The 128941-nt window shown below is 49.1% G+C and overlaps 3 protein-coding genes across 8 annotated transcripts; all 3 read left to right on the top strand.

The window, feature by feature from the left end:
* The first annotated feature begins 11604 nt into the window (after window positions 1–11604).
* GRK5 (G protein-coupled receptor kinase 5) lies at window positions 11605–52249 on the top strand. 4 transcript variants are annotated; one of them, XM_069979665.1, is made up of 16 exons: window positions 11605–11674; window positions 17844–17939; window positions 19887–19999; window positions 20154–20231; window positions 22027–22127; window positions 24714–24806; window positions 24882–24945; window positions 28279–28419; window positions 32911–33101; window positions 33199–33236; window positions 36618–36707; window positions 36781–36989; window positions 42058–42195; window positions 43532–43669; window positions 47579–47710; window positions 51759–52249. In XM_069979665.1, exons 1-16 carry the CDS (start codon window positions 11623–11625, stop codon window positions 51849–51851), a joined length of 1767 nt encoding a protein of 588 aa, XP_069835766.1. In that variant the 5' UTR covers window positions 11605–11622; the 3' UTR covers window positions 51852–52249. The 4 variants fall into 4 exon arrangements, with proteins under 4 accessions (XP_069835766.1, XP_069835765.1, XP_069835768.1 ...); XM_069979664.1 differs by having other exon boundaries at window positions 51756–52249; XM_069979667.1 differs by lacking the exons at window positions 11605–11674; window positions 17844–17939; window positions 19887–19999; window positions 20154–20231 and having other exon boundaries at window positions 22036–22127; window positions 24710–24806; window positions 51756–52249.
* Window positions 52250–66689: 14440 nt separating this feature from the next.
* On the top strand, window positions 66690–118399 carry AXDND1 (axonemal dynein light chain domain containing 1). Of its 3 annotated transcripts, XM_069978802.1 has the most exons (24): window positions 66690–66811; window positions 69633–69811; window positions 74447–74547; window positions 74890–74986; window positions 77421–77506; window positions 79835–79891; window positions 79972–80080; window positions 83240–83361; window positions 85431–85571; window positions 86852–86956; window positions 88387–88507; window positions 88592–88693; window positions 89196–89362; window positions 91635–91710; window positions 95544–95778; window positions 98675–98888; window positions 99263–99356; window positions 99962–100170; window positions 101248–101326; window positions 105500–105610; window positions 108436–108564; window positions 108648–108739; window positions 112148–112284; window positions 117791–118399. In XM_069978802.1, the coding sequence occupies exons 1-24, from the start codon at window positions 66763–66765 to the stop codon at window positions 117889–117891; spliced, it is 2913 nt and encodes a 970-aa protein (XP_069834903.1). In that variant the 5' UTR covers window positions 66690–66762; the 3' UTR covers window positions 117892–118399. The 3 variants fall into 3 exon arrangements, with proteins under 3 accessions (XP_069834903.1, XP_069834904.1, XP_069834905.1); XM_069978803.1 differs by lacking the exon at window positions 88592–88693; XM_069978804.1 differs by lacking the exon at window positions 108436–108564.
* A 3353-nt stretch (window positions 118400–121752) lies between these two features.
* Window positions 121753–122796, top strand: LOC138799130 (paraneoplastic antigen Ma1 homolog). The gene is made up of 2 exons (XM_069979942.1): window positions 121753–121774; window positions 121985–122796. The coding sequence occupies exons 1-2, from the start codon at window positions 121753–121755 to the stop codon at window positions 122794–122796; spliced, it is 834 nt and encodes a 277-aa protein (XP_069836043.1).
* The last annotated feature ends 6145 nt before the right edge of the window (window positions 122797–128941 follow it).

Genomic DNA, 128941 nt, shown 5'->3' with positions numbered 1-128941 from the left:
GGGGGTTTGTGAATGTGTGAATTCATTCCAGTTAAATTCCGCTTCCAAAAGCCAATCGGCGCTCCTCTTTAGTCCACTTGGCACTTTATGTCCACATGCAAAGTATTTCCGTACTCGGGAGAAATTGCGCTACACGTTTGGTGTTTTTTTTTCTTTTATCATCTTGTAAAAATTAAAAAAAATTGAAGGCTAGAACGTTTTAGTCTAAAAATTTTAATTTTTCCTTTTCCTTTTTCACGCCACATTGTTCTGAAAATCTGTGAAGCACCTGTGGGGTCCAGATGCTCACCGCACCCCTTGTTACATTCCTTGAGGGGTGTAGTTTTCTAAATGGTGTCCCTTTAGGAGTGTTTTTTTATGTTTTGACACCCCAGAGCCTCTGCCAACCTGAAGTGATACAGTTAAAAATGACCAAATATAACGGAGGCGTTAAAATTCACTAGGCGCTCTTTTATATCTGAGGCTTGTGGTTGCGTCAAACAACACAATATGGTCACATATGGGGTATTTCTATAAACTGCAGTGGGGCAATCAATATTGGGGTGCATTTCTCTGGTAATAGGTTAATAATTATGAAAGATATTGGATTATAATAAAATTCCTGCAGAGAAAATTTTAATTTTCAATTTTCTTACACACTTAGCTTTTATTTCTGTGACTCACCTAAAGGGTTAAAAAACTTTCTGGATGTGCTTTTGCAGAGTTTGGGGAGTGCAGTTTCTTAAATGGGGTGCTTTCTGTTGCTTTCTAAAATAAAGTCCCCTCAAATACACTTTAAGGCTATGTTCACACTGCGTATATGTCCGGCCGCATATTTTCGCGGCTGGACATATACGCGGTAAACTCCGGCCGGAGATTTACGCTACTTGCGGCCGGCTACGTACAGAGCGCGAACTTACGCCCGTAGTCTACTTACGCTTCCCGAGCGCCCTACGTAGCGATCCGACAGCGGTCTTTTACTTGGAAATCTTCAGCTAGCCCCGGACACCCCACAGAACCTTTTGGATCGGCACAAAAAGCTTTAAAAATGAAGAAATCACCACTACGTATGGGACCGCATGTTACGCTACGGGCGTAAGTTACGGCATTTTCGTCCGCAAACAATGGTCTGGTTCATTTTTTACGGCGCTGCGTACGATCCGGGCGTAAGTTCGTACGTAGTGTGAACTGTGCAGCCGTACATCGTATACTTTCCATTGTACGCAAGTACGCATTGTACGTAAGTCTCCAGCCGCTTATTCACGGAACCTGCTACGGCCGGAAACTTACGTAGTGTGAACATAGCCTAAACCTGAACAGGTCCCTAAAAAAATCTGATTTTGAAATTTTTGTGAAAATTTGGAAAATTGCTGCTAACTAGAGATTTGATTAGCGGCAGCTGCTGAACTTGGATAAAGCTCTAAGGTTGTCTGGAAAACATGGATACAGCCAATGACTATATCCATGTTTTCCACATAGCCTCAGGGCTTTATCCAACTTCAGCAGCCACCGCTAATCAAATACCGAACGTTTGGGTTCGGATGGACTCGAGCATGCTCCAGGTTCGCTCATCTCTACTGCTAACCTTTTAAGCTTCCTATTGTTTAAAAAAATGAAAGTTTAACAAATGCTGCCAACATAAAGTAGACATGTTGCTTATGTTATTTAATATATAATTTATGTAGCATAACCATTTTCTGTACAAGCAGAAAAGTGTCAAAGTTGGAAAAATGCAATTTTTCACAATTTTTTACATTATTATTATTATTATTATTATTTCATAAAGTATTGACTCCAATTTACCAGAAATGTAAAGTACAATATGTCACGAGAAAACAATCTCAGAATCAGCTGGATAGGTTAAAGCATTCCCAAGTTATAAATAAATAAAGTGACATAGGTCATTTTCATAAAATTTGCCTCGGTCCTTAAGGCCATTTCAGGCCCGGTCCTTAAAGGAGAAGTCCGGCCAAAATCATTTTTTTACATGTTATTACTTATGGAAAGTTATACAATTTTCTAATGTACATTAATTATGGGAAATGCTCATATTCTGCTATTTCCCTTAATTTAGTGTATCAGGAAGTGTTAGAATTCTCTCAGAACCAGTGACGTCACGACGAAGGGTGTAATTCCTATGGAGTGTCCAGCAGGGGGCGCTCTCTATATAGAAGTCAATGAGTGCTGGACACTCCATAGGAATTACAGTGTATGTAATGTAATGTTATGCACTGTACTTTTGTGACTTCATGAATACATTTATGGAATACTTTGGGGAGCAAGTGTCCTTGCTCCCCAAAGTATCCCATAAATGTATTCAATGAATACATTTGCTGGGCACCGAGCAGGGAGGGAGAGAGGTGCCATCTACCTCCCCCCTCCCTCCCTGCTCGGTGCTGGGAACATATACAAAGTACTACTCCCCCATTATCTGCAGATTATGGGGGAATAGTACCTGTGCTATCCCTATCACCGCCCGCTCACACAGGGGCTGCTTTTCATGCCCCCCGCCGCTCCCCCTCCACCTCCCGGCTTCAAACTTACTATCGCGCCACTGATTCCCCGCTGCCCGCGCCGCTCCTCACTACCCGGCTGGCCGCTGTCTCCCTCCCGCCCGCCCGTTCGCACACCCCGTTCGCCCCGTTCCTCACACTATCTGGCCGCCGCTCTCTGCTCTTGCATGCCCGCCCCCACCCTGGCCGGGGACACCAGGAAGCGCCGTGCTCCCGGCCGGGGTGGGGGCGGGCATGCAAGAGCAGAGAGCGGCGGCCAGATAGTGTGAGGAACGGGGCGAACGGGTGGGCGGGAGGGAGTCAGCGGCCAGCCGGGTAGTGAGGAGCGGCGCGGGCAGCGGGGAATCAGTGGCGCGATAGTAAGTTTGAAGCCGGGAGGTGGAGGGGGAGCGGCGGGGGGCATGAAAAGCAGCCCCTGTGTGAGCGGGCGGTGATAGGGATAGCACAGGTACTATTCCCCCATAATCTGCAGATAATGGGGGAGTAGTACTTTGTATATGTTCCCAGCACCGAGCAGGGAGGAGGAAGGTAGATGGCACCTCTCTCCCTCCCTGCTCGGTGCCCAGCAAATGTATTCATTGAATACATTTATGGGATACTTTGGGGAGCAAGGACACTTGCTCCCCAAAGTATTCCATAAATGTATTCATGAAGTCACAAAAGTACAGTGCATAACATTACATTACATACACTGTAATTCCTATGGAGTGTCCAGCAGGGGCGCACTATATATAGAAGTCAATGGTACTCATTGACTTCTATATAGAGATCGCCCCCTGCTGGACACTCCATAGGAATTACACCCTTCGTCGTGACGTCACTGGTTCTGAGAGAATTCTAACACTTCCTGATACACTAAATTAAGGGAAATAGCAGTATATGAGCATTTCCCATAATTAATGTACATTAGAAAATTGTATAACTTTACATAAGTAATAACATATAAAAAAATAATTTTGGCCGGACTTCCCCTTTAACGGGTTTAACCAACACCAGGAATTTGTTGAAATCACAGAAACTGTGTAATTATTTCCATTATAATATATAATTTGATGTTTATATGGGATGTATATGTGATGCGTAAATGTGATGCTGCATTATGTGATGTATACAGTGATGCGATGTGTATATGTCATGTATATAGTGATGGGTATATGTGATGTGAATAGTGATGTGATGTATATAGTGATGGGTATATGTCATGTATATAGTGATGGGTATATGTGATGTGAATAGTGATGTGATGGGTATATGTCATGTATATAGTGATGGGTATATGTGATGTGAATAGTGATGTGATGTATATGGTGATGTGTATATGTCATGTATATAGTGATGGGTATATGTCACGTGAATAGTGATATGATGTATATGGTGATGTGTATATGTCATGTATATAGTGATGGGTATATGTCATGTGGATAGTGATATGATGTATATGATGATATGTATATGTCATGTATATAGTGATTGATGTATGTGATGTATATGGTGATGTATATATGTGATGTATATAGTGATGGGTATGTATGGTGATAGGAATATGTGATGTATGTAGTGGTGTAATGTATATGTGTATGATGTGGATATGTGGTACACCCCCGGTGTGGGAGGTTGCGGCCGGTCACTTGCTAGGTGGTGAAGTGTGCCGCCAGTTCTATGGTGGTTGGCCGAGATATAGCCGGGTCCAGTGATGTTATGTTCTGACGCCAGTGCCGGGTGGGCTTACAGGTATGGTGGCACACCTGCTTTTATTTTAAATGGCAGGTTATTCGTTGTTCCCCTGTGAACAGCGTCCTGCCGGGTTGTTGCGGGGTCCCTTTGGTTGTTGTCACAGTGGTCCGGAGTGGCCCACCCGGACTATTGGCACTGCCACCCACAGAAAGGGGAGATGACCCAATGAATGTGTGTGTACTTTGCCGGTGCTTGACGAAGAATCACAGAGTCTCTTTATCATAAACAAAATCTAGTTTACTCTGAAGATACTTGTATGCAGCAGATCATACAGCTTTGCGTTGATATAACACGTTTCACTTGATAAGACACACTTGTCAGTTTAGGATCCATATCTGTAGTGAGAGTATAGAGAATGATACAGTCGTGCTTACTGGGTTGTGTGCTGAGAGGTATATAGAAGAATCAGAAGAGTAGAGAGGAGGAGTCCCAACCCAAGTAGTACTGTGCTCTGTCGGGATGTCGGAGGTAGAAATAGAACAATACTTAAGAAGAGAGAGAATACTTGTGCCTGTGTTTTGACTCATGGCCCTACCAGTGTTGGGGGACCCGTCCTAGTGGGTGACACAAGCCCCAGACCTTGTTACCTGGTATGAGTGGAATGCTAAGGGTTCTCTGTCCACACCCGTGCTGTGAGATAGAGTTCATAGGCTTCTAGCAACTTTGCTCTATCCGGATCAGTTCCTTTACTTTCTCTATGGATACTGTCCTGCACTGTGTCGCTCCTTGTCCACGGCGTGGGTTGAGATGATCTCTGACTTGTCCTCTCTAGTGAAGGGTTAAACACTGCATAGTGTTGAGTTGAGTTACTTGAGAAGAAACTGTAGGTTGCATGTGCCTGGGTCTGCTTCTAGACTGCACACTTAGACTGGGGACCTTGCAGAGGGCCAGGGCCCAACTGGACCGCTGTAGAGAGCGTTATAGCTTGTGTCCTTCCTCTACAAAGTCTAGCGACAAAAGACCTTACACTTCCTCTACCCTTGTGATTTCCTATCTACAGCCCCTATAAGGTGTGCTGTGAATGGTTGAAGAGTGCATATGTGAGAAGTAAAGAGAGAAATGATAGGATAGAAGAAGAAAGTACTCTCATTGGTCTACAGATCCATGTGACATACAAACAAACAATAACCCCTTCAATACTACAGCTGTGCAATGCGTTATACACATACTTATAATAGCGACATCTTGTGGAGAAACTTTAACACCACTACATCACCACTTACATCCAAAAAGTACACAAAAAGTACAAGCTTTTACGAAGGGTGTGTCTAATAGCAACACCGTGGTGGGACACTACATACTGCCCCACCTGAGAAAAGCCATCCACGGCGTAACACCTTGAGGAAAAGACTGTATGTTTGGTTAAGGCACAGCATGGGTTATTAAATGCAAACATATATATTATATATATATATAAGTACTGGATGCATCTGTCCATATGCACCCTGGTTGGTGCTATAATGCATCAGTTCCTTTAAAACGGTGAGGCTTGTTCCTCACAAGAAAGGGGGGTATAGGGAAAGGGAATCACGGCTAGGCAGGGTGCAAGAACTTAAACATGGATGTTGCAAACATGGGGGACACACAAAACACTTGGGAGCCAACGTGGCTCAACAAATAGCTCAGCCGAATTGCTCAAGGGGACAGTGTAGCATCCTTTTCAGTGTGTTGTGGGATGCTCTTTCCTAACACCCTAAAGGCATGTAGCATAGGTAGTAAGGCCGTACCTTGGTGGACTGGACTCGCGGCTGCGCAGGCTGCAGAGGTCGGTTCCTTTGTTGCAAACAAAAAGCCCTAGCTGAAGCCGCCTCCGTCTCAACAGCTGGGTGAGAACGGGGGCAACACTTCTTGAACAGCCACTGCAGCAGGGACTGTGGCCCCGGGGGACGAATGGTCCCGAAGATCATCAACGCTCTTTCCACCGGCTGGGCTCCAAGGGTAGGGACAGTGTCATCCTCATCTTCAGAATCGCTGTCACTGGTGTCAGTCCCGGGTTCTGGTCGAGGCCTGACTCCAGGGCCATGCGGTTTCAGGAGAGCAAGGGCATCCGCCTGTACTCGCGTTTCTCGTCTTGGGGGGTTCGGTAAGGCAGTAGGATTCCCCTCAGTAGGATTGCTACGCTCCAATGCCCATTGTGACAGGATGTAAGCAACCTCCCTGAGTGCTCGGGCGGCAACGAGAATAACCTGTGGGTCACCAGCCGCCATTGTGAAGCAACTGAGGGCAGAGTCATTACTTCCGGTGAAGCGCCGGGGACGTACATGGGCATCGGCCTTCTCCATCTTGGCCGCGCCGCAAGTACTGACAAGGAGGCGTCTCACCCTTAGAGGTCCTCCCGGAAACTATGCTGAACTCCTGTGTTCTGCCAGGGTTGGCGGGCTTTCCAGAGTTAGTGAACTATAAAGATGGCTCCCCCACTTTTACATGCACGGTCAGGGCGATTCTCTTTGGGGTACTTATCTTCAGGGCAATAGGGGTTTTGATGGTTAACACTTTGCAACTTGCTTCAGCAATGAGGAGCACACAGTTCTTGGCAATCTTTGCAAAGTAAATCACACACCATACACAGGACAGCAATTATAGGCAACAATGAGGTTTGAATCCTGTTTGTGACGTCAATTATGTGGTACACCCCTGGTGGGGGAGGTTGCAGCCAGTCACTTGCTAGGTGGTGAAGTGTGACGCCAGTTCTATGGTGGTTTGCTGAGATATAGCCGGGCCCAGTGATGTTATGTTATGACGCCAGTGCCGGTTGGGCACACAGGTATGGTGGTACACCTGCTTTTATTTTAAAGGGCCGATTATACCTTGTTTCCCTGTGAACAGTAACATGCCGGGTTGTTGCGGGGTCCCTTGGGCTGTTGTCACAGTGGTCCGGAGTGGAATAATGACCCACCCAGACTATTGGCACTGCCACCCACAGAAAGGGAAGATGACCCAAGGAATGCATGTGTTCCATACACAGTTCTTTAGGACGGCAAAAACGAGCTTTGAATCCTGTTCGTGACGCCAAGTAGTAAAGAGAGAAATGGTAAGATAGAAGAAGAAAGTACTCTCATTGGTCTACAGATCCATGTGTCATACAAAGAAACAATAACCCCTTCAATACTACAGCTGTGCAATACAGTATACACATACTTATAATAGTGACATCTTGTGGAGAAATTTAAACACCACTACATCACCTCTTTCATCCAAAAAGTACATAAAAAGTACAGGCTTTTACGAAGGGTGTAACTAATTATCACGGCCGCGGCGGCATCCCGTGTTCCGAGCCGCCGCCGCAACCTCCTCCTGCCCCATGCAGTCGCGGGGGATCTTGTGCAGGGACCCGGCGCTGCTGCTAGTTCGGCCCCTGGGGGAGCCTCACCTTCCTCCGCTCCTGTCTAGCACTGTGCCGGCCGGCGCGCACGTCCCCGCCTCCTAGGGCGCGCGCGCGCCGGCTGTCTCAGATTTAAAGGGCCAGTTCCGCCCCTAATTGGTTGCTGCACATCACACTCTCCTATAAGTTCCAGCCCTGCCCCCTCCCAGGTGTTGGAGCCTCTACATGCTTCCCATAGCGTTTGGCCCAGCTCCCTGTTGTTCCTGACCTAATGCCCCTATTCCACGAGTCGTTTGTAGGAGCAAACGAGCGCTATTAGCGCTCGTTTGCTCCTCGTTCCCCGCTCGCTGCCGCCGCTATTCAACTCGGCGTCAGCGAGCGGGTGAGTGCGGGAGGGGCGGCGGGGAGCTGCTGGGGGGGCTGCCCGGGGGATCGCTGATCGTCCGGGCAGCCCATAGGATATAGCAGCATCTGCTGCCGACGGTCCTATTCAACGGAGCGACGGCAGCAGATCGCTGCTATATCAGTCGCTTGTTTTTCAACATGTTGGAAAACAAGCGACTGCAACGATCAGCCGACATGAACGATGTCGGCTGATCGTTGCACTCTATTCCACGGGACGAATATCGTTCGTAGCGGCCGATATCGGCCGAATACGAACGATATTGCTCCTCTAAACGACCCGTGGAATAGGGCCTTTAGTCCTTGTCCCTTGTTCCTGTCTTTAGTCCTTGTCCCTAGTCCTTGCCCGCTGCCTTCCCATTGTTCCTGAGTCCTGTCCGCCACCTGCGAGCACCTCTACACTCCTCTGCCTGCACTATCTCCTGCCTACTGCTCCTGCCACGCCTCGCCTGCCGTCACTAGCAACCAAGCCAGGGGTAGCGACCTGGGGGTCGCCTGCCGCAGCAAGTCCATCCCGCCTTGCGGCGGGCTCTGGTGAAAACCAGCGGCCCCTTAGTATCCGCTCCCTGGTGAGGTTAGTGCTATCGCTAGTGACGGTCCAGTGGATCCACTACTCCAGGCGTTACACTAATAGCAACACCCGTGGTGGGACACCACAGATAGAGATGTGAAGTATATGGTTATGTGTATATGTGATGTATATAGTAATTTTTATATGTGATGTATAAAGTTATGGGTATATGTGATGTGAATAGTGATGTGATGTATATAGTGATGGGTATATGTGATGTATATAGTGATTTTTATATGTAATGTATAAAGTTATGGGTATATGTGATGTATATAGTGATGGGTAGATGTGATGTATATGGTGATGGGTATATGTGATGTATATGGCGATGGGTATATGTGATGTATATGGTCATGGGTATATGTGATGTATATAGTGATGGGTATGTATGGTGATTTAATGTATATAGTGATGGGGATGTATAGTGATTTGTATATATTATGTATAATGTGATGGGTATATGTGATTTACTGTATATAGTGATGGGTATATGTGATGCTGCATCGTGTGATGTATATGGTGATGTGATAGATACAGTAATTATACTGGGATGTTATGTATGTAATGATGTGATATATGGATGATGGGTATATGTGATGTATATAGTGATGGGTATATGTGATGTATATGGTGATGTGTATATAGTAATGTATATGGTGATGTGTATATAGTAATGTATATAGGGATGGGTATATGTTATGTATATAGTGATGGGCATATGTGATGTGGACAGTGATATGATGTATATGGTGACATGTAAACAGGGATGTATATATGTGATGTATATAGTGATGGGTATATGTGATATATATAGTGATTTATATAGTGATGGGTATATGTAATGTATACGGTGATGTATATATGTGATGTATAAAGTGATGGGTATATGTCATGTATATAGTGATGTATATAGTGATGGGTATATGTCATGTATATAGTGATGGGTATATGTCATGTATATAGTGATGGGTATATGTCATGTATATAGTGATGGGTATATGTGATGTAGACAGTGATATGATGTATATGGTGACATGTAAACAGGGATGTATATATGTGATGTATATAGTGATGGGTATATGTGATATATATAGTGATTTATATAGTGATGGGTATATGGTGATGTATATAGTGATAGGTATGTATGGTGATGTGATGTATACAGTATGTGAAGTGTAGATGTGATGTATACAGTAATGGGTATATGTGATGTTTATAGTGATTTGTATATGTGATGTATATGGTGATGGTTATATGTGATGTATATAGCGATGGGTGTATGTGATGTACATAGCGATGGGTGTATGTGATGTATATGGTGATGGGTATATGTGATGTATATAGGGATGGGTATATGTGATGTTTATAGTGAAGGGTATGTACGGTGATGTGTATATACGATGTGATGTATACAGTGATGGGTATATGTGATGCTGCACTGTGTGATGTATATAGTTATGGGTATATGTAATGTATATAGTGGTGGGTATGTATGGTGATGTGATGTATATGTTCATGTGTATATGTGATGTATATAGTGATGGGTATAGGTGATGCTGCACTGTGTGATGTATATAGTGATGGGTATGTATGGTGATGTATATAGTGATGGGTATGTATTGTGATGTATATAGTGATGGGTATGTATGGTGATGTATATAGTGATGGGTATGTATTGTGATTTATATGGTCATGTGAATATGTGATGTATATAGTGATGGGTATATGTGATGTATATAGTGATGGGTATAGGTGATGTATATAGTGATGGGTATATGTGATGTATATAGTGATGGGTATATGTGATGTATATAGTGATGGGTATATGTGATGTATATAGTGATGGGTATATGTGATGCTGCACTGTGTGATGTATATAGTGATGTGTATATGTGATGTATATAGTGATGGGTATATGTGATGTATATAGTGATGGGTATGTGTGATGTATATAGTGATGGGTATATGTGATGCTGCACTGTGTGATGTATATAGTGATGGGTATAGGTGATGATGCACTGTGTGATGTATATAGTGATGGGTATAGGTGATGATGCACTGTGTGATGTATATAGTGATGGGTATAGGTGATGCTGCACTGTGTGATGTATATAGTGATGTGTATATGTGATGTATATAGTGATGGGTATATGTGATGTTGCACTGTGTGATGTACATAATGATGGGTATATGTGATGTATATAGTGATGGGTATATGTGATGTATATAGTGATGGGTATAGGTGATGCTGCACTGTGTGATGTATATAGTGATGGGTATAGGTGATGCTGCACTGTGTGATGTATATAGTGATGGGTATGTATGGTGATGTATATGGTCATGTGAATATGTGATGTATATAGTGATGGGTATAGGTGATGTATATAGTGATGGGTATGTGTGATGTATATAGTGATGGGTATATGTGATGTATATAGTGATGGGTATATGTGATGCTGCACTGTGTGATGTATATAGTGATGGGTATGTGTGATGTATATAGTGATGGGTATGTGTGATGTATATAGTGATGGGTATATGTGATGCTGCACTGTGTGATGTATATAGTGATGGGTATAGGTGATGATGCACTGTGTGATGTATATAGTGATGGGTATAGGTGATGCTGCACTGTGTGATGTATATAGTGATGTGTATATGTGATGTATATAGTGATGGGTATATGTGATGCTGCACTGTGTGATGTATATAGTGATGGGTATGTATGGTGATGTATATGGTCATGTGAATATGTGATGTATATAGTGATGGGTATAGGTGATGTATATAGTGATGGGTATGTGTGATGTATATAGTGATGGGTATGTGTGATGTATATAGTGATGGGTATGTGTGATGTATATAGTGATGGGTATGTGTGATGTATATAGTGATGCGGTGCTGCTCCCCTCCTGCCCCTGGCTTTGCTCGGTGTCACCCGCTCCCCGGCGGTTGTATGACAGCTGCCTGCATGTTGTGTGTGATCTCTGTGTCTTTCCCTTCCCTCCTCCTTCCCTGCCCCCTCCCTCCCCTTCTCCCTTCCTTCCCTTCCTGCTGCCTCTGAAGCTGCTGCATTGCTACCTTGCACACAGAGCCTGTCAATGGAGCTGGAAAACATTGTGGCCAACACAGTTCTGCTGAAAGCCAGAGAAGGTAAAGCGGGTGAGATGATGCCGGGGGCGGCTCTCCTCCTGGTCCGGCAGGATGCTGATGCTGCTGTGTGACATGATGGATGATGACTGTGGCATTGTCTGTGCACCTGTTCTCTTCACCCATCATCTATGACATGACAGACGGCAGCAGCATCTCCAGCCGTCACTGAGGGGGGACACATCTGACCCCCAATAATCTGCATTACCGGGAGATGTGACACCCAGCAGCAAGTGACGTCTTATTAACCCTTCCTTCTGCGCTGCTCTTCATTAACCCTTGCGCTGCCTCCGTATCCTGCTGTGTAGATGGTTTTGGGGTGTTCTGTGGGAGGGTCTGTGGTTACTGCTGTACGAGGGATACATAGATAGGTAGAGATGTGTAAATGTTTGGGCTTTGTAGAAGGCCACAGTGATATACACATCACCATACACAGGTATAGATGGGCACCACTAGTCGGAATGGAGATGGAATGTTCATCTTCCAGGCCGAGAGACTAAGGGGAATCGGTATTCATTGGGTGAGAGTTTGAGGATTGGGTGGTCACACTGCGTTTATACACCCCCCTATACAGTAGTGCAGTCAGTGGTTGTCAGATGGTATCCATGCTGCTCCTCAGTTGTCGTATTTGGGATTCCCAATTGTACAAGGGTTACATTGGTCATGTATAGACAGTCATGGTGTTGTGACCAGTAAGATAGCATAGGCTCGGCTGTTTACGCTGACTGTCCGGTGACTGTCCTACAGCCATCCTCTGCCTCCATGCAGGTATTATTACAGCTGGTCCAGGATCATTGTACTAATTGTTGTACATTGCTACTAATGTGACCAATCTCCGAGGTCTATGACCAAGATGTGACACAATGGACAGAGAGGCTTGTGGGGTAACTCCCATCATCATAGATATCTATCACCCCGGGTCCCATCATCACCCCAAACCCTACTGCTCCAAAACTTCTTTCTACAGGAAACTTCTATACAGTAGGGATTTCCTTGTATGTTTCACTTGTATCTCCCCACACTCGCCTATGTCTGACCGGTCTCAGTGGTGATCATGATGCCGGTGGCTGCTCTGTATCTTAGTGGTGATCATGATGCCGGTGGCTGCTCCGTATCTTCATGGGGATCATGATGCCAGTGACTGCTCAGTATCTTAGCGGTGATCATGATGCCGGTGGCTGCTCTATATCTTAGCGGTGATCATGATGCCGGTGACTGCTCCGTATCTTGGTGGTGATCATGATGCCAGTCGCTGCTCCGTATCTTAGTGGTGATCATGATGCCGGTGACTGCTCCGTATCTTGGTGGTGATCATGATGCCAGTCGCTGCTCCGTATCTTAGTGGTGATCATGATGCCGGTGACTGCTCCGTATCTTGGTGGTGATCATGATGCCAGTGGCTGCTCCGTATCTTAGTGGTGATCATGATGCCGGTGGCTGCTCCGTATATTTGTGGGGATCATGATGCCGGTGGCTGCTCCGTATCTTCATGGGGATCATGATGCCAGTGACTGCTCCGTATCTTGGTGGTGATCATGATGCCAGTGACTGCTCAGTATCTTAGCGGTGATCATGATGCCGGTGGCTGCTCAGTATCTTGGTGGTGATCATGATGCCGGTGGCTGCTCCGTATCTTAGTGGTGATCATGATGCCGGTGGCTGCTCTGTATCTTGGTGGTGATCATGATGCCGGTGGCTGCTCTGTATCTTGGTGGTGATCATGATGCCAGTGACTGCTCCGTATTTTGGTGGTGATCATGATGTCGGTGGCTGCTCTGTATCTTAGCAGTGATCATGATGCCGGTGGCTGCTCCGTATCTTAGTGGTGATCATGATGCCAGTTACTGCTCAATATCTTAGTGGTGATCATGATGCCGGTGGCTGCTCTGTATCTTAGCGATGATCATGATGCCGGTGGCTGCTCCGTATCTTAGTGGTGATCATGATGCCAGTGACTACTCCGTATATTCGTGGTGATCATGATGCCGGTGGCTGCTCTGTATCTCAGTGGTGATCATGATGCCGGTGGCTGCTCCGTATCTTAGTGGTGATCATGATGCCGGTGGCTGCTCTGTATCTCAGTGGTGATCATGATGCTGGTGACTGCTCCGTATCTTAGTGGTGATCATGATGCCGGTGGCTGCTCCGTATCTCAGTGGTGATCATGATGCAGATGGCTGCTCCGTATCTCAGTGGTGATCATGATGCCGGTGGCTGCTCCGTATCTCAGTGGTGATCATGATGCCGGTGGCTGCTCTGTATCTTAGTGGTGATCCTGATGCCGGTGGCTGCTCTGTATCTTAGTGGTGATCATGATGCCGGTGGCTGCTCTGTATCTTAGTGGTGATCATGATGCCGGTGGCTGCTCCGTATCTTAGTGGTGATCATGATGCCGGTGGCTGCTCCGTATCTTAGTGGTGATCATGATGCCGGTGGCTGCTCCGTATCTTAGTGGTGATCATGATGCCGGTGGCTGCTCTGTATCTTAGTGGTGATCATGATGCCGGTGGCTGCTCCGTATCTTAGTGGTGATCATGATGCCGGTGGCTGCTCCGTATCTTAGTGGTGATCATGGTGCCGGTGGCTGCTCTGTATCTTAGTGGTAATCATGATGCCGGTGGCTGCTCTGTGTCTTAGTGTTGATCCTGATGGCGGTGGCTGCTCTGTATCTCAGTGGTGATCCTGATGGCGGTGGCTGCTCTGTATCTCAGTGGTGATCCTGATGGCGGTGGCTGCTCTGTATCTCAGTGGTGATCATGATGCCGGTGGCTGCTCTGTATCTCAGTGGTGATCATGATGCCGGTGGCTGCTCTGTATCTCAGTGGTGATCATGATGGCGGTGGCTGCTCTGTATCTTAGTGGTGATCATGATGCCGGTGGCTGCTCCGTATCTTAGTGGTGATCATGATGCCGGTGACTGCTCCGTATCTTGGTGGTGATCATGATGCCAGTGGCTGCTCCGTATCTTAGTGGTGATCATGATGCCGGTGGCTGCTCCGTATATTTGTGGGGATCATGATGCCGGTGGCTGCTCCGTATCTTCATGGGGATCATGATGCCAGTGACTGCTCCGTATCTTGGTGGTGATCATGATGCCAGTGACTGCTCAGTATCTTAGCGGTGATCATGATGCCGGTGGCTGCTCAGTATCTTGGTGGTGATCATGATGCCGGTGGCTGCTCCGTATCTTAGTGGTGATCATGATGCCGGTGGCTGCTCTGTATCTTAGTGGGGATCACTAGAGAGCTCTAACCTCTCATGACTCAGGGTAAGGAGAAAGAAGAAAGGAAATGAGAGGAAAAAGAAGGAAAATAGAGGAAGGGGAAAGGAAAGGGGATTGGTAGGAAGAAGGGAAAAAAGAGAAGACGAAGGCAAAAGACAGGAAAATAAGGTAAAAGAGTCAGAATGGAAGGATAAAATTAGAGAAAATGAAAAGAAAATAAACAATAAAAAGCTACATGAAGAAACAAGAAAAGAAGAGAGGGAAGGAAAAGAGGAAAGGAGATAAAAGATATGAATAAAAAAGGAGAGGAGAGTAAAGAAAAGTGATAATGGAGGAAAGAAACAGGAGGGCCATCAAGAAGAGAAGAGAGGAAAAGTAATGAGAGAAAAAAGAAAAGGAGAGTAGAGAAAAGTGATAATGGAGGGAGGAAACAGGAGGCACATCACGAAGAGAAAAGAGAAAAAGTAATGATAGAGAAAAGAAGAAGGAAACCAGAGAGAAGGGTGCAAGAGAAAGGAAAGAAGAGCAAAAAGAAAGGGTAAAAAGAAAAGAAGGAACAAGAAAGGAAAAGTAATGAGACAAAAGAAAAGAGCGAAGTAACAGGAAGGACATCGGGAAGAGAAGAGAGGAAAAGTAATGAGAGAAAAGAGGAAGAAAACCAGAGAGAAGGATGCAAGAGAAAGAAAAGAAGAGCAAAAAGAAAGGGGAAAAGAGGGAGCAAGAAAGGAAAAGTAATGAGACAAAAGAAAAGAGCGAGGTAACAGGGCGGACATTGGGAAGAGAAGAGAGAAAAGTAATGAGAGAAAAGAGGAAGAAAACCAGAGAGAAGGGTGCAAGAAAAAGAAAAGAAGGAACAAGAAAGGAAAAGTAATGAGACAAAAGAAAAGAGCGAAGTAACAGGAAGGACATCGGGAAGAGAAGAGAGGAAAAGTAATGAGAGAAAAGAGGAAGAAAACCAGAGAGAAGGATGCAAGAGAAAGAAAAGAAGAGCAAAAAGAAAGGGGAAAAGAGGGAGCAAGAAAGGAAAAGTAATGAGACAAAAGAAAAGAGCGAGGTAACAGGGCGGACATTGGGAAGAGAAGAGAGAAAAGTAATGAGAGAAAAGAGGAAGAAAACCAGAGAGAAGGGTGCAAGAAAAGGGGAGCAAAAAGAAAGGGGAAAAGAGGGAGCAAGAGAGGAAAAGTAAAGAGACAAAAGAAAAGAGCGAGGTAACAGGGGGGACGACATCGGGAAGAGAAGAGAGGAAAAGTAATGAGAGGGAGGAAACTAGAGGGACATTGAAAAGAGAAGAGATGAGAGGAAATGTAATGAAAAAGAAAAGAGAGGGGAAACCAGAGAGAAGGGTGCAAGAGAAAGAAAAAAAAAGCAAAAAGAAAGGGAGCAAGAGAGGTAAAGTAATGAGACAAAACGTCTCAAAAAGAGTGAGGAAACAGGAGGGACATTAAGAAGAGAAGAGAGTAAAAGTAATGAGATAAAAGAAAAGAGGGAGGAAACCAGAGAGAAGAGTGCAAGAGAAAGAAAATAGCAAAAAGAAAGGGGAAAAAGAAAAGAGGGAGGAATCCGATTAGAAGAGAGGAAAGTAATGATACAAAAGAAAAGCAGAGAAGAGAGGAAAGTAATGAGAAAAGAGAAAGTAATGTGAAAAGAGGGAGAAAACAAGAGGGAAGAGTGCAAGAGAAAGGAAAGTAGAGCAAAAAGAAAAAGGGGAAAAAGAAAAGAGGGAGCAAGAGAGGAAAAGTAAAGAGGGAGGGAACATGAGAGACATTAGGAGAAGTGAGGAAAAGTAACAAGACAAAAGAAAAGAGGGAGAAAACCAGAGAGAAGAGTGCAAGAGAAAGAAAATAGCAAAAAGAAAGGGGAAAAAGAAAAGAGGGAGGAAACCGATTAGAAGAGAGGAAAGTTATGACACAAAAGAAAAGCAGAGAAGAGAGGAAAGTAATGACACAAAAGAAGAGAAGAGAGGAAAAGTAATGAGAAAAGAGGGAGAAAACAAGAGGGAAGAGTGCAAGAGAAAGGAAAGTAGAGCAAAAAGAAAAGAGAAAAAAGAAAAGAGGGAGCAAGAGAGGAAAAGTAAAGAGGGAGGGAACATGAGAGACAGTAAGGAGAGAAGTGAGGAAAAGTAACAAGACAATAGAAAAGAGGGAGAAAACCAGAGAAAAGAGTGCAAGAGAAAGGAAAGAAAAGCAAAAAGAAAAGGGAGGAAGAGAAGAAGAATAATGAGAAAAAAACAAAAGAGGAAGGAAACAAAGAGAGAACAGTGTAAAAAAAAGTGAAGAATATGAAAAAGAAAGGGGGAAAAGAGAAGGGAAAAAGAAGAAAGGAAAAGACAAAAATAAAAAATACAGCTAAAAAAGGAAAAAGTGTGGAGTGAGGAGAGATGAAAAAAGAGAGAAAGAAAGTTAAAGAGGAGATGAAACTGAAGACAAAGTAGTAAAGGAAGTAGAAGAAACAGAAAGGAAGGAGAAAACAGCGAAGGGAAGAAAGGAACATTCATTGAGGAAAAGAAAGGCACAAAATAAAAAAAACAAGATTTAAAGGAAAGTAATAAAGGGGTTAGGTAGGAAAAAATGGGAGAGAGGAAGAAAGAAACAGGAAGGTGACAAAGAAAAAATGGAGGGTCCATACTCCAGAATCATGGCCTCCAGGTGTGGGGGTCATTTAGAAATATGGACACTGCAACTGGGAATGTGGGTTAAAAAGAAGGTGGAATAGGACTGCGAGAGGGTGACGGATGAGAGAACTGAGATACAATCCTATGTGTATAAATGTAAGGGTGATTCCCGGTGATGGGGAGACAGAAGAAGACCGGACAGGGCTGAGGATTATGGCCAATAGTAATCTGGAAAATAAAAGCAAAACAAAGATAGTAAAATGTTGCAAGTCAAAGGGTTGTCTGTCACTTGAGGCTTTTCCTGAAGTAACAATTCTGCTTTGTTGTGTCCCTACTAGGAGGTGGTGGAAAACGCAAGGGGAAAAGCAAGAAGTGGAAAGAAATCCTAAAGTTTCCACATATCAGTCAGTGTGAGGAGCTGAGAAGAAGCACAGGTGAGTATGTGAAGGTGAGGTGCGCTGGGCCAGGGGCATAGGAAGGTGAGGGGCATGGGCCAGGGGCACGGGCCAGGGTATGGGAAGGTGAGGGGCATGGGCCAGGGGCACGGGCCGGGAGCATGGGAAGGTGAGGGGCATGGGCCAGGAGAATGGGAAGGTGAGGGGCACGGGCCGGGAGCATGGGAAGGTGCAGGGCATGGGCCGGGAGCATGGCAAGGTAAGGGGCATGAGCTGGGAACATGGGAAGGTGAGGGGCATGAGCCGGGAGCATGGGAAGGTGAGGGGCATGGGCCAGGAGAATGGGAAGGTGAGGGGCACGGGCCGGGAGCATGGGAAGGTGCAGGGCATGGGCCGGGAGAATGGCAAGGTGAGGGGCATGGGCCAGGAGAATGGGAAGGTGAGGGGCATGAGCTGGGAACATGGGAAGGTGAGGGGCATGAGCCGGGAGCATGGGAAGGTGAGGGGCATGGGCCAGGAGAATGGGAAGGTGAGGGGCATGGGCCCGGGAGCATGGGAAGGTGAGGGGCATGGGCCAGGGTATGGGAAGGTGAGGGGCATGGGCCAGATGCATGGGAAGGTGAGGGGCATGGGCCGGGAGCATGGGAAGGTGAGGGGCATGGGCCAGGGTATGGGAAGGTGAGGGGCATGGGCCGGGAGAATGGGAAGGTGAGGGGCATGGGCCGGGAGAATGGGAAGGTGAGGGGCATGGGCTGGGAGAATGGGAAGGTGAGGGGCATGGGCTGGGAGCATGGGAAGGTGAGGGGCATGGGCCAGGGTATGGGAAGGTGAGGGGCATGGGCCAGGGTATGGGAAGGTGAGGGGCATGAGCCAGTAGCATGGGAAGGTGAGGGGCATGGGCCAGATGCATGGGAAGGTGAGGGGCATGGGCCGGGAGAATGGGAAGGTGAGGGGCATGGGCCGGGAGAATGGGAAGGTGAGGGGCATGGGCCGGGAGAATGGGAAGGTGAGGGGCATGAGCTGGGAGCATAGGAAGGTGAGGGGCATGGGCCGGGAGAATGGGAAGGTGAGGGGCATGAGCCGGGAGCATGGGAAGGTAAGGGGCATGGGAAGGCTGGTGTTCTGCAGGGTGTGCTGTGCTGGTGTTCTGCAGGGTGTGCTGTGCTGCTGTTCTGCAGGGTATTTGCTGTGCTGGTGTTCTGCAGGGTGTGCTGTGCTGGTGTTCTGCAGGGTGTGCTGTGCTGGTGTTCTGCAGGGTGTGCTGTGCTGGTGTTCTGCAGGGTGTGCTGTGCTGGTGTTCTGCAGGGTATTTGCTGTGCTGGTGTTCTGCAGGGTTTGCTGTGCTGGTGTTCTGCAGGGTGTGCTGTGCTGGTGTTCTGCAGGGTGTGCTGTGCTGGTATTCTGCAGGGTATTTGCTGTGCTGGTGTTCTGCAGGGTGTGCTGTGCTGGTGTTCTGCAGGGTGTGCTATGCTGGTGTTCTGCAGGGTGTGCTGTGCTGGTGTTCTGCAGGGTGTGCTGTGCTGGTGTTCTGCAGGGTGTGCTGTGCTGGTGTTCTGCAGGGTATTTGCTGTGCTGGTGTTCTGCAGGGTATTTGCTGTGCTGGTGTTCTGCAGGGTGTGCTGTGCTGGTGTTCTGCAGGGTGTGCTGTGCTGGTGTTCTGCAGGGTGTGCTGTGCTGGTGTTCTGCAGGGTGTGCTGTGCTGGTGTTCTGTAGGGTGCGCTGTGCTGGTGTTCTGCAGGGTGTGCTGTGCTGGTGTTCTGTAGGGTGCGCTGTGCTGGTGTTCTGCAGGGTGTGCTGTGCTGGTGTTCTGCAGGGTTTGCTCTGCTGGTGTTCTGCAGGGTGTGCTGTGCTGGTGTTCTGCACTGCAGGGTGTGCTGTGCTGGTGTTCTGCAGGGTGTGCTGTGCTGGTGTTCTGCAGGGTGTGCTGTGCTGGTGTTCTGCAGGGTGTGCTGTGCTGGTGTGATGGTTATATGGACTGTATTACAGACAAGGACTACTACCACCTGTGTGAGAAGCAGCCGATTGGGAGGCTCCTGTTCCGTCAGTTCTGTGAGTCGCAGCCGGAGCTGGAGTGCCTCATCCGCTTCCTGGACGCTGTGGTAAGGTGGTCAACCCATATTTCTGCTTTTGGGGCAACAATCTGTGCAGATGTGTTCAGTGGGCGGCCATGTTGCCTGCCTCTGTCTCGTGTGGACGTTGTGATCTATTGTCTGCCAGTAGTCACTGCTGCTCAGACAGTCATCTCTTTTTCAGGCAGAATATGAAGTCACCCCAGATGAAAAGATGGGAGAAAAGGGACGAGAGATACTTCTGAAATACCTCACCCCGGAGGTAACTGTCCCTGGTGTCCCAGTCATGTAGCGTCCTGCCCCTGGTGGTCCAGTCATGTATTGTCCCTGGTGGTCTAGTCATGTATTGTCCCTGGTGGTCCAGTCATGTATTGTCCCTGGTGGTCCAGTCATGTATTGTCCCTGGTGGTCCAGTCATGTATTGTCCCTGGTGGTCCAGTCACGTAGCTTCCTGTCCCTGGTGTCCCAGTCACGTATTGTCCTGTCCCTGGTGGGCTAGTCACGTATCATCCTGTCCCTGGTGTCCCAGTCACGTATCGTCCTGTCCCTGGTGTCCCAGTCACGTATTGTCCTGTCCCTGGTGGGCTAGTCACATATCATCCTGTCCCTGGTGTCCCAGTCATGTATTGTCCTGTCCCTTGTGGTCCAGTCATGTATTGTCCCTGGTGGTCCAGTCATGTATTGTCCTGTCCCTTGTGGTCCAGTCATGTATTGTCCTGTCCCCAGTGTCCCAGTGAAGTACTGTCCTGTCCCTGGTGGTCTAGTCATGTTTTGTCCTGTCCCTGGTGTCCCAGTCAGGTATCGTCCTGTCCCTGGTGCGCTAGTCACGTATTGTCCTGTCCCTGGTGGTCCAGTCACGTATCATCCTGTCCCTGGTGTCCCAGTCACGTATCGTCCTGTCCCCGGTGTCCCAGTCACATATCGTTCTGTCCCTAGTGGTCCAGTCATGTGTTGTCCTGTCCCTGGTGTCCCAGTCATGTATCGTCCTGTCCCTGGTGTCCCAGTCATGTATCGTCCTGTCCCTGGTGGCCCAGTCATGTATCGTCCTGTCCCTGGTGTCCCAGTCACGTATTGTCCTGTCCCTGGTGGGCTAGTCACGTATCATCCTGTCCCTGGTGTCCCAGTCATGTATCGTCCAGTCATGTATTGTCCTGTCCCTTGTGGTCCAGTCATGTATTGTCCCTGGTGGTCCAGTCATGTATTGTCCTGTCCCTTGTGGTCCAGTCATGTATTGTCCTGTCCCCGGTGTCCCAGTGAAGTACTGTCCTGTCCCTGGTGGTCTAGTCATGTTTTGTCCTGTCCCTGGTGTCCCAGTCACGTATCGTCCTGTCCCTGGTGCGCTAGTCACGTATTGTCCTGTCCCTGGTGGTCCAGTCACGTATCATCCTGTCCCTGGTGTCCCAGTCACGTATCGTCCTGTCCCCGGTGTCCCAGTCACATATCGTTCTGTCCCTAGTGGTCCAGTCATGTGTTGTCCTGTCCCTGGTGTCCCAGTCATGTATCGTCCTGTCCCTGGTGTCCCAGTCACGTATTGTCCTGTCCCTGGTGGGCTAGTCACGTATCATCCTGTCCCTGGTGTCCCAGTCATGTATCGTCCTGTCCCTGGTGGTCCAGTCATGTATCGTCCTGTCCCTGGTGGTCCAGTCATGTATTTTCCCTGGTGTTCCAGTTATGTATCGTCCTGTCCCTGGTGGTCCAGTCATGTATTGTCCTTGGTGGTCCAGTCATGTATTGTCCCTGGTGGTCCAGTCATGTATTGTCCCTGGAGGTCCAGTCATGTATTGTCCCTGGTGGTCCAGTCATGTATTGTCCCTGGTGGTCCAGTCATGTATTGTCCCTGGTGGTCCAGTCATGTATTGTCCCTGGAGGACCAGTCATGTATTGTCCCTGGTGGTCCAGTCATGTATTGTCCCTGGTGGTCCAGTCATGTATTGTCCCTGGTGGTCCAGTCATGTATTCTCCCTGGTGGTCCAGAGATGTATTGTCCCTGGTGGTTCAGTCATGTATTGTCCCTGGTGGTCCAGTCATGTATTTCCTGTATTTCTTGTCTTTCGCAGTCTCCCGTTTACGTCTCTGAGGTCGGCCAGGACATTGTGCACCAGATGGAGGAGAAGCTGGAGATCAGTCCATACAAGGAACTCTTCTCTCACTGTGCTAAGTAAGTGTCACCAGCAGGAGACGGGAGGGAAGAGGAGACAGAGGAGTCTGCTGGGGACAGAGGAGTCTGCTGGGGACAGAGAAACCTGGAGGGGACAGAGGAGTCTGCTGGGGACAGAGGAGTCTGCTGGGGACAGAGGAACCTGGAGGGGACAGAGGAGTCTGCTGGGGACAGAGGAGTCTGCTGGGGACAGAGGAGTCTGCTGGGGACAGAGGAACCTGGAGGGGACAGAGGAGTCTGCTGGGGACAGAGGAGTCTGCTGGGGACAGAGGAACCTGGAGGGGACAGAGGAGTCTGCTGGGGACAGAGGAGTCTGCTGGGGACAGAGGAGTCTGCTGGGGACAGAGGAACCTGGAGGGGACAGAGGAGTCTGCTGGGGACAGAGGAGTCTGCTGGGGACAGAGGAACCTGGAGGGGACAGAGGAACCTGGAGGGGACAGAGGAGTCTGCTGGGGACAGAGGATTCTGCTGGGGACAGAGGAGTCTGCTGGGGACAGAGGAACCTGGAGGGGACAGAGGAGTCTGCTGGGGACAGAGGAGTCTGCTGGGGACAGAGGAACCTGGAGGGGACAGAGGAGTCTGCTGGGGACAGAGAAACCTGGAGGGGACAGAGGAGTCTGCTGGGGACAGAGGAGTCTGATGGGGACAGAGGAACCTGGAGGGGACAGAGGAGTCTGCTGGGGACAGAGGAGTCTGATGGGGACAGAGGAGTCTGCTGGGGACAGAGGAGTCTGCTGGGGACAGAGGAGTCTGATGGGGACAGAGGAGTCTGATGGGGACAGAGGAACCTGGAGGGGACAGAGGAGTCTGCTGGGGACAGAGGAGTCTGATGGGGACAGAGGAACCTGGAGGGGACAGAGGAGTCTGCTGGGGACAGAGGAGTCTGATGGGGACAGAGGAGTCTGATGGGGACAGAGGAACCTGGAGGGGACAGAGGAGTCTGCTGGGGACAGAGGAGTCTGATGGGGACAGAGGAACCTGGGAAGGGACAGAGGAGTCTGCTGGGGACAGAGGAGTCTGCTGGGGACAGAGGAGTCTGATGGGGACAGAGGAACCTGGAGGGGACAGAGGAGTCTGCTGGGGACAGAGGAACCTGGAGGGGACAGAGGAGTCTGATGGGGACAGAGGAACCTGGGAAGGGACAGAGGAGTCTGGAGGGGACAGAGGAGTCTGCTGGGGACAGAGGAGTCTGCTGGAGGGGACAGAGTAGGCAGACAAGGGCAGAGGGGTCTGGTGGAGGGAGTAGAGGAGGCTGAAGCTATGGCAGGTTTGGCGGATGGGAACTCTTGGCAGGCATGGAGGCAGACAGGGAAGCGGAGCAGAGAGGCTGGAGGAGCAGAGAGGCGGCAGGGCGGACGGGGAGCAGAGCAGACAGGCTGGAGGAGCAGAGAGGCAGCAGGACGGACGGGGAGCAGAGAGGCAGCAGGACGGACGGGGAGCAGAGAGGCGGCAGGGCGGACGGGGAGCAGAGCAGACAGGCTGGAGGAGCAGAGAGGCAGCAGGGCGGACTGGGAGCGGAGCAGACAGGCTGGGGAGCAGAGAGGCGGCAGGGCGGACGGGGAGCAGAGCAGACAGGCTGGAGGAGCAGAGAGGCGATACGGTAAGCAATGTCTATGTTTCAGGGGGAAATGACAGAATACATTCCACCATTTCCCGGAAAGCGGTCAGCGATTTGATCAGATCCCTGGGAAATGATGGAACGGCGCAGTCAGCTCATCATTTCCCAGGATTCTATCATTTCATTGCAACATATAGTTTGAACCTTTCACAGCTTAGAGCAGCCTGCATGCAGTGATGGGTCAGTCTCCTGTATAGCAGCCCCCTGTATAGCAGCCCCCTGCATGCAGTGATGGGTCAGTCTCCTGTATAGCAGCCCCCTCTATAGCAGTCTCATGTATAGCAGCCCCCTCTATAGCAGCCCCCTCTATAGCAGTCTCATGTATAGCAGCCCCCTCTATAGCAGCCCCCTCTATAGCAGTCCCCTGTATAGCAGCCCCCTCTATAGCAGCCCCCTCTATAGCAGTCTCATGTATAGCAGCCCCCTCTATAGCAGTCTCCTGTATAGCAGCCCCCTCTATAGCAGTCTCCTGTATAGTAGTCCCCTGTATAGCAGTCCCCTGTATAGCAGTCTCCTGTATAGCAGCCCCCTCTATAGCAGTCTCATGTATAGCAGCCCCCTGTATAGCAGTCCCCTGTATAGTAGTCCTCTGTATAGCAGTCCCCTGTATAGCAGTCCCCTGTATAGCAGCCCCCTGTATAGCAGTCTACTGTATAGCAGTCCCCTGTATAGCAGTCCCCTGTATAGCAGCCCCCTGTATAGCAGCCCCTGTATAGCAGTCTCATGTATAGCAGCCCCCTGTATAGCAGTCCCCTGTATAGTAGTCCTCTGTATAGCAGCCCCCTGTATAGCAGTCTACTGTATAGCAGTCCCTTGTATAGCAGTCCCCTGTATAGCAGCCCCCTGTATAGCAGCCCCTGTATGGCAGTCCCCTGTATAGCAGTCCCCTGTATAGCAGCCCCTGTATGGCAGTCCCCTGTATGGCAGGTTCAGCTGTATAAGATGTCCCTTCTCTTCCTGTGAGACAGATCTGTCTATGACTTCCTCAGCCGGGAGCCCTTCCACTGTTACCTGGACAGCATGTACTTCGACCGCTTTCTGCAGTGGAAATGGCTGGAGAGGTAAGAGAGCCAAGCGATGAATGATGGCAGCTGCTGCCAGGGGTGCCATATGCTGACTGGCAACTTCTCTTCCAGGCAGCCGGTCACCAAGAACACCTTCCGCCAGTACCGGGTCCTCGGCAAAGGAGGCTTTGGGGAGGTGAGTACTGGGGGTGCACTCACATACTGACCCTTAACACTAACATCAACAAATACTACAGATAACCCCCCATACTGACCCCTGACACTAACATCAACAAATACTACAGATAACCCCCCCCATACTGACCCCTGACACTAACATCAACAAATACTAAGGATAACCCCCCCATACTGACACCTGACACTAACATCAACAAATACTAAGGATAACCCCCCCCATACTGACCCCTAACACTAACATCAACAAATACTAAGGATAACCCCCCCATACTGACCCCTAACACTAACATCAACAAATACTAAGGATAACCCCCCCATACTGACCCCTGACACTAACATCAACAAATACTAAGGATAACCCCCCCATACTGACCCCTGACACTAACATCAACAAATACTACAGATAACCCCCCCATACTGACCCCTGACACTAACATCAACAAATACTAAGGATAACCCCCCCCTATACTACCCCTGACACTAACATCAACAAATACTAAGGATAACCCCCCCATACTGACCCCTAACACTAACATCAACAAATACTACAGATAACCCCCCCCATACTGACCCCTGACACTAACATCAACAAATACTAAGGATAACGCCCCCATACTGACCCCTAACACTAACATCAACAAATAATAAGGATAACCCCCCCATACTGACCCCTAACATCAACAAATACTACAGATAACCCCCCCATACTGACCCCTGACACTAACATCAACAAATACTACAGATAACCCCCCCCATACTGACCCCTGACACTAACATCAACAAATACTAAGGATAACCCCCCCCCCCATACTGACCCCTAACACTAACATCAACAAATACTAAGGATAACCCCCCCATACTGACCCCTGACACTAACATCAACAAATACTAAGGATAACCCCCCCCCATACTGACCCCTAACACTAACATCAACAAATACTAAGGATAACCCCCCCATACTGACCCCTAAAACTAACATCAACAAATACTAAGGATAACCCCCCCCATACTGACCCCTAAAACTAACATCAACAAATACTAAGGATAACCCCCCCATACTGACCCCTAACATCAACAAATACTACAGATAACCCCCCCATACTGACCCCTAACACTAACATCAACAAATACTACAGATAACCCCCCCATACTGACCCCTAAAACTAACATCAACAAATACTAAGGATAACCCCCGCCATACTGACCCCTAACACTAACATCAATAAATACTAAGGATAACCCCCCCATACTGACCCCTAAAACTAACATCAACAAATACTAAGGATAACCCCCCCATACTGACCCCTAAAACTAACATCAACAAATACTAAGGATAACCCCCCCATACTGACCCCTAACATCAACAAATACTAAGGATAACCCCCCATACTGACCCCTAACATCAACAAATACTAAGGATAACCCCCCATACTGACCCCTAAAACTAACATCAACAAATACTAAGGATAACCCCCCCCCCCCCATACTGACCCCTAACACTAACATCAACAAATACTAAGGATAACCCCCCATACTGACCCCTAACATCAACAAATACTACAGATAACCCCCCCATACTGACCCCTAACACTAACATCAACAAATACTACAGATAACCCCCCCATACTGACCCCTGACACTAACATCAACAAATACTAAGGATAACCCCCCCATACTGACCCCTAAAACTAACATCAACAAATACTAAGGATAACCCCCGCCATACTGACCCCTAACACTAACATCAACAAATACTAAGGATAACCCCCCCATACTGACCCTAATAAAAGCTAGCCCCCTATACTGACCCCATTATTACTAACCCTATGTATACTGAGCAGATATATACTGTATACTGAGCCTGTCCCTGTTCTGTATGTCATGTGACCTTTCTCTCATCTGCCACCATATCTGGATCCTGGAGATGCATACATCTCACCGTGGACAGTCTTAAAGGGGGATCAGGGGAGATCCTCCTCTATATCAGCCATAGACCAGGCCAGAGACTAAAGGTCCCTGTACACTTTATACTTTTGTCGGCTGTATCTCCACCAGCAGATGATATCAGTGGGGATAGCGGTCGGATTTGATGGAAAATAATCCCCCGGCCCCTTTGTTCTGGGAGAGATAAGTCAGAGATCTCTACCACTCCCCATAGAGAACACAGGAGTGGTCGGCCGTGCTGGATATTCCTGTGTATGGGGGGGGAAGCGGAGATGCCGTATGCCGGGGTAGCTTGTGTGGTGTTGTGGCAGCTCTGTGGGTGTAGGGTCACTTGGGCACTTGTCACAGTGGCCAGGAGCAGTGTTAGAACCCACCCCTGGATAAACAGGCAACGCGCTTGAGGTTTAGATAACCCAAGTATAACCTGGTGTGCAGGTGCAGAATGATAGACCAAAGTCCAATAGCTTAACCAGGATAACGTCTGTTTATTTCAGTGCAATACACAATAATAACACTGGAATGGAGCTGCAGGCAGGAGGAAGCTGCGATAGACTTGCTAAAGTAAGAGTAGAGTGAAGTAGAGGAGCTTCTTGTGTACTCTCCCGGGATAGTGTAGTAGAGAAGAAGAAGAAACTTGTACTCATGTTTAGATCTCTCTCATTTGACCGCCTTATGCCCTATAGTGTCGGGTGACCCCTCCTGCTAGTATGAGGTCCCAGGTCCCTGCGCTGGGGTGAACAGACTTTCCGAAAAAATAGAATAGCCGTGCGTTACAGAAGAATACGTAGGCTTGCATGCTGCTTTGTTCTACTGGGGCCAGTACCTGACTCCGGGTGACTGCCCTGTGTGTTGCTTAGGAGGACGTCACTCCTAGCTTCCTAGCACTGCATGCTAGCGGTAGATACTTCCATAGAAGAAATATGTTTCTTACTCCCAGACAAGGGTCCTGGCCTGAGCCAGGCCCTGGCTTGACTCCAGCAGGAACTGCTCTCTGTGTCTGCCTCCCTCCATCTCTACTGACTAAAGAAAAAGACTCTCCCACCAGGAACTAGCTCCTTTTTATAGGGACAACTTAGCTAGACTCTGATTGGTGGGCTGTGTGTGAAAGAAAAAAGAGAGGTGATAGGGTGAAGGAAGAGGGAAGGAGGCTGGCCTCTGTGACAGGAGGAAACATAGCATCACAAAAGACAGATAACCCAGGAGACCTTCAGCTAGTACAATATACACAGGAAATACAGCAGCGCCACCTAGAAAGATAACAGACGGCGGAGAGTGACCCCAGAGCAGTGAGAGTGCCCCCACCCTGTGTACCTAGCAGAGGATGCCCCCCCCCATACAGCTTCATGGTGAGCCTGGGCTGGACATGTCCGTGTTCTCTCATCACCAGGTGTGTGCTTGTCAGGTCCGCGCCACCGGGAAGATGTACGCCTGCAAGCGGCTGGAGAAGAAGCGCATCAAGAAGAGGAAAGGGGAGTCAATGGCGCTCAATGAGAAGCAGATCCTGGAGAAAGTCACCAGCAGATTCGTGGTAAGAGCCCTGGTGTCCGCAGGATGTATACACAGGATATACATGGATTGTACCTGTATAGTGCTGTATAGCAGGCCTGTATTTAGAGTTCATGCTGCCCTAGGCACTTTGCATGCCGAGGCGCCCCCCCCCCCCCCCCCCCCCCCGGCGAACTAGTGCCCCCTTCCCCTCGGCACTGGCAGGTTACATGCATGGTGTATACCCTGGCACAGCTGGCAGGCCGGCACTCCAGCACCCAGTACTACTGAGCAGCACCCCCCGACTGTCAGTAGTACTGGGGTGCCCTTTTGCTTGATGCCCGCTCTTCTCATCATCAGACGTGATGGAGGAAGGAAGGAGGGCGGGGACTTAATTTGGGGACAGCTTCTGTCCAGTGTCGGACTGGGGCACCTGGGGCCCACCAATATAGAACCAGTGAAACGCGACATGCTGACCCGCTCCTTTCCTGGATTTATCTGTATCTGTGACAAATCTCAGAACACCCTCCATTTATACAACTCTCAGGGTATGCTGGGATTTGTAGTCTCTGAGAGGACAACCCTTTAATAAATCACTGTGTGCAGAGTCTCCTGGTGGCTGCAATCTGTGGGTGACAACCATCAGCCCTGAAGGTCCAGCAATACATCTGTCTACACTGTACTACAACTCCCAGCATATCCTGAGGGCTGCAGACTGTCAGTACATGCTGGGAGTTGTAGTGCATGCAGCTGTTAGGTCCTAGGAGGCTTGGTGGAAGATCAGAATACATAGATCTGTGGGGGCTCAGTGCAGGGAAGTGACCCCAGAACATCACTAATAGGGGATAGAACAAAAACATCTACTCCTATCCCCTATTAGTGATGTTCTGGGGTCACTTCCCTGCACTGAGCCCCCACAGATCTATGTATTCCTATATGTCGTATAATGCACCTAGGACCCAACTAGAACAGCTGCAGGCACTACAACTCCCAGCATATCCCGAGGGCTGCAGACTCAGTACATGCTGGGAGTTGTAGTGCCTGCAGCTGTTGTAGTTGGGTCCTAGGTGCATCATACACTGGATGATTTGTGGGAGATCAGAATACATAGATCTGTGGGGGCTCAGTGTGTGGAAGAGACCCCAGAACATCACTAATAGGGGATAGGGGGAGATGTTTTTGTTGTATCCCCTATTAGTGATGTTCTGGGGTCACTTCCCTGCACTGAGCCCCCACAAATCTATGTATTCTGATCTCCCACAAAGCACCTAGTGTATAGGACCCAACTACAACAGCTGCAGGCACTACAACTCCCAGCATGTACTGAAAGTCTGCAGCCCTCAGGATATGCTGGGAGTTTTAGTACCTGCAGCTGTTGTAGTTGCATTCTAGTTTAAAAGTTTGTGCTAGTGTACTGTAGTGACCGCAGGGCTGTGTCAGTACACTACCGCAAACCACACACTGACCCATTTAGACCCCAATGGTACACAGGCTCTGCACACTATAGAAGTGATTACAGTGCAGTTACTAATGACTCACAGGTGACGTCTTCTCCGATTGCCGTTGCTCACTTTTTTCTTTCTTCTCCATCTGGTGCAGCATCATGATGACTTCTCCGACCACAACTCGTCTGCAGGCGGGCAGAGCAGGGTGACTGGGGAAGGGAGGCAGCTGGGGGTAACTGGGGAAGGGAGGCAGCTGGGGGTAACTGGGGAAAGGAGGCAGCTGGGGATGGCAGGAGGAACAGCTGGGGTGATAGGGGGAGGGGGAGAAGCTGGGGAGTAGCTGGAGTGACAGGGGGAGCAGGAGAAGCTGGGGAACAGGGGGAGCAGCTGGGGCGATGAAGGCAGCTGGGGCAATGGGGAGAAGCTGGGGCGACAGGGGGAGAAGATGGGGTGGCAGGGGGAGGGGGATAAGCTGGGGTGACAGGGGGAGGGGGAGAAGCTGGGGAACAGGGGGAGCAGCTGGGGCGACAGGGGGAGGGGGAGCAGCTAGGGGTGGCAGGGGGAGAAGATGGGAGGGCAGCTGGGGTGGCAGGGGGAGAAGCTGGGGTGACAGGGGGAGAAGCTGGGGCGACAGGGGGAGAAGATGGGGTTGTAGATGGGGAACAGGGGGAGCAGCTGGGGCGACAGGGGGAGGGGGAGCAGCTAGGGGTGGCAGGGGGAGAAGATGGGAGGGCAGCTGGGGTGGCAGGGGGAGAAGCTGGGGTGACAGGGGGAGAACCTGGGGCGACAGGGGGAGAAGCTGGGGAACAGGGGGAGCAGCTGGGGCGACAGGGGGGCAGTCGGGTTAACAGGGAGGGGAGAAACTGGGGAACAGGGGGAGAAGCTGGGGCGACGGGGAGGGGGAGCAGCTAGGGGTGGCAGGGAAAGGCGGAGAAGCTGGGGAACAGGGGGATCAGCTGGGGCGACAGGGGGAGGGGGAGCAGGGGGAGAAGATGGGAGGGCAGCTGGGGTGGCAGGGGAGCAGCCGGGGGGGGGGGGGCAGAGGGAACAGCCGGGGGGGCAGAGGGACCAGCGGGGGGGGGGGGGGGGGGGGGGCGGTGGATTAGCCGGCCGGCAGGGACAAAGGCAAGCTGGGAAGGAAGGTCCCCCTATGCAGGGCCGGCGTGAGCTTCCGGCACAGACTGTCACACAGGCCGGAAGCTCACAGTGCAGCCCCGCGATGCCCAAACTTCCCTGCTCAGGAGCGTGCGTGTGACGTCATCACGCCGCTGCTGAGCAGGGAAGTTCGGGCATCGCGGGGCTGCACTGTGAGCTTCCGGCCTGTGTGACAGTCTGTGCCGGAAGCTCACGCCGGCCCTGCATAGGGGGACCTTCCTTCCCAGCCTGCCTCTGTTCCTGCCGCCCGACTGATCCCTCGGCCGACCGATCACAAGACCCCCCCCCCGCGCACCACCCGGGCGCGGACGTCAGCGGCGGGGCGGCGGAGGGGGTAAAAAAAAAAAAATAAATTAAATAAAAAAAGAAATGTGTCCTGCGGGTGCCGCCCCCCGCAGGGCGCCGCCCTAGGCACCGGACCACGGGTGCCTAGTGGCAAATACGGCCCTGCTGTATAGTCACATGACCCCTCTGGGATATACATAGATCGTACATGTATTATAGCGCTGTATAGTCACATGACCCCTCTGGGATATACATGGGTCATCCTCTTTATTATAGCGCTGTATAGTCACATGACCCCTCTGGAATATACATAGATCGTACATGTATTATAGCGCTGTATAGTCACATGACCCCTCTGGGATATACATGGGTCATCCTCTTTATTATAGCGCTGTATAGTCACATGACCCCTCTGGAATATACATAGATCGTACATGTATTATAGCGCTGTATAGTCACATGACCCCTCTGGGATATACATAGATCGTACATGTATTATAGCGCTGTATAGTCACATGACTCCTCTGGGATACACATGAGTCATCCTCTTTATTATAGCGCTGTATAGTCACATGACCCCTCTGGGATACACATGAGTCATCCTCTTTATTATAGCGCTGTATAGTCACATGACCCCTCTGGGATATACATGGGTCATACTCTTTATTATAGCGCTGTATAGTCACATGACCCCTCTGGGATATACATGGGTCATACTCTTTATTATAGCGCTGTATAGTCACATGACCCCTCTGGCATATACATGGGTCATCCTCTTTAGTCACATGACCCCTCTGGGATACACATGGGTCATCCTCTTTATTATAGCGCTGTATAGTCACATGACCCCTCTGGGATATACATAGATCGTACATGTATTATAGCGCTGTATAGTCACATGACTCCTCTGGGATATACATGGGTCATCCTCTTTATTATAGCGCTGTATAGTCACATGACCCCTCTGGAATATACATGGGTCATCCTCTTTATTATAGCGCTGTACAGTCACATGACCCCTCTTTTTAGATTTAGAGTTCTTCTTTAAAGGGTGAAGGATGAAAAATGTTTTTAAATCAACTGGTGTCAGAAAGTTATACAGATTTGTAATTTACTTCTATTTAAAAATGTACAGTCTTTCAGTACTTATCAGCTGCTGTATGTCCTGCAGGAAGTGGTGTATTCTCTCCAGTCTGACACAGTGCTCTCTGCTGCCACCTTTGTCCATGTCAGGAACTGTCCGGAGCAGCAGCAAATCCCCATAGAAAACCTCTCCTGAAAGAAAACACCACTTCCTGCAGGACAAACAGCAGCTGATAAGTACTGGGAGACTGGAGATTTTTTAAATAGAAGTAAATTACAAATCTGTATAACTTTCTGACACCAGTTGATTAAAAAACTATTTCTTTTCCCCTTTAAGATGTTTGGTTTGGTTTTCCCCCTGCACTGTGGATGTTTGTCTGTGTTCTCAGTTTACTTACATTGTGTTTGTCCATAGTCTCAGCACATTATATTAGTCATCAGTGCAGCTGTATATAGTCCGGCATGGCTGGTGTTAACCTCTGGTTGTCACTGGGTCGCTCCTCAGGCACTGGTATATACAGTATATACATGAGGAAGCATCTAATCTATGGTGGTCTCCCCACAAGGTGAACCTGGCATACGCCTATGAGACAAAGGACGCCCTGTGCCTGGTGCTGACACTCATGAATGGAGGGGACCTGAAATTTCACATTTATAACATGGGGAACCCCGGATTCCAGGAGCAGAGAGCCTCCTTCTATGCAGCGGAAATACTGTGCGGCCTGAGCGACCTTCATAGAGAGAGTATCGTGTACCGGTGAGTGGTGGTGGTGGGGGGGGGGGGGGGGACTCGTACTCATCCTCTCATGACGAGCATCTAGACTATAACCCTCATTTTCTTCTGTTTTATTTAGAGATCTGAAACCAGAGAATATCCTCCTGGACGATTATGGTGAGTGTGGTGTGTGGATGATGGGGAAGTAGTGATCTAGAGGAGTCTGAGGAGAAGGGAGGGGTCTGGGGAGGGATCTAGAGGAGTCTGAGGAGGAGGGAGGGGTCTGGGGGAGGGATATAGAGGAGTCTGAGGAGAAGGGAGGGGTCTGGGGGAGGGATCTAGAGGAGTCTGAGGAGGAGGGAACAATCTGGGGGAGGATATAGAGGAGTCTGAGGAGGAGGAAGGGGTCTGGGGGAAAGATATGGAGGAGTCTGAGGAGGTGGGAGGGGTCTGGGGGAGGGATATAGAGGAGTCTGAGGAGAAGGGAGGGGTCTGGGGAGGGATCTAGAGGAGTCTGAGGAGGAGGGAGGGATCTGGGGGAGGGATATAGAGGAGTCTGAGGAGGAGGGAGGGGTCTGGGGGAGGGATATAGAGGAGTCTGAGGAGGAGGGAGGGGTCTGGGGGAGGGATATAGAGGAGTCTGAGGAGGAGGGAACAATCTGGGGGAGGATATAGAGTAGTCTGAGGAGGAGGAAGGGGTCTGGGGGAAAGATATGGAGGAGTCTGAGGAGGTGGGAGGGGTCTGAGGGAAAGATATAGAGGAGTCTGAGGAGGAGGGAGGGGTCTGGAGGAGGGATATAGAGGAGTCTGAGGAGGAGGGAGGGGTCTGGGGGGATATAGAGGAGTCTGAGGAGGAGGGAGGGGTCTGGGGGAGGGATATAGAGGAGTCTGAGGAGGAGGGAACAATCTGGGGGAGGATATAGAGGAGTCTGAGGAGGAGGAAGGGGTCTGGGGGAAAGATATGGAGGAGTCTGAGGAGGTGGGAGGGGTCTGGGGGAGGGATATAGAGGAGTCTGAGGAGAAGGGAGGGGTCTGGGGAGGAGTCTGAGGAGAAGGGAGGGGTCTGGGGAGGGATCTAGAGGAGTCTGAGGAGGAGGGAGGGATCTGGGGGAGGGATATAGAGGAGTCTGAGGAGGAGGGAGGGGTCTGGGGGAGGGATATAGAGGAGTCTGAGGAGGAGGGAGGGGTCTGGGGGAGGGATATAGAGGAGTCTGAGGAGGAGGGAGGGGTCTGGGGGAGGGATCTAGAGGAGTCTGAGGAGGAGGGAACAATCTGGGGGAGGATATAGAGTAGTCTGAGGAGGAGGAAGGGGTCTGGGGGAAAGATATGGAGGAGTCTGAGGAGGTGGGAGGGGTCTGAGGGAAAGATATAGAGGAGTCTGAGGAGGAGGGAGGGGTCTGGAGGAGGGATATAGAGGAGTCTGAGGAGGAGGGAGGGGTCTGGGGGGATATAGAGGAGTCTGAGGAGGAGGGAGGGGTCTGGGGGAGGGATATAGAGGAGTCTGAGGAGGAGGGAGGGGTCTGGGGGAGGGATATAGAGGAGTCTGAGGAGGTGGGAGGGGTCTGGGGGAGGGATATGGAGGAGTCTGTGGAGGAGGGAGGGGTCTGGGGGAGGGATATAGAGGAGTCTGAGGAGGAGGGAGGGGTCTGGGGGAGGGATATAGAGGAGTCTGAGGAGGAGGGAACAATCTGGGGGAGGGATATGGAGGAGTCTGAGGAGGAGGGAACAATCTGGGGAAAGGATATGGAGGAGTCTGAGGAGGAGGGAACAATCTGGGGGAGGGATATAGGGGAGTTGGAGGAGGAGGGAGGGATATAGAGGCGTCTGAGGAGGAGGGAGGGGTCTGGAGGAGGGATATGGAGGAGTCTGAGGAGAAGGGAGGGATATAGAGGAGTCTGAGGAGGAGGGAACAATCTGGGGGAGGGATATAGAGGCGTCTGAGGAGGAGGGAGGGGTCTGGGGAGGGATATAGAGGAGTCTGAGGAGGTGGGAGGGGTCTGGGGGAGGGATATAGAGGAGTCTGAGGAGGAGGGAACAATCTGGGGGAGGGATATAGAGGAGTCTGAGGAGGAGGGAACAATCTGGGGGAGGGATATGGATGAGTCTGAGGAGGAGGGAACAATTTGGGGGAGGGATATAGGGGAGTTGGAGGAGGAGGGAACAATCTGGGGGAGGGATATAGAGGAGTTTGAGGAGGAGGGAGGGGTCTGGGGGGATATAGAGGAGTCTGAGGAGGAGGGAGGGGTCTGGGGGAGGGATATAGAGGAGTCTGAGGAGGAGGGAGGGGTCTGGGGGAGGGATATAGAGGAGTCTGAGGAGGTGGGAGGGGTCTGGGGGAGGGATATGGAGGAGTCTGTGGAGGAGGGAGGGGTCTGGGGGAGGGATATAGAGGAGTCTGAGGAGGAGGGAGGGGTCTGGGGGAGGGATATAGAGGAGTCTGAGGAGGAGGGAACAATCTGGGGGAGGGATATGGAGGAGTCTGAGGAGGAGGGAACAATCTGGGGAAAGGATATGGAGGATTCTGAGGAGGAGGGAACAATCTGGGGGAGGGATATAGGGGAGTTGGAGGAGGAGGGAACAATCTGGGGGAGGGATATAAAGAAGTTTGAGGAGGAGGGAGGGGTCTGGGGGAGGGATATGGAGGAGTCTGAGGAGGAGTAAGGGGTCTGGGGGAAAGATATGGAGGAGTCTGAGGAGGAGGGAGGGGTCTGGGGGAAAGATATAGAGGAGTCTGAGGAGGAGGGAGGGATATAGAGGAGTCTGAGGAGGAGGGAGGGGTCTGGGGGAGGGATATGGAGAAGTCTGAGGAGGAGGGAGGGGTCTGGGGGAGGGATATGGAGGAGTCTGAGGAGGAGGGAGGGGTCTGGGGAAGGGATATAGAGGAGTCTGAGGAGGAGGGAGGGATATGGAGGAGTCTGAGGAGGAGGGAGGGGTCTGGGGGAGGGATATAGAGGCAAGAGGAGCCTGGAGGTGTCAGTTGAGACCCTCTTACAGTATGTGTATGGCCCCTCTATGAGCTCTATTTATCACTATATTGTAGGTGCTATATGGCTGGGGGAGGAGTTACATGATAATGGGTGGGGTATATAGGGAAGGTGTATGGTTGGGGGAGGAGGTACATAATAATGGGTGGGGTATATGGGGAGGTGTATGGTTGGAGGAGGAGTTACATGATAATGGGGGATATATAGGGGAGGTGTATGGCTGGGGGAGGAGTTACATGATAATGGGGGATATATAGGGGAGGTGTATGGCTGGGGGAGGAGTTACATGATAATGGGGGGGTATATAGGGGAGGTGTATGGCTGGGGGAGGAGTTACATGATAATGGGGGGGTATATAGGGGAGGTGTATGGCTGGGGGAGGAGTTACATGATAATGGGTGGGGTATATAGGGGAGGTGTATGGCTGGGGGAGGAGTTACATGATAATGGGTGGGGTATATAGGGGAGGTGTATGGCTGGGGGAGGAGTTACATGATAATGGGTGGGTATATAGGGGAGGGCTGATACGGCTGTGCTTCCTCTTTGCTTAGTCTTTGTGCTCTCTGTCTTGCAGGTCACATACGGATCTCAGATCTGGGTCTGGCTGTGAAAATCCCGGAAGGAGACTCCATCCGCGGCCGTGTGGGAACAGTGGGCTACATGGGTGAGTGTTACATTACAGTACGCAGCTCCTCGTGGGCAGTATCTATGACACCTAACATTATTCTTCCCTCCAGCCCCCGAGGTTCTCAATAACCAGCGCTACACCTTCAGTCCTGACTACTGGGGCCTGGGCTGCCTGATCTACGAGATGATCGCCGGACAGTCTCCATTCAGGGGCAGGAAGGAGAAGGTCAAGCGGGAGGAGGTGGACAGGCGCGTGCTGGAGACTGAGGAGGATTATACTCACAAGTTCTCAGAGGAGGCAAAGTCTGTGTGTAAGATGGTGAGTGACGGACGAACGTCTGCCCTCCTCCTACACCCCCATTCCCTATAGAGTGTAAGCTTCTATGGTCAGAACTCCTTCTACTTATAGAGTGTAAGCTCCTTCTCCTTATAGAGTGTAAGCTCCTATGGTCAGGACTCCTCCTCCTCCTTATAGAGTGTAAGCTCCTATGGTCAGGACTCCTCCTCCTTCTTATAGAGTGTAAGCTCCTATGGTCAGGACTCCCCCTCCTCCTTATAGAGTGTAAGCTCCTATGGTCAGGACTCCTCCTCCTCCTTATAGAGTGTAAGCTCCTATGGTCAGGACTCCTCCTCCTTCTTATAGAGTGTAAGCTCCTATGGTCAGGACTCCTCCTCCTTCTTATAGAGTGTAAGCTCCTATGGTCAGGACTCCTCCTCCTTCTTATAGAGTGTAAGCTCCTATGGTCAGGACTCCTCCTCCTTCTTATAGAGTGTAAGCTCCTATGGTCAGGACTCCTCCTCCTTCTTATAGAGTGTAAGCTCCTATGGTCAGGACGGTTCAGGGAAGAAAGAGTGCTGCACCTCACAACTATGGCTGATACTGGTGCCGCTAGGCTAAATAAAAAACACATCAGAATTTTGTGTATGAATTGATCAAGCCATACTACCCCATGTACCTCGTGCCGGTATCTGATACACATGGGTCCCTACACTAAGTCCACACCGTGCCAGTCAGTGGCCACCAACCCCGCAGGTGTGCACAGCCAGGGAACGGGGGCCATGGGACGGCCCTGCGACCCCCATGCCACAGGACCAGACCCAAAAACACCACACCAGAACCCGGCCAGCACCGCCGGCGGAGAAGGTCGCCCCCAAGCAGCACAAGTCTGGATAAGGTATTACACTCACCATAGCTGCTGCAGACAGAATGGGAAAAAACAGGAGGGATTAAAACCATGTGCACTCAGGTGTCTCCTGCTAATTGCGGTCATGTGGGTCTCACCAGGAGGAGTGCAATACACAGAGAAAAGAGAGAAACAAAAATGCTGTTCAGACCCACATGACCGCAATTAGCAGGAGACACCTGAGTGCACATGGTTTTAATCCCTCCTGTTTTTTCCCATTCTGTTTGCTGCAGCTATGGTGAGTGTAATACCTTATCCAGACTTGTGCTGTTTGGGGGCGACCTTCTCCGCCGGCGGTGCTGGCCGGGTTCTGGTGTGGTGTTTTCGGTCTGGTCCTGTGGCATGGGGGTCGCAGGGCCGTCCCATGGCCCCCGTTCCCTGGCTGTGCACGCCTGCGGGGTTGGTGGCCACTGACTGGCACGGTGTGGACTTAGTGTAGGGACCCATGTGTATCAGATACCGGCACAAGGTACATGGGGCAGTATGGCTTGATCAATTCATACACAAAATTCTGATGTGTTTTTTATTTAGCCTAGGGGCACTAGTATCAGCCATAGGTGTGAGGTGCAGCACTCTGTTTCTTCCCTGAACCGTCCTATGGTCAGGACTCCTCCTCCTTCTTATAGAGTGTAAGCTCCTATGGTCAGGACTCCTCCTCCTTATAGAGTGTAAGCTCCTATGGTCAGGACTCCTCCTCCTTCTTATAGAGTGTAAGCTCCTATGGTCAGGACTCCTCCTCCTTATAGAGTGTAAGCTCCTATGGTCAGGACTCCTCCTTCTTATAGAGTGTAAGCTCCTATGGTCAGGACTCCTCCTCCTTATAGAGTGTAAGCTCCTATGGTCAGGACTCCTCCTCCTTATAGAGTGTAAGCTCCTATGGTCAGGACTCCTCCTCCTTCTTATAGAGTGTAAGCTCCTATGGTCAGGACTCCTCCTCCTTATAGAGTGTAAGCTCCTATGGTCAGGACTCCTCCTCCTTATAGAGTGTAAGCTCCTATGGTCAGGACTCCTCCTCCTCCTTATAGAGTGTAAGCTCATATGGTCAGGACTCCCACTCCTTCTTATAGAGTGTAAGCTCATATGGTCAGGACTCCTCCTCCTCCTCCTTATAGAGTGTAAGCTCCTATGGTCAGGACTCCCCCTCCTCCTTATAGAGTGTAAGCTCCTATGGTCAGGAATCCTCCTCCTCTTAGAGAGTGTAAGCTCCTATGGTCAGGACTCCTCCTCCCTCTTATAGAGTGTAAGCTCCTATGGTCAGGACTCCCCCTCCTCCTTATAGAGTGTAAGCTCCTATGGTCAGGACTCCTCCTCCTCCTCTTATAGAGTGTAAGCTCCTATGGTCAGGACTCCCCCTCCTCCTTATAGAGTGTAAGCTCCTATGGTCAGGACTCCTCCTTCTTATAGAGTGTAAGCTCCTATGGTCAGGACTCCTCCTCCTCTTATAGAGTGTAAGCTCCTATGGTCAGGACTCCTCCTGCTTATAGAGTGTAAGCTCCTATGGTCAGGACTCCTCCTCCTCTTATAGAGTGTAAGCTCCTATGGTCAGGACTCCTCCTCCTTATAGAGTGTAAGCTCCTATGGTCAGGACTCCTCCTCCTCCTCCTTATAGAGTTTAAGCTCCTATGGTCAGGACTCCTCCTCCTTATAGAGTGTAAGCTCCTATGGTCAGGACTCCTCCTCCTCCTTATAGAGTGTAAGCTCCTATGGTCAGGACTCCCCCTCCTCCTTATAGAGTGTAAGCTCCTATGGTCAGGACTCCTCCTCCGCTTATAGAGTGTAAGCTCCTATGGTCAGGACTCCCACTCCTTCTTATAGAGTGTAAGCTCCTATGGTCAGGACTCCTCCTCCTCTTATAGAGTGTAAGCTCCTATGGTCAGGACTCCTCCTCCTCTTAGAGAGTGTAAGCTCCTATGGTCAGGACTCTCCCTCCTCCTTATAGAGTGTAAGCTCCTATGGTCAGGACTCCTCCTCCTCCTCTTATAGAGTGTAAGCTCCTATGGTCAGGACTCCTCCTCCTCCTCCTTATAGAGTGTAAGCTCCTATGGTCAGGACTCCCCCTCCTCCTTATAGAGTGTAAGCTCCTATGGTCAGGACTCCTCCTCCTCTTATAGAGTGTAAGCTCCTATGGTCAGGACTCCTCCTCCTTATAGAGTGTAAGCTCCTATGGTCAGGACTCCTCCTTCTTATAGAGTGTAAGCTCCTATGGTCAGGACTCCTCCTCCTCTTAGAGAGTGTAAGCTCCTATGGTCAGGACTCCCCCTCTTCCTTATAGAGTGTAAACTCCTATGGTCCGGACTCCTCCTTCTTATAGAGTGTAAGCTCCTATGGTCAGGACTCCTCCTCCTCTTATAGAGTGTAAGCTCCTATGGTCAGGACTCCTCCTCCTCCTTCTTATAGAGTGTAAGCTCCTATGGTCAGGACTCCTCCTCCTTATAGAGTGTAAGCTCCTATGGTCAGGACTCCTCCTTCTCATAGAGTGTAAGCTCCTATGGTCAGGACTCCTCTTTCTTATACAGTGTAAGCTCCTATGGTCAGGACTCCCCCTCCTTATAGAGTGTAAGCTCCTATGGTCAGGACTCCTCCTCCTCTTATAGAGTGTAAGCTCATATGGTCAGGACTCCCACTCCTTCTTATAGAGTGTAAGCTCCTATGGTCAGGACTCCTCCTACTCTTATAGAGTGTAAGCTCATATGGTCAGGACTCCCCCTCCTTATAGAGTGTAAGCTCCTATGGTCAGGACTCCTCTTTCTTATAGAGTGTAAGCTCCTATGGTCAGGACTCCTCCTCCTCCTTATAGAGTGTAAGCTCCTATGGTCAGGACTCCTCCTCCTCCTTATAGAGTGTAAGCTCCTATGGTCAGGACTCCCCCTCCTCCTTATAGAGTGTAAGCTCCTATGGTCAGGACTCCTCCTCCTCTTAGAGAGTGTAAGCTCCTATGGTCAGGACTCCCCCTCCTCCTTATAGAGTGTAAGCTCCTATGGTCAGGACTCCTCCTCCTCCTTATAGAGTGTAAGCTCCTATGGTCAGGACTCCTCCTCCTCTTATAGAGTGTAAGCTCCTATGGTCAGGACTCTCCCTCCTCCTTATAGAGTGTAAGCTCCTATGGTCAGGACTCCTCCTCCTTATAGAGTGTAAGCTCCTATGGTCAGGACTCCTCCTTCTTATAGAGTGTAAGCTCCTATGGTCAGGACTCCTCCTCCTCTTAGAGAGTGTAAGCTCCTATGGTCAGGACTCCCCCTCTTCCTTATAGAGTGTAAGCTCCTATGGTCAGGACTCCTCCTTCTTATAGAGTGTAAGCTCCTATGGTCAGGACTCCTCCTGCTTATAGAGTGTAAGCTCCTATGGTCAGGACTCCTCCTCCTCATAGAGTGTAAGCTCCTATGGTCAGGACTCCTCTTTCTTATAGAGTGTAAGCTCCTATGGTCAGGACTCCCCCTCCTTATAGAGTGTAAGCTCCTATGGTCAGGACTCCTCCTCCTCTTATAGAGTGTAAGCTCCTATGGTCAGGACTCCTCCCCCTCCTCCTCTTATAGAGTGTAAGCTCATATGGTCAGGACTCCCACTCCTTCTTATAGAGTGTAAGCTCCTATGGTCAGGACTCCCACTCCTTCTTATAGAGTGTAAGCTCCTATGGTCAGGACTCCTCCCCCTCCTCCTCTTATAGAGTGTAAGCTCCTATTGTCAGGACTCCCACTCCTTCTTATAGAGTGTAAGCTCCTATGGTCAGGACTCCCCCTCCTCCTTATAGAGTGTAAGCTCCTATGGTCAGGACTCCTCCTCCTCCTCCTTCTTATAGAGTGTAAGCTCCTATGGTCAGGACTCCCCCTCCTCCTTATAGAGTGTAAGCTCCTATGGTCAGGACTCCTCCTCCTCCTCCTTATAGAGTGTAAGCTCCTATGGTCAGGACTCCTCTTTCTTATAGAGTGTAAGCTCCTATGGTCAGGACTCCTCCTCCTCCTCCTTATAGAGTGTAAGCTCCTATGGTCAGGACTCCTCCTCCTTCTTATAGAATGTGAGCTCCTATGGTCAGGACTCCTCCTCCTTCTTATAGAGTGTGAGCTCCTATGGTCAGGACTCTATCTCATTGTAGTACATAAGCCCCAGGTAGCAGTGTCCTTGTGTGCCCATTGGGGGGCGCTGTGTGTGATGATATGAAGTGGCGCAGGTTTCGGGACGGCTGTTGATGTGACATCTCTCTTGTAGCTCCTCACTAAGGATGTGAAGCAGCGTCTGGGGTGCCACGAGGGGCGGGCACTGGAGGTGAAGCGTCACCCCTTCTTCAGGGTTATCAACTTTAAGAGATTAGAAGCTGGAATCATGGATCCTCCCTTTGTACCTGATGTGAGTATTACTGATGTACATGAGGATGATGGGGGCTCTCCTCCGTATACTGGGGTCTCTGGTGTGGATGATGGGGGCTCTCCTCCGTATACTGGGGTCTCTGGTGTGGGTGGGTTGTCTCTGGTGTGGTGATGGGTGGTCCCTGGTGTGGTGATGGGTGGTCTCTGGTGTGGGTGATGGGTGGTCTCTGGTGTGGGTGATGGGTGGTCTCTGGTGTGGTGATGGGTGGTCTCTGGTTTGGTGATGGTTGGTCTCTAGTGTGGGTGGTCTTTGGTGTGGATGATGGGGGCTCTCCTCCGTATACTGGGGTCTCTGGTGTGGATGATGGGGGCTCTCCTCCGTATACTGGGGTCTCTGGTGTGGATGATGGGGGCTCTCCTCCGTATACTGGGGTCTCTGGTGTGGATGATGGGGGCTCTCCTCCGTATACTGGGGTCTCTGGTGTGGGTGATGGGTGGTCTCTGGTGTGGGTGGTCTCTGGTGTGGGTGATGGGGGCTCTCCTCCGTATACTGGGGTCTCTGGTGTGGATGATGGGTTCTCTCCTCCGTATACTGGTGTCTCTGGTGTGGGTGGTCTCTGGTGTGGGTGGTCTCTGGTGTGGGTGATGGGTGGTCTCCTCCGTATACTGGTGTCTCTGGTGTGGGTGGTCTCTGGTGTGGGTGATGGGTGGTCTCTGGTGTGGGTGATGGGTGGTCTCTGGTGTGGGTGGTCCCTGGTGTGGGTGATGGGTGGTCTCTGGTGTGGGTGGTCTCTGGTGTGGGTGATGGGTGGTCTCTGGTGTGGGTGGTCTATGGTGTGGGTGATGGGTGGTCTCTGGTGTGGGTGGTCTCTGGTGTGGGTGATGGGTGGTCTCCTCCGTATACTGGTGTCTCTGGTGTGGGTGGTCTCTGGTATGGGTGGTCTCTGGTGTGGGTGATGGGTGGTCTCTGGTGTGGGTGGTCCCTGGTGTGGGTGATGGGTGGTCTCTGGTGTGGGTGGTCCCTGGTGTGGGTGATGGTTGGTCTCTGGTGTGGGTGGTCTCTGGTGTGGGTGGGTGGTCTCTGGTGTGGGTGGGTGGTCTCTGGTGTGGGTGGGTGGTCTCTGGTGTGGGTGATGGATGGTCTCTGGTGTGGGTGATGGGTGGTCTCTGGTGTGGGTGATGGGTGGTCTCTGGTGTGGGTGATGGGTGGTCTCTGGTGTGGGTGATGGGTGGTCTCTGGTGTGGGTGATGGGTGGTCTCTGGTGTGGGTGATGGGTGGTCTCTGGTGTGGGTGATGGGTGGTCTCTGGTGTGGGTGATGGGTGGTCTCCCCAGTACTTTATTACATTGAGCTCTGTGATTGGTGTCTTGCTGCAGCCCCGCGCCGTGTACTGTAAAGACGTCCTGGACATAGAACAATTCTCCACTGTGAAGGGCGTGAACCTGGATCAGACAGACGACGATTTCTACACAAAGTTTTCTACAGGCTCGGTCTCTATTCCCTGGCAGAATGAGGTGAGAAGGTGACAGTATCACATGGGGTATCATGTATACAGCGTATCTATGGGGCATTCACAATGGCGTCAGACACGTTCCCATCATTCTGCCCTCAATGCCCCAGAATAAGAAGGGGACAACGGGATTATAGAAAGTTTTGTAAATGTATTAAAGGAGAAGTCCTGTGAAATAATAAAAAAGCACAAAGCCATGGGGGTGCAGGAGCCTCATATTTACCTATCACTGTGCCCCATAGCGGTCCAGGTCCAGCTGACCGCCACCGGCCTCCTGCAGCTCCTCCGCTGGCTGGCATTATGTGCTTCACTCCGGTACATCACATACCCAGCTCCTCCAGCTGCAACGTCACATAATCAGCTTAGCGATAGCGCGCTCAGCCAATCAGTGACTGGATAAGGACACCACACCAGTGACTGACTGGCTGAGCGGCCAATCACTGATCATGATGATGCAGCTGGAAGAGACAGGTATGTGATGTACCCGAATTCTAGCCAAAAATGACAGCTGGCAGCCATCAGCGGGACCCGGCAGTAGTGTTACAGAGGCGCAAGGACTAGTGAGCCTGCCTGTTTTGAATTTCTCAGGACTTCTCCTTTAAAAATAATATTAAAATTTTGCGCAACCTTTACTATGATACATGACATTCAACTCCTCCCGATCATGTATGAGCTGTTTCTGCACCCTGATTGGAGTTACTGATGGTAAATTCAGCTGATTGGATGAGATCTGTAGAGACTCCACCCCTGACAATACACCGGAGCAAACACCAAGCCACGAAGAGGAAAGAGCTGCCTGTAGAGCTCAGAGACAGGACTGTGAGGAGGAGGGAAGAGCTGCCTGTAGAGCTCAGAGACAGGACTGTGTGGAGGAGGAAAGATCTGCCTGTAGAGCTCAGAGACAGGACTGTGTGGAGGAGGAAAGAGCTGCCCGTACAGCGTGTGTAAATGTGACCAAGAACCCAATGCCCATCACCTGCCCCATACCATCCCTACAGTGAGGAGGGGACCGGGCACTGTCCATCACCTGCCCCCATACCATCCCTACAGTGAGGAGGAGACCACTGCCCATCACCTGCCCCCATACCATCCCTACAGTGAGGAGGAGACCGGGCACTGCCCATCACCTGCCCCCATACCATCCCTACAGTGAGGAGGGGACCGGGCACTGTCCATCACCTGCCCCCATACCATCCCTACAGTAAGGAGGAGACTGGGCACTGCCATCACCTGCCCCATACCATCCCTACAGTGAGGAGGAGACCGGGCCCATCACCTGCCCCCATACTATCCCTACAGTGAGGAGGAGACCGGCCACTGCCCATCACCTGCCCCATACCATCCCTACAGTGAGGAGGAGACCAGGCACTGCCCATCACCTGCCCCCATACCATCCACACAGTGAGGAGGAGACTGGGCACTGCCCATCACCTGCCCCATACCATCCACACAGTGAGGAGGAGACCAGGCACTGCCCATCACCTGCCCCCATACCATCCACACAGTGAGGAGGAGACTGGGCACTGCCCATCACCTGCCCCCCATACTATCCCTACAGTGAGGAGGAGACCGGGCACTGCCCATCACCTGCCCCATACCATCCCTACAGTGAGGAGGAGACCGGGCACTGCCCATCACCTGCCCCCATACCATCCCTACAGTGAGGAGGAGACCGGGCACTGCCCATCACCTGCCCCCATACCATCCCTACAGTGAGGAGACTAGGCACTGCCCATCACCTGCCCCATACCATCCCTACAGTGAGGAGGGGACCGGGCACTGCCCATCACCTGCCCCATACCATCCCTACAGTGAGGAGGAGACCGGGCACTGCCCATCACCTGCCCCCATACCATCCCTACAGTGAGGAGGGGACCGGGCACTGCCCATCACCTGCCCCCATACCATCCCTACAGTGAGGAGACCGGGCACTGCCCATCACCTGCCCCCATACCATCCCTACAGTGAGGAGGAGACCGGGCACTGCCCATCACCTGCCCCCATACCATCCCTACAGTGAGGAGGAGACTGGGCACTGCCCATCACCTGTCCCCATACCATCCCTACAGTGAGGAGACCGGGCACTGCCCATCACCTGCCCCCATACCATCCCTACAGTGAGGAGGAGACCGGGCACTGCCCATCACCTGCCCCCATACCATCCCTACAGTGAGGAGGGGACCGGGCACTGCCCATCACCTGCCCCCATACCATCCCTACAGTGAGGAGGAGACCGGGCACTGCCCATCACCTGCCCCATACCATCCCTACAGTGAGGAGGAGACCGGGCACTGCCCATCACCTGCCCCCATACCATCCCTACAGTGAGGAGGAGACCGGGCACTGCCCATCACCTGTCCCCATACCATCCCTACAGTGAGGAGGATTACTATACACCATATACCATCACACTGTATGATCATACATTACTATATACCATATACCATCACACTGTATGATCATACATTACTATACACCATATACCATCACACTGTATGATCATACATTACTATATACCATATACCATCACACTGTATGATCATACATTACTATATACACCGTATACCATCACACTGTATGATCATACATTACTATATACACCATATACCATCACACTGTATGATCATACATTACTATACACCATATACCATCACACTGTATGATCATACATTACTATACACCATATACCATCACACTGTATGATCATACATTACTATACACCATATACCATCACACTGTATGATCATACATTACTATATACCATATACCATCACACTGTATGATCATACATTACTATATACCATATACCATCACACTGTATGATCATACATTACTATACACCATATACCATCACACTGTATGATCATACATTACTATATACCATATACCATCACACTGTATGATCATACATTACTATATACACCATATACCATCACACTGTATGATCATACATTACTATACACCATATACCATCACACTGTATGATCATACATTACTATATACCATATACCATCACACTGTATGATCATACATTACTATATACCATATACCATCACACTGTATGATCATACATTACTATATACCATATACCATCACACTGTATGATCATACATTACTATATACCATATACCATCACACTGTATGATCATACATTACTATATACCATATACCATCACACTGTATGATCATACATTACTATACACCATATACCATCACACTGTATGATCATACATTACTATATACCATATACCATCACACTGTATGATCATACATTACTATATACACCATATACCATCACACTGTATGATCATACATTACTATATACACCATATACCTATATACCATATACCATCACACTGTATGATCATACATTACTATACAACATCAGGCTATGTTCACACAATGTATCTTTTTGTAAAAGTACGGCCGTTGTTGCAATCGGCAACAACGGACGTACTTTTTACGAAAATATACGTTGCTTAGTCTTCTATGGAATCCCGTCCGGAGCGAATACACAGTACATATATACACACACATAGTATACGCTCCGGCTGGGATCCCTTGCGGCGCCGCAAACAACTGACATGTCAGTTTTCTGCGGCCACTATTCATTGAATAGCGGCCGCAGACAACCCTGTCAGTGCAGACTGTGGAGCGAGCCGCTCCGGCCACTTGCTCCATAGTGTACTGTGGAGTGTTCTGATGCGGGTGTGCAGGGATGCGTCCGCATCAGAACTCTGCGGCCATAAAGATCATCCGGCCGGTACTGCAGTACTAGCCAGGATGATCTTTTCAGAGACCGGCCGTTATGTCACCCGGCCAGGTCACTGAACGGCCAGTCTAATACCGCGTCTGAACATGGCCTTATACTGTATAGATTATATATTACTGTTTTTTTCTCCTATTCCTATAGATGATAGAGACTGAATGCTTTAAAGAATTAAATATTTTTGGACCTAATGGGACCCTGTCACCCGACCTAAACCGGAGTCACCCCCCCGAGCCGCCCAAGAAAAGTCTGCTGCACCGTATATTCAAACGCCAGGTGAGAGGATGTATGGCGGCTGTTATACTGTACACTATATGGTGGTATACACAGCACTGTACACTATATGGTGGTATACACAGCACTGTACACTATATGGTGATATGTCACTGTACACTATATGGTGGTATACACAGCACTGTACACTATATGGTGATATACACAGCACTGTACACTATATGGTGATATACACAGCACTGTACACTATATGGTGATATACACAGCACTGTACACTATATGGTGATATACACAGCACTGCAGACTATATGGTAATATGTCACTGTACACTATATGGTGGTATGTCACTGTACACTATATGGTGGTATACACAGCACTGTACACTATATGGTGGTATACACAGCACTGTACACTGTATGGTGATATACACAGCACTGCAGACTATATGGTGATATACACAGCACTGTACACTATGGTGATATACACAGCACTGTACACTATATGGTAATATACACATTACTGTACACTATATGGTAATATACACAGCACTGTACACTATATGGTAATATACACATCACTGCAAACTATATGGTGATATACACATTACTGTACACTATATGGTAATATACACATTACTGTACACTATATGGTGATATACACATTACTGTACACTATATGGTAATATACACAGCACTGTACACTATATGGTGATATACACAGCACTGTACACTATATGGTAATATACACATCACTGCAAACTATATGGTGATATACACATCACTGTACACTATATGGTAATATACACATCACTGCAAACTATATGGTGATATACACAGCACTGTACACTATATGGTAATATACACATTACTGTACACTATATGGTAATATACACAGCACTGTACACTATATGGTAATATACACATCACTGCAAACTATATGGTGATATACACATTACTGTACACTATATGGTAATATACACATTACTGTACACTATATGGTAATATACACAGCACTGTACACTATATGGTGATATACACAGCACTGTACACTATATGGTAATATACACATCACTGCAAACTATATGGTGATATACACATCACTGTACACTATATGGTAATATACACATCACTGCAAACTATATGGTGATATACACAGCACTGTACACTATATGGTAATATACACATTACTGTACACTATATGGTAATATACACAGCACTGTACACTATATGGTAATATACACATCACTGCAAACTATATGGTGATATACACATTACTGTACACTATATGGTAATATACACATTACTGTACACTATATGGTGATATACACATTACTGTACACTATATGGTGATATACACATTACTGTACACTATATGGTAATATACACATTACTGTACACTATATGGTGATATACACAGCACTGTACACTATATGGTGATATACACAGCACTGTACACTATGGTGACATGTCACTGTACACTATATGGCGATATACACATCACTGTACACTATATGGTGATATACACAGCACTGTACACTATATGGTGGTATACACAGCACTGTACACTATATGGTGGTATACACAGCACTGCAGACTATATGGTGATATACACAGCACTGTACACTATGGTGATATACACAGCACTGTACACTATGGTGATATACACATTACTGTACACTATATGGTAATATACACAGCACTGTACACTATATGGTAATATACACAGCACTGCACACTATATGGTGATATACACAGCACTGTACACTATATGGTAATATACACAGCACTGTACACTATATGGTGATATACACAGCACTGTACACTATATGGTAATATACACATTACTGTACACTATATGGTAATATACACATTACTGTACACTATATGGTGATATACACATTACTGTACACTATATGGTAATATACACATTACTGTACACTATATGGTAATATACACATCACTGTACACTATATGGTGATATACACAGCACTGTACACTATATGGTAATATACACAGCACTGTACACTATATGGTGGTATACACATCACTGTACACTATATGGTGATATACACATCACTGTACACTATATGGTGATATACACAGCACTGTACACTATATGGTGATATACACATCACTGTACACTATATGGTGATATACACATCACTGTACACTATATGGTAATATACACAGCACTGTACACATATACACAGCACTGTACACTATATGGTAATATACACATCACTGTACACTATATGGTAATATACACAGCACTGTACACATACACAGCACTGTACACTATATGGTGATATACACATCACTGTACACTATATGGTAATATACACAGCACTGTACACTATATGGTGATATACACAGCACTGTACACTATATGGTAATATACACAGCACTGTACACTATATGGTGATATACACATCACTGTACACTATATGGTGATATACACATCACTGTACACTATATGGTGATATACACAGCACTGTACACTATATGGTAATATACACAGCACTGTACACTATATGGTGATATACACATCACTGTACACTATATGGTAATATACACAGCACTGTACACTATATGGTAATATACACATTACTGTACACTATATGGTGATATACACATTACTGTACACTATATGGTAATATACACAGCACTGTACACTATATGGTGATATACACAGCACTGTACACTATATGGTAATATACACATTACTGTACACTATATGGTAATATACACAGCACTGTACACTATATGGTGATATACACATCACTGTACACTATATGGTAATATACACAGCACTGTACACTATATGGTAATATACACATTACTGTACACTATATGGTGATATACACATTACTGTACACTATATGGTAATATACACAGCACTGTACACTATATGGTGATATACACATTACTGTACACTATATGGTAATATACACAGCACTGTACACTATATGGTGATATACACAGCACTGTACACTATATGGTGGTATGTCACTGTACACTATATGGTGGTATGTCACTGTACACTATATGGTGGTATACACAGCACTGTACACTATATGGTAATATACACATTACTGTACACTATATGGTGATATACACATTACTGTACACTATATGGTAATATACACATTACTGTACACTATATGGTAATATACACAGCACTGTACACTATATGGTGATATACACAGCACTGTACACTATATGGTAATATACACATTACTGTACACTATATGGTAATATACACAGCACTGTACACTATATGGTGATATACACAGCACTGTACACTATATGGTAATATACACATTACTGTACACTATATGGTAATATACACAGCACTGTACACTATATGGTGATATACACAGCACTGTACACTATATGGTGATATACACATCACTGTACACTATATGGTGATATACACAGCACTGTACACTATATGGTGATATACACAGCACTGTACACTATATGGTAATATACACATCACTGTACACTATATGGTAATATACACAGCACTGTACACATATACACAGCACTGTACACTATATGGTAATATACACAGCACTGTACACTATATGGTAATATACACAGCACTGTACACATATACACAGCACTGTACACTATATGGTGATATACACATCACTGTACACTATATGGTAATATACACAGCACTGTACACTATATGGTGATATACACAGCACTGTACACTATATGGTAATATACACAGCACTGTACACTATATGGTGATATACACATCACTGTACACTATATGGTGATATACACATCACTGTACACTATATGGTGATATACACAGCACTGTACACTATATGGTAATATACACAGCACTGTACACTATATGGTAATATACACATTACTGTACACTATATGGTAATATACACAGCACTGTACACTATATGGCGATATACACATCACTGTACACTATATGGTGATATACACAGCACTGTACACTATATGGTGATATACTCAGCACTGTACACTATATGGTGATATGTCACTGTACACTATATGGTGATATACACAGCACTGTACACTGTCCTCCTTTTTCTCCCCTGCAGCAGAATAACTCCGGCATCTCTGCGGACACCTCCGCCTCCCTGAACCATCACCTCAACACAAACCACATCCACTCCAATTCCACGGGGAGCAGTTAGTGGCAGCGGCGCTGGTCAGCGGAGAAAACACGGTCAGGTGTGGTGACACCGGCAGAGAGGGGGAGCCCCGAACCTCATGGCGGCCTCCAGCGGAGAAGTCTGTGTCTACTATGGGCCGACAGACGCCTCCTGAGGGGAAGGAGTAAGATGTGCTCAGGGGAGGGGGTTCCGGACCCTTCTATCACCAATGGCGTGTGACCTAGGAACAGCGATACCTCCCACATTCACGTGACGTTACTATAGGACATTGCTACTTGCATGTAACAGGTAATCCCATAGTGTCATGTATGAGCGGAGGACTGGTCCCGCACCTCAGGCGCTGCCGCCCCGGACTCGCACAGCATCTCACTTTATGTCCTTTTACTACAACTAAAGAAAAAGGTTTATTTTTTTTTTAATCTCTTGTGTTTTCTTCTGTGTTCTGGACCAGGTTCGGGGAATGGGGGGAAGGGGTCGGACCGGGTTGGGGGCTGGGGGGTACATACTTACTGGATCCACACATCAGTAATCCTGGGTCTGCCTGTATATTGTACACAGGAGGGTCCAGACTTACCACTCGCTGTGGTTCTGTCCTGTATATTGTAGACATGGAGGTGTGAGCAGTATATAGAGGCCTCCGCTCTGTCCTGTATATTGCGGGGGGGACGACATCTTGATGATCTCAAGGCAGCTGGAGCACTATTACCAAGAAAACTATTGGTAGCATATTATGTCATAATGGATTAGTCTCCTGCCTTCTCTGCAAACTCCCCCTGCTCAGGGAGGCAGATGTGCCGGCCCAGCGTCAAATATTCATAGTCCATCTTGACAAGAATAGAAGGGACTGACTGATCGGGGAAGGTCGCATAGTATGCAAGAGGAGCGCCGACTCGGGGACGCACGCCTCTAGCCCGATCAGTCACTTGTGTGCTTGTTAAGATGAACAACATATAAATGAAGCATGAAGACCGTGTCATACTCTGGTCTATATGGTAAGATGATTCAAGAGAATGATGGCTGACCTCAGGGAGATCAACCAAAACACCGCAGAGACACCATCACTTGTTTCTCAACGTCAGGGAATCTAGGAACATTGCCCCCTGGGAAATCAAATATGTGGATTCCTACTCCACACTGATGAGGGGCAAATACCCTGAAACAGCTGTCTGTGGATGGATACCTTGCTGAGGTGGTTTCTTTGACTGGAGAACGCCTTTGGCTTGGTTGTTCCTTCCTGGAGGAACGTCTGGCTAGCTCACTGACGTTGAGAAACACGTGATGGTGTCTGCAGTACTTTTGCATTTATGGTAAGATGAGACTTGTGCACGATTCGTGTATGCTCCAAACTGACAATGAAGTGTATGGAACCTGGGGGCCGGAGGGGGGAGCCGCTTGTTCTGTGAAGCACAAGTGCACCAGTAAGACTGGTGAAAATGGTGAGACTCACGCAGGAAGAAAAAAGTTAATTGAGGACATGTGCCGGCCGGTGTGAGGTCACCAATAACACCTGGATGACTCAGAGTGATGGGAGAAGGTGCTGAGATCAGATGGGAAAAACAGTGAGCTCTATGGCATTAGCTCTTAGTGTTTGGAGAAATGCCACCTATGACCCAAAGAAACCCGTCCCCACTGTCAGTCATGGGGAGGGAAACATTGGGGGACGATTATCAGGAGCACACCAGTACATTGGATGGAGCCACGCACCGTAATATCCTGAGTGACAACCTCCTTCCCTCCGCCAGGTCATTATAAATGGGTGGTGGATGGGTTTTCCCGCATGACAATGAACGAGAACCCCCAGCCGGGACAACTAAGGAGGAAACCCCCAGCCGGGACAACTAAGGAGGAAACCCACAGCCGGGACAACTAAGGAGGAAACCCCCAGCCGGGACAACTAAGGAGGAAACCCCCAGCCGGGACAACTAAGGAGGAAACCCCCAGCCGGGACAACTAAGGAGGAAACCCCCGGCCGGGACAACTAAGGAGGAAACCCCCGGCCGGGACAACTAAGGAGGAAACCCCCAGCCGGGACAACTAAGGAGGAGACCCACAGCCGGGACAACTAAGGAGGAAACCCACAGTCAGGACAACTAAGGAGGAAACACACAGCCGGGACAACTAAGGAGGAGACCTCCAGCCGGGACAACTAAGGAGGAGACCTCCAGCCGGGACAACTAAGGGGGAAACACACAGCCGGGACAACTAAGGAGGAAACCCCCAGCCGGGACAACTAAGGAGGAAACCCCCAGCCGGGACAACTAAGGAGGGAACACACAGCCGGGACAACTAAGGAGGAAACCCACAGCCGGGACAACTAAGGAGGAAACCCCCAGCCGGGACAACTAAGGAGGAGACCCACAGCCGGGACAACTAAGGAGGAGACCCCCAGCCGGGACAACTAAGGAGGAGACCCCCAGCCGGGACAACTAAGGAGGAGACCCCCAGCCGGGACAACTAAGGAGGAGACACAGCCGGGACAACTAAGGAGGAGACCCCCAGTTGGGACAACTAAGGAGGAAACCCCCAGCCGGGACAACTAAGGAGGGAACACACAGCCGGGACAACTAAGGAGGAAACCCACAGCCGGGACAACTAAGGAGGAAACACACAGCCGGGACAACTAAGGAGGAGACCCCCAGCCGGGACAACTAAGGAGGAAACACACAGCCGAGACAACTAAGGAGGAAACACACAGCCGGGACAACTAAGGAGGAGACCCCCAGCCGGGACAACTAAGGAGGAAACACACAGCCGAGACAACTAAGGAGGAAACACACATTGATCTCAGGTGCTTAAATCAAGGCTCAGCACTCACTGTGTGTGCTTGCTCACTGTGGTTGCTGACAAGTGGTTGAAAATAAGTGGAGTTGAAAGAAGGAGTTACAAGTTCTGGTAAGTGCTAAATCTCTTTCTTTTTCACTGTTTTTGTTGCACTGAGGATGATGGCCGGCGAGATGGAAGGATTCATTCAGTGCGCAGTCTGCCGCATGTACGCACAACTGGAGCAGGTGTTCCAGGGTGACGACCGCTGTGACAGATGGGAGCATGTTGCCCATCTAGAAGCTCGAGTTAGAGATCTGGAGAAGCAGATTGCAACACTGAGGGAACTTGGCCACCTTGAGAGGGAACTTCGGCTCACTGAGCAGGAAGTTAGTGGGGTAGTGATGGAGGGAGGTGATATAGATCAGGAGGCCCAAGTAAGTAGCTGGGTTAATGTAGTTAGAGGGACCAGTAAGGGATCCAAGAAAAGGAAGGCCACTTCTCCTACTATATGCCCAAGCAAAATTGCCAAGTTAGGTGATGATGCAAGGGCGTCTGTGTCAGAAATGGCAGCTCTAGTGGAAACTGTTCTCCCTAACAGCCGGGGGACCAGTCCAACTAGTAGTGGGCGGGATGGTATTGTAGGTAGGACAGCTAGTAGTGGGCGGGATGGTATTGTAGGTAGGCCTAGACAGTTAGTGGTTGTAGGGGATTCTATAATCAGGAAGACGGATAGAATAATTTGTCGCCAAGACCGCCTCAACCGAATGGCTTGCTGTCTCCCTGGTGCCAGGGTTCAGCATGTGGTGGAAAGGGTGGATAAATTACTTGGGGGGGCTGGGGATGACCCAGCTGTCGTGGTCCATGTGGGAACCAATGACAGGATACAAGGTAGGTGGAGGTCTATTAAAAATAATTTTAGAGAGCTAGGTGCTAAGTTGAAGGGAAGGACCTCCAAGGTGGTATGCTCTGGAATACTGCCTGTGCCATGCGCATCACAGGAAAGACAGTGGGAGCTGCGGGAGGTAAATGCATGGCTCACATCGTGATGTAGAGAAGAAGGGTTTGGGGGTGTTAGAGCAATGGGCTGAATTTTCATTGGAGTACAATCTGTTTTCCACAGATAATTTGCACCTTAATGGAAGGGGGTCCGCTGTGCTGGGGGAGAGAATCCTAGAAGGGGTGGAGGGGGTTTTAAACTAGGGATGTGGAGGGAGGACAATGTAGTGTGTAATATAGTGGCGGATAGGTTAGAGAGGGAACAGAACATTGAGGTGGGAGGAGAAGGGTCCTGTGGGGGGAGGGTAAGAGCAGTGGATTGGGAGAAGGGTCCTGTGGGGGAGGGGGAGGATAAGAGCAGTGGATAGGGAGGAGGGTCCTGTGGGGGGAGGATAAGAGCAGTGGATAGGGAGAAGGGTCCTGTGGGGGGAGGGTAAGAGCAGTGGATAGGGAGAAGGGTCCTGAGGGGGGAGGATAAGAGCAGTGGATAGGGAGAAGGATCCTGTGGGGGGAGGATAAGAGCAGTGGATAGGGAGAAGGGTCCTGTGGGGGGAGGGTAAGAGCAGTGGATAGGGAGAAGGGTCCTGTGGGGGGAGGGTAAGAGCAGTGGATAGGGAGAAGGGTCCTGAGGGGGGAGGATAAGAGCAGTGGATGGGGAGAAGGGTCCTGTGGGGGAGGATAAGAGCAGTGGATGGGGAGAAGGGTCCTGTGGGGGGAGGGTAAGAGCAGTGGATAGGGAGAAGGGTCCTGTGGGGGAGGATAAGAGCAGTGGATGGGGAGAAGGGTCCTGTGGGGGGGGATAAGAGCAGTGGATAGGGAGAAGGGTCCTGAGGGGGAGGATAAGAGCAGTGGATAGGGAGAAGGGTCCTGTGGGGGAGGATAAGAGCAGTGGATAGGGAGAAGGGTCCTGTGGGGGAGGGGGAGGATAAGAGCAGTGGATAGGGAGAAGGGTCCTGTGGGGGAGGATAAGAGCAGTGGATAGGGAGAAGGGTCCTGTGGGGGAGGATAAGAGCAGTGGATAGGGAGAAGGTTCCTGAGGGGGGAGGATAAGAGCAGGGGATAGGGAGAAGGGTCCTGTGGGGGGAGGATAAGAGCAGCGGATAGGGAGAAGGGTCCTGAGGGGGGAGGATAAGAGCAGTGCATAGGGAGATCCATATGTTGCAGATGAGCAGTGGGGATGATTGTAGCCACAGCACAGTAATAAATCCTAGTTCTTATAATGAAGCGGTTAAACTCGATGGTAATATAAAGTGTATGGTTACTAATGCCAGAAGTCTAGCCAGCAAGATGGGGGAGCTGGAGGCCTTGGTTCTGGAGGAGTCCATTGATGTGGTTGGACTGAGACATGGCTGGACTCCTCACATGACTGGGCTGTCAATATTCAGGGATTTGCGTTGTTCAGAAGGGATCGGGTGGGCAGAAGGGGAGGAGGAGTATGTCTGTATGGTATAAGGACAGGGCGGGCAGGGGGAGGAGGAGTATGTCTGTATGGTATAAGGACAGGGCGGGCAGTATGTCTGTATGGTATAAGGACAGGGCGGGCAGGGGGAGGAGGAGTATGTCTGTATGGTATAAGGACAGGGCGGGCAGTATGTCTGTATGGTATAAGGACAGGGCGGGCAGGGGGAGGAGGAGTATGTCTGTATGGTATAAGGACAGGGCGGGCAGTATGTCTGTATGGTATAAGGACAGGGCGGGCAGGGGGAGGAGTATGTCTGTATGGTATAAGGACAGGGCGGGCAGTATGTCTGTATGGTATAAGGACAGGGCGGGCAGGGGGAGGAGGAGTATGTCTGTATGGTATAAGGACAGGGCGGGCAGTATGTCTGTATGGTATAAGGACAGGGCGGGCAGGGGGAGGAGTATGTCTGTATGGTATAAGGACAGGGTGGGCAGAAGGGGAGGAGGAGTATGTCTGTATGGTATAAGGACAGGGCGGGCAGGAGGAGGAGTATGTCTGTATGGTATAAGGACAGGGTGGGCAGGAGGAGGAGGAGTATGTCTGTATGGTATAAGGACAGGGCGGGCAGTATGTCTGTATGGTATAAGGACAGGGCCGGCAGGAGGAGGAGTATGTCTGTATGGTATAAGGACAGGGCCGGCAGGAGGAGGAGTATGTCTGTATGGTATAAGGACAGGGTGGGCAGGAGGAGGAGTATGTCTGTATGGTATAAGGACAGGGCGGGCAGGAGGAGGAGTATGTCTGTATGTCAGAAATGATATTAAAGTGAGTGTAAAAGATGCAATAGTGGGAGATGACTGTGATGATGTGGAAGCATTATGGGTAGAACTACAGAAGGAGGTAAAGAGTGAAAAAATTATTCTTGGTGTAATCTATAGACCCCCCAACATTACTGAGGAGGTAGATGGCCAGTTGAATAGACAAATAGAGCGGGCTGCCCGGGAGGGAACAGTAGTGGTAATGGGGACAACTACCCAGATATAGATTGGGGTCACGGTTCAGCTAAAACCACAAGGGGGGGGAATTTCTTAACCTCCTGCAGGATAATTTTCTGGGCCAGTTTGTGGAGGAGCCGACTAGAAGTGATGCCTTGTTGGATCTGGTTATTTCTAACACCGCTGAGCTGGTTGGGGACGTCACTGTCCATGAACACCTGGGTAATAGTGACCACAATATAGGGACTTTTAGCTTAAAGTGTAGAAAAGAAAAACATGTTGGGAGGGCAAAAACTCTTCATTTTAAAAGGGCCAATTTTCCTGGGTTAAGGGCAGAACTTCAGGGCATAGGCTGGGAGCGGCTGCTGTCACATACTGATACAGCTAATAAAAGGGAAATCTTCAAATCCACATTAAATAACTGTACGGCCAAATATATTCCTATGGGGAACAAATATAAACGGTTAAAATCCAATCCCACATGGCGACAACCGAGGTTAGAAGGGCTATAAATGAGAAAAAAGGGGCATTCAAAAAATATAAATCAGAGGGGTCAGCTGTAGCATTTAAACATTACAAAGAAGTCAACAAAACCTGTAAAAATGTAATAAAAGCAGCAAAAATTCACAATGAAAGGCGGGGGCCATAGAAAGCAAAAGAACCCCCCCAAAAATTCTTCAAATATATTAATGCAAAAAAACCAAGGTCAGAGCATGTAGGACCCCTAAATAATGGTGAAGGGGAATTAATAACTGGGGATCAGGAGAAAGCTGAGTTACTTAATGGGTTCTTCAGTTCTGTATATACAAAAGAGGATGGAGCTGTGGTGGGTGGGGCCAGTACTGAGGTGGGTGGGGCCAGTACTGAGGTGGGTGGGGCCAGTGCTGCTAACACATGTAATGTACTGAACTGGTTTACTATAGATATGGTCCAAGATAAATTAAATAAACTCAATGTAACCAAAGCTCCAGGGCCTGATGGATTACACCCCAGAGTTCTTAGGGAACTCAGTTCTGTAATTTCTCTACCCTTGTATGAAACATTCATTGATTCTTTGCTTACTGGTATTGTGCCGAGGGACTGGCGTAAGGCAAATGTAGTGCAGATTTTCAAAAAGGGCTCTCGAACTTCCCCAGGTAACTATAGACCTGTAAGCTTAACGTCCATTGTGGGGAAACTACTTGAGGGGCTTATAAGGGACTACATCCAGGAATATATATATAGGGCTAATAGTATTATAAGTGATAACCAGCATGGTTTTACTAAGGACAGAAGCTGTCAACCCAACCTAATATGTTTCTACGAAGAGGTGAGTAGAAGCCTGGATGGCGGCGCGGCTGTGGATATCGTGTACCTGGATGGGGGGGGCGGCTGTGGATATCGTGTACCTGGATTTTGCTAAAGCGTTTGACACAGTTCCTCATGAACATCTGATGGGTAAGTTAAAGTCTATCGGTTTGGAAAGTTTAATGTGTAACTGGATTGAAAACTGGCTTAATAATGGTACCCAGAGAGTGGTGGTCAATGATTCCTACTCCGAATGGTCCCCGGTAATAAGTGGTGTACCCCAAGGGTCAGTACTGGGCCCTCTTCTGTTTAACTTGTTTATTAATGATATTGAGAATGGAATTAACAGCAATGTTTCTATCTTTGCAGATGTTACAGGCTTTGTAGTTCAGTACAGTCTATGGAGGATGTGCGGATGTTACAGGCTGTGTAGTACAGTACAGTCTATGGAGGATGTGCAGATGTTACAGGCTTTGTAGTACAGTACAGTCTATGGAGGATGTGCAGATGTTACAGGATGTGTAGTACAGTACAGTCTATGGAGGATGTGCAGATGTTACAGGCTTTGTAGTTCAGTACAGTCTATGGAGGATGTGCGGATGTTACAGGCTGTGTAGTACAGTACAGTCTATGGAGGATGTGCAGATGTTACAGGCTTTGTAGTACAGTACAGTCTATGGAGGATGTGCAGATGTTACAGGATGTGTAGTACAGTACAGTCTATGGAGGATGTGCAGATGTTACAGGCTTTGTAGTACAGTACAGTCTATGGAGGATGTGCAGATGTTACAGGATGTGTAGGACAGTACAGTCTATGGAGGATGTGCAGATGTTACAGGCTTTGTAGTACAGTACAGTCTATGGAGGATGTGCAGATATTACAGGATGACTTAGACACACTGAGTGTTTGGGCGTCCACTTGGCAAATGAGGTTCAATGTGGATAAATGTAAAGTTATGCACCTGGGTACTAATAACCCACATGCATAATATGTCCTGGGGGGGGGGGGGTAATAACCCGCAGCATCATATGTCCTGGGGGGAGTAATAACCTGCAGCATCCTATGTCCTGGGGGAGTAATAACCTGCAGCATCCTATGTCCTGGGGGAGTAATAACCTGCAGCATCCTATGTCCTGGGGGGAGTTACTCTGAGAGAGTCGCTGATGGAGAAGGATCTGGGTGTACTTGTAGATAATAGACTACAGAACAGCACACAATGTCAGTCAGCTGCTTCTAAGGCCGGCAGGATATTGTCATGCATTAAAACAGGCATGGACTCACGGGACAGGGATATAATATTACCGCTTTATAAAGCTTTGGTGCGGCCTCATCTGGAGTAGCTGTCCAGTTTTGGAACCCGATTCATAAAAAGGACGTTCTAGAGCTGGAGAGGGTACAAAGACGGGCAACTAAACTAATAAGGGGAATGGAGCATCTTAGTTATGAGGAGAGATTAAAAGAATTACATTTGTTTAGTCTGGAGAAGAGACGTTTAAGGGGAGATATGATTAACTTATTTAAATATATAAATGGCCCCTACAAGAAATATGGGGAAAAGATGTTCCAGGTAAAACCCCCTCAAAGGACAAGAGGGCACTGCCTCCGCCTGGAGAGACAAGGGGGCGGTGCCTGCGCCTGGAGAGACAAGGGGGCGCTGCCTCCACCTGGAGAGACAAGGGGGCGCTGCCTCCGCCTGGAGAGACAAGGGGGCGGTGCCTGCGCCTGGAGAGACAAGGGGGCGCTGCCTCCGCCTGGAGAGACAAGAGGGCGCTGCCTCCGCCTGGAGAGACAAGAGGGCGCTGCCTCCGCCTGGAGAGACAAGGGGGCGCTGCCTCCGCCTGGAGAGACAAGGGGGCGCTGCCTCCGCCTGGAGAGACAAGGGGGCACCGCCTCCGCCTGGAGAGACAAGGGGGCACTGCCTCCGCCTGGAGAAAAAAAGGTTCAATCTCTGGAGGCGACAAGTCTTCTTTACCATGAGAACTGTGAATCTGTGGAACAGTCTACCACAGGATCTGGTCACAGCAAAAACATTAGAGGGCTTCAAAACAGGAGAGACAAGTTCTTAGACCAAAATAATATAAATGCATATGTATAGAACCTATCACCCCTCCCCCTTCCCTGTATCCATCCCCCCAGCCGGGACAACTAAGGAGGAAACCCCCAGCCGGGACAACTAAGGAGGAAACCCACAGCCGGGACAACTAAGGAGGAAACCCACAGCCGGGACAACTAAGGAGGAGACCCCCAGCCGGGACAACTAAGGAGGAAACCCCCAGCCGGGACAACTAAGGAGGAAACCCCCAGCCGGGACAACTAAGGAGGAAACCCCCAGCCGGGACAACTAAGGAGGAGACCCCCAGCCGGGACAACTAAGGAGGAGGCCCCCAGCCGGGACAACTAAGGAGGAAACCCCCAGCCGGGACAACTAAGGAGGAAACCCCCAGCCGGGACAACTAAGGAGGAAACCCCCAGCCGGGACAACTAAGGAGGAGACCCCCAGCCGGGACAACTAAGGAGGAGACCCCCAGCCGGGACAACTAAGGAGGAGACCCCCAACCGGGACAACTAAGGAGGAGACCCACAGCCGGGACAACTAAGGAGGAGACCCCCAGCCGGGACAACTAAGGAGGAGACCCCCAGCCGGGACAACTAAGGAGGAGACCCCCAGCCGGGACAACTAATGAGGAGACCCCCAGCCGGGACAACTAATGAGGAGACCCCCAGCCGGTACAACTAAGGAGGAGACCCACAGCCGGGACAACTAAGGAGGAGACCCACAGCCGGGACAACTAAGGAGGAGACCCACAGCCGGGACAACTAAGGAGGAGACCCCCAGCCGGGACAGCTAAGGAGGAGACCCCCAGCCGGGACAACTAAGGAGGAGACCCCCAGCCGGGACAACTAAGGAGGAGACCCCCAGCCGGGACAACTAAGGAGGAGACCCCCAGCCGGGACAACTAAGGAGGAGACCCCCAGCCGGGACAACTAAGGAGGAGACCCCCAGCCGGGACAACTAAGGAGGAGACCCCCAGCCGGGACAACTAAGGAGGAGACCCCCAGCCGGGACAACTAAGGAGGAGACCCCCAGCCGGGACAACTAAGGAGGAGACCCCCAGCCGGGACAACTAAGGAGGAGGCCCCCAGCCGGGACAACTAAGGAGGAGGCCCCCAGCCGGGACAACTAAGGAGGAGGCCCCCAGCCGGGAGTTTCCATTTAATCACCTATTCTGTGTTGCTTTGTATAAAGCTGCAATGGAGGATGATGTTGCTGGGGATGAAGATAAACAGCCACACCGACCAATCCCAACTTTTCACAGGGGACACTATAAGTATAGAAACCCATTAGAGGGAATTTACCACCGTCCTGTTGTGTCTATGATGATAGGCGCCTGTTGTAAAGTGATCTGTACAGCATTGCAGCGTCATGTGACACCAGTAGATACAGGAGACAGTAGCAGCTCCCTGTGGAACATTGTATTATATATTATATTTGCTGGCAGAAATCAGATATCGTCACTATTCTTTTTCTACCAGCAGATGTCGCTCTATTTCTAATATAAAACACATAAAGTCACTATCTGGTTTCTACCAGCAGGTGTCGCTCTATTCCAAACATATACTATAGTAAATTATTATCTCGTATCTATGAGAAGGTGTCGCTGTATGACTTATATGAAATATAGTACATAACCTGCTGGGAGAACCCAGATAATGATGTACGGAATTTTATATTAGTCATAGAGCGATAACTTCTGGTAGAAATCACATAAAGTCAGTGTCTGGTATCTAACAGCAGGTGACACTCTTTGACCAATACAAAAAAACATAAATAAAGTTACTATCTGCTGTCTGCCAGCAGGTGTCGCTGTGTGAGTTGCACTCCTCGGTGTCTGCCAGCAGGTGTCGCTGTATCAGTTGCATTCCTCGGTGTGTGCCAGCAGGTGTCGCTGTATCAGTTGCACTCCTCGGTGTCTGCCAGCAGGTGTCGCTGTATGAGTTGCACTCCTCGGTGTCTGCCAGCAGGTGTCGCTGTATCAGTTGCACTCCTCGGTGTCTGCCAGCAGGTGTTGCTGTATGAGTTGCACTCCTCGGTGTCTGCCAGCAGGTGTCGCTGTATCAGTTGCACTCCTCGGTGTCTGCCAGCAGGTGTCGCTGTATGAGTTGCACTCCTCGGTGTCTGCCAGCAGGTGTCGCTGTATCAGTTGCACTCCTCGGTGTCTGCCAGCAGGTGTCGCTGTATCAGTTGCACTCCTCGGTGTCTGCCAGCAGGTGTTGCTGTATGAGTTGCACTCCTCGGTGTGTGCCAGCAGGTGTCGCTGTATGAGTTGCACTCCTCGGTGTCTGCCAGCAGGTGTCACTGTATCAGTTGCACTCCTCGGTGTGTGCCAGCAGGTGTCGCTGTATTAGTTGCACTCCTCGGTGTGTGCCAGCAGGTGTCGCTGTATGAGTTGCACTCCTCGGTGTCTGCCAGCAGGTGTCGCTGTATCAGTTGCACTCCTCGGTGTCTGCCAGCAGGTGTCACTGTATCAGTTGCACTCCTCGGTGTGTGCCAGCAGGTGTCGCTGTATTAGTTGCACTCCTCGGTGTCTGCCAGCAGGTGTCGCTGTATGAGTTGCACTCCTCGGTGTCTGCCAGCAGGTGTCGCTGTATGAGTTGCACTCCTCGGTGTCTGCCAGCAGGTGTCGCTGTATGAGTTGCACTCCTCGGTGTCTGCCAGCAGGTGTCACTGTATCAGTTGCACTCCTCGGTGTGTGCCAGCAGGTGTCGCTGTATTAGTTGCACTCCTCGGTGTGTGCCAGCAGGTGTCGCTGTATTAGTTGCACTCCTCGGTGTGTGCCAGCAGGTGTCGCTGTATGAGTTGCACTCAGGGCCGGGACAAAGAGTAGGCAGGGGTAGGCGATGGCCTAGGGCGCCAAACAGCAGGGGGCGCCACCAGGCCGAACCCGGAAGCAGCACACAGGAGGTGATTACATCAGCCCCTGCAGGGAGATACACAGGTCTGTGAGTCTTCTGCTGCTGCTCCACAGGGCCGGGGGGAGGGGCGGCCTCCTGCTGAAGACACTGCTCGGGCTGAGCTCCCTTTGCCAGGAGGCGTCTGACCTGGTGCAGGAGGCCAGTATGGGGGAATGTGCAGCATTACACATCCTCTAGGCTCTGGGAGCTGCTCAGCTGTCGGGACAGAGAGGAGGAGGTGAAGAACGGCAGCCTGCAGACACAGCACATGGGGACCAGGAAGTGTCTGCCCCTGCCTCTCCTGTCAGCTGCTCATGGCTGCATCATCATCATCATCATCAGCAGCAGCAGCATCAGCATCAGACCCCTCCATGACAGTCCCAGGACCGTGAGGAGAGAAAGTGCAAGCAACCTAGCTGAGAGGTAGCTGTTTTGTGCCTGTGTATTTGTACAGCAACAACAAGTGTGTGTGTGTGTGTGTGTGTGTGTGTGTGTGTGTATACATGAGTGTGTGTTGTGTATACATGAGTCTGTGTGTGTATACGTAAGAGTGTGTGTGTATACATAAGAGTGTGTGTATACATAAGAGTGTGTGTATACATAAGAGTGTGTGTATACATAAGAGTGTGTGTATACATAAGAGTGTGTGTATACATAAGAGTGTGTGTATACATAAGAGTGTGTGTATACATAAGAGTGTGTGTATACATAAGTGTGTGTGTGTGTATACATGAGTGTGTGTGTGTATACATGAGTGTGTGTGTGTATACATGAGTGTGTGTGTGTATACATGAGTGTGTGTGTGTATACATGAGTGTGTGTGTATACATGAGTGTGTGTGTATACATGAGTGTGTGTGTATACATGAGTGTGTGTGTATACATGAGTGTGTGTGTATACATGAGTGTGTGTGTATACATAAGTGTGTGTGTATACATAAGTGTGTGTGTATACATAAGTGTGTGTGTATACATAAGTGTGTGTGTATACATAAGTGTGTGTGTATACATAAGTGTGTGTGTATACATAAGTGTGTGTGTGTGTGTGTATACATAAGTGTGTGTGTGTGTATACATAAGAGTGTGTGTGTGTGTGTATACATAAGAGTGCGTGTGTGTGTATATACATAAGAGTGCGTGTGTGTGTGTCACTCTTGAGAGGTAGCTGTTTTGTGTCTGTGTGTATGTGTACATAAGAGTGAGTGTGTGTGTGTATACATAGGAGTGTGCGTGTGTATACATAGGAGTGTGCGTGTGTATACATAAGAGTGTGTATGTATTCATAAGAGTGTGTGTGTCACACTGAGGTGTAGCTGTTTTGTGTGTGTGTACATGTGTGAGTGTGTGTGTCACTTGGGTAGCTGTTTTGTGTGTGTGTGTGTATACATGTGTGAGAGTGTGACTGTGTGTGTGTGTATACATAAGGAGTGTGTGTGTGTGTATACATAAGTGTATATACTGTACATAAATGTGTGTGTGTGTATATGCATAAATATGTGTCTGTGTGTAAATGCATAAATATATATACATAAAAATATATGCAACTGGGGGCAGCACACAGGGGATATATATATACAACTGGGGGCAACACACAGGGGATATATATACAACTGGGGGAAGCACACAGGGGATATATATACAACTTGGGAAGCAAACAGGGGGGTCTATATACTACTGGGGGAAGCAAACAGGGCATATATATACATATGGGGGGGGGGGCGCCATTTGCCTTCTCTGCCTAGGGCACCAAAATTCCTTGTCCCGGCCCTGGTTGCACTCCTCGGTGTCTGCCAGCAGGTGTCGCTGTATCAGTTGCACTCCTCGGTGTCTGCCAGCAGGTGTCGCTGTATCAGTTGCACTCCTCGGTGTCTGCCAGCAGGTGTCGCTGTATCAGTTGCACTCCTCGGTGTCTGCCAGCAGGTGTCGCTGTATGAGTTGCACTCCTCGGTGTGTGCCAGCAGGTGTTGCTGTATGAGTTGCACTCCTCGGTGTCTGCCAGCAGGTGTCGCTGTATCAGTTGCACTCCTCGGTGTCTGCCAGCAGGTGTCGCTGTATGAGTTGCACTCCTCGGTGTCTGCCAGCAGGTGTCGCTGTATGAGTTGCACTCCTCGGTGTCTGCCAGCAGGTGTCGCTGTATGAGTTGCACTCCTCGGTGTCTGCCAGCAGGTGTCGCTGTATGAGTTGCACTCCTCGGTGTCTGCCAGCAGGTGTCGCTGTATGAGTTGCACTCCTCGGTGTCTGCCAGCAGGTGTCGCTATTGTATCACGTCTCTATAGAACTTTCGGTTTCTCCCGTTCAGGGCCGGTTATTCCACATCACGATTATCTGCAATAATATCCCGACATGAGGCGCAGGGGGGATTATCGCGATGCCTCGTTGTCACGTTTCCTCCGGTCACAGCGGTCAGGTCCAGCGTGTGGACTTGTTCCTTCTCCTGAGCTGCGTGTTCTGTCGCTATGGTAACCGGGCGGGGCGTCGTCATGGAGACCCGGGGCGTCCTGGCGCTGAGTGCTGGAATCCGGAGCCGAGTGAGAAGATGTCAGTGAGTGCGGAACCGCGACCCCCGGGACGGAGGGGCAGCACAGGTACAGCGACGTGCACACTGCTGCGGTACCGCTCCTCACACTCTCTGCTCCTCTTATTCTCTTTGTTTCTGTTATTAGAGAACCTCCCCTCCATACTACAGACCCCCCCCCATACTACAGACCCCCCCATACTACAGACCCCCCCATACTACAGACCCCCCCCATACTACAGACCCCCCCCATACTACAGACCCCCCCATACTACAGACCCCTCCATACTACAGACCCCCCCCATACTACAGACCCCCCATACTACAGACCCCTCCATACTACAGACCCCCCCATACTACAGACCCCCCCATACTACAGACCCCCCCATACTACAGACCCCCCATGCTACAGACCCCCCCATACTACAGACCCCCCATGCTACAGACCCCCCCCATACTACAGACCCCCCCATACTACAGACCCCAGATCAGACCCCCCCATACTACAGACCCCCCATGCTACAGACCCCAGACCAGACCCCCCATACTACAGACCCCCCCATGCTACAGACCCTCCATACTACAGACCCCCCATACTACAGACCCCTCCTTACTACAGACCCCCCATACTGCAGACCCCCCCATACTACAGACCCCCCATACTACAGACCCCTCCTTACTACAGACCCCCCATACTGCAGACCCCCCCATACTACAGACCCCTCCTTACTACAGACCCCCATACTACAGACCCCACCCATACTACAGACCCCACCCATACTACAGACCCCCCATACTACAGACCCCCCATACTACAGACCCCCCCATACTACAGACCCCCCATGCTACAGACCCCAGACCAGACCCCCCATACTACAGACCCCCCCATGCTACAGACCCTCCATACTACAGACCCCCCCATACTACAGACCCCTCCTTACTACAGACCCCCCATACTGCAGACCCCCCATACTACAGACCCCTCCTTACTACAGACCCCCCATACTGCAGACCCCCCATACTACAGACCCCTCCTTACTACAGACCCCCCATACTGCAGACCCCCCCATACTACAGACCCCCCATTCTACAGACCCCTCCCCATACTACAGACCCCCCATACTACAGACCCCTCCATACTACAGACCCCCCATACTACAGACCCCCCCATACTCCAGACCCCCCCATACTCCAGACCCCCCCATACTCCAGACCCCCCCATACTCCAGACCCCACCATACTCCAGACCCCCCCATACTACAGACCCCTCCATACTACAACCCCCCCATACTACAGCCCCCCCATACTACAGACCCCTCCATACTACAGACCCCCCTTACTACAACCCCCATACTACAGCCCCCCCATACTACAGACCCCTCCATACTATAGACCCCCCATACCACAACCCCCATACTACAGACCCCCCATACTACAGACCCCCCATACTACAGACCCCCCCATACTACAGACCCCCCATCCTACAGACCCCCCCATACTACAGACCCCCCTCATACTACAGACCCCCCATACTACAGACTCCCTCCATACTACAGACCCCCCATACTGCAGACCCCCAAACTACAGACCCTTCCCATACTACAGACCCCTCCATACTACAGACCCCCATACTACAGACCCCTCCATACTACAGACCCCCATACTACAGACCCCCATACTATAGATCCCCCATACTACAGACCCCTCCATACTACAGACCCCCATACTATAGATCCCCCATACTACAGACCCCTCCATACTACAGACCCCTCCATACTACAGACCCCCATACTACAGACCCCTCATACTAAAGACCCTCCATACTACAGACCCCTCCATACTACAGACCCCCCCATACTACAGACCTCCCTATACTACAGACCTCCCCATACTACAGACATCCCCATACTACAGACCCCCCCGTACTACAGACCCCTCCATACTACAGACCCCCCGTACTACAGAACCTCCCGTACTACAGACCCCCCCATACTACAGGCCCCCCCATACTACAGACCCCCCCATACTACAGACCCCCCCATACTACAGACCCCCCATACTACAGACCCCTCCATACTACAGACCCCTCCATACTACATTCCCTTCCCCCTATACTACAGACCCCCCATACTACAGATCCCTCCATACTACAGACCCCCCATACTACAGACCCTCCATACTACAGACCCCCATAATATAGACCCCCCATCCTACAGACCCCCATACTGCAGACCCCCCATACTACAGACCCTCCATACTACAGACCCTCCATCCTACAGACCCCCCCATACTACAGACCCCCCATACTACAGACCCCCCATACTACAGACCCTCCATACTATAGACCCCCCATCCTACAGACCCCCATCCTACAGACCCCCCCATACTCCAGACCCCCATACTCCAGACCCCCCCATACTACAGACCCCCCATACTACAGACCCTTCCATACTACAGACCCTCCATACTACAGACCCTCCATACTACAGACCCTCCATACTACAGACCCTCCATACTACAGACCCCCCCATACTACAGACCCCCCCATACTACAGACCCTCCATACTACAGACCCCCATAATATAGACCCCCCATCCTACAGACCCCCATACTGCAGACCCCCCATACTACAGACCCCCCATACTACAGACCCCCCATACTACAGACCCCCCATACTACAGACCCCTCCATACTACAGACCCCCCATACTACAGACCCCCCATACTACAGACCCTCCATACTACAGACCCCCCCATACTACAGACCCCCCATACTACAACCCCCCATACTAAAGACCCTTCATACTACAGACCCCCCTATACTACAGCGCCTCCCCCCTATACTACAGACCCTCCATACTACAGACCCCTCCTTTCTTTCTTCCTCTATAGATCTGCTTCGTGTTGAGGACGTCTCGGCCGTTCCGGGACCCCCTCAGGCTCTTTCTTTACGGGATCCGGATGACTTTATCCCCCAGGAAATCCTCCAGGTTCTCATCTCATCCGGACGAGGAGCCGAGAAGCCGCAAATGGGTCAAATAAAGAAACCTGGAGGAGAGACGGATGGAAAGGTGCGATGTGTACAGAGCCGTACTACAGCCAGTGCTGGCCCAATTTCTGGTCCCAGTTTATATGAGTATATTTTCTGCGGAGTGCCCCTTGGGTCTCCGCTCTGTATGAGCGATGGTTCAGGGTTCGGCGTCGGGTTATGTTCACACTGCCGCCATTGTGGCCTCCATTTATACAGTGCTGCAGGGTGTGCTGGGGGTTTCCCTCATCCTATTACACATATACTGATCTGAGGTCATCTGACTGTATACTGTGACATCTGACACCTGGCATACTGTGACATCTGACACCTGGCATACTGTGACATCTGACACCTGGCATACTGTGACATCTGACACCTGGCATACTGTGGCATCTGACACCTGGCATACTGTGACATCTGACACCTGGCATACTGTGACATCTGACACCTGGCATACTGTGGCATCTGACACCTGGCATACTGTGACATCTGACACCTGACATACTGTGACATCTGACACCTGGCATACTGTGGCATCTGACAACTGGCACACTGTGGCATGATCTTACACCTGGCATACTGTGACATCTGACACCTGGCATACTGTGGCATGATCTTACACCTGGCATACTGTGACATCTGACACCTGGCATACTGTGGCATGATCTGACACCTGGCATACTATGACATCTGACACCTGGAATACTGTGATATCTGACACCTGGCATACTATGACATCTGACACCTGGCATACTGTGGCATCTGACACTTGGCATACTGTGACATGATCTGACACCTGGCATACTGTGACATCTGACACCTGGCATACTGTGACATCTGACATACTGTGACATCTGACACCTGGCATACTGTGGAATCTGACACCTGGCATACTGTGGAATCTGACATCTGGCATACTGTGGCATGATCTGACACCTGGCATACTGTGGCATGATCTTACACCTGGCATACTGTGGCATCTGACACCGGGCATACTGTGACATCTGACACCTGGCATACTGTGACATCTGACACCTGGCATACTGTGGCATCTGACACCTGGCATACTGTGGCATACTGTGACATCTGACACCTGGCATACTGTGGCATCTGACAACTGGCACACTGTGACATCTGACACCTGGCATACTGTGGCATGATCTGACACCTGGCATACTGTGGCATGATCTGACACCTGGCATACTATGACATCTGACACCTGGTATACTGTGGCATCTGACACCTGGCATACTGTGATATTTGACACCTGGCATACTGTGGCATCTGACACCTGGCATACTGTGACATCTGACACCTGGCATACTGTGGCATGATCTGACACCTGGCATACTGTGGCATGATCTGACACCTGGCATACTGTGGCATCTGACACCTGGCATACTGTGATATCTGACACCTGGCATACTGTGACATCTGACACCTGGCATACTGTGGCATCTGACACCTGGCATACTGTGGCATCTGACACCTGGCATACTGTGACATCTGACACCTGGCATACTGTGACATCTGACACCTGGCATACTGTGACATCCGACACCTGGCATACTGTGACATCCGACACCTGGCATACTGTGACATCTGACACCTGGAATACTGTGGCATCTGACACCTGGCATACTGTGACATCTGACACCTGGCATACTGTGACATCTGATACCTGGCATACTGTGATATCTGACACCTGGCATACTGTGGCATGATCTGACACCTGGCATACTGTGGCATCTGACACCGGGCATACTGTGACATCTGACACCGGGCATACTGTGACATCTGACACCTGGCATACTGTGGCATGATCTGACACCTGGCATACTGTGGCATCTGACACCTGGCATACTGTGGCATGATCTGACACCTGGCATACTGTGGCATGATCTGACACCTGGCATACTGTGGCATCTGACACCTGGCATACTGTGGCATCTGACACCTGGCATACTGTGGCATCTGACACCGGGCATACTGTGACATCTGATACCTGGCATACTGTGATATCTGACACCTGGCATACTGTGGCATGATCTGACACCGGGCATACTGTGGCATCTGACACCGGGCATACTGTGACATCTGACACCGGGCATACTGTGACATCTGACACCGGGCATACTGTGACATCTGACACCTGGCATACTGTGGCATGATCTGACACCTGGCATACTGTGGCATCTGACACCTGGCATACTGTGGCATGATCTGACACCTGGCATACTGTGGCATGATCTGACACCTGGCATACTGTGGCATCTGACACCTGGCATACTGTGGCATCTGACACCTGGCATACTGTGGCATCTGACACCGGGCATACTGTGACATCTGACACCTGGCATACTGTGGCATGATCTGACACCTGGCATACTGTGGCATGATCTGACACCTGGCATACATAGGGCACCACTGTAATTAAGAGAGGTATACGTTTAACACATAAGTCTTCTCATTGGATCCCATTAATTGTGATGGAGGCCAGTTGGACTGTTGCTTGCCGCCCCCCTGGTCTGTGCTGGTACCAGGGTCCCAAAAGACTACCACCAGCGGCACTGGACTCCCTGAGACATCCTCCTCCTCCAGACTGATCCCAGCCCGATGTGCCCTGGTCGTGCCTCTCTTCTCCGGGCGTCCGGCATTGGGTTGCCATGGGCACCGCCCCTCTTGATGACGTCAGCGCGGTGACTTATCGGGAGAGAACTGACATTACTGAGCCTGTGAGCCCTCCCTCCATGGTCCAGCTATCTCTTATTGTCAGGGTGGTGGCACCAGATTGGGGCTCTTTGCCAGTAGTGCACACACACACACACACACATGGACTCCCTTACTTCTCTGGTCAATCACAGCACCTACTGCTCTTCTGCTGTGCCAGGAAATAGTGCAAAGACACTAATGGTCGGCCACTGTGTTAGGGGGAATCTAGTGCTATAGAAGGCAGTGGAGGTAGAAGGGGTTACTGATACTCAGTGCCTGAGAGATAACAGCGAAAAACAGCAGCAACGGGATGACAGCAAGGAAAGGGTTACACCAAGCCCTGAGCCTTATGGGTGGTGAGAGATGAGAGGGAAGCCTTGATTTATCTTTGAGGAACAGTGAGGAAGCAGGAGACATGTAGGTACACAGCCCAGACTCGCTGCTCCCCTCTTCTGCACACAGCACATTGTAAGCCCTCCCCCCACATTCCCCTCACTTCCTGTAGTTTGTCCTGCTCTAGCTGTTACTAGAGACAGATTTCCCCTGACAACAGGCAGCAAACATCAGATTGTAGGAAATGAGACATCTAGTTGCTGAGAGATATTTATGGTAAGTGAAGTGATTTACAGAAATGGTAGGAATCACATCGTATTAAGTATCACATGCTGTGTTATAGGATGTATGTTACATGTTGTGTTGTACACTGTATGTTATGTGTCATACGCTGTATGTAACATGTGTTATACGCTGTATGTTATGTGTTATACGCTGTATGTTATGTGTTATATGTTGTATGTTATGTGTCATACGCTGTATGTTATGTGTTATACGCTGTATGTTATGTGTTATACGCTGTATGTTATGTGTCATACGCTGTATGTTATGTGTCATACGCTGTATGTTATGTGTTATACACTGTATGTTATGTGTTATACGCTGTATGCTGTGTGTTATATGTTGTATGTTATGTGTCATACGCTGTATGTTATGTGTCATACGCTGTATGTTATGTGTCATACGCTGTATGTTGTGTTATACGCTGTATGTTATGTGTTATACGCTGTATGTTATGTGTTATACGCTGTATGCTATGTGTTATATGTTGTATGTTATGTGTCATACGCCGTATGTTATGTGTTATATGTTGTATGTTATGTGTCATACGCTGTATGTTATGTCATACGCTGTATGCTATGTGTTATATGTTATGTGTCATACGCTGTATGTTATGTGTCATACGCTGTATGTTATGTGTTATACGCTGTATGTTATGTGTCATACGCTGTATGCTATGTGTTATATGTTGTATGTTATGTGTCATACGCTGTATGTTATGTGTTATACGCTGTATGTTATGTGTTATACGCTGTATGTTATGTGTTATACGCTGTATGTTATGTGTTATACGCTGTATGTTATGTGTTATACGCTGTATGTTATGTGTTATACGCCGTATGTTATGTGTTATATGTCGTATGTTATGTGTTATATGCTGTATGTTATGTGTTATACGCCGTATGTTATGTGTTATATGTCGTATGTTATGTGTTATACGCTGTATGTTGTGTTATACGCTGTATGTTATGTGTTATACGCTGTATGTTGTTATACGCCGTATGTTATGTGTTATATGTCGTATGTTCTGTGTTATATGCTGTATGTTATGTGTTATATGTCGTATGTTATGTGTTATATGCTGTATGTTATGTGTTATATGTCGTATGTTATGTGTTATATGCTGTATGTTATGTGTTATACGCCGTATGTTATGTGTTATATGCTGTATGTTATGTGTTATATGCTGTATGTTATGTTATATGCTGTATGTTGTTATACGCCGTATGTTATGTGTTATACGCCGTATGTTATGTGTTATATGCCGTATGTTATGTGTTATATGTCGTATGTTCTGTGTTATACTCTGTATATTAGTTATCTATAAGTTACATTATGTTTGCTGCAGGTTTCCTTGCGGCCCACAGACCCGGTCTGGCATCATCCTCTCCGCAGGGCCCGGTTTAAGCATCTGACGGAGCAGCCGGTGTGTGTGTCGGGCGCCGGGAGGTGAGACGTCTCATCTATTACCACAATCTGTGAATGGGACTCTTACATTACATAGGGGCAGCGTGGGACTACATTAGATTTGTTTGTAGTCTGTTACCATAGAGATGCATTGCTGTCATAGGGGCTGTAAATCCAAGGAAACTTGTAACAAAAAGTTGCAAATAACTTTTGTCTCCCAATTCCCAAACAATTCCCGGCACTTGTCAGGCCGGTGATGTCGTCTCTAACCCGATATCCTGACCCCTTGAAGCCTCCAGGCCCCATCACCGGGCACTGGGCAGTATTGGTGTAATGGATTGCAGCAGGATTATTCTGTCTGCTGAGATGATGTCCATCTTTCAGGGATATTTCATTCCTATGCGATGCTTTGGTGATGGAGAAAAAGAACACGGCAGCCGCACAGCTGACAAGCCGAAGTGACAAATCACCGAGAACAATGGTAGGTGCCTGACCGCGCTCCTCCTATAGACGGTACGCATCTCACTGCCGCTATACTGTACAAAACCCTTGTTACCCCATTGGGTATAGTATTGTACCCACCATTACTGCCAAAGGGCACAACCAAAGTAAAGTCATTGCCTCTTAACTATACTCCCCGACACTGCTATCAGGGGTCCGGGCTCTGTTACATGTCTCTACCTCTGGGCTGTACACCTGGCACTGCTATCGGGGGTCCGGGCTCTTTAACATGTCTCTACCTCTGGGCTGTACACCTGGCACTGATATTAGGGGTCTGGGCTCTGTTACATGTCTCTACCTCTGGGCTGTACACCTGGCACTGCTATCGGGGGTCCGGGCTCTGTTACATGTCTCTACCTCTGGGCTGTACACCTGGCACTGCTATCGGTGATCCGGGCTCTGTTACATGTCTCTACCTCTGGTCTGTACACCTGGCACTGCTATCGGGGATCCGGGCTCTGTTACATGTCTCTACCTCTGGGCTGTACACCTGGCACTGCTATCGGGGGTCCGGGCTCTGTTACATGTCTCTACCTCTGGGCTGTACACCTGGCACTGCTATCGGAGGTCCGGGCTCTGTTACATGTCTCTACCTCTGGGCTGTACACCTGGCACTGCTATTAGGGGTCTGGGCTCTGTTACATGTCTCTACCTCTGGGCTGTACACTTGGCACTGATATTAGGGGTCTGGGCTCTGTTACATGTCTCTACCTCTGGGCTGTACACCTGGCACTGCTATCGGGGGTCTGGGCTCTGTTACATGTCTCTACCTCTGGGCTGTACACCTGGCACTGCTATCGGGGGTCCGGGCTCTGTTACATGTCTCTACCTCTGGGCTGTACACCTGGCACTGCTATTGGGGGTCCGGGCTCTGTTACATGTCTCTACCTCTGGGCTGTACACCTGGCACTGCTATCGGGGGTCCGGGCTCTGTTACATGTCTCTACCTCTGGGCTGTACACCTGGCACTGCTATCAGGGGTCCGGGCTCTGTTACATGTCTCTACCTCTGGGCTGTACACCGGGCACTGCTATTGGGGGTCCGGGCTCTGTTACATGTCTCTACCTCTGGGCTGTACACCTGGCACTGCTATTAGGGGTCTGGGCTTTGTTACATGTCTCTACCTCTGGGCTGTACACTTGGCACTGCTATCGGGGGTCCAGGCTCTGTTACATGTCTCTACCTCTGGGCTGTACACCTGGCACTGCTATCGGGGGTCCGGGCTCTGTTACATGTCTCTACCTCTGGGCTGTACACCTGGCACTGCTATCGGGGGTCCGGGCTCTGTTACATGTCTCTACCTCTGGGCTGTACACCGGGCACTGCTATCGGGGGTCCAGGCTTTGTTACATGTCTCTACCTCTGGGCTGTACACTTGGCACTGCTATCGGGGGTCCAGGCTCTGTTACATGTCTCTACCTCTGGGCTGTACACCGGGCACTGCTATCGGGGGTCCGGGCTCTGTTACATGTCTCTACCTCTGGGCTGTACACCGGGCACTGCTATCGGGGGTCCAGGCTCTGTTACATGTCTCTACCTCTGGGCTGTACACCTGGCATTGCTATCGGGGGTCCGGGCTCTGTTACATGTCTCTACCTCTGGGCTATACACATGGCACTGCTATCGGGGGTCCGGGCTCTGTTACATGTCTCTACCTCTGGGCTGTACACCTGGCACTGCTATCGGGGTCCGGGCTCTGTTACATGTCTCTACCTCTGGGCTGTACACCTGGCACTGCTATTAGGGGTCTGGGCTTTGTTACATGTCTCTACCTCTGGGCTGTACACTTGGCACTGCTATCGGGGGTCCAGGCTCTGTTACATGTCTCTACCTCTGGGCTGTACACCTGGCACTGCTATCGGGGGTCCGGGCTCTGTTACATGTCTCTACCTCTGGGCTGTACACCGGGCACTGCTATCGGGGGTCCGGGCTCTGTTACATGTCTCTACCTCTGGGCTGTACACCGGGCACTGCTATCGGGGGTCTGGGCTCTGTTACATGTCTCTACCTCTGGGCTGTACACCTGGCACTGCTATCGGGGGTCCGGGCTTTGTTACATGTCTCTACCTCTGGGCTGTACACTTGGCACTGCTATCGGGGGTCCAGGCTCTGTTACATGTCTCTACCTCTGGGCTGTACACCTGGCACTGCTATCGGGGGTCCGGGCTCTGTTACATGTCTCTACCTCTGGGCTGTACACCTGGCACTGCTATCGGGGGTCCGGGCTCTGTTACATGTCTCTACCTCTGGGCTGTACACCTGGCATTGCTATCGGGGGTCCGGGCTCTGTTACATGTCTCTACCTCTGGGCTGTACACATGGCACTGCTATCGGGGGTCCGGGCTCTGTTAGGTTACATGAGTTTTATGTTGTTCTTTTTCTATGTGATAATCGGGATCTTATTTTTCCTCCAGGATCGGGAGATTGAGGAAAGTCTCGTCCCAAGTGAATTCTACATTGTGAAGAATAAAGGAGTGCTGGGTCTGGAGTATTATGAAGAGTGAGTGTGTGTGTGTGTGTGTGTGAATGTGTGTAAGTGAGTGTGTGAGAGAGTGTGTGTGTGTGAGTGTGTGTGAATGTGTGTGTAAGTGAGTGTGTAAGTGAGTGTGTGAGAGAGTGTGTGTGAGTGTGTGTGAGTGAGCGTGTGTGAATGTGTGTGTGAATGTGTGTGTAAGTGAGTGTGTGAGAGAGTGTGAGTGTGTGTGTGTGTGTGTGTGTGTGTGTGTGTGAGGGGAAGTTGTTACTGTTATAGTGAGACACCGATGTAGCGCTGGTATTTATGTGCTGCACAGTATGGAACCAATCCAGACAGCTGTGTCTATACCCCTCCACCTCCTGTATACACCTCCTGTATTCACTTCCACCTCCTGTATACACCTCCTCTATACCCCTACACCTCCTGTATACACCCTCCGCATCCTGTATACCCCTCCGCCTCCTGTATACACCTCCTCTATACCCCTACACCTCCTGTATACAAAAATATACCACATACACTAATTGAGCACAACTTCCTAATGCAAAAAAATTCCTTTATTATTTAAAAATTAATAAAATAGAAATGTCAAAAACATAAAGAATGAGGGAAAAGGTGATGACAGTACAACAATCCAGGGAAGACACAATATGAATAACAAAAATAATGAGTAAAGAAATATTACATGTATAAAGGGCACAGGTTCAATCAATAGTACAAATAACAGGATCCCAAGAAAAAAACCTCTCAAAAATCCATAAGTGCATTAGTGCATGTGAGGCTAGCCGTCTAAACACAATTGGGACCTGTAAACGTTACACTCCTATGATTGCCACCAGCCCAAAAAGACATACATATATTAGTCAAGTCTTACCCATATTGCTACTTCCCTGGCACACCCCGACGCGCGTTTCGCAGATGACCACTTTATCAAGGGGCATGAATAAAGGATGAATAAAGAATAAAGGAGTGCTGGGTCTGGAGTATTATGAAGAGTGTGTGTGTGTGTGTGTGTGTGTGTGTGTGTGTGTGTGTGTGTGAGTGTGTGTGAATGTGTGTGTAAGTGAGTGTGTGAGAGAGTGTGTGTGAGTGTGTGTGTGAGTGAGCGTGTGTGAATGTGTGTGTGAGTGAGCGTGTGTGTGTGTGTGAGGGGAAGTTGTTACTGTTATAGTGAGACACCGATGTAGCGCTGGTATTTATGTGCTGCACAGTATGGAACCAATCCAGACAGCTGTGTCTATACCCCTCCACCTCCTGTATTCACTTCCACCTCCTGTATACACCTCCTCTATACCCCTACACCTCCTGTATACACCCTCCGCATCCTGTATACCCCTCCGCCTCCTGTATACACCTCCTCTATACCCCTACACCTCCTGTATACACCCTCCGCATCCTGTATACCCCTCCGCCTCCTGTATACACAGTACTGTCACCCAATATACTCCACTCCTGGTTTTGATTGCAAAATATTGAGCAAAAATCCTGTGTGAGAGCCTAATAGTATATTATCACATATCACCCTATATACTGTATGACCACAGATCCCTTATATAGCAGAGATCCCTCATATGATAACAGATCTCTTATATGTTTACAGATCCCTTATATAGCAGATCCCTCATATGATCACAGATCCCTTGTATGACCACAGATCCCTCATGTTTACAGATCCCTTATATAGCAGAGATCCCTCATATGACCACAGATCCCTTATATAGCAGAGATCCCTCATGTGACCACAGATCCCTCATATGATCACAGATCCCTTGTATGACCACAGATCCCTCATGTTTACAGATCCCTTATATAGCAGAGATCCTTCATATGACCACAGATCCCTCATATGATCACAGATCCCTTGTATGACCACAGATCCCTCATATGTTTACAGATCCCTTATATAGCAGAGATCCCTCATATGACCACAGATCCCTTATATAGCAGAGATCCCTCATGTGACCACAGATCTCTTATATAGCAGAGATCCCTCATATCATTACAGATCCCTCATATGATTACAGATCCCTCGTATCATTACACATCCCTCATATGATTACAGATCCCTCATATCATTACAGATCCCTCATATGATTACAGATCCCTCATATCATTACAGATCCCTCATATCATTACAGATCCCTCATATCATTACAGATCCCTTATATAGCAGAGATCATATAACCACAGATCCATTATATAGCAGAGATCCCTCATATGATTACAGATCCCTCATATCATTACAGATCCCTTATATGACACAGCTCTCCTCTGTGTATACATTTGGCCATCTCTAGGCCTCGGTGTCTGGCAGCGGCTTGCTGACTGTCGTTCTTCTCTCTGCCCCTGTAGTAAGTACACCACCCTGCTGGAGGATGATGAGAGGCGGCTCCGCGTCTTCCCCTCTATGTGAGTACCCCCCTCCCCCTCCTGCTCCTCTATTCTCACAGCAATGTGCATGGATGGATTGACCTGTCTATGGACTATAGGAAACCGAGCGGGAGAGCCGAGGTCATCCAGCTGATGAAGGTGATGGACACCATGCTGAAGCAAGCCGGGATAGATGAGGAAGACGTGAAGCTGGAGGGGCCGACACAGGTAAGAGGATTACACCAGCATCTAATAACCAGCAATAAGCTGAAGCGGCACTATACTGCACACTACCTGCACTATACTACTGCACACTACCTGCACTATACTGCACACTACCTGCACTATACTACTGCACACTACCTGCACTATACTGCACACTACCTGCACTGTACTGCACACTACCTGCACTATACTACTGCACACTACCTGCACTATACTACTGCACACTACCTGCACTATACTACTGCACTATACCTGCACTGTACTGCACACTACCTGCACTGTACTGCACACTACCTGCACTGTACTACTGCACACTACCTGCACTGTACTACTGCACACTACCTGCACTGTACTACTGCACACTACCTGCACTGTACTACTGCACACTACCTGCACTGTACTACTGCACACTACCTGCACTGTACTACTGCACACTACCTGCACTGTACTACTGCACACTACCTGCACTGTACTACTGCACACTACCTGCACTGTACTACTGCACACTACCTGCACTGTACTACTGCACACTACCTGCACTGTACTACTGCACACTACCTGCACTGTACTACTGCACACTACCTGCACTGTACTACTGCACACTACCTGCACTGTACTACTGCACACTACCTGCACTGTACTACTGCACACTACCTGCTCTATACTGCATACTACCTGCACTGTACTGCACACTACCTGAACTGTACTGCACACTACCTGCACTGTACTGCACACTACCTGCACTGTACTGCACACTACCTGCACTGTACTGCACACTACCTGCACTATACTGCACACTACCTGCACTATACTGCACACTACCTGCACTATACTACTGCACACTACCTGCACTATACTACTGCACACTACCTGCACTGTACTACTGCACACTACCTGCACTGTACTACTGCACACTACCTGCTCTATACTGCATACTACCTGCACTGTACTGCACACTACCTGCACTGTACTGCACACTACCTGCTCTATACTACTGCACACTACCTGCACTATACTACTGCACACTACCTGCACTGTACTGCACACTACCTGCACTATACTACTGCACACTACCTGCACTATACTACTGCACACTACCTGCACTGTACTACTGCACACTACCTGCACTATACTACTGCACACTACCTGCACTGTACTGCACACTACCTGCACTGTACTGCACACTACCTGCACTATACTGCACACTACCTGCACTATACTGCACACTACCTGCACTATACTGCACACTTCCTGCACATTACCTGCACTGTACAGCACACTACCTGCACTATACTACTGCACACTACCTGCACACTACCTGCACTGTACTGCACACTACCTGCTCTATACTGCATACTACCTGCACTATGTACATATTGTCTGCTCCCTACCTGCACACTATCTGCATATTGTCTGCTCCCTCCCTGCACACTATGTACATATTGTCTGCTCCCTCCCTGCACGCTATGTACATATTGTCTGCTCCCTCCCTGCACGCTATGTACATATTGTCTGCTTCCTCCCTGCACGCTATGTACATATTGTCTGCTTCCTCCCTGCACGCTATGTACATATTGTCTGCTCCCTACCTGCACACTATGTACATATTGTCTGCTCCCTCCCTGCACGCTATGTACATATTGTCTGCTTCCTCCCTGCACGCTATGTACATATTGTCTGCTCCCTACCTGCACTATGTACATATTGTCTGCTCCCTACCTGCACGCTATGTACATATTGTCTGCTCCCTACCTGCACGCTATGTACATATTGTCTGCTCCCTACCTGCACGCTATGTACATATTGTCTGCTCCCTCCCTGCACGCTATGTACATATTGTCTGCTCCCTACCTGCACGCTATGTACATATTGTCTGCTCCCTACCTGCACGCTATGTACATATTGTCTGCTCCCTACCTGCACACTATGTACATATTGTCTGCTCCCTCCCTGCACACTATGTACATATTGTCTGCTCCCCCCCTGCACGCTATGTACATATTGTCTGCTCCCTCCCTGCACGCTATGTACATATTGTCTGCTCCCTCCCTGCACGCTATGTACATATTGTCTGCTCCCTCCCTGCACGCTATGTACATATTGTCTGCTCCCTCCCTGCACGCTATGTACATATTGTCTGCTCCCTCCCTGCACGCTATGTACATATTGTCTGCTCCCTCCCTGCACGCTATGTACATATTGTCTGCTCCCTCCCTGCACGCTATGTACATATTGTCTGCTCCCTCCCTGCACGCTATGTACATATTGTCTGCTCCCTCCCTGCACTATGTACATATTGTCTGCTCCCTCCCTGCACTATGTACATATTGTCTGCTCCCTCCCTGCACACTATGTACATATTGTCTGCTCCCTCCCTGCACACTATGTACATATTGTCTGCTCCCTACCTGCACGCTATGTACATATTGTCTGCTCCCTACCTGCACGCTATGTACATATTGTCTGCTCCCTCCCTGCACTATGTACATATTGTCTGCTCCCTACCTGCACGCTATGTACATATTGTCTGCTCCCTCCCTGCACTATGTACATATTGTCTGCTCCCTACCTGCACGCTATGTACATATTGTCTGCTCCCTACCTGCACACTATGTACATATTGTCTGCTCCCTACCTGCACACTATGTACATATTGTCTGCTCCCTACCTGCACACTATGTACATATTGTCTGCTCCCTACCTGCACTATGTACATATTGTCTGCTCCCTACCTGCACACTATGTACATATTGTCTGCTCCCTACCTGCACACTATGTACATATTGTCTGCTCCCTACCTGCACGCTATGTACATATTGTCTGCTCCCTACCTGCACACTATGTACATATTGTCTGCTCCCTCCCTGCACGCTATGTACATATTGTCTGCTCCCCCCCTGCACACTATGTACATATTGTCTGCTCCCTCCCTGCACTGTACTGCACGCTATGTACATATTGTCTGCTCCCTACCTGCACGCTATGTACATATTGTCTGCTCCCTACCTGCACACTATCTGCATATTGTCTGCTCCCTACCTGCACCCCATCCTTCCCCTGTAAGTTTGCTCTCAGGCTCTGAGCAGGTAAATGATGGGGTAGCTGCTGGTGCGCTGTGATATATACTGTATATACATCATTGTTTCCTCTCCGGTCACTCAGATTCACAATCTCTTGGAATTACTGAAGACAGAACAGAACATCTATAACGTGGTGTTCCATGAGTTGATCCGTCAGGTCAGCGTGGAGTGTGTGGAGAGAGGAGAGCTGCTCGCCAAGCTCAGGTCAGATCTGATGGGATCTACAGGATAAGTGCAGCTAAAGGCCCCAGGGGCCGGACGCAGCCAGAATGCGGCCTCTGCTGAGGTGGTAGTTGAGCGGTACGCGACCGTGCATTAGTCTAATCATTTAGCGTGGCTGAAGAAGCGTACCAGTGGCTGAAGAAGTTGTATCCAGCCCTAAGGAGTCCAAGAAAATATGGATATGGCCATAGCCTCCCTAGGACGGCATCCAACTTCTTCAGCCAAATGCCGAATGATCGGACTCATGCTCAAGTACCGATCAACTCCAGTTGGGATATCTTTTATACAACAAGCCTTTATGTATATATTGTGTGTACGGTATGGATGGAAGTATATATGTATGTGTATGTATATTTGTGTGTATGGATATCTATGTGTGTATATATGTATATCTATGTGTATATATGTATGGATATCTATGTGTGTATATGTATAGATATATATGTGTGTATATATACAGTGGTACCTTGGTTTAAGAGTAACTTGGTTTAAGAGCATTTTGATTTAAGTGCTCACAGTTTTTCAAAATAGTAACTTGGTGTAAGAGCATTGCTTTGGTGTAAGAGCTCCCTGTACTGGGTGAGAGGGGGAGTGGGGGAGGGGCATGGTCTGCATAGCGGGGTCTACAGCCCTGTACTCTGACCCAGGAAGTCTCCCTCACCTTCCAAACCATAGCAGATCCACTTCAGGCTGGGGCTTACATCAGGGGACAGGACTGTGGAGGTAATCTCCCCATAGCTGTAACCCCTCTCTCCCCGGACAGAGAGCGCTGCATGTATGTGCCCACATCTGTCCTGCTCATTCCTTCCTGCTCCCTGCAGTCTCTGTCAGCCCTTGTGTTTCCCATCCGCTTCATTACTGTACAGTAACTTATAATATCACAGATTCTGCTGTTTCTGAATGTTTGTTTCATCTGTTTTACATGTTATTCAGAATAATAAATCTTTATATTTGGGGTGTGGAACCAATTGTCTGCATATCAGTGATTTCTTATTGGAAAATTTGCTTTGGTTTAAGAGTGGATTTGGATTACAAGCGCTGTCCTGGAACGGATTATGCTCGTAATCCAAGGCACCACTGTGTATATATATATATGTATATCAGTGTGTATATATGTATGAATATCTATGTGTGTATATATGTGTATGTATATCAGTGTGTATATATGTGTATGGATATCTATGTGTATATATGTATGGATATCTATGTGTATATATATGTGTATGGATATCTATGTGTATATATGTGTATAGATATCTATGTGTATATGTGTATGGATATCTATGTGTGTGTGTGTGTATATATATATTTATGGATATCAGTGTATATATGTATGGATATCAGTGTGTATATGTGTATGGATATATATGTGTGTGTGTGTATATATATATATATATATATATATATATATATATATATATATATATATATTGTATGGATATCTATGTGTATGGATATATATGTGTGTATATATATGTGTATATATATATATGTATGGATATCAGTGTGTATATGTGTATGATATCTATGTGTATATAAGTATGGATATCTGTGTGTGTATATATGTATGGATATCAGTGTGTATATGTGTATGGATATATATGTGTGTGTGTATGTATATATATATATATATATATATATATATATAATGTATGGATATCAGTGTGTATATGTGTATGATATCACTGTGTATGTGTGTATGGATATCTGTGTGTGTATGTGTATGGATATATATGTGTGTATATATATATATATGTATATATATATATAATGTATGGATATCAGTGTGTATATGTGTATGGATATCTATGTGTATGGATATATATGTGTGTATATATGTATGGATATCTGTGTGTATATGTGTATGGATATATATGTGTGTGTGTGTATATATAATGTATGGATATCAGTGTGTATATGTGTATGGATATCTATGTGAATGGATATATATGTGTGTATATATGTGTATGTATATATATATATGTATGGATATCAGTGTGTATATGTGTATGGATATAATATGTGTTCTGACTCTGGAGCTGTATCCACAGGCAGCGATATGTGATGTTACTGAGTAAGATCCCGCAGCAGCTCCTCAGCCTGTACAATGACCTCCTGGCCCAGCGCGCCCTGGACCGAAGCCTCACCCAGGAAATCATCTACTTCAAGAACTCCATCGGGGAACTGACAGAGTGAGTGCCGCCATATCCCCTGAGGAGACGCCCTGTATTACTATGAGACCCAGAAGGGAGATGCTGTACCACATAGCCCTAATATATACCTCATATACCTAATATATACATTATATACATCATATACCTCATATATACATCATATACCTAATATATACATTATATACATCATATACCTCATATATACCTAATATATACATCATATACCTAATATATTCATCATATACCTAATATATTCATCATATACCTAATATATACATTATATACATCATATATACATCATATACCTCATATATACATCATATACCTCATATATACCTCATATATTCATTATATACCTAATATATACATCATATACCTCATATATACCTAATATATTCATCAAATACCTAATATATATACATCATATACCTCATATACCTAATATATACATCATATACCTCATATATACCTAATATATTCATCATATACCTAATATATACCACATATACCTAATATATACATCATATACCTAATATATACATCATATACCTAATATATACATCATATACCTCATATATACCTAATATATTCATCAAATACCTAATATATATACATCATATACCTCATATACCTAATATATACATCATATACCTCATATATACCTAATATATTCATCATATACCTAATATATACCACATATACCTAATATATACATCATATACCTAATATATACATCATATACCTTATATATACATCATATACCTCAAATACCTAATATATACCTCATATACCTAATATACACTTCATATACCTCATATACCTAATATATTCATCATATACCTAATATATACCACATATACCTAATATAAACCTTATACGCATCATATACCTAATGTAAAGGTGAGCTGGTCCCCAAGCTTTCCAATGTGTGTGATTGCTCCATGTATGTCCATACTGTGGTTGTGGTCATAGATCATGTATGTCCATACTGTGGTTGTGGTCATAGATCATGTATGTCCATACCTGTGGTTGTGGTTATAGATCATGTATACCCATACCCGTGGTTGTGGTCATAGATCATGTATGTCCATACCTGTGGTTGTGGTCATAGATCATGTATGTCCATACCCGTGGTTGTGGTCATAGATCATGTATGTCCATACCTGTGGTTGTGGTCATAGATCATGTATATTCATACCTGTGGTTGTGGTCATAGATCATGCTGCCCCTCCAGGATTCGAGGGTCTTCATTGCCTTACGGGGCCTTTGCAGTAATTTTATTCCCGTCTTCATTTCAGGGAGTTATATCAGGTGCGGGAACACGACCTGCGGGTGAGCAGAGATGCAAAACAAGCGCAGGCCGAGCTGGCAAAGGCCCTGACCAATGCCAAGAAGAACGCCAAGTAAGATGCCAGCCAGCAGCTGCCCACCCTAATGCCAGCCAGCGGCACTGCCCACCCTAATGCCAGCCAGCGGCACTGCCCATCCTAACCCACCCTAATGCCAGCCAGCGGCACTGCCCACCCTAATGCCGGCCAGCGGCACTGCCCACCATAATGCCAGCCAGCGGCACTGCCCATCCTAACCCACCCTAATGCCAGCCAGCGGCACTGCCCACCCTAATGCCGGCCAGCGGCACTGCCCACCCTAATGCCAGCCAGCGGCACTGCCCACCCTAATGCCAGCCAGCGGCACTGCCCACCCTAATGCCAGCCAGCGGCACTGCCCATCCTAACCCACCCTAATGCCAGCCAGCGGCACCGCCCACCCTAATGCCAGCCAGCGGCACTGCCCACCCTAATGCCAGCCAGCGGCACTGCCCACCATAATGCCAGCCAGCGGCACTGCCCACCCTAATGCCAGCCAGCGGCACTGCCCACCCTAATGCCAGCCAGCGGCACTGCCCACCCTAATGCCAGCCAGCGGCACTTCCCACCATAATGCCAGCCAGCGGCACTGCCCACCCTAATGCCAGCCAGCGGCACTGCCCACCCTAATGCCAGCCAGCGGCACTGCCCACCCTAATGCCAGCCAGCGGCACTGCCCACCCTAATGCCAGCCAGCGGCACTGCCCACCCTAATGCCAGCCAGCGGCACTGCCCACCCTAACCCACCCTGCTCCCGGCCTTTGGGGTGTAGATGGGGAAAGCCTCCAGGATAGATGATGGTTCTCCTGCGGCAGATGTAGCATGGAGCTGTGTATGAGGATGCTGCCCTGGGGTCAGTAACAACCGCTCCTGAGCCGCAGCCACATGTGACAACCGCAGCCGTCCGGGAGCTCCAGGAACATGGCGGCCGTGCGGAGTGAGGGAGGGTTAGGTTATTTTCTGCTCAGCACTATTAAAGGGGGAGTTTACCATTTTTGTTTCTTTTAAATCAACTGGTGCCAGAAAGTGCCCGATATTTGTAATCTACTTCTATTAAAAAATCTCCAGTCTTCCAATACTTATCAGCTGCTGTATGTCCTGCAGGAAGTGGTGTATTCTTTCCAGTCTAGAGAGCAGGTGAGGTTTTCTATGGGGATTTGCTGCTGCTCTGGACAGTTCCTGACATGGGCAGAGGTGGCAGCAGAGAGCACTGTGTCAGACTGGAAAGAATACACCACTTCCTGCAGGACATACAGCAGCTGATAAGTACTGAAAGACTGGAGATTTTTGATAGAAATGACAAATCTCTGGCACTTGCTGGGACCATTTGATCTGAAAGGAAGAAAGAAATTGGTGAACAGCCCCTTTAAGCAGACATCTGTGATATTAGCTGTGACCTATGGATCGGCCATGGCTGTACGGACGCGTCTGCCTGCACATGATGAAACGTTCCTCGTCTCGTTCAGTCTTTTAGAGGAATATCGGGAGTTGTACGAGTTACAGAGGAGTCGTCTGGAGAGACAATTGCTTCATCTGACTGAGGAGAGAGATCTCTGGAGCTCGGCCACCTACAGACTGGCCAGGAAGGTACGTTCTCCATCATCGGCTGGGGAGGGATGGCGTGTAGACAGACACCCGGCATGCTTCCCCTTTAATTCCATCTCATCCCAGGTCATAGAGGAGAATCGGCTGCAGCTGGCCCGCAGGCTATACATGAGTGAGAAGACCTGGACCAAGATGGTCCGCCATTTCCTTGTGCTCCTGGCATCCAATGTAAGTTACTGCATGGAGGAAGCCATTCATCTGCAGGAGGTGCTCAGCGGGTTGGTGGGATTAATGTTAGTCAGACATCTGAGCCAGAACAGATAAAAAAAAATCTCCAGTCTTCCAGTACTTATCAACTGCTGTATGTCCTGCAGGAAGTGCGGTATTCTTTCCAGTCTGACACAGTGCTCTCTGCTGCCACCTCTGTCCATATCAGGAACTGTCCAGAGCAGGAGAGGTTTTCTATGGGGATTTGCTGCTGCTCTGGACAGTTCCTGACATGGACAGAGGTGGCAGACTGGAGAAAATACACCACTTCCTGCAGGACATACACCAGCTGATAAGTACTTAAAGACTGGAAATTCTTTTTAATAGAAGTTAATTACAAATTTCTGGCACCAGTTGATTTTTTGTGTGAAGAACCCCTTTAAGACTCGCTCGTAGAACGTAGAATGTAAGATTATCCTTCCCTTCCATGTAACACAACGTATCATATCTGATCCCCATGCAGGACACCAAAGACCTGTGTGAGATCCAGCAGATCACAGAGCGATGGCGGGATCACATCAGCCGCTTCCAGCGAGATCTACAGCGCAGCGAGGAGTCCAGCCGAGAGAAGCTGCAGATGATCTGCACCGACCTGAGGAAGTGGCAGCAGCATCTCCGGGAGAACGTCTTGTAGGATAACCTTCCTTATACATTGTTATGGCTTTGGGAAGTTTGACACCATTGTCCTAGAAAGTTCTAGAAAGTCATAGAAAGTTATAGCGTGGTAACCCAGGGGTTACTAAATATAACTTACAAAAGTGGGTGTTGTTGTACCTCTGCGTTCTGTACTGTGTCAGACTGGAGAGAGTGCACCACTTCCTGCAGGACTTACAGCAGCTGATAAGTACTTGAAGATTTAAGATTTTTTAATAGAAGTTAATTACAAATCTCAAGCACTTTTTGACACTAGTTTATTTGGGTGAACTACCCCTTTAAGATAAATCACTGCTGCAAGCAGGTATACTGAGGAATAAAGTCTCTTTAAGGAAGTTATTAGTTACTTTGAGAGAGGACTTGCAGACTAGATGGCAGTGGGGTGACTAGGAGTCACTGGCAATATACTTGGAATACCTGAATCCACAGCTATGAAGATCTGCCTATTGCTGGACGAGGGCACTGAGTGACACAAATCCAGGAACACAGCCCCCACCTGGTGGGTAAAGCTAGCCGTAGGAACTAGAGAATTAGCAGCAGAGTTCTCAGCTTTAGTTGCTTAAGTATTTTTTGGTGTTTTTAGAAGAAGAAAAGTACTTAGCCTCTCTGCACATTTCACTAGCCCAGCATGGTTAGGGTTAAGGGAAGCTTGAAATAAGGATCTGTATACATTCCCTTAATCACTGTAGTACCTCACAAATGGGTCCTGGCCTCCAGGCCAGGCCCTGCACAGTCTCTCGATAAGGACATCTCTTTATCTGACTGACACTGAATCCTGACCACCCAATAATCTGCTCCACACTCTGTATAGCCCTCAGAGAGTTATCTGATTTGGGGGGGGGGGACTATAGGAAGCCTGTGAATCTGACCTGCAATAGGTTTACTGAACAGAGGAGGGACAAGTGTGAGGTACAGAGGAGGGGCAAGTGTGAAGTACAGAGGAGGGACAAGTGTGACGTACAGCGGAGGGACAAGTGTGAGGTACAGAGGAGGGACAAGTGTGAGGTACAGAGGAGGGACAAGTGTGAGGTACAGAGGAGGGACAAGTGTGAGGTACAGAGGAGGGACAAGTGTGACGTACAGCGGAGGGACAAGTGCGAGGTACAGAGGAGGGACAAGTGTGACGTACAGCGGAGGGACAAGTGCGAGGTACAGAGGAGGGACAAGTGTGACGTACAGCGGAGGGACAAGTGTGACGTACAGCTGAGGGACAAGTGCGAGGTACAGCGGAGGGACAAGTGCGAGGTACAGAGGAGGGGCAAGTGTGAGGTACAGAGGAGGGACAAGTGTGAGGTACAGAGGAGGGACAAGTGTGAGGTACAGAGGAGGGACAAGTGTGAGGTACAGAGGAGGGGCAAGTGTGAGGTACCCCCGATAGGGATTGGTCTCAAGGAAGGGGGAGGTGCTGCAGCTCACAGGTCTAAGAGCACTTGACTGAGGTTAGAATATGGTGCCCCTACCTATACTGACAAATATATATATATATATATATATATATATATATATATAGTATATACAGTATATATATTTTTTTCTTTGCATTCCAGAGATTGGTCTGAGCCAACTCTCAGCTATTGGAAAAACATAGAAAGATACAATTAAAGGGAACCCGTCACCATGAAAAGGCTCCCTAAGTTATCCCTATCATGTTACAGAGCAGGAGGAGCTGAGTGATATATATCTCTATGGGGAAAGATACAGGATAACCTGTAATTTATTGATTGAAAACTCTGATGTTTCCAGGCTAAAGAGTCCTGTCCATTGAGTGACTCCGCCCACTGGACTCCTTACCACAGAATAAGCAGGGATTTCACTCAACATGTTACAAATAATACTAAACTTTTTCCCTCTATATATCTCAATCTGCTCAGCTCTTCCTGCTCTATAACATGATGGGGGTAGATTAGCTGGCAGTGTCTGGGGGACAGGATCCCTTTAATAGAGAAAAGAGAAAATTATAGAGAGTCATAGAGAGCTATAGAGAGTCATTGAGAACCATAGAGAGCTATAGAGAGTCACAGAAAGTTATAGAGAGTCAGAGTATTATAGAGAGTCATAGAGAGCTATAGAGAGTCAGAGAAAGTCATAGAGAGCTATAGAGAGTCATAGAGAAACATAGAGAGCTATAGTCATAGAGAACCATAGAAAATTATAGAGAGTCATATAGCGTAGAGAGTTGTATAACATGACATAGAGTGCTGTGAATCCCTATGAGGTCTGATGCAGCTCTTCCTCCTTCTCCCCGCAGTGTGGACTGGTGTTACCGCCCGCTACCAGAAGAGGACGCCGCGGCCATACTGCAGGATGTGAAGAACTGGGAGCACGTACGCAGCCGCCGCACCTACACACGTTTTCTCATTTGCTCAAACTGATTTTATAGGTTTTCTTTATTCTGATAGTGATGAGAGTCCTGGGCACACACACTCCCCGCACGCACAGTCTCTAGTACACTCCATCCCCTGTGATCTGTACTGATAGTGATGAGAGTCCTGGGCACACACACTCCCCGCACACACAGTCTCTAGTACACTCTATCCCCTGTGATCTGTACTGATAGTGATGAGAGTCCTGGGCACACACACTCCCCGCACGCACAGTCTCTAGTACACCCCATCCCCTGTGATCTGTAATATTAGTGATGAGAGTCCTGGGCACACACACTCCCCGCACGCACAGTCTCTAGTACACTCTATCCCCTGTGATCTGTACTGATAGTGATGAGAGTCCTGGGCACACACACTCCCCGCACGCACAGTCTCTAGTACACTCCATCCATGGTCTGTACTGATAGTGATGAGAGTCCTGGGCACACACACTCCCCGCACGCACAGTCTCTAGTACACTCTATCCCCTGTGATCTGTACTGATAGTGATGAGAGTCCTGGGCACACACACTCCCCGCACGCACAGTCTCTAGTACACTCCATCCCCTGTGATCTGTAATATTAGTGATGAGAGTCCTGGGCACACACACTCCCCGCACGCACAGTCTCTAGTACACTCCATCCATGGTCTGTACTGATAGTGTTGAGAGTCTTGGGCACACACACTCCCCGCACGCACAGTCTCTAGTACACTCCATCCCCTGTGATCTGTAATCTTAGTGATGAGAGTCCTGGGCACACACACTCCCCGCACGCACAGTCTCTAGTACACTCCATCCCCTGTGATCTGTAATCTTAGTGATGAGAGTCCTGGGCACACACACTCCCCGCACGCACAGTCTCTAGTACACTCCATCCCCTGTGATCTGTAATCTTAGTGATGAGAGTCCTGGGCACACACACTCCCCGCACGCACAGTCTCTAGTACACTCCATCCCCTGTGATCTGTACTAATAGTGATGAGAGTCCTGGGCGCACACACTCCCCGCACGCACAGTCTCTAGTACACTCTATCCCCTGTGATCTGTACTGATAGTGATGAGAGTCCTGGGCACACACACTCCCCGCACGCACAGTCTCTAGTACACTCCATCCCCTGTGATCTGTAATATTAGTGATGAGAGTCCTGGGCACACACACTCCCCGCACGCACAGTCTCTAGTACACTCCATCCCCTGTGATCTGTACTAATAGTGATGAGAGTCCTGGGCACACACACTCCCCGCACGCACAGTCTCTAGTACACTCTATCCCCTGTGATCTGTACTGATAGTGATGAGAGTCCTGGGCACACACACTCCCCGCACGCACAGTCTCTAGTACACTCCATCCCCTGTGATCTGTAATATTAGTGATGAGAGTCCTGGGCACACACACTCCCCGCACGCACAGTCTCTAGTACACTCCATCCCCTGTGATCTGTACTGATAGTGATGAGAGTCCTGGGCACACACACTCCCTGCACGCACAGTCTCTAGTACACTCCATCCATGGTCTGTACTGATAGTGATGAGAGTCCTGGGCACACACACTCCCCGCACGCACAGTCTCTAGTACACTCCATCCCCTGTGATCTGTACTGATAGTGATGAGAGTCCTGGGCACACACACTCCCCGCACGCACAGTCTCTAGTACACTCCATCCCCTGTGATCTGTAATATTAGTGATGAGAGTCCTGGGCACACACACTTCCCGCATGCACAGTCTCTAGTACACTCCATCCCCTGTGATCTGTACTGATAGTGATGAGAGTCCTGGGCACACACACTCCCCGCACGCACACACACTCCCCGCACGCACAGTCTCTAGTACACTCCATCCCCTGTGATCTGTAATATTAGTGATGAGAGTCCTGGGCACACACACTCCCCGCACACACAGTCTCTAGTACACTCCATCCCCTGTGATCTGTAATATTAGTGATGAGAGTCCTGGGCACACACACTCCCCGCACGCACAGTCTCTAGTACACTCCATCCATGATATGTACTGATAGTGATGAGAGTCCTGGGCACACACACTCCCCGCACGCACAGTCTCTAGTACACTCCATCCCCTGTGATCTGTACTGATAGTGATGAGAGTCTTGGGCACACACACTCCCCGCACGCACAGTCTCTAGTACACTCCATCCATGATATGTACTGATAGTGATGAGAGTCCTGGGCACACACACTCCCCGCACACAGTCTCTAGTACACTCCATCCCCTGTGATCTGTACTGATAGTGATGAGAGTCCTGGGCACACACACTCCCCGCACACACAGTCTCTAGTACACCCCACCCCCTGTGATCTGTACTGATAGTGATGAGAGTCCTGGGCACACACACTCCCCGCACGCACAGTCTCTAGTACACTCCATCCATGGTCTGTAATATTAGTGATTAGAGTCCTGGGCACACACACTCCCCGCACACACAGTCTCTAGTACACTCCATCCCCTGTGATCTGTACTGATAGTGATGAGAGTCCTGGGCACACACACTCCCCGCACACACAGTCTCTAGTAAACTCCATCCCCTGTGATCTGTACTGATAGTGATGAGAGTCCTGGGCACACACACTCCCCGCATGCACAGTCTCTAGTACACTCTATCCCCTGTGATCTGTACTGATAGTGATTAGGGGCCTGGGCACACACACTCCCCGCACGCACAGTCTCTAGTACACTCCATCCCCTGTGATCTGTACTGATAGTGATGAGAGTCCTGGGCACACACACTCCCCGCACGCACAGTCTCTAGTACACTCCATCCCCTGTGATCTGTACTGATAGTGATGAGAGTCCTGGGCACACACACTCCCCGCACGCACAGTCTCTAGTACACTCCATCCCCTGTGATCTGTACTGATAGTGATGAGAGTCCTGGGCACACACACTCCCCGCACGCACAGTCTCTAGTACACTCCATCCCCTGTGATCTGTAATATTAGTGATGAGAGTCCTGGGCACACACACTCCCCGCACACACAGTCTCTAGTACACTCCATACATGATCTGTACTGATAGTGATGAGAGTCCTGGGCACACACACTCCCCGCACGCACAGTCTCTAGTACACTCCATCCCCTGTGATCTGTACTGATAGTGATGAGAGTCCTGGGCACACACACTCCCCGCACGCACAGTCTCTAGTACACTCCATCCCCTGTGATCTGTACTGATAGTGATGAGAGTCCTGGGCACACACACTCCCAGCACGCACAGTCTCTAGTACACTCCATCCCCTGTGATCTGTACTGATAGTGGTGAGAGTCCTGGGCACACACACTCCCCGCACGCACAGTCTCTAGTACATTCCATCCCCTGTGATCTGTAATATTAGTGATGAGAGTCCTGGGCACACACACTCCCCGCACGCACAGTCTCTAGTACACTCCATACATGATCTGTACTGATAGTGATGAGAGTCCTGGGCACACACACTCCCCGCACGCACAGTCTCTAGTACACCCCATCCCCTGTGATCTGTACTGATAGTGATGAGAGTCCTGGGCACACACACTCCCCGCACGCACAGTCTCTAGTACACTCCATACATGATCTGTACTGATAGTGATGAGAGTCCTGGGCACACACACTCCCCGCACGTCTCATGTCATGATGTCCCGTATACTGTAGGACGGGTCGTCAGTCATGTGACCTGTGACCTTATCTGGCAGCAGGAGCTGTGTTATAGTGAATGGTCTCTGGTCACTGGCAATGATCTCGGAGTTCCCCTTTATTAGCACAGGGCGGGGATCTTTATTAACCCTCTCCTGTCATGTAGATGCTGACTGAGGAACAGCAGCGCTTCGAGGGGCACAACGTCCTCAGCGGCCAGGAGTCTCTGAAGGTCGCCTCCGATATCCACAAGGAGTGGTCCCAGCTGGGAGAGAAACTGCTGAGAAGACATGAAGGTCTGGACGGGCGGCCGGCCCCCGAGCACCCGATCATGGAGGATCTGACCAGCGCCATAGAGGAGCTGACCGAGAAGTACAGGAGACGGGTGGAGGGCGAGAACGGTCAGTGACTGTGTCTGCACAGGCTGGGGGGGGGGGGAATAGTCACACATCGCACACTATCTGATTGGGAGGTTCCCTCAGCTCAGCCATCTCTGGGGGTCCTGTTTACATGAATGGCGGCAGAGTCAGCTCACAGATTTCAGGACTTTGCTGCAGCGGTAACACAGGGGTGGAACAGGTGGTGGAGGGGGCTACGTCAGGGGCTCTCAGGGGCCAAGGTCAGGGGCTCTCAGGGGCCAAGGTCAGGGGCTCTCAGGGGCCAGGTCAGGGGCAGGAACAGATGACTTGGCTTAGACAGTAGGTTCAGGGGCTGCTATATCTGACTCCATCTTTTCTAGAAACTTCTTTGTCAGACTGAGTTCAGAGGCGACACAAGGAAGCCGGATCCTGCTTCCGTCTCTCCCTGTCTCTCCTGTATTACCTCTGATATGGATCCTGCTTCCATCTCTCCTGTATTACCTCTGATATGGATCCTGCTTCCATCTCTCCTGTATTACCTCTGATATGGATCCTGCTTCCGTCTCTCCCTGGCTATCCTTACCTCTGATATGGATCCTGCTTCCGTCTCTCCCTGTCTCTCCTGTATTACCTCTGATATGGATCCTGCTTCCATCTCTCCTGTATTACCTCTTATATGGATCCTGCTTCCATCTCTCCTGTATTACCTCTTATATGGATCCTGCTTCCATCTCTCCTGTATTACCTCTGATATGGATCCTGCTTCCGTCTCTCCCTGGCTATCCTTACCTCTGATATGGATCCTGCTTCCGTCTCTCCCTGTCTCTCCTGTATTACCTCTGATATGGATCCTGCTTCCATCTCTCCTGTATTACCTCTTATATGGATCCTGCTTCCATCTCTCCTGTATTACCTCTTATATGGATCCTGCTTCCGTCTCTCCCTGTTTCTCCTGTATTACCTCTGATACGGATCCTGCTTCCATCTCTCCTGTATTACCTCTTATATGGATCCCGCTTCCGTCTCTCCCTGGCTATCTTTACCTCTGATATGGATCTTGCTTCCGTCTCTCCCTGGCTATCTTTACCTCTGATATGGATCCTGCTTCCGTCTCTCCCTGGCTATCCTTACCTCTGATATGGATCCTGCTTCCGTCTCTCCCTGGCTATCCTTACCTCTGATATGGATCCTGCTTCCGTCTCTCCCTGTCTCTCCTGTATTACATCTGATATGGATCCTGCTTCCATCTCTCCTGTATTACCTCTTATATGGATCCTGCTTCCATCTCTCCTGTATTACCTCTTATATGGATCCTGCTTCCGTCTCTCCCTGTTTCTCCTGTATTACCTCTGATACGGATCCTGCTTCCATCTCTCCTGTATTACCTCTTATATGGATCCCGCTTCCGTCTCTCCCTGGCTATCTTTACCTCTGATATGGATCTTGCTTCCGTCTCTCCCTGGCTATCTTTACCACTGATATGGATCCTGCTTCCGTCTCTCCCTGGCTATCCTTACCTCTGATATGGATCCTGCTTCCGTCTCTCCCTGGCTATCCTTACCTCTGATATGGATCCTGCTTCCGTCTCTCCCTGGCTATATTTACCTCTGATATGGATCTTGCTTCCGTCTCTCCCTGGCTATCTTTACCTCTGATATGGATCCTGCTTCCGTCTCTCCCTGGCTATCCTTACCTCTGATATGGATCCTGCTTCCGTCTCTCCCTGGCTATCCTTACCTCTGATATGGATCCTGCTTCCGTCTCTCCCTGGCTATCCTTACCTCTGATATGGATCCTGCTTCTGTCTCTCCCTGGCTATCCTTACCTCTGATATGGATCCTGCTCCCGTCTCTCCCTGGCTATCCTTACCTCTGATATGGATCCTGCTTCTGTCTCTCCCTGGCTATCCTTACCTCTGATATGGATCCTGCTCCCGTCTCTCCCTGGCTATCCTTACCTCTGATATGGATCCTGCTTCTGTCTCTCCCTGGCTATCCTTACCTCTGATATGGATCCTGCTTACGTCTCTCCCTGGCTATCCTTACCTCTGATATGGATCCTGCTTCTGTCTCTCCCTGGCTATCCTTACCTCTGATATGGATCCTGCTTTCGTCTCTCCTGTATTACCTCTGATATGGATTCTGCTTCCGCCTCTCCCTGGCTATCCTTACCTCTGATATGGATCCTGCTTTCATCTCTCCCTGGCTATCCTTACCTCTGATATGGATTCTGCTTCCGTCTCTCCCTGGCTATCCTTACCTCTGATATGGATTCTGCTTCCGTCTCTCCCTGGCTAACCTTACCTCTGATATGAATCCTGCTTCCATCTCTCCTGTATTACCTCTGATATGGATCCTGCTTCCGTCTCTCCCTGGCTATCCTTACCTCTGATATGGACCCTGCTTCCGTCTCTCCCTGGCTATCCTTACCTCTGATATGGACCCTGCTTCCGTCTCTCCCTGGCTATCCTTACCTCTGATATGGATTCTGCTTCCGTCTCTCCCTGGCTATCCTTACCTCTGATATGGATTCTGCTTCCGTCTCTCCCTGGCTATCCTTACCTCTGATATGGATTCTGCTTCCGTCTCTCCCTGGCTATCCTTACCTCTGATATGGCTCCCGTTTCCGTCTCTCCTATGTTTCCTCTGATACTAGATAATAGCAGACATGTGTTCGGGCCACAGAGAGGCTTTACACTGATTTTAGCCCCACCCCTTCCTGGTTAACAGGGGGCTGGACTAGGGACTGCTCTGATTGGTTAGGAGAAACATGTGACCAGAGTTTCCTGCTGTCATATAGAAATATTAACCCTTGCCCTGCCATTCCCCTACGTGTATGTTGTGTATCAGGTAACATGGCAGAACATACAAGAAGTGCAGCTTTATATATCACTGCGTCCTGTGTGATTTCTCGCTTTTGCCGCCATCTTGCTCCCCAGGAGTGGCCCAAGGCCTGGCGTCGCTCTCAGGCAGCCTGACCTCCTGGTCCTCCCCCGTGCATCCGCTCACACATACACCCAATGAAATAAGGGAATCCGATTGGTCCGTCCTGTACCAGCTGCTTCCTGAGTGGTCGGCCCAGGTGGAGCGGATACTGGAGCTGATCGCAGGCGCAGGACGGGATGAAACCACTGGGGAGATCACAGACAGGAGGTAAGTAATGTACCGGAGCGCTGAGCTGACACTCTAGTGCAGTGGCGTCCAGCTGCTGTGGCACTACAACTCCCAGCATGCCCAGACAGCTGGGGAGCGCTGCTGCTCTAGTGAATGAGGAATGAAACATTTTCCAGCGCCACCCCTGTCCCCAGGTTGCATGTGGTATTACAACTCCAGTCCATTCACTTGTGCAGTATCACACCCAGCCTGAGGACGCGAGTGGTGATCACAGAAAGCCGCCATGTTGTTCTGAGGCCGGATAACCCCTCTGAGGGGCCCTGCCTGTGACCTGCGGTGTTTAGTGGACCCCCTTGTGATATACGAGCAGTCACATACTGCTCTGATTTACACCGATCTCTGTATCTGCTTAGAGCCGACCTGGAGGACGTCCTGAAGAGGCTGCAGCACTGGGTACTGAGCACCACCAACGGGACCGACCGCGACGATCTGCAGCTCACCCAGCAGGTCTGTCAGCACCCATACCTACAGGGACACCTCTCTACACGTCACATGATCTCCCTAGCGGTGTCCGCTGCTACTCAGCAAGTGGAGCTCTCTATCAGGGATATCACAGCTATAACCATAGAATAAGGAATGTTACAAGGGGGAGATACAGATGTGAGGGGCCATATTGGATACACGAAGGGTCATGTGACACCGGGCTCAGTATTCTATAGACAGGCCGGAGATGGGCCTCATGTGTCACTTGGTATTTATAGACTGTCTAGTCTAATTTTAGAGCAATGTGGAAAGATCATGGTGTTGTATACCACGCCAATTTTTTTTTCAAAGGCCACACCCCCTTCTGCTGGTGTCGCACACCCTTCTGGTAGTGTCACACCCCCTTCTGCTAGTGCCACGCCGCCTTCTGCTAGTGCCACGCCCCCTTCTGCTAGTGCCACGCCCCCTTCTGCTTGTGCCACACCCCCTTCTGCTTGTGCCACGCCCCCTTCTGCTAGTGCCACACCCCCTTCTGTTAGTGCCACGCCCCCTTTTTTGGATACAGCTAAGACTTCTGAGAGTTGCTGAATCCGGGCTCAGTACAGTAAGAGTGATGTCACTGTCTGCAGGTGACGGATCTCCACACCGCCATGGTGCAGTACCTGGTGAATGCGCTGATGCTGCTCTCTCCTGACTACTCTGCTGATCCTGCCGATGCCGCGGTTGTCGCTGGGTTTGAGGAAGAAGTGTTTCCCGCTATGGTTCCTGTGCAGCAGATGCAAGAAGAGGCCGTCACCTTGTCGGAAAAGCTGCACAGCTTCTCGAGTTACATCATAAAGTGAGTGTCGGTATAGAGAGAGCGCACGCTGTACTGTGTAACGTTACATCATAAAGTGAGTGTCGGTATAGAGAGAGCGCACGCTGTACTGTGTAACGTTACATCATAAAGTGAGTGTCGATATAGAGAGAGCGCACGCTGTACTGTGTAACGTTACATCATAAAGTGAGTGTCAGTATAGAGAGAGCGCACGCTGTACTGTGTAACGTTACATCATAAAGTGAGTGTTGATATAGAGAGAGCGCACGCTGTACTGTGTAACGTTACATCATAAAGTGAGTGTCGATATAGAGAGAGCGCACGCTGTACTGTGTAACGTTACATCATAAAGTGAGTGTCGGTATAGAGAGAGCGCACGCTGTACTGTGTAACGTTACATCATAAAGTAAGTGTCGGTATAGAGAGCACACACTGTACTGTGTAATGTTACATCATAAAGTGAGTGTCGGTATAGAGAGAGCGCACGCTGTACTGTGTAACGTTGCATCATAAAGTGAGTGTCGGTATAGAGAGCGCACGCTGTACTGTGTAATGTTACATCATAAAGTAAGTGTCGGCATAGAGAGAGCACACGGTACTGTGTAACGTTACATGATAAAGTAAGTGTCGGTATAGAGAGCACACACTGTACTGTGTAACGTTACATCATAAAGTGAGTGGCGGGATAGAGAGAGCACACTGTACTGTGTAACGTTGCATCATAAAGTGAGTGGCGGTATAGAGAGAGCGCACTCTGTACTGTGTAATGTTACATCATAAAGTAAGTGTCGGTATAGAGAGAGCGCACTCTGTACTGTGTAATGTTACATCATAAAGTAAGTGTCGGTATAGAGAGAGCGCACGCTGTACTGTGTAACGTTACATGATAAAGTAAGTGTCGGTATAGAGAGAGCGCACGCTGTACTGTGTAACGTTGCATCATAAAGTGAGTGCCGGTATAGAGAGAGCGCACGCTGTACTGTGTAATGTTACATCATAAAGTGAGTGGCGGGATAGAGAGCGCACGCTGTACTGTGTAACGCGGTATAGAGAGTGTACACTGTATTGTGTAAGGCTGCAGTTCTCTCTCCATGACAGATGCTGCCAGGAGATGGTGGAGAGCGGCACCGTGCTGGAGGACGATGGTTACCAGCTGCGGCAGCTACACTCAATCCAGGTAAGAGGCTGGGAGACCTGTATACTGACACTACGGACCTGTATACTGACACTACATCTACAGTCATGGCCAAAAGTTTTGAGAATGATACAAATATTAATTTCTACAAAGTCTACTGCTTCAGTTTTTAAAATGTCAATGTGCATATACTCCAGAATGTTATACAGAGGGATCAGCTTATCAGCAATTACTTGCAAAGTCAATATTTGCCTAGAAAATAATCTTTATCCCCCAAAACACATTTCAACAGTAACACAGGTGTGGGTGTGGATGAGGACAGGGCAGGAGATCAATCTATCATGGTTAAGTAAGAATGACACCACTGAACACATTAGAAGGAGGCTGGTGCTTGGCATCATTGTTTCTCTTCTGTTAACCATGGTTATCTCTAAAGAAACATGTGCAGTCATCATTGCACTGCACAAAAATGGCCTAACATGGAAAAAACTCCAGGGCGCCCAAGAAAGACCAGCAAGCGCCAGGACCGTCTCTTAAAAGTATTTCAGCTGCGGGATGGGGCTACCAGCAGTGCAGAGCTTGCTCAGGAATGGCAGCAGGCAGGTGTGAGGGCATCTGCACTGTGCACTGTGAGACTGCGGAGACTCTTGGAGCAAGGCCTGGTCTCATGGAGGGCAGCAAAGAAGCCACTTCTCTCCAGAAAAAACATCAGGGACAGACTGATATTCTGCAAAAGGTCCAGGGAGTGGACTGCTGAGGACTGGGGGAAAGGTCCAGGGAGTGGACTTGTGAGGACTGAAGGAAAGGTCCAGGGAGAGGACTGCTGAGGACTGGGGGAAAGGTCCAGGGAGTGGACTGCTGAGGACTGAAGGAAAGGTCCAGGGAGAGGACTGCTGAGGACTGGGGGAAAGGTCCAGGGAGTGGACTGCTGAGGACTGGGGGGAAAGGTCCAGGGAGTGGACTGCTGAGGACTGGGGGAAAGGTCCAGGGAGTGGACTGCTGAGGACTGGGGGAAAGGTCCAGGGAGTGGACTGCTGAGGACTGGGGGAAAGGTCCAGGGAGCGGACTGCTGAGGACTGGGGGAAAGTCATTTTCTCTGATGAATCCCCTTTCTGATTGTTTGGGACATCTGGAAAACCGCTTATTGGGAGAAGACGAGGTGAGCGCTACCACCAGTCTTGTCTCATGCCAACTGTAACCGGCATCCTGAAACCATTCATGTGTGGGGTTGCTTCTCAGCCAAGGGAATCGGCTCTCTCACAATCTTGCCTAAAAACACATCCATGAATAAAGAACGGGACCAGAATGTCCTCCAAGAGCAACTTCTCCCAACCGTCCAAGAGCAGTTTGGCCACCAACAATGCCTTTTCCAGCATGATGGAGCACCTTGCCATAAAGCAAAGGTGATAACTAAATGGCTCAGCGAACAAAACAGAGAGATTTTGGGTCCATGGCCTGGAAACTCCCCAGATCTTAATCCCATTGAGAACTTGTGGTCAATCATCAAGAGACGGGTGGACAAACAAAAACCAACAAATTCTGACAAAATGCAAGCATTGATTGTGCAAGAATGGACGGCTATCAGTCAGGATTTGGTCCAGAAGTTGTATGAGAGCAGCCGGGGAGAATTGCAGAGGTCCTGAAGAAGAAGGCGAAACACTGCAAATATTATAGACTTGCTGCAGTAACTCATCTATCTGTCAGTATAATCTTCTGTTACTCAGAATATGATTGCAATTATCTTTCTGTATGTGATAAAAACATCTGACAAACACACAGAAAATCCAGAGGGCAGAGGATCATGGGAAATTATAACATTTGTGTCATTCTCAAAACTTTTGGCCATGACTGTATACACCAGGCATGTCCAAAGTCCGTCCGGAGGGCCATTTGCGGCCCGCGTTCCGAACTTTTACGGCCCCCCCAGGTATCCAGCTTGCTATTATCTGCCTGTGTTATAAAGCATATAGCATGTAGCATGTAAAATGGTCGGCCCTCGCACATGTTCACTTCATCAAATTTGGCACTTTTCGAAAAAAGTTTGGACATGCCTGGTATACACCACTGGACATTGACCAAAATTAAAGGGGTACTCCGGCCCGGGGGTATTTTTCAGCTATGGCCGGGGATGGGGTGGTTATGGATGGCGGAGGTCACTTACCCCATCCCCGCGCCAGGTCACTGATCGCGCCGCCGGTACACCCGTCCCTCGGCCGCTTCCTGGTATGAGCTGCAGCATGAGACGTCACGTCTCATGCGGCAGCTCACACCAGGAAGCGGCCGCGGGACGGGTGTACCGGCGGGGCGATCCGGGACCCAGTGCTGGAACTGGGGAGGTAAGTGACCTCCGCCGTCCATAACCACCCCATCACCGGCCATAGCTGAAAAATACCCCCGGGCCGGAGTACCCCTTTAAAATGGGCGCTGTCACTTTAAATAAAACTTTTGATTTGTTGTAGTGATGTGTAAAATTTTGTGATGGCGAGAGGGACCCAGCTGTAAGTACTGTATGTGGGAGTACACAGAGAGCAGGGAGGCAGTGTTCTGTATGAGTTGAAAAGTTGGTAAAGTGACAGCTACACTATATATCACCAACATCAGGACATTTAAAGGGAAACTCTGGCAATTTACTTTCTTCTATTAAAAAATCTCCATTCTTCTAGTACTTATCAGCTGCTGTATGTCCTGCAGGAAGCCTATCCTGCTCTGGGCAGTTCCTGACATGGACAGAGGTGGCAGCAGAGAGCGCTGTGTCAGACTGGAGAGAATACACCACTTCCTGCAGGACATTCAGCAGCGGATAAGTACTGGAAGACTGGAGATTTTTAAATAGAAGTAATTTACAAATTTATATAATTTTCTGACACCAGTTGGTTTGAAATCTTCTTCTTTTTTTTTTTTTGCTGGAGTGCTCCTTTAACCCCACCCTGGCACACCTCAGATCACAAGATTTTCCTGCCAGAATGCGGATTCTCGATGTACATTCCGCAGTGGATCCGACCATCTCACAGTGAGAGATCTTGTAGCACAATGCACAGGGATCCCCCACTGACATATTCAAGGAATACATTTGTATTTTTTTGTGTTTTTTTTTTTAATCTTTTTTAAGTTCGGGCACTTACTATTACAGTGTATGAGACAGAGCGTCCCACTTTATCTATGGCTATGTCAGTATATGGCCATGTCAGTCTATAGCTGTGTAAGTCTATGGCCATGTCAGTCTATAGCTGTGTAAGTCTATGGCCATGTCAGTCTATAGCTGTGTCAGTCTATGGCCATGTCAGTCTATAGCTGTGTAAGTCTATGGCCATGTCAGTCTATAGCTGTGTAAGTCTATGGCCATGTCAGTCTATAGCTGTGTCAGTCTATGGCCATGTCAGTCTATGGCCATTTCATTCTATTGCGTGTCAGTCTATGGCCGTGTCAGTCTATGGGCATGTCAGTCTATGGCCATGTCAGTCTATGGCCATTTCATTCTATGGCGTGTCAGTCTATGGCCATGTCAGTCTATGGTGTGTCAGTCTATGGCCATGTCGGTCTATGGGCATGTCAGTCTATAGCCATGTAAGTCTATGGCCATGTCGGTCTATGGCCATTTCATTCTATGGCGTGTCAGTCTATGGCCGTGTCAGTCTATGGCCGTGTCAGTCTATGGGCATGTCAGTCTATAGCCGTGTAAGTCTATGGCCATGTCAGTCTATGGCCATTTCATTCTATGGCGTGTCAGTCTATGGCCATGTCAGTCTATGGCGTGTCAGTCTATGGCCATTTCATTCTATGGCCGTGTCAGTCTATGGCGTGTCAGTCTATGGCGTGTCAGTCTATGGCCATGTCAGTCTATGGCCATTTCATTCTATGGCCGTGTCAGTCTATGGCGTGTCAGTCTATGGGCATTTCATTTTATGGCTGTGTCAGTCTATGGCGTGTCAGTCTATGGCTGTGTAAGTCTATGGCCATGTCAGTCTATGGCCATGTCAGTCTATGGCCATGTCAGTCTATGGCCATGTAAGTCTATGGCCATGTCATTCTATGGGCGTGTCAGTCTATGGCCATTTCATTCTATAGCTGTGTAAGTCTATAGCCGTGTCAGTCTATGGCCATGTCAGTATATGGTTATGTGTCTGTCACTCTCCTCACAGGATTGTTACCGCCATCCCTCCCGATCTGGATCTCATCACAACCTGCATACTGTAACGTTTTCTTTTTTCCCTTTAGTCTTTATGTAATGAATGGGTCGAAACATGTCGGCTGCTTCTCTCGAAAGTGACAGATTACACCGATCCACCAGAGACCGCAGAGGATTCACAGACCAGAGAAGATCAAGAGGTCACACATCACTTATTGTTTACAGATGATTAAGGATATGAACCCAGTATAAGATCTGTATGGGGGTGGAGCTGTCTGTGGCGGTATGATGTGGGGAGAGTATGGCGGTATGATGTGGGGAGAGTATGGCGGTATGATGTGGGGAGAGTATGGCGGTATGATGTGGGAGGAGTATGGCGGTATGATGTGGGAGGAGTATGGTGGTATGATGTGGGAGGAGTAAGGCTGCATGATGTGGGGAGAGTATGGCGGTATGATGTGGGAAGAGTATGGCGGCATGATGTGGGGAGAGTATGGCGGCATGATGTGGGGAGAGTATGGCGGTATGATGTGGGAAGAGTATGGCGGCATGATGTGGGGAGAGTATGGCGGTATGATGTGGGAAGAGTATGGCGGCATGATGTGGGGAGAGTATGGCGGTATGATGTGGGAAGAGTATGGCGGTATGATGTGGGAAGAGTATGGCGGCATGATGTGGGGAGAGTATGGCGGTATGATGTGGGGAGAATATGGCGGAATGATGTGAGGAGAGTATGGCGGTATGATGTGAGGAGAGTAGGGTGGTATGATGTGAGGAGAGTATGGCGGTATTATGTGAGGAGAGTATGGCGGTATGTGCACTACTAACACTGCAGTATATCTAGGATATCAAGATAACGCTCGATGGAAGAAAAGCACCGGATGATGCAGAGGATTCCATAGACCGGGCTGCGGGGGGAGCAGAGGATTCCATAGACCGGGCTGCGGGGGGAGCAGAGGATTCCATAGACCGGGCTGCAGGGGGAGTAGAGGATTCCATAGACCGGGCTGCGGGGGGAGCAGAGGATTCCATAGACCGGGCTGCAGGGGGAGTAGAGGATTCCATAGACCGGGCTGCGGGGGGAGCAGAGGATTCCATAGACCGGGCTGCGGGGGGAGCAGAGGATTCCATAGACCGGGCTGCGGGGGGAGCAGAGGATTCCATAGACCGGGCTGCGGGGGGAGCAGAGGATTCCATAGACCGGGCTGTGGGGGGAGCAGAGGATTCCATAGACAGGGCTGCTGGGGGAGCAGAGGATTCCATAGACCGGGCTGCGGGGGGAGCAGAGGATTCCATAGACCAGGCTGCGGGGGGAGCAGAGGATTCCATAGACCGGGCTGCGGGGGGAGCAGAGGATTCCATAGACCGGGCTGCGGGGGGAGCAGAGGATTCCATAGACCGGGCTGCGGGGGGAGCAGAGGATTCCATAGACCGGGCTGCGGGGGGAGCAGAGGATTCCATAGACCGGGCTGCGGGGGGAGCAGAGGATTCCATAGACCGGGCTGCGGGGGGAGCAGAGGATTCCATAGACCGGGCTGCGGGGGGAGCAGAGGATTCCATAGACCGGGCTGCGGGGGGAGCAGATAGCAGCATCAGCTCCCAGGTCAGAATATATAAGTTTTTGCTTCTGTTCTGTGATGTCCCGGTTACCCTGTGTCTCACTAGCACCACCTATAGGTCACTACCCTGTAAGACCCCTGTAGGCGGCCAGTTCTCTGGAGTTTACTGGGGTTCTGGTTGTCCCTGTGGTGACCTGGGTTTTGTATAAGGCCTGTGAGTCTCCATATACCAGCTGGGTCTGTGGTATTTGCTGCCTTGTTATGGTCAGTGCTGATGATATAATGGCGGTGCCTTATTGTATTCCGGAGACTCCATATACCGTCCAGCTCTCTTGTTATAGTCAGTGCTGATGATATAATGGAAGGGCCTCCTTGTGTTCCGGAGGCTCCATATAGCGGCCGGCTCTCCTGTTATAGTCAGTGCTGATGATGTAATGGTGGTGCCTCATGGTATTCCGCTGGCTCCATATAGCGGCCAGGTCTCTGGTTATAGTCAGTGCTGATGTTATAAAGGCAGGGCCACGCTGTATTCCGGAGACTCCATATACTGTCCGGCTCCCTTCTTATAGTCAGTGCTGATGATATAATGGCAGAGCCTTGCTGCATTCCAGAGACTCCATATACCGTCCGGCTCTCTCCTGTTATACTCAGTGCTGATGATATGATGGCGGGTCTCCTTGTATTCCGGAGACTCCATATACCGGCCGGCTCTCCTGTTATACTCAGTGCTGATGATATGATGGCGGGTCTCCTTGTATTCCGGAGACTCCATATACCGGCCGGCTCTCCTGTTATACTCAGTGCTGATGATATTGTGGCGGGGTCTCCTTGTATTCCGGAGACTCCATATACCGGCCGGCTCTCCTGTTATACTCAGTGCTGATGATATTGTGGCGGGGTCTCCTTGTATTCCGGAGACTCCATATACCGGCCGGCTCTCCTGTTATACTCAGTGCTGATGATATGATGGCGGGTCTCCTTGTATTCCGGAGACTCCATATACCGGCCGGCTCTCCTGTTATACTCAGTGCTGATGATATTGTGGCGGGGTCTCCTTGTATTCCGGAGACTCCATATACCGGCCGGCTCTCCTGTTATACTCAGTGCTAATGATATTGTGGCGGGGTCTCCTTGTATTCCGGAGACTCCATATACCGGCCGGCTCTCCTGTTATACTCAGTGCTGATGATATTGTGGCGGGGTCTCCTTGTATTCCGGAGACTCCATATACCGGCCGGCTCTCCTGTTATACTCAGTGCTGATGATATTGTGGCGGGGTCTCCTTGTATTCCGGAGACTCCATATACCGGCCGGCTCTCCTGTTATACTCAGTGCTGATGATATTGTGGCGGGGTCTCCTTGTATTCCGGAGACTCCATATACCGTCCGGCTCTCCTGTTATACTCAGTGCTGATGATATTGTGGCGGGCCTCCTTGTGTTCTGGACTTTCCATCCTATCTTCTAGGTTGTCACCCGGGTCAGGAAGCCGGAGGTTACAGAGACGGCCGCCCAGGATATCATGAGGATCATCGACTACGATGGGAACATTGCTAAGAAATCTTTGAAAGACGAGGAAATTCGTGTTTCTCCACAGGTGAGAAGTCTTCATGCTGAGTGTGGAGCCGTATACTTGTATCATGTGACCTCTGTGCAGTGACGCTCCTGTCTATAATATAGGGCGCCCTCACCGCCATCCGGCCCGCCACCCCCCGCTCCATACAGGCCTTCCACTCCTTATCATCACTGGAGCAACTGGAACAGCGTCTCCTGTAAGTGCTGCCGTGTACTGGGGACCTGTTCTATAAATGGCCAGAGAAGGACAGCGCCATGTAGTGGTGGCACCTGGTATCGCAGGGATCAGGGAGCACACCTGACATCTATCATACCGCAGGGATCAGGGAGCACACCAGACATCTATCATACCGCAGGGATCAGGGAGCACACCAGACATCTATCATACCGCAGGGATCGGTGATCAGGGCAGGGATCGTTGATCAGGGAGCACACCTGACATCTATCATACCGCAGGGATCGGTGATCAGGGAGCACACCAGACATCTATCATACCGCAGGGATCAGGGAGCACACCAGACATCTATCATACCGCAGGGATCAGTGATCAGGGAGCACACCAGACATCTATCATACCGCAGGGATCAGTGATCAGGGAGCACACCAGACATCTATCATACCGCAGAGATCAGTGATCAGGGAGCACACCAGACATCTATCATACTGCAGGGATCAGGGAGCACACCAGACATCTATCATACCGCAGGGATCAGGGAACACACCAGAAATGTATCATACCGCAGGGATCAGGGAACACACCAGACATCTATCATACTGCAGGGATCAGGGAACACACCAGAAATGTATCATACTGCAGAGATCAGGGAGCACACCAGACATCTATCATACCGCAGGGATCAGGGAACACACCAGACATCTATCATACCGCAGGGATCAGGGAACACACCAGACATCTATCATACTGCAGAGATCAGGGAGCACACCAGAAATGTATCATACTGCAGAGATCAGGGAGCACACCAGACATCTATCATACCGCAGGGATCAGGGAACACACCAGAAATGTATCATACCGCAGGGATCAGGGAACACACCAGACATCTATCATACTGCAGAGATCAGGGATCGGGGAGCACACCTGACATCTATCATACCGCAGAGATCAGGGAGCACACCAGACATCTATCATACCGCAGTGATCAGGGAGCACACCAGACATCTATCATACTGCAGAGATCAGGGAGCACACCAGACATCTATCATACTGCAGAGATCAGGGAGCACACCAGACATCTATCATACCGCAGGGATCAGGGAGCACACCAGACATCTATCATACTGCAGGGATCAGTGATCAGGGAGCACACCAGACATCTATCATACCGCAGGGATCAGGGAGCACACCAGACATCTATCATACTGCAGAGATCAGGGAGCACACCAGACATGTATCATACTGCAGGGATCAGGGAACACACCAGAAATGTATCATACTGCAGAGATCAGGGAGCACACCAGACATCTATCATACCGCAGGGATCAGGGAACACACCAGAAATGTATCATACCGCAGGGATCAGGGAACACACCAGACATCTATCATACTGCAGAGATCAGGGATCAGGGAGCACACCTGACATCTATCATACCGCAGAGATCAGGGAGCACACCAGACATCTATCATACTGCAGAGATCAGGGAGCACACCAGACATCTATCATACCGCAGGGATCAGGGAGCACACCTGACATCTATAATGCCGCAGGGATCAGTGATCAGGGAGCACACCTGACATCTATCATACCGCAGGGATCAGGGAGCACACCAGACATCTATCATACTGCAGAGATCAGGGAGCACACCAGACATGTATCATACTGCAGGGATCAGGGAGCACACCTGACATCTATAATGCCGCAGGGATCAGTGATCAGGGAGCACACCAGACATCTATCATACCGCAGGGATCAGGGAGCACACCAGACATCTATCATACCGCAGGGATCAGGGAGCACACCAGACATCTATCATACCGCAGGGATCAGGGAGCACACCAGACATCTATCATACCGCAGGGATCAGGGAGCACACCAGACATCTATCATACCGCAGGGATCAGGGAACACACCAGAAATGTATCATACCGCAGGGATCAGGGAGCACACCAGACATCTATCATACCGCAGGGATCAGGGAGCACACCAGACATCTATCATACCGCAGGGATCAGGGAGCACACCAGACATCTATCATACCGCAGGGATCAGGGAGCACACCAGACATCTATCATACCGCAGGGATCAGGGAACACACCAGAAATGTATCATACCGCAGGGATCAGGGAACACACCAGACATCTATCATACTGCAGAGATCAGGGAGCACACCAGACATCTATCATACCGCAGGGATCAGGGAGCACACCAGAAATGTATCATACCGCAGGGATCAGGGAGCACACCTGACATCTATCATATCGCAGAGATCAGGGAGCACACCAGAAATGTATCATACCGCAGGGATCAGGGAGCACACCAGACATCTATCATACCGCAGGGATCAGGGAGCACACCAGAAATGTATCATACCGCAGGGATCAGGGAGCACACCTGACATCTATCATATCGCAGAGATCAGGGAGCACACCAGACATCTATCATATCGCAGGGATCAGGGAGCACACCAGACATCTATCATACTGCAGTGATCAGGGAGCACACCAGACATCTATCATACCGCAGTGATCAGGGAGCACACCTGACATCTATCATACCGCAGGGATCAGTGATCAGGGAGCACACCTGACATCTATCATACTGCAGGGATCAGTGATCAGGGAGCACACCAGACATCTATCATACCGCAGGGATCAGTGATCAGGGAGCACACCAGACATCTATCATACCGCAGGGATCAGTGATCAGGGAGCACGCCAGACATCTATCATACCGCAGGGATCAGTGATCAGGGAGCACACCAGACATCTATCATACCGCAGTGATCAGGGAGCACACCAGACATCTATCATACCGCAGGGATCAGTGATCAGGGAGCATACCAGACATCTATCATACTGCAGGGATCAGGGATCAGGGAGCACACCAGACATCTATCATACCGCAGGGATCAGTGATCAGGGAGCACACCAGACATCTATCATACCGCAGAGATCAGGGAGCACACCAGACATCTATCATACTGCAGGGATCAGTAATCAGGGAGCACACCTGACATCTATCATACCGCAGGGATCAGGGAGCACACCAGACATCTATCATACTGCAGGGATCAGTAATCAGGGAGCACACCTGACATCTATCATACCGCAGGGATCAGGGAGAACACCAGAAATGTATCATACCGCAGGGATCAGGGAGCACACCAGACATCTATCATACCGCAGGGATCAGGGAGCACACCAGACATCTATCATACTGCAGGGATCAGTAATCAGGGAGCACACCTGACATCTATCATACCGCAGGGATCAGGGAGAACACCAGAAATGTATCATACCGCAGGGATCAGGGAGCACACCAGACATCTATCATACCGCAGGGATCAGTGATCGGGGAGCACACCAGACATCTATCATACCGCACGCTTGTACCTTTTGAGGTTATGTCAGGCTTTATCCCCCGCAGTGACGCAGAGCTGAGAGCCCAGAAAGCTGAAGAAAGGTCTGAGAGTCTGGAGGAAGAGCTGAGGGCAGCGCTGCAGAAGATACAGGAACTGGAGGTGAGATGCTCTGCGGGCGAAGAGAACAGAGAAGACAGTGAAGGTAAGAAGATCATTAAGTGAGGTGGAGAGATTACACCGTACTACACGACTCCATCCACAAATCTAACATATACCGTAGTGATGCAGATCAGTCATTATTACAGAGGCTGCATACGGTCTATGTGTCTGTTTGTGGAGTACACCACGGTATATGTCAGATCAACCATGTACTATAATCTTTCTGAGATGGTAGTCATATAAGGGAGATCACTATGGGGGTCATATAAGGTAGATTACTATGGGGGTCATATAAGGGAGATCACTATAGGGGGGTCATATAAGGTAGATCACTATGGGGAGTCATATAAGGTAGATCACTATGGGGAGTCATATAAGGTAGATCACTATGGGGAGTCATATAAGGTAGATCACTATGGGGAGTCATATAAGGTAGATCACTATGGGGAGTCATATAAGGTAGATCACTATGGGGAGTCATATAAGGTAGATCACTATGGGGAGTCATATAAGGGAGATCACTATGGGGAGTCATATAAGGGAGATCACTATGGGGAGTCATATAAGGTAGATCACTATGGGGATCATAGAAGGTAGTTCACTATGGGGAGTCATATAAGGGAGATCACTATGGCTATGGGGGTCATAGAAGGTAGATCACTATGGGGAGTCATAGAAGGTAGATCACTATGAGGTCATATAAGGTAGATCATTATGGGGAGTCATAGAAGGTAGATCACTATGGGGAGTCATAGAAGGTAGATCACTACGCTAACCTTGATCATCACTACGCTACAAAGTTAGAACCACTTGATCTTGTTTTATATTGATCAAACAAAACAGGATCCACAAAGGGATACAAAAAATGCAGGACAATCAAAAATAAATAGTATTGTAATCTTTATTTAAATAATTAATACTTAATAAAATTCATTAAAACAATGAAAAAAGATTAAACAGAACCATACAATAAAGGAATTGGTGAGGGGACATACATATATACTTTATGGAATAATATATTGCACATGCATAGAGAATGCTCATAGGAAAAAGTATGGATGTTGTAATGCAGGCAGCCTCCACTAGATGGCGAACAAATACAAATCAAGGGATATAGCTAAGCGAAACGTGCGTAGGGTGAGTGGGTGAGAGGGACTTGGCTGAATACACCATCCTCCTGGGTTAGTATACATGTAACATGATTGGGTGACTTCACCTGTTGTGTGGTACCTATCCAGTACCCCTGGCACTTTACAGGTTTTTGCCTGTTTGAAGAAAAAACTATTTTTCTCTTGCCATTTTATGTCTTTCTTCCTGCATTTGTATTTGTTCGCCATCTAGTGGAGGCTGCCTGCATTACAACATCTATACTTATTTCTATGAGCATTCTCTATGCATGTGCAATATATTATTCCATAAAGTATATATGTATGTCCCCTCACCAATTTCTTTATTGTATGGTTCTGTTTAATCTTTTTTCATTGTTTTAATGAATTGTATTAAGTATTAATTCTTTAAATAAAGATTACAATAATATTTATTTTTGATTGTCCTGGATTTTTTGTATCCCTTTGTGGATCCTGTTTTGTTTGATTTGTATCCTGTTATGCGTTAAGGACTATATATTTTGGGCATTTTTGTTTTTGGTCTACTTGTTTTATATTGGAACCAGTGGTTTCTGGACAGAGAGAAGGATCTGCGCCACAAGTCAAGTAAATCTTTTCATTGCAGAGTGAATAATTCCTTTGTTCCCACCAGAATGTAAAACAACAATAAGAGACCATAAATCCTATTATTGGCGCCTAAAGAGTCCTGTATTGTTATTTTTCGGGAGTGGGTGATCGGTGCACCTGCTGCCTGCCGGCTCTTGGAATCACTTATGGTTCTTTTAATCGCTCTGACCCGTTTCCTTGGATAACTAGTAATTCTAGAGCTGATACATGCCGACGAGCGCTGACCCCCAGGGGCCAATGTATTTATCAGACCAAAACCAACCCGGGGCCCCAGAAGCCTCCCCCGCCCACTCTCACCGCCCACCTTGGCGACTCTAGATAACCTCGGACCGATCGCACGTCCACGTGACAACAACGATGCATTCAGATATCAACTTTCGATGGTACTTTCTACGCCTACCATGGTGACCACGGGGAACGGGGAATAACAATAATAATAGGAGTTATGATCTCGTATGTTACACTCTGAACCTACATCCACCCCATGGACAGTGTCTGCTGACTGACTGATCTCTGCCTATTACACACATACTATCTGGGCCCTATGGTGTTTGTCTGGTTTATATTCACCATATATGCAGCCTATGACTCTCCATTATAGCTGGGCTTTGCTTTGGGGACTGGTTCCTCTATATATTCACCATATAGGATCGTCCATTATAGCTGGGCTTTGCTTTGGGGACTGGTTCCTCTATATATTCACCATATATCATCGTCCATTATAGCTGGGCTTTGCTTTGGGGACTGGTTCCTCTATATATTCACCATATATCATCGTCCATTATAGCTGGGCTTTGCTTTGGGGACTGGTTCCTCTATATATTCACCATATAGGATCGTCCATTATAGCTGGGCTTTGCTTTGGGGACTGGTTCCTCTATATATTCACCGTATAGGATCGTCCATTATAGCTGGGCTTTGCTTTGGGGACTGGTTCCTCTATATATTCACCATATAGGATCGTCCATTATAGCTGGGCTTTGCTACGGGGACTGGTTCCTCTATATATTCACCATATATGATCGTCCATTATAGCTGGGCTTTGCTTCCCGGACTGGTTCCTCTATATATTCACCATATAGGATCGTCCATTATAGCTGGGCTTTGCTTTGGGGACTGGTTCCTCTATATATTCACCATATATCATCATCCATTATAGCTGGGCTTTGCTTTGGGGACTGGTTCCTCTATATATTCACCATATATGATCGTCCATTATAGCTGGCCTTTGCTTTGGGGACTGGTTCCTCTATATATTCACCATATATGATCGTCCATTATAGCTGGGCTTTGCTTCAGGGACTGGTTCCTCTATATATTCACCATAAATGATCGTCCATTATAGCTGGGCTTTGCTTTGGGGACTGGTTCCTCTATATATTCACCATATAGGATCGTCCATTATAGCTGGGCTTTGCTTCCAGGACTGGTTCCTCTATATATTCACCATATAGGATCGTCCATTATAGCTGGGCTTTGCTACGGGGACTGGTTCCTCTATATATTCACCATATATGATCGTCCATTATAGCTGGGCTTTGCTTCCAGGACTGGTTCCTCTATATATTCACCATATAGGATCGTCCATTATAGCTGGGCTTTGCTACGGGGACTGGTTCCTCTATATATTCACCATATATGATTGTCCATTATAGCTGGGCTTTGCTTTGGGACTGGTTCCTCTATATATTCACCATATAGGATCATCCATTATAGCTGGGCTTTGCTTCCAGGACTGGTTCCTCTATATATTCACCATATAGGATCGTCCATTATAGCTGGGCTTTGCTTTGGGGACTGGTTCCTCTATATATTCACCATATATGATCGTCCATTATAGCTGGGCTTTGCTTTGGGGACTGGTTCCTCTATATATTCACCATATAGGATCGTCCATTATAGCTGGGCTTTGCTTCAGGGACTGGTTCCTCTATATATTCACCATATATGATCGTCCATTATAGCTGGGCTTTGCTTTGGGGACTGGTTCCTCTATATATTCACCATATAGGATCGTCCATTATAGCTGGGCTTTGCTTTGGGGACTGGTTCCTCTATATATTCACCATATATCATCGTCCATTATAGCTGGGCTTTGCTTTGGGGACTGGTTCCTCTATATATTCACCATATATGATCGTCCATTATAGCTGGGCTTTGCTTTGGGGACTGGTTCCTCTATATATTCACCATATAGGATCGTCCATTATAGCTGGGCTTTGCTTCCAGGACTGGTTCCTCTATATATTCACCATATATGATCGTCCATTATAGCTGGGCTTTGCTTTGGGGACTGGTTCCTCTATATATTCACCATATATGATCGTCCATTATAGCTGGGCTTTGCTTCCAGGACTGGTTCCTCTATATATTCACCATATATGATCGTCCATTATAGCTGGGCTTTGCTTTGGGGACTGGTTCCTCTATATATTCACCATATAGGATCGTCCATTATAGCTGGGCTTTGCTACGGGGACTGGTTCCTCTATATATTCACCATATATGATCGTCCATTATAGCTGGGCTTTGCTAGGGGGACTGGTTCCTCTATATATTCACCATATATGATCGTCCATTATAGCTGGGCTTTGCTTTGGGGACTGGTTCCTCTATATATTCACCATATATGATCGTCCATTATAGCTGGGCATTGCTAGGGGGACTGGTTCCTCTATATATTCACCATATATGATCGTCCATTATAGCTGGGCTTTGGGGACTGGTTCCTCTATATATTCACCATATAGGATCGTCCATTATAGCTGGGCTTTGCTTTGGGGACTGGTTCCTCTATATATTCACCATATAGGATCGTCCATTATAGCTGGGCTTTGCTTCCAGGACTGGTTCCTCTATATATTCACCATATAGGATCGTCCATTATAGCTGGGCTTTGGGACTGGTTCCTCTATATATTCACCATATAGGATCGTCCATTATAGCTGGGCTTTGGGACTGGTTCCTCTATATATTCACCATATAGGATCGTCCATTATAGCTGGGCTTTGCTACGGGGACTGGTTCCTCTATATATTCACCATATATGATCGTCCATTATAGCTGGGCTTTGCTAGGGGGACTGGTTCCTCTATATATTCACCATATATGATCGTCCATTATAGCTGGGCTTTGCTTTGGGGACTGGTTCCTCTATATATTCACCATATATGATCGTCCATTATAGCTGGGCATTGCTAGGGGGACTGGTTCCTCTATATATTCACCATATATGATCGTCCATTATAGCTGGGCTTTGGGGACTGGTTCCTCTATATATTCACCATATAGGATCGTCCATTATAGCTGGGCTTTGCTTTGGGGACTGGTTCCTCTATATATTCACCATATAGGATCGTCCATTATAGCTGGGCTTTGCTTCCAGGACTGGTTCCTCTATATATTCACCATATAGGATCGTCCATTATAGCTGGGCTTTGGGACTGGTTCCTCTATATATTCACCATATAGGATCGTCCATTATAGCTGGGCTTTGGGACTGGTTCCTCTATATATTCACCATATAGGATCGTCCATTATAGCTGGGCTTTGCTTTGGGGACTGGTTCCTCTATATATTCACCATATAGGATCGTCCATTATAGCTGGGCTTTGCTACGGGGACTGGTTCCTCTATATATTCACCATATATGCTTTGGGACTGGTATCTCTATATATTCCATTTCTCTCTTTTTACCAGTTTACCTCGGCTGCTGGGCCACTAGCCGGCGACCTATGTCTGATATTGTAAACATCCAATGTTCCGTCTCTTTCCGGTCTCTGATTTCTCCTGTCTTATATTTCTTCCTCTCCATAGACCCTGCGGCTCCCGCTGACCCTAAGAGTGAGACGCTCGGCCCCCCCGCCGCACCTCCGAAAAAGAGGCCGAAATCCACTAAATCCAAACTCCATAAATAACACTGGAGGCTGCGATGTCCTCGGCCACCGGGCTCAGCAATACACGGCCCCGGACCCCCCTCCCTGATGTCTCTAAGGAGTATTGCATCAATTACCCGTATAATAAGACTACAGGTCTGTATTGGCTGGTGTAATCCTGATGTCAGACATTGAGCACTGCGCGGCTGCCAACACAGGACACCATGAGGTCACCATGTATGAGCCTCAGAGTCACCACGTATGAGCCTCAGAGTCACCATGTGTGAGCCTCAGAGTCACCATGTATGAGCCTCAGAGTCACCATGTATGAGCCCGAGTCACCATGTATGAGCCCCAGAGTCACCATGTATGAGCCCCAGAGTCACCATGTATGAGCCCCAGAGTCACCATGTATGAGCCCCAGAGTCACCATGTATGAGCCCCAGAGTTACCATGTATGAGCCCCAGAGTTACCATGTATGAGCCTCAGAGTCACCATGTATGAGCCTCAGAGTTACCATGTATGAGCCCCAGAGTCACCATGTATGAGCCTCAGAGTCACCATGTATGAGCCTCAGAGTCACCATGTATGAGCCTTAGAGTCACCATGTATGAGCCCCAGAGTCACCATGTATGAGCCCCAGAGTCACCATGTATGAGCCTCAGAGTCACCATGTATGAGCCTCAGAGTCACCATGTATGAGCCTCAGAGTCACCATGTATGAGCCTCAGAGTCACCATGTATGAGCCCCAGAGTCACCATGTATGAGCCCCAGAGTCACCATGTATGAGCCTCAGAGTCACCATGTATGAGCCTCAGAGTCACCATGTATGGGCCCCAGAGTCACCATGTATGGGCCCCAGAGTCACCATGTATGGGCCCCAGAGTCACCATGTATGAGCCTCAGAGTCACCATGTATGAGCCTCAGAGTCACCATGTATGAGCCTCAGGTAATAATACTGTAATAATGTAAAGCACAAACCCTATAATAAAGATTGTTTTATAAGAAATAATTGGACAACATATAGAGGGATATAAAATGACATATAAGGGTGATCCTGGCACAGCCGGGCCCGATCCGGCATCACTGACCAGGCTGGGGGCAGTACGAGGCACAGCCGAGCCCGATCCGGCATCACTGACCAGGCTGGGGGCAGTACGAGGCACAGCCGAGCCCGATCCGGTCACACTGACCAGGCTGGGGGCAGTACGAGGCACAGCTGTCTGTAGGATTAGCTCTGTCTGGATGGTTCGGGCCATGACGCTGGAGCACGGTGACCCCTCGATGATAATGATGAGGTCCTGGGAGCCCCCACCAATGGCCCACTCCATGTCTTATTCCTTGAAAGCTCCTTAGACAATTGCATTATAAACAATTAATTCGCCTGAAGACGACTGACCTCCATTACCAGGATGAGGGAGTGTCAGCTCTCCGGTCAGTGACAAAGATACCAGAAATCCTCGTCATAGGGATAGCCCAGCCGAAAACATCCACTGGGGTCTGACTGCCAGGAACAGGGGGCCCAGGTCTCTACATCTGCACTGGGGCAGGACAGAGGCAAGGTGACATGAGAGAGGCATGACCATAGGACAGAGGCATGACCAGAGAAAAGAGGCATGACCACGACAGACCACCACAGGACAGAGGCATGACCACATGACAGACCACCACATGACAAAGGCATGACCACATGATAGTCCACCACATGACAGAGGCATGACCACATGACAGACCACCACATGACAGACCCATGACCATAGGACAGAGGCATGACCACATGACAGACCACCACATGACAGAGGCATGACCACATGACAGACCACCACATGACAAAGGCATGACCACATGATAGTCCACCACATGACAGAGGCATGACCACATGACAGACCACCACATGACAGACCCATGACCATAGGACAGAGGCATGACCACATGACAGACCACCACATGACAGAGGCATGACCACATGACAGACCACCACATGACAGACCCATGACCATAGGACAGAGGCATGACCACATGACAGACCACCACATGACAGAGGCATGACCACATGACAGACCACCACATGACAAAGGCATGACCACATGATAGTCCACCACATGACAAAGGCATGACCACATGATAGTCCACCACATGACAGAGGCATGACCACATGACAGACCACCACATGACAGACCCATGACCATAGGACAGAGGCATGACCACATGACAGACCACCACATGACAGAGGCATGACCACATGACAGACCACCACATGACAAAGGCATGACCACATGATAGTCCACCACATGACAAAGGCATGACCACATGATAGTCCACCATATGACAGAGGCATGATCACATGACAGACCACCACATGACAGACCCATGACCATAGGACAGAGGCATGACCACATGACAGACCCATGACCATAGGACAGAGGCATGACCACATGACAGACCCATGACCATAGGACAGAGGCATGACCACATGACCAAGGCATGACCATAGGAAAGAGGCATGACCACATGACAGACCACCACATGACAGAGGCATGACCATAGGACAGAGGCATGACCAGATTACAGAGGCATGACCACAGGACAGAGGCATGACCATAGGACAGAGGCATGACCAGATTACAGAGGCATGACCACAGGACAGAGGCATGACCATAGGACAGAGGCATGACCAGATTACAGAGGCATGACCACAGGACAGAGGCATGATCAACGCTGCGCACACATGTTTGCCTCAGATGTGTGTAACCCCTGGAGAGGATTTAGGGAGAACAGCAGGTGCAGCTTATAAGAGAGGCACACAAACTACATTTCCCATCTCTCCCTGGGACAGTGAGCTGAGGGGAGCAGGAAGTGATGCTGCGCTGGGAGGAAGAGGGAAAAAGACAGAGAGAGACAGTGCATGGTGGGCAGCATGGTCTGAGGAGAGGAGACCACCTCCTGTGCTGTGTCAGGGGTAACAGAGAGAGACCTGACAGCTGAGAGAGGAAGGACTGAGCCCAGACAGGACCCCCCAGCTCCTGTGTGTCCAGTGAGGAGGATCCTGCCACCCACTCCCTCTGTGAGATCCTTCCTAAATGCTGCTGCTCCATGTTGGAAACCTGGACTGAGCCTGGTGTGTAGATCAGCAGCAAAAGAGTGAGTAACCCTTTGTGTGCTGGCTGGTGAAGCTGTGGCTGGACAGTGACAATTAAAGAATCACAGCTTAGACCTTGTTGGAATCTGTTCTGTTCACAAGAGCTGTGACCTGGTGGATTGTTCAAGTTGCAACTCCTTTGTTATTAAGTGCACCAACAACTTCTAAAGCGCGCCAACGTCCGCGGCAACTGGGCCCCAGCGTATAGACATTTATCTTACTATATGGCTGCAGCCTCATTTATTACATATAGTCAGTGTGGATGTATGTGCCGGCTTGGTGTGCAGTGACTGTGTGTGATGAGAGTCACCTCCTAGAGTCTAAATTGTCAGAGTGCTCACACTAGTCACCCTGTTTACCAAACAACCCCCCTTCCTGCTGCTGAAGTGTTTCACTTTCAGGGGGAGAGTTCTGTGTTGCCACATTTATTTTTATATCATATCCATTCCCTGTTTATTTATACCCCATTGTCAAGCCCAGTATTGATTTTACCAAGCATTAAATTGGTTCCTGTTTCCATGTTACTTCTCTCTGTGAGTATATCACTTATAGTGTATTGAGTGTGTACCGAGCTAGGTGGGGGTTTCCTGAGTCAACCCCTGGCAGAAGAGTGACAACCTCCTGCATACCAAGCAAGCTCTTGTCAAGACTCAGGTGGAGGCACTGCGCTGAGTGAGAAGGTGAAACAAACCAAAAACCCCCTCCTTACACTGGAAGCTCCATTAGGGGGTGTTACATTGGAGGCACTGCTGAGATCGAACATGGCTGAGAAAGCCCAGTCAAGTACAGCTGCCACAGACTTTATTACTGCAAAAGATGTGTAAACATGGTGTATAGAAACTAATACAACAATAGAACATAGCTTTGCCATTGATGGAGAGCTTAATGGCGCTTCAGATGATGATATATTACGAATAGCAAGCAGACTGCAGGAAGTTTTCCAACCCAGAGTTGTTGATCGTCGTAGTACCAGTAGAAGTGTTATCTCTACAGCTCTTATCACAACTGAGAGGTTATTGGAGAGAGCGTACTTCCCTGCCATTATTGCTGTTCCACAAGAATATGGTGGACGATGGAGGATTGTCTGGCCACTGGAGCCCACCGCAGAAGGCATACCTCCAGTGCTGAGCCCACATCGGAGAGGGTCTAGTAGATGCTTGCCCCCCACTCCTCCCAGAGTCACGGCTGAAGAAACTCCCACTACTTATGTGCTGGTTGCCGCCATGGAGAGACTAGTGGGTCAGTTTGCAAAAATGAACCCAGAAGAAAATTACAGGCGGTTGAGGACATTCTCCGGCTTAGTACCCACCCCAGCTGGGGAAGAGGGATATGAAACTTGGAGGGATGTTGCTTTGCAGTACTTGGAAGAATGGCAGTGCTCTGATGCAGTAAAGAGGCAAAGGATAGTAGAAAGCCTGAAAGGACCAGCAATGGAAATAGTGCAAGCTGCTTGGCGAGGTAAACCCCAAGTGACATCTCAGGACTACATGACTGCTCTTGAAGATGCTTTTGGGTCACCTGAGGATGCCACTGACCTCCTCTACAAGCTTCGGATCACCTATCAAGAGGCAGGGGAAAAGATGTCTGATTACCTTTATAGGTTGGACAAGCTGATCTACAGAGTAGTGTCCAAAGGCGGACTTGACTCTAAGGAAGTGGACAACTGCCGTCTTGATCAAATGCTCCGGGGTGCTTTGACTAATGATCCGATTGCTCAGAGGCTGAGATGCACTGACCGGGACAAGATTCCACTTCCTCTTTCCATCAGCTGCTTAAGCAAGTTCGGCAAGAAGAAGCTACTTTAATGGCCAGAGAGCAAACAGTGAAAAAAGTAGCAGCCATTGCTCCCAAGCCTCAATTAAGTCAACATGAAGAAGAGCTGTTAAAAATTGTTGAGAAACAAGGGGAGCAGATTGCTCAGCTCTTAAATGTTCATACAAAAGACGTTGAACGGTTGAAGCAGGCTACCCACAAGGTCTCTGAGAGACAACAAAGTCCCCAACAGAGGGCTAGCAGTAGCTCTACCAGACGTGGAGATAAGAATCCAGAGGGATGCTTTGTGTGCGGAAGTTTTGATCACATGGCTCGTCACTGCTCTATGAAGTGGTCTTCCAAGAGGTCACCCTCCCCCCTCACAAAGAAAAATTATCAGTCAAAAAACGGGGAAGGGGGTCAGTAGAGTGCAGTACTGACCCCCATTTAGTCACCCAGGTTTGCTCAGCCACTCCAGAAGTCCATAATCACAGACTACTCCCAGGAGGCCTAATGGGACCTGCTCCCCATGTCCCGGCCTATATCAATGGACACCCGTGCACAGTCTTACTGGATAGTGGGTCTCAGGTCTCCATTATATTTGAGAAATGGTACCAAAGATATCTGCCTGATGTGCCACTGCAACCACTATCTGGATTAGTTGTCTGGGGACTCAGCGAGCAAAGCTACCCCTATCGGGGATATGTAACAGTCTCCCTTCGGTTCCCTAAAGCCATAGTGGGAGTGGAGAAAGAAATACCCATTGTGGCCTTGGTGTGCCCTGAAGCAGAAGCTGATTCAAAAGAGATACCAATCATAGTGGGGACCAATGCCAACATCTTCCGTACCCTAGCACAGTGGTGCCGAGAAGTTGGGGGAGAGAATTACAGACCCTTACAATCCACCCGATCTGCTTGGAAGCATATGTAAAGAAAGAGAAAGAAGAAAAGAAGGAGCTTTGTGCTGAATGTTTTGACTCATGCTTCGAAGGCAGCAATTTGAAGACAGAAGAGCGTAAATTGGTGATACAAGGAATGATGGAAAGAGCGGCTGCCTTTTCCTTAGGGGATTGGGATCTTGGATTGGCTCGAGGAGTGCAGCATCACATTAGGCTGACAGATGAGAAGCCTTTCCGTGAGAGGTCACGAAGATTAGCCCCTGCAGATTTTGAAGATGTCCGACGGCACCTGTATGGCTTACTAGGGACAGGAGTAATCATAGAGTCTAACAGTTCCTATGCTTCACCTATTGTAATAGCGAGAAAGAAAAATGGAGATATTCGAATGTGCGTGGACTACCGCACTTTGAACAGCCGTACTGTTCCTGATCAATACACTGTACCCAGAATTGACGAAGCATTAGACTGTCTTCAGGGGAGCCAGTGGTTTTCTGTGTTGGATCTGCGGAGTGGTTATTACCAGATCCCCATGAGTGAGGAAGATCAAGAAAGAACAGCCTTTATCTGCCCCATCGGCTTCTACCAGTTCCAGAGAATGCCTCAGGGAGTCTCCGGTGCTCCAGCAACATTCCAGAGATGTATGGACAAGGTGGTGGGAGATATGAACTTCCGTGAAGTTTTGGTCTACCTAGATGATTTGATCATATTTGGGCGTTTACTTGAAGAACATAACCAGAGACTGTTTAAGGTACTTGATCGTCTGATGGACAATGGGCTGAAGCTGTCGTTGGAAAAGTGCCGACTTTGTCAGACTTCTGTTAAGTATGTCGGACACATTGTGAGTCGAGATGGGATTTCTACTGACCCAGCTAAAGTGGAAGTGGTAGTCAACTGGCCCAGGCCCACCAAGCTTGGGGAGCTTCGGTCCTTCTTGGGATTTTGTGGATATTATCGGAGATTTGTACCACAGTACTCAAAGGTTGCCAAGCCTTTAACAGCCCTCACTCCAGGGTATCCCCCTCCACGTGGCCAAGCAAAATCAAAGAAATCAGAAAGAAAAACATACTTCCGAGTCAGTGAACCTTTTGGAGAAAGGTGGACCCCGGCGTGTGAAGAAGCGTTCAAGAAGCTAAAAGCCTGTTTAACACAAGCTCCTGTGCTAGCCTATGTAGATCCCAGTCGGCCCTATGTGCTACATGTAGATGCTTCATTTGAGGGACTAGGAGCAGTATTGTACCAAGATTATGAAGGCACTCTACGCCCAGTTTATTACGTCAGCAGAGGATTGACTCCCAGTGAACGCAACTACCCAGTCCACAAATTGGAATTTCTGGCGCTAAAGTGGGCAGTAGTGGACAAACTGCATGACTACCTTTATGGTGTCCACTTTGAAGTTCACACTGACAACAACCCTCTGACCTATGTAAGGACTACAGCCAAACTTGATGCAACAGGGCACAGGTGGCTTGCTGCTTTGGCAATATATGACCTCAGCTTGAAGTATCGTCCTGGCAGCACGAATGTAGATGCCGACGCCTTATCTCGCTTGCCTGGCCAACCTCCAGGATCTGAAGAAGACGCTTGGATTGAAGTTCCTGCCCCAGAGGTTAAGGCTATGTGTCACTTTCAGACTGCCAAGACTGTTCCAGCGCAAGGCTGTGTTCATTTTTTGGGAGCTCCAGAGGAAGCCCTTCCCCCCATGTTTTGTCATTTGACCAGGGTCAAGACTGATTCCCTACCACAGCTGACACGGGATCAGATTGAGAAGGCACAACAAGAGGACCCTTCTGTAGGGGTGGTGCGTTGGTCAGTGAAACGGGGATTGAGGCCAGAACGAAGTGCTCTCAAGACAGAAGAATCAATGCTGCTTGCTCGTCAGATAGAGTCCTTAGTTGTGAGAAAAGGACTGCTATATCGGAAGTCTCCACGTAAACAAGGAAAAGTTCCTCAACAGCTGGTGTTACCCACTCAATTCAGAGAACTGGCCTTAACCCTTAGGGGACACAGCCAGTTTTCATTTTTGCGTTTTCGTTTTTCCCTCCTCGTGTATATAAGGCCATAGCGCCTGCATTTTTCCACCTAGAGACCCAAATGAGCCCTTATTTTTTGCGCAACTAATTGTACTTTGCTAAGGCAGATGTAATTTTTGCCTAAAATGTGCCGGGAAACCAGAAAAAAATTATATGTGTGGTGAAATTGAAAAAAAAAACGCATTTCTTTTATTTGGGGGAAATGTGTTTTTACGCCATTCGCCCTGGGGTAAAACTGACTTGTTATGCATGTTCCTCAAGTCGTTACGATTAAAACGATATGTAACATGTATAACTTATATTGTATCTGATGGCCTGTATAAAATTCAAACCGTTGTTAACCAATATACGTTCCTTAAAATCGCTCCATTCCCCGGCTTATAGCGCTTTTATCCTTTGGTCTATGGGTCTGTGTGAGGTGTCATTTTTTGCGCCATGATGTGATCTTTCTATCGGTACCTTGATTGCGCATATATGACTTTTTGATCGCTTTTTATTACAATTATTCTGGATTTGATGCGACCAAAAATGCGCAATTTTGCACTTTGGGATTTTTTTGTGCTGACGCCGTTTACCGTGTGAGATCAGGAATGTGATTAATTAATAGTTCGGGCGATTACGCACGCGGCGATAGCAAACATGTTTGTTTATTAATTTATTTATTTATTTTTATTTATAAAATGGGGAAAGGGGGGTGATTCAGACTTTTATTAGGGGAGGGGGTTTTGTGTTATTAAAAATACTTTTTTCTTTTACTTTAGACATATACTAGAAGCCCCCCTGGGGGGCTTCTAGTATATGCACTCTGATCTCTCATAGAGATCCATGCAGTATAGTTATACTGCATGAATCCATGAGATCGGTGTTCTATTACTTTTGGCTGCTGCAGCCAAAAGCAATAGAATGCCGAGCCGGGATCAGCGCCATTACGGAGCAGACCCCGGCCCGGTATGGATGCAGGGATCGCCCCCCCGCAATCGCGCCGCAGGGGGGCGATCCCCCCACTAGACCACCAGGGATGTGTAACCGCAAGTATTTAGAAGCAGCTGTCAACTTTGACAGCTGCTTCTAAGTACTTAATTAGCGGGCACGGCGATCGGACCGTGCCCGCTAATAGCCGCGAGCCCGGGCTACTCGCGGCACCCGGGATCGCGGCAGTTCAGAGGGTGGTCGCCGCGCGACCCCCCTCTGAACTCCCATAGCGGCACGAGGACGTTAAATAACGTCCTGGTGCAGCTATGGGTTAAGGGCTTTGCATGACGATCATGGGCACTTGGGCATAGAAAAGACAACTAGTCTCATTACTGATCGATTCTACTGGCCGAAAATGGAGGCTGACATCGAGAGGTATTGCAAGCATTGTGAGCGGTGCATAATGAGAAAAACTCTGCCCACTCGATCAGCTCCCCTTGTCAATCTTACCAGTGATGGCCCACTCGAGTTGGTGTGTATCGACTTCCTGTCCATTGAACCGGATGAAGGAAACGTGAGCAACGTACTAGTGGTTACTGATCATTTCACCCGATATGCTCAAGCATACCCCACTAAAGATCAAAGAGCTACTACGGTAGCCAAGACTCTGTGGGAGAAATTCTTTGTGCATTACGGGCTGCCAGCACGCATCCACTCTGATCAAGGAAGAGACTTTGAGAGTCAGCTGATTCGAGAGTTATGTGAAATATGTGGAATCAAAAAGTCCAGAACAACTCCTTTTCATCCTCAGGGGGACCCACAGCCTGAAAGGGTTAATCGCACCCTACTCAATATGCTGGGTACTCTGGACCAGCGAAAGAAAGGGCAGTGGAGCCGGCATATAAGTCAGCTGGTCCACGCCTACAACTGCACCAAGAATGAGTCCACAGGATACTCTCCTTATTTCCTCATGTTTGGCAGAGAGGCCAGACTTCCTGTAGATGTCTGCTTTGGGGTGTCTACTGATCAGACATCAGGAAGGACATACCTTAGGTATGTAAAAAACAAGAAAGTCCAACAGCATCCAATCTTCTAAAGAGTCTTCAAACTTTTATTGTGCTCACAAGCAATACGACGTTTCGACTTGCGATGAGTCTTTGTCAAGTATACATTAACAGTAAGTGCTGTATAAAAAGGTGTCCCAACCCACCAGCAACCAATCAACCCAGGCAGTGGGTGTGGACACCCAAACGAGAAGGGTGTGACTAGTTCCAGGTCTCACACAAAGCCCGGGTGAGGTTCCAGGGCGTTATATAGGTAACAGAAATAATGTAAACAAGCATAAAAACCTAGACATCAGGGCATAGTAAATCACAATTGCAGACAACCTGTTGTACCCTGACTTCTGCCCCCAACCAGAGTGTGGTGATGGTCGTCAGATCGGCGTTACGCCAGGTAGACAACTGTACAATTATGGGTATAAGTCCAGGTCATTAGAACTGTTTACCTGTTAGCACCCTAGGGCGGGTGTCCAGACTCCATGCCAGATTGTCCTCTGCGGCACACGTGCCCAGTGTATGTACTGGGCTGGAGACGCAGACGCCGGATGTGACGTCACGCGGGAAACCGCACGTGGCAGGGATCCCGGAAGTGTGGTGACGTATGTCCGTTCAGCACCGCCCAGAGGGGAGGGCCCAGCCGCGCAACCATGACAACCAGGACGCGAGCGCCCAGCGGCAGCACAAGAGCTGACAGTGGGCGCACGCATCCGGCGGTGGAGAGACTCCAACCGGCAGCCGGACAGACATATGTTGTCATGGTTGCGCGGCTGGGCCCTCCCCTCTGGGCGGTGCTGAACGGACATACGTCACCACACTTCCGGGATCCCTGCCACGTGCGGTTTCCCGCGTGACGTCACATCCGGCGTCTGCGTCTCCAGCCCAGTACATACACTGGGCACGTGTGCCGCAGAGGACAATCTGGCATGGAGTCTGGACACCCGCCCTAGGGTGCTAACAGGTAAACAGTTCTAATGACCTGGACTTATACCCATAATTGTACAGTTGTCTACCTGGCGTAACGCCGATCTGACGACCATCACCACACTCTGGTTGGGGGCAGAAGTCAGGGTACAACAGGTTGTCTGCAATTGTGATTTACTATGCCCTGATGTCTAGGTTTTTATGCTTGTTTACATTATTTCTGTTACCTATATAACGCCCTGGAACCTCACCCGGGCTTTGTGTGAGACCTGGAACTAGTCACACCCTTCTCGTTTGGGTGTCCACACCCACTGCCTGGGTTGATTGGTTGCTGGTGGGTTGGGACACCTTTTTATACAGCACTTACTCACTGTTA

Source organism: Dendropsophus ebraccatus, chromosome 8 (genome assembly GCF_027789765.1).
Source record: "Dendropsophus ebraccatus isolate aDenEbr1 chromosome 8, aDenEbr1.pat, whole genome shotgun sequence".
Lineage (NCBI taxonomy): Eukaryota > Metazoa > Chordata > Amphibia > Anura > Hylidae > Dendropsophus > Dendropsophus ebraccatus.
This window is presented reverse-complemented; position numbering and strand designations above follow the sequence as displayed.

What these genes read in the sequence shown, in the direction of transcription:
- GRK5 (XM_069979664.1), top strand. Translation starts at nt 11,623, where the DNA reads ATGGAGCTGGAAAACATTGTGGCCAACACAGTTCTGCTGAAAGCCAGA. An exon ending in AGAGAGAGTATCGTGTACCG is followed by an intron (nt 33,102 to 33,198) that starts GTGAGTGGTGGT and finishes TGTTTTATTTAG; the next exon opens with AGATCTGAAACCAGAGAATA. An exon ending in ATCCTCCCTTTGTACCTGAT is followed by an intron (nt 42,196 to 43,531) that starts GTGAGTATTACT and finishes GTCTTGCTGCAG; the next exon opens with CCCCGCGCCGTGTACTGTAA.
- AXDND1 (XM_069978802.1), top strand. Translation starts at nt 66,763, where the DNA reads ATGTCAGTGAGTGCGGAACCGCGACCCCCGGGACGGAGGGGCAGCACA. An exon ending in CATCTCCGGGAGAACGTCTT is followed by an intron (nt 89,363 to 91,634) that starts GTAGGATAACCT and finishes TTCTCCCCGCAG; the next exon opens with TGTGGACTGGTGTTACCGCC. An exon ending in TTCTCGAGTTACATCATAAA is followed by an intron (nt 100,171 to 101,247) that starts GTGAGTGTCGGT and finishes TCTCCATGACAG; the next exon opens with ATGCTGCCAGGAGATGGTGG.
- LOC138799130 (XM_069979942.1), top strand. Translation starts at nt 121,753, where the DNA reads ATGGCTGAGAAAGCCCAGTCAA. An exon ending in GGCTGAGAAAGCCCAGTCAA is followed by an intron (nt 121,775 to 121,984) that starts GTACAGCTGCCA and finishes TTATCTCTACAG; the next exon opens with CTCTTATCACAACTGAGAGG.